The following is a 144,179-nucleotide window of genomic DNA, read 5'->3' as shown; positions in this document are numbered from 1 at the left end:
ATTCTTCCCATTTTTTTCATTATGCGACTAAAGGTCAAATATATAGGATTTTACTGTCCAATGGCTAAATGTAATCCCTGTTGTGTCGCCTTTGGGGTTCAGCTGCATTACGCATTGTGCTTGTAAGTACATCTGTAAAAATTAACACGATGTCCTCGCGTTAGAAGCGCAACAAAACCAACGGCAGTTTTCCTTCATTTCATTCATTATGTATTTCATCTCGTCATGTCTTTTCTGCATATTTAAATGCTGTAATCGTGTTCCACAAAGCTGGCCTATAGTTTCGCCTCACATTTAATTTAAATGTAGGCCTATAAATGTATTTATTTGATTGGTGTTTTACGCCGTACTCAAGAATATTTCACTTATACGACGGCGGTCAGCATTATGGTGGGTGGAAACCGGGCAGAGCCCGCCCGAAACCCACGACCATCCGCAGGTTGCTGGCAGACCTTCCTACTTACGGCCGGAGAGGAAGCCAACATGAGCTGGACTTGAACTCACAACGACCGCATTGGTGAGAGGCTCCTGGGTCATTACGCTGCGCTAGCGCGCTAACCAACAGAGCCACGGAGGGCCCTGGGCCTATATAAATTAACTGCATCTATACTGGAAAGATTTCATATAGGAAATCTCTATATATTTCTGGAGGTCAAGCAGTGTTATTCCATTCAAGAACACCTCAGTTTTATATATGTTATATATATATGTTATATGTCGTGTTATGTATGATCAAGAGTATCTCTTCACTTTTATTAGTGGTTATATACCAAGAAATCCAGTATTATTCCTTAAGCAACTGTAACAGGTATACAAGCCTCTCAGCTTCAGCACACATAAAGCTAACCATTAAATTACAATCGCATTAACAGTAATAAGAAAATGTACCAATGTGTTAGTGGCCGAGAGATTAAAGAAATTCCTGTGGAATAAGAGCGATACCCGGAAAAGTCAGACGAGAGCCTAAGGACTTCATATAGATTATGGGCGTGTTGATCACGTGTTAATCATAATGCATGTGTGTATCTGCACGAATGGGGCGTCATGTCGGCATGGTGTCCTCTTAATAGCTATCCAGAAAGATAGTGCTGTAAACGACTGTCAACAATGCGACACAAAACTGAGGTTCTACCGAAATAATGCAGAACTTGAGTTTAAGTTTTTTTTTAACTTTAGTCTGGAATAAAGTGCCATTGGGTTTGTACTAAGACAAGCCTGGTTTAGCTTATAATATTAGCTTGATATTAATTATAGAAAATCAAACATCTATTATTTTTGTTTTTCCTTATGATTCATTTATTTATTTATCTGAATCGTGTTTAACGCCGTACCCGATAATTTTTCTCTTATATGATGGCGGTCTGGATTATGGGTTGAGCTAACTGGGGTGCCCGGAGTAAACTACCGCCATTCGCTACACACCTGGCAAACCTTGACTTAAAGCGTCATTTGAAAGAGCAAGTGCTGGATTCGAACACGAGACCTCCTAGGTCAATGGCTCGACAGTTGAATCCATTTACATTCCGTTCCGTAATAATTGAGCACGCTATTCAAGTTCTCATTAAAATTTATATATGCTTCTCAAGGGGTAGATCTGCATATCAGTACGATTTTATTCTAAAATGCTCTTTATTGCTCGATTTTGTAACAATCAAACAGACATATGCCAAAGTGAAGATGTTTCTGTAAGGTTGTAGTTAAGATTTTGTAAGGAGGACTGTGGAACGCCCTCAGATCATGAACACGTAGTCTAATTATGTATACACGTATACGTGTATTTAATGGGTTGTGGTGCATGCTGCCACGTACAGTTGCAACATCTCCTAACGCATCACGTATCGACCGAGCCATAAGCTGTTAAATATCTTTTCAACATACCGGTTTATGGCAAAAGCACGACAAAATGCTGACGAAGCAAGGAGATATACAGTTCTAAAAGCCCACTAGCCTCATGATACACCAGAAATCATGGAAGTAAGGGAACAACTTTATACAAGTTCCTCTCTGTTTGCAGATAGTTATCTGTTTACGAAAAGTTTCCTTGGTGCGATTTCATGAACAAAGCGGTTTTTGGCTTTAGTAAAACTTTAATAGTGATTTAAAAAGTATTACAAGTGAACTGTGAATACCTTAAATTGTAACTTTAAAATAAATCCAGTTAGATCACTACATCTGGGTCAATACATTAAACGTTATAAAACACTGAATTACAGTTATGCATGTTCACTCAAAAAATTAATCTGTTGATTTCAACAGAAAGTATGTTGTCTGAGTGATGCTAGAATGTATTCTGTTATTATAACATAATACTGTATCATATTCAGCATAATATCCTGTTAATCTAATAGAATCTTTATGTTGAAATAATAGAATGTGTGTCTATATTTAACAGAATAATATGTTGTTATAGCAGAATACATTCTAGCATCACTCAGACAACAGATCTTTTGTTACCAAAATTACCAGATTACTTCGTTGAGTGTTAAAGAGACTAGAAAGCAACTAGAGAAATAGAGAAATATGCTTACTGCTGAGTGACAGGAATTATTGGCTAGTTCGGTTAATGTCCATTAACTCTTGAAGGAAGAGGTTGCACATTCGAATCCAGCTAGGGCTGGGTCTCCTACGGATTATAAGGATGTTTTGGTGAGGTGCAGTACATGACTTCATATGAGGTCTTCAAGGTTTCCTCCAGCACAAAATCTGACCGTTATCATATACGTGAAATCATTCATGATTATGGCCTTAAACACCAATCAACAAGGAATAAATAGACAAATGAGAACTGGTATTCAGTAAGTACAAAATGACTTCAAAATGACTACACCAAATGGTCTTTCTTTGTTGTGACACTAACAAGAATGTTTCATACCACTGACACAGTACTGGTGTGTTTTCTATACAGCAGCATTTTTCTGCTTGATATTAGTTTTTGATTTGTATTTTCATATTGTACCGCTCTCGCTCACCGCGCTGTTACCTTGTTGAAGCCTTTCGTTCTGGGACTGGTTGTTCAAAAACGTATTGAAAGTTATCATACCATAATGCTTGTCTCTGTCGAATAACTGAAGTATTCTTGAGTCTTGACAAAACTAATGCAACTTCTGAACAACTGGACACAGATTATACTAACCCTGTAAAGAACTAGAGGGTCACGATTCCAGCCATTACCATCGTAAAACTGAAATAATGTTGAGTTCGGCATAAAATAAATAAATAAATAAAACTGAATTAATAAACGTTAAAGCTGAGGTAGTTTTAATCCAGCCTTTATTTTCACCATAATTCCAGACATGAATGAAAAATATCTGCATAAAGCTGTATTCAGACAATGTAATTTGTCTCATCGACTCGTCAAATTCAGCAAGTTTGGTGAAAAAAGACAAGTCTGTTTTATAATGCTGCAATCGCGTGTTCTATTTTACATTCGACTAGTCGAATTCGACTTTCGCTTACAATTATATTTAGGATTAATTGTAAGCTATGAAGAAGATGTGAATAGCTGTTTTAATGTCCTGTTGACTACACCAACACCTCTTTCTAACCTTTTCTAAGCAAGTGCTTTTGTTGTAAAATTAAACATAGACCTTAGCAGCAGAGCTTGACTGGAATTACAGGTAAAAGTATAATATGACCTAACTCGACAGCAAAATGACAAGCTGTCATTTTTACTCTAACACCCGTGTGCATATACATATGTCCATGTATGTAGCCAAAAGGATGAAGTCATTAGTCGATACCGGTTGCATGGTATCGGTCCGCTCTCCTGTCAAGATGCTTCCCTGAGCCCCAGTGCTCTAACCACCACACACAGAAACAGTACTAATAACACCTGCTACAGCATCCCCGTACCCACCTGTTGCCAGGCCGCTAACCCAGCCATTCAGCCTTTATTTTCCTATCAGTATGTGAGACCGGCTGTCAACTGGCCCGTCACACGTGGCCGGGTCCGCTCCGATGTATACAGTTATAAGGAATACCTATGAATGTTCATATCACACGAGCGAACCAATGACTTGCTTTCTTTTCAAGCAGCTCATCAGTATTCCTGGCTGCCCTCACACCATGCTGGTATTCATAATGGTAATATTCAACCAGGTACTTCAAACAGCAGCATGCGGCGGAGAAAACACACCTATGTTAAAATAAACATTGATTTTATTGGCATTCAGAAACGCACGCATTTGGCCTATGTGATGCTGGTAAACTTATGCATATAATGCACCTCCACATTTGTATTATGAATTGCAACAATTTCACGTTGATTTTTTTTATTCCATCCATCCTCTATGGTTTATCCAATATTGAATAGAATTTTTATATATGTTGAGTTTTGCTGCATTGTAGGCCGATCTACGTTTCCTTAAATATAGATATTAATACAAGGCAAATTTGCAAGTATTCACTTCCAACAGAAAAATCAATACATATAAATGTCAGTCAGTCATGAGAATGGCGGTCACATGTGTTTCTCTGACAAAGTACCCTGTATAACCTAACCACCTATCCAGCTAAACAACCCTTGTACTTACCTGAAAAATTGCGTTCATACTTGGATTTCACTATCTGTATCTATTCAGTGCAATTTTGATTTTTTGATTGTATTAGATAAAGCAAAAATCGATAGAGCAGTAGCAGTATGACTCAGTTGATGCAGATGTAGTAATGCCGCAGGGAACAATCAGATCGCGATTTGAACATTTACGTTACAAAATACGTAAATGTAAACGAGATGTATCATAATCTCTGAAATAAAACCGCACTTTCAAACTACTACAATGTTTGCCGTGGCCTCGTGGTTATCGCGCTAGGGCAGCACAATGGCCCAATGGCCTCCATGTTATCTCTGAGTTGAAGTCCAGCCCAAATGGGAATGTTGTGGATTTTCCCCGAACTCTACCAAGTTTCCTTCCCATCATAATGCTCGCCCTTGTTGTGAAAGGGGAGTATTCTTGAGTATGTCGTAAAACACCAATCAAGTTAATAAATAAATAAATACATTGTTTGTATTGATGTGTATTGTAATATTTATAACGTGCGGAGTATCACATGTGTTTCAGGATGTCGTGAGTTCGTCGTGGTTTCTTCTCCGGGTGTCATGTGCGAGTATTGTGTAAGAGTGTCGTGTGTCAGTGTTGTGTATCGCCGGTGGTGTATCAAGGTGTGTTATTCTCGTGTGTCGGAGTGTCGTGTGTCAGTGTTGTGTATCGCCGGTGGTGTATCAAGGTGTGTTATTCTCGTGTGTCGTGGTGTCGTGTGTCAGTGTTGTGTATCGCTGGTGGTGTATCAAGGTGTGTTATTCTCGTGTGTCGGAGTGTCGTGTGTCAGTGTTGTGTATCGCCGGTGGTGTATCAAAGTGTGTTATTCTCGTGGGTCGGAGTATAGTGTGTTACGGAGCCGTGTGTCAGTGGTGGTATATCAGAATGGTTTGTCAGGGTGTCAAGTGATATCGTCCTGTGTCAGGGTGTCAAGTGATGCCGTCAAGTGACGCGTCAGGGTGTCATGTGTCGGGTGTCGGGTGCCAGAGTGTCGTGTGCGTCAGGGTGTCGTGTGTGTCAGGGTGTCATGTGTTATTGTTGAAGGGTGCCCTGTGTTCGTTATCATGGTGTAATGTGGGAGTATCATGTATTTTGTGTCGTGTGTCGTGTGTCAGATTGTCGTGTGTGTCAGAGTGTCGTGTGTATCAGAGTGACGTGTATTAGGGAGTCCGGTGTCACAGTGTCAGAGTGTCGGTGTCAGAGTGACGTGAATCAGGGTGTCGGGTGTCAGAGTGTCAGTGTCATTGTCGTCTTGTAGTAATGATCAAGAGATTTTTGGTGGTTTGTTAAAACTGACAAGGTGATAACGAAATTGAGATCTCATCAAACATATTTTCACTGGCGTCCTGTTTATATGCTGGCAACCCTGCTTGTTGAACGTTCTTCTGATGTTTTAGTTGGCGTCAATGTTTAGACGCGGGACCATTATTTATATAATCATGTAGAACATTAGCAAAGAAGTCATACCCTATCCGACCCAGTTTTGTTCAGAAAATGTATCAGCAGTCAAGCAAGGTATTGATTTTAGTTTGGAGAAAGGTTCATTAGTTTTGCAGTGGGATAAGATTGGTATTAAGGTGTACGTCTGTCTTTACCTCAAATACACTTTTGGGCAAATTGCCCCGGGCACATACTACGCAGCTGAAATAAAAATGTTTACGGTTTCAAGAATGAAGGTGTATCGAACACTGTTTCTAGGCGCATGTTTAATTTATACCAATATATACACACACATTTACACTTTGGGGATATGTGGACAATATCGGCGTCGCTCTACACACGAGGTGCAGATTCAAACCCGGCCTTGGCCAGGGTATTTGTAGATGTCTCCACTCTCCTTATCACTTGTGGGGTACTGGCATCAACAACCGATCGACGACTCTCGTGTGGCCGTTTATGCAAATTAATATTTCTGGAAGGTCAGTTGTCCTCTACTAATATGGTGTGCATATCTATCTGTACGTAGCATATTTAGGCCGAGCACTCCGATTTCCCCGATCCATAAAACTGTGAAAACCTCTAGTGTAGGGCGTTAAACCACACTCAAATAAATTTTAAGAGTTCTGGCTCATAAGCTTGCCAGAGTGACATGCGCAACTTCACAAACACTCCCTTACAGTATGTTGAGCTGCAGTTGCACCAGAGCCGAGCAGAGCGGGATTTTCAGTATACAATATTGTGTATATATACAAATCTACAAATAATGAACCACTCATGTTTTGTCAAGATAACGTCTCCTTTAAGATTTGCGTGTCCTTTAGACGCTGAGAGCATAGCGAAGATCCAGGAAATTTCTGAAGTAATCGTTCCAGTTTCCTAAAACTATTAACAACCCGCTGATGTATAAACAGCAAAGAAAAGGAAAAACAAGAAAAGAGGTATGTGCCACAAACAACAAATCGATCTGCTAAGTGTTTGAAAAAAGTAATTTGTGAACAAGTGAACAAGAAAAAGAAACAAATACATATACAAGGTAAGTGAGTGAAGAAATCATGGTCGTGGTTTCTTCGGGGCCTGGTTTTCTCTGGCCGCCATAGTGTCAGTGAAATATTCAGGAGTGCGGCTTAAAACATCAAAATTAAGTAAATAAACAAATAAATAAGTAAAGAACAAGAATGTACGATTTTATAAAATTAATATCAAGTTTTACTTTTATTTTTGTTCTAACATCTCTTTTGGTTTCCATAAAGTTCTGTGTATTATGAAATAATCTCAATCAGTTCAATAAATTTAAAATATTCAAGTTGGCTGGTTGCCATTTGTCAGGTTATTGCTGTCTGTAATGAACCTGCATCCAAAAGTAGACCAATCGGGTGTCCCGTTACATACATTGCCCTGTCTCAACACTACAATACTTAATTATTGTTATGTAGTCAGCTTCATCTCTCGGACAAAGTTACCTTTAGACATCCGGATGTAAAACTATTTCAACTTTATGAGATTTCCAGGTTTCTCAGAGAAAATGCATGACTTGGACAAGTAACCAAACTCCTATCTATTCGTCTCTCACACAGCAGCCATGTTGGTACCTTCACATGGTACCTTGCGTCTGTTTGTCGCTGGTTATGGCAGATCTCTCACGCTCCCAACCCAGGCGGCGCCGATTCGGCATTTTGCTTTCTGAAACAAGAAGGAAAGGAGAATAAGGAAATTAGACTAAGGAAAAGTGGATGAAGAAAATTAATATTGAGATTATTTCACTTTAGGACCTTGCGAGTTCAAATTGAAGCTCCACTGTTAAACGGTTAGCTGTTGATCGATTACAGCATTAAAGGCTTTTCCAGCTGTAGTAACAAGGTATTCAAAGATATTCCATCTACGAGAATGGGACAGGAACAACACAAAGGAGGATTCTTGGTATGAAGTAAGGCACTTTAAATAGTGCGAAGATATTTCTATAGTTAAATCTGTTCCTGATGCTGCTATCAGAGCTTGTTTTTATATGGTTATCCTACCTGGTGCAACGCAAGATCTGTTTGATATGCAATGTTTCAAAACACGTGAACGTAGTAATTTATTTATTTATTTTATTGGTGTTTTACGCCGTACTCAAGAATATTTTACTTATATGACGGCCGCCAGCATTACGGTGGGAGGAAACCCACGACCATCCGCAGGTTGCTGGTGAACGTTGGTGAACGTTGTAATAGAGATGTACGAAGTAATACACGACTAAAGGCACGTCTATAAGTTCGCATAAGCCGGGGACACCCTAGGTGGACTTTTTTGCTTGTAGGGAACTTAACCGCCCGCGAAATACGCTCACGATATTCCCACCGTAGTTGCAGACACACTAGGCTGATTTTTCCGTTGGTCTTCATCAATAAGTTAAGTAATGTGACGTAGTAACCCATGTGACACAAAGAAAATGTCACAAGTTAGCACAATTCCGTGTTGCTTGATTGGTCAGCTTGATCGTCTCGATCGCCGAAACTCGCTGGTGCGCACACACTAGGAGGCAGCGTATTTCTGCTCTAGTATCTGACATATTTGATGCCTGTGAAATTCGGGGCCTACAAGATCGGCAGTAAAATACGCCTTTCCCGGCATGGGCACATTAGGCGGTTTCCCAGAAATTTACAAAATGCGCCTACACGAGCGAAAAAAGTCGTCTAGTTTGTCCCAGGCTTTAAACCACATAAATGGATCGATTAAATTTTAAAATTAGTATAAACCGGTATGAAACGAAAACATAAAGATATAATCAAGTCTCACATCAGGAGCTGAAGGTCAAAGATAAGTTAGTACAGAACTACTTTTTATCGCGCCATTATCACGTGTCAGTTAATTTATTTATTAATTCAGTTGGTGAGGAACTTATATAGGGATCATTCAGTTTATGGATGGAGGAGAACCAAGGCTCTTTGCATGGTAAATGACAAACATAATGACTCAAAGCCCAAGCTCAGCTAGCGAGTGCTGGATTCGAGCCACAGGATTCGTTAGTCAGGAATCAATATTTTGCGGCGAGACACGGACATTATAATACGGGAATGAGTGAGAGGAAGGGTGCATTTTAAGGTAAACAACGCCATTTAAAATGCTAGCTTAATTTTGGGCCGATTGTTTAATTTATAACTATGTCTTTGCGTATATAAGTATGTATGTATCTGTATTCGTAATTTGTTTGTTGTTATGTTGTTTGTTGTCCGGGTGGAAGTTATCCTGTAAGAAATAATCTTTAAAGAAAAATAGAATTAAATTAAATTTCACTGTGAAATGAACCGTGGTCTGCCGTTCAGTGGATGTACATGTACATATGCTTATGAATAAAAGAAACTATAATGTGTTAAATTCGATCAGCTAGATATGATTTTGCGTTTGTCGATGTAAACAATAAAAACTTCCTTGGAAATTGGATACAATTCATATCCAAGCAGAAAGTCTGTTTTCAATATCTGTTTCCCTAATTAGTGGCCATGTAACCGCGTCTGGTGCGTCTCTATCATAACAATGCTTACCTCTTTCATTCCAGTCCTATGCTTGGTATCTGCCAGCTGCTCTGTAGCCTGCTGCAATTTGGTCACCTGCCAAAAACTGTCAAGACACACGGTCTGCTTTGCTTCTGCTTTTATAGGCTTTCTTGACAAATCTCGCTGGAGGTTTCATAAAGATTTTTGTCTAAAGCATGTAGGATGGAAACACGGCAATGTGGGGCCATCTTCCGACTGGGATTACCATATTTGCGCAGGATTTTCTGTCTAGTATCGCTATAGTGCACAGTTGTATAGAAGCGGGGCATTGTTATAAGCAATTTTGTGGCTTATCCCCATCGGGCAACAGAGTTGATTAGCACGGCTGAGTATGAGATAAAAAGTTATCTCGGTGCCATTTAATCAATTTATCTTTATATGTTGATTAACTCTGCCACCCGACGGCAATAAGCCGGCACAATTTATGATCTTGAATCCTCGGATTCTGACCGCACTTCTGTAGCCTCCAAGGCTTCTTTGGGTTTGGCCAGATCTTCAAGATACTCTAACAGTCCGGAGATCTGATAATACTCGGTCTCCGCCTGAAGTTCCCGACTGAATGTGTCGCTGTTGGGTAATGTCCCTTCTTTGATCCCTCCGTCTCGGAGGTAGTTCAGGATGTACCGGAAGTGAGCTCCATCCCGGTCGATGAAGTAACTTCCGTCAGATTCAGTCTTTAACTTGTGGCGTCCACTAAACATGGCTGCCAACATGGAGTCGGGATCTTTCTGCAAAGTCATTAACGAGGTAGTAAACTGTGTACCGCCTATATCCAATTTGATTCGACCTTCCTGCATTTGGTTCATTTCTGACACTCGCTGTGAAAAAAGAGAAAAAACATATGTACGATGGTGAAACAGTGGAAAGTTGAAGGGAGGAAAAATTTGCAATGGCTACAAAACAATACAGAGGTGCATATTGGTGCAATGACTCAATGAAAGATTTACCGAATATAATCCTAGGATTTATTGGCCTGACAAACAATAAGGCCACATCAAAAAATCATCCCTTTAGTTCATCCACTCTTATAAATAAAAAAAGGGTTTTTTTGGAGTGCTCTGTAGAAAGTTCGGACCTGTGAAATGCTGTCATGTGACAAGGGAAGTAATTCATTGCGAACAGTCTCTGAAATCAAGCGCTACGACGCTGGAGATTGGAACATACCTGTGGCAAAGCTTATATACACTAAAAAATAATCTGTTAATTTTCACAGAAATTCTGTTGCATGAGTAATGCTAGAATGTATTCTGTTATTATAACATAACCGTCATATTCAACACAATATTTATTTATTTATTGGATTTGTGGTTTACGCCGTAACCAGGAATATTTCACTTATACGACGGCGGCCAGCATTATGGTGGGAGGAAATACATTCCAACATTACTAAAACAACAGACTTTTTATTAAATTTATATCACTGTGCCTTTTTTTTGAAAGTACGAATGCTTTCAATACGGTACAGTGTGAATGCTAGCCAGAATATAAGTATGGCAATATTTATTGCGGCGTAAACACATATCAATAAATATATAATTGCCTACATAATTAAACTCACCTTGAGCTCTTCTTCGAATAACTCACGTTCTTGCTCGAAAAATTCTCTTTCCTTTGCCAGAGCTTCGATTTTTTGTTGAATTTCTGCCTCTCTGGCTGTGATGTTTTTTACCAGTTCGGCCTCTTTGATGTCATAGATTCGTTCAATTTCAGCAGCTCGGCTTTGGCAGGCCCGTAGCTCGGAATTGAGAAGTTTTTCTTTGTCATCCATCTTCCGTAATCGAACTTCAACAAAATCTTCTCGTTCGCCTATTTCACGTTCTCGCTCTCGAAGGCTGTTCTCTTTTTCATCGATGTAGTCCTTCGCACGTCCCATAAAAAATCCAAACGTTCCGTGCAGTTTCTCTGCGATCGTCCTTCCAATACCGTCGATTTGTTCATGGATATCCATCTCCCACGATTCTTTAACGTCTTCGAAAATATCGTGGTCGTATAACGGTCCAGTTGGTTCCTCCTGGAAATTCTCAACGCCATCGGGACAATTCGTCCACGTGTCGTTGGCGTCTTGAATCTCCATGGCGATGACTGGGCGCGTGAAATCCGAATCTACTTCCAAGACTTTCCCAATGACTTTATCACGAGAAAATAATGGTTTCCATCCGGCGTCCGTGTCGGACTTTCCCCACAAGCGCGTGGACTGACTTCGCGGGATTCGGTTGATTTCCCGAAGTTTCCACTCCAAGTGGCCGATCTTTTCAAGTTTGCTGAATCTTACGATTTGAAAATCCTCGGGCGGTGCGTTACAAACCATCATCTTGAAGGAGTTTTGATTATGCTCAATGCCGGGCGTCTTGTTGTATGAGTAGACGACCATTTTAATGGGTCGGTGGCCTTCCGCCATGCCATACCACTGATAGAGGTAGCGCCAGGCGTCTTCGTGCACTACGTCGACCGTGTGAGCAAACTCCTTCTTGGTGAGGATCGGCCCGGGTGGAGAGCGTGGGCAATAGATCTTTCTTGCCGATGCGATTCCCAGGTACTTCTTCAGTTGCTCCAGCCATTCGGAGACAACGATGTACCAGTAGTCCCCTTCGACCAGTTTCTTGTCCAGCAGGTGCTGTTCAATCAACCCTCTCTGGATCGTGACATCTGGGGAGGAACCACAGCTTGAGGGGCTTCCTCCTGTAGAAGCCATCTTACTCCGCTCTCTGTAGTCGACCGCTACTTGCTTGTGCAGCGCGGTGACTGATGGTGAGTTCGTGTACATGATGCTTTAGTCTGCAACCAGAAAAAAATAAGCAACATCGTGTAACTGTAGTATCTTAGCTGGAGCTCGAGGTATGCCATCAGTTGGTGCTGGTATAGAGATACAGGGAGCTTTTGACTGCAGATTGTTTACCAGTCGGGCAGACTGCCATGGTAACCAGAACCCCTTAATGACGTCATATTTACGGAGATTCCAGGCTCCAGCTAGAAAGAGCTCGCTCGGAAATTTCGAACCTGTGTATCACTGCATTGTTTAGCTATCCCCACACGCCAACAATAACGTCTCTGATGGGTGTGGAAACGAGTGTTATTATAGTGATGCCAAAAGACCCACCCTGTTCTCTGAACTCTGAACTCTGGATGCTGTCAGATATCAGAAAAATGAGGATCTGCTCCACAGACCTTGTTTATCACTGTTCGCTTGAAATTAACAAAATAAATACGGTACCTATGATTTTCAGCCATAGATGATTAACTTTATACGATTTTCGTATAACAGGATATAGTCTTTTTACGCACTAACATTTATATATTTTTTTATAGATAATGCAAGCAACCGCAAAAAATAATGGTTTCAATTATAGACTCTATTTTGGAAATTAATATAGATCTCTCACAGTGTGCCTTCCTAGATATGGCACAAATATGACAGGTTTAACTCAACATATGTTCAACGAAACATTTACTTTCAATAAACTGGAACAGTACACGCACTTGTCATAAGAGAATGAAAAGACAATCTGCTGGAACGCTTTACACAACTAACACAAACTCCAAACGTTCTACATCGTGTTCCAGATTCATCTCTTCACGCCTGTTATCTGTTACAACTCTCTCCACGATATGGCTGCACGAAGTGGCGTTAGGCCATGATCATTCTTTCTACTACAACTTTCACAATGGCGTCAATTTTCTCAAAACTTGAACTTTTGCCTGTGTGTCATTTTCATTGTGGTAAGTCAACCGTGAATGTAGTTACATGTGTTAATTTTACAGAAAGCCTGTTGTCTGAGTGATGCTAGAACGTTTCCTGTTATTGAAGCCATTCTGGTAAGCATAACACACATATTCTTTTAAATAAACATAAAGATTCTATTAGACTAACAGGATACTATGTTCAGTATGTCAGAATATTGTGTTGTAATAACAGAATACATTCTAGCATCACTCAAAAAACAGACTTTCTGTTAAACTGGGCAAATTAATGTTTTGAGCGTACAACATTAAATATACATTCCTTCTCTTTTAGAGTTATAAGACTAACGCACTGAGCACAATTTAAATAAAGATTTACTGCTGTTTCATAAACGTATGCGCATATAACATGGTTAATTACGAATTTTATGATTATCCCGGAATATATGAATATGAAATATAATGCATAGCGATTTGCTTCATTCATATAGGTAGGGTATCAAAATTGCATGAAGCATGAAACACCTGTCAAATATATCACTATTCTGTTATCTCGAAGTAATTTAAAACGTTATCCCGAAAAATGTTACAAAAATCATAACAACTGAGTGCATATTTAAATCTGTCCAAAAAAAAAACCATTCAGTGTTACCGAATCAGATATTAACTGATGCAAATCTATAAGATTACATTTCTTTCCCAATGCAAACGAAATTCATTTGTGGTATTTACCTATTGTTAGTGTAATCTGCCTTAAGTACTAAATTTCCTCTCAGACACCGTATACCTATAGGATCGAGGTTGTAACCTTACCTTAGGCTATGTGTTCATAGTCGTCTCGACATCAGCTTTGTCCCATCTTCCGGGTACCAGGTTTATATGCTGCTGGTCACGTGATACAAGAGGATGTGATTACGTCGTTTTTTCTCCCCACCACTCTGTATACTTATACTTGCCACTTGGCAACAATTCAGGTTTGTACGAAAATAACTGATACTACAGGAAACTATCTTAGTGGTTCAACGAACTGCGTCTTACTTGTGTGATCTTAGTCATACAGATCTACTGGCACAAACAGCGTACCTGCCAAAAGCGTCAAGCTTTTGTGTGTTAGAGAAAAAACACGGCTAATTAGCAAACATGACGTCACCTCTACGCTATGTTAATAAGTAACTAAACTATATGCTTCGTTAATTAGTGCTATATGAATATCGCAAAACCCGAAGTCTTTCTTATAAATGTTACACTTACTAAATGCAACAGCAATGTTATGTTTTACTGTTAAGTAATGCTAGAATGTATTCTGTCCCACTGAACATAATATCCTGTTAGTCTAATAGAATGTTTATGTTGAATTAATAGAATATATGTGCTATATTTAACAGAACAATGTGCTGCAACAACAGAATATATTCTAGCACCACCAATGAAGACAACAGACTTTCTATTAAAATTAACAAATTAATTTTTTGGAGTGTAGTATGTGTAGGCAATCTACAACTCTGCTATCAACTAACGTTTGTCGCTATGTGAGTACTAAATTTATATTTGCCTTCATTATCTTTAAGATGTCTCTCCAACAAATATCCCTTCGATGACGCAAGATACATTTATGTTTCTCTACGACAGTTGGACTCCCAAGTAATTTCTTCCAGCGTGATGTGAACATCGCATGTAAACATTATTGAGTGGTACCCATCATAATGCTGGCCTCTGTAGTATAAGTAAAATATTCTTGGGTATGGCGTAAAACACCAATCAATAAATAAATAAAATCAGAGCAGACTCATTTATTGCTGAATCGACAAAATGTTGTTCAGGTACCGGGCGAGGTGTGTGGGTTGCCTTTATCCACACACCGCGGCCTAGCGATCGGCTTCCTCAAAGAACCACGTATATAAAAACATATCTCTGTAAACAGAATGTTGTATGTCACTGTGTGACACTTGTATACACAATATGGCCAATAGTATCAAATATTGTCCAGATGAAATTTTTGCAGCCTCTAGAAATACCTCGGAGGCCTCCGTGCTGAAGAGGTTAGCACGCCAGGGCGGCGCAATGAACAAGGAGCCTCTCACCAATGCGGTCGCTCTGAGTTCAAGTCCAGCTGATGCTGTCTTCTTCTCCGTCCGTACGTGGGAAGGTCTGTCAGCTCGTGGATTCCCCCGGGCTCTGCCCGGATTCTTCCCACCGTAATGATGATCAACCTTGTATAAGCGAAATATTCTTGAGTACGGCGGATAACACCTATCAAATAAATAAAGAAATAGAAATACCTCAAAGAAACCGTCTTCCTTCTCGCGGCGTACAACCAAACAATCGACAGGAATTCCTGTTATACCTGATACAAATATATATCAATATACTGTCAATTTCTTTGGAGACTTGGTTAATACTATTCTTGGATATATATATATATATATATATATATATATATATATATATATATATATATATATATATATATATATATATATATATATATATATATACATGGTTGTGGGTTTCTCTACAGTGGCAGATGTACAATTTATATACACGTATATGCCAGAATAGTATTAAGCAAGTCCCCAAAGAAATTGACAGTATATCTTAATGCCACCAGCTCTACAAACATTTGGCAGCTCATATATGAAGTTTGAAAACACAAAGCACCAAACAACTTCTCGCAATGGCCAGTTTTGATTTGACAAAGAGTATAGGGACCTTGGAACAGGTGGCAATATTTCACCGGAATAATATCGACAAAACAGAAGACAAGTCAATGAAATTCTTAATTTGTAGACAAGCAAAAATAACAGAAACCCAAAAGAATTCTGGAAATTTGTTAACACGTTTAACAAAGAAACCTGAACACGTCGCTTCTCCTGACGACAGGCACTACAGCTTTGTTAAAAAGTGGAACTCCCTGCACTATAACTAAAATTAAATTACAAGATGGGTTGGGTAACAGTGGATTTGATTATACACTCAGGTGAATCCGCCAATTAGTATTGAAGGCCTGGGGGAACTATAGGAAGATTTGAAAAATGCTCAGACACAGTCTAAGTGGCACAGATAACAACGCACAAAAATATATACTGACCCGCTTTAAAAACCATGAAAATATCACAGTAGTTTGAGAATAGCAATGGAAATCTCCATGGTTAGGGATTAGGGAGGCTCCACAGGTGTTGTCAGGTTTGATAGCCTTTATGTAAGTCGTGATCAAAACGCAAGAGGAAACAGGACTGAAAAACGCATTTTTACTCCTGAAAAGCGAGAAAAGTTCAAAATGTCATTACTTGTGGGTGAAGGAATGGGGTATGAAGATAAGACATTCAAAGCCTATCCGCATAGTCGCTGTAGCAGGGGAATAGCACTCCGGACGCAATGCCGCGAATGACACCTAAGGAGCGCGCCATTGTCTTGACTGAAATTGGTCAGGCTACAGGGGCCATAGCAGCAGGGTTTGGATGTCATGACAGCCACCACAAGGCTGAACCAGCCATTTCAGCAAACAGGACGTGTCATAGACCGGCAACGAGCAATGCAACCACGTGCCAACAGTCAGGGAAGACCGATAGATTTTGAGGGCTCACCTGCGCGATCGAAAACTTCCGGCATCGAGAACAGCAGTTACCATCGTAGATCGTACGCTGGCGTCTTCGCGTCGTTGGTTTACGTGTCCGTCGTCCTTGCGTTGACCCGATGGAATCTAAAGCAATAGTGACTTCGACGCTGGCATGACGTCCAAATCTCATCAAATCCAAATTTCACCTCAGGAACGCCGATGGACATACACGTGCCTGACGTCGAAGTGGTGAACGTTATCACGATGATTGTGCTGTGCAGACTGATCGATGGGGGCGCCGAAAGTATGATGGTTTGGAATCGTCACACAGCACACAGGATTCAGTGCTACAGGCGAGATACATTTTGCTATATATGGATTGTTTAACGCTAGAAAAATATCATAACGAGGCTCGATGATTCTTATTCACTAAACGGTATAACGATTACTCTTTAATAATTTTTGCATACAGTCGTATTTGTACAAAGATAGGTATCATTTCGACTACGTTTTTCAACCAACTAAAATCAGAAATGGTTTTCTGTTATTTGATTTTTTTATGTGATTGGTGTTTTACTCCATGTTCAAGAATATTTCACTTACACGACGGCGGCCAGCATCATGGTGGGAGGAAACCGGGCAGAGCCCTTTGTTCATTTTTCCTGGAGTTACAGTGGGATGATAAAATAATGAAAATGACGTTCAAAATTCTAGCTAATACATAACCGAATGAGTGCATTTATATTGGCTCAATTATCCGTACACCTCCTTTTCAGTCTACTGGTACTGAAGTGGTCACGTATGTGTTTTAGGTTAAGATATTTATATTGATATATTGATATGCGAATGTAGTTGTTTGATTTTCACAACCATTCATTTCATAAAAATGATATATATTTAAATGATGTAAAAAAAGAAATATTATATTGATATGCGAATGTGGTTTTTTTGTTTTCACAACAATTCATTTCATAAGTGATATAGATTTAAATGATGTAAAAAAAGGAAAAGAAAAATAATAAAAACAAACAAAACAAAAAACGTGGTTTTGTTTTCTCCCTCCCTGTGGAAGGGTATATCCAAAAATAGGCCCTTTTCACGATCCGCCTCTGCTGATTCATGACGTCACACATGTCGTCCCGTTCAGTCTTATAATCTGAGATTTCGAGGTCACGATATCCTGACGGATTCTAGCTATACAAAAGCGTATACGCCATTATCAATTTGTGGCAGTAGTGGACGACTTCGTGGTCATCAGGGACATCACTCGATGGAGCGCACTGCTTTCTGTCGGTCAGGCCCGCGCTTTGAAAACTTCAGGGCTTTCTTCAACTTCCTTTAAACATTGCCGTAGTCTCCGGAATGATGTATATAGCGCTTTGCTTTACAATATTTTAAACACGATACATTTTGGCAACCTGGAGATTGACTTTTTGGCTTAGGAGATAGGAACTTTAGCGGTAGGGCACAGTACGGTATTTGCACGCTATGAAAGGTTGAATAAGGCCCTTCTTGCTATAAAATCCTTACATTTACTACTATGAAGAACTTAGTCCCAAATACCAACTTGTTGTAATACGCTTAAAACCCCTCAGCATGGAGAGTAAAACAAGACGCAGCGACGAAAGTGTGATAGTTGACAAAAGGTCAGACGTAACCAGAGTAACTCGCCCACTGATCAATATGACTCAGGGTTTCATTTGAACTGTTCATCTAAATGACTTAAAAATAACTTACGTACATTTGAGGAGTATGTCATTAAAACATAGACATTCATATGGTTTGGAAGAGGTTCTAGTTTATAATGTGAGAATATGCTTATATGAACAGATTGCTGAAAAGTGTGTTTACCCTTCGAAAAATATTCGAAGAAATAATTAAGATGATGGGAATAATGAGTGGGGTCGTGAGACTGGGAACAGCTCATGTCAGAAGAAAAATATAATACACTGATATTAATACATGCGCGTGTTAGGTGCTTACAAATCGTAAACACAAGGAAATATAAACATATACTACATTATGTAATGTGTCAAATGAGAAGGATCAAGTTACACTGTGATCTTTACACTTAATGTTTCGCTCAAAATATTTGACCATGTTAATATCTCTTTTTAATAAAACACAAATATTTTGAAATGTTGTTGCGGCATATATATACAATTATTTTGAAATTCTGTGCATGGACTGTGGTAGTTTGATATCACCTTATTGAGCAGTGGAGAGAACCGCTCAAGAATTTGTCAGATTCACGGCGAGTAGCATTCATGAGTATTCCCTTGCAGGCATGCTTCGGCCAACGGGAAAAGATACACCCTACGTATACTGCGCAATAATTGGTAACACTATCTTCATTATACATCATCTATCTACCCATGCATTTTTATTCTTTACATGCATGAGAACTTGCAATAAATGAACAGAATATATATATATATATATATATATATATATATATATATATATATATATATATATATATATATATAGCACACAGGAAATCCACGGCCATCCGCATTTCCATTCCTATTTGCCACTTGTTAGATTTGTTCGATTTTCACACTTTTGTTTCCGAAAAGCAAAGGCATGTAAAGATTTGTCTAACTGAAGCTTAACGGTTAACACAGTACATTGTATCTCGTCTTCACCGCGATGCAGGTTTAAGCAGTCTGTGTCAGTGTATGACCTCTTCTTCGCTTATCCTCTAACAGTGTATATGTAGTGTACCCATAAGCTCCCTGATATAGTACACGTCCTTGGAAACCACTGCCGTCAAGAGCGTAACCACGGAATGAGTGTGATACCGTAGGAAACTGCAAGCAAGTCTCGTCATCAATACAGTCACATGGTGTCTTACCGGCCCTAAAAGGTAACCCCATTCAGGTACTTGTTGCTCCACAAAGCACACGTACATGTGGATGAGTCACCAAACTACGATCCGCTGCCTATGTGCCATATGACCAACGGATCTGTTTTCATCGTCTGGGGAATTGTTATATGTGTTATATTGCATATGTATGGTATAAATATAGGCCACTAACAGCTTGAAGAGAGATCTATATAGACCTACATATGTCTTGATACGTACGTGGGATGATCTGCCAGTAACGTGTACAGGTTGTGTCGGATTTCGTCTCACCATAATGCTTGACGTCATCGTGTAAAGTGAAATATTCTTGAGTATGGCGTGAAACACTGCTCAAATACATCAAATGTATTTTGATGTCTTGTACGTCTGATAAACATTTGTCACGTTCAATTATATCGGCATAGTCAATCCAACACTCCACATAAGTTTCTGCGAATGTATTGATTAAATAAAGGGCCAAATGAATTGCTCCAAAGACTTGCATTAAAGTTTATTTGTTATCAAAGTAATGCTGGGTGAAAACAAAGTTAAATGTATGCCACATTGAGATGTTTTGGAAATTCATACAAGATGACCTAAAAAAACTTTCGTTGACAACAATTGGTGAGAAATATTTTGGATTCACGGAGATCCTCGGAGATTTTATCGGAAAATATTTCTGAAATCAACAACATGTGGAACCTGTCAACAACAAACTTGCTACGTCTGTGACGTCATGCATTAACATTTCAGACACCTGTTTGTGTCATTGTATGAGAAAACAACTAACACGTTGATCGAATAAAGGTTAAAAAGATTCTTTAATGCATTTTTATTATTTGCCTGTACAGAAACAAACTGAATATTACAATGGATGCATGTCAACGTAAACCTGTAACGTCTGAACCTGTGATATATACATTTTCTGTCTTGCCTAAACTAAAGCAAATTTCATTGATGGTCACTTGTTCTATGGGAGAAATTTACTGATGCATTATGATCAGTGAACAAACAAGAGCAATGTCTATGACGTCATCAAGTAAAAATTTCAGCTAGTTCTTCTCTCGCCGTTCATCACGAACTTACGCATCCCCAGGCAACTCGCCAAAAATAGCAGATTCCAATGTCAGTTCAACTGACGATACGAGGCAAGAAATGACAAGCACAACTGTCAGCCATTCAACCCACGTGTGCACTACTAGTTTTCACGTTGGTGCACGTGTTCGCTTCTGCCTAAAGTCAATTTTGAATTCAATCAAATCCATCCATTTATCGGCTGCGTCTGCAAGCCAGTCGGTTTGTCAGGTACCTGGCGAAGGTTGACAGTTTACTCCGGACATTCCGATTTCTTCGACTCAAACAACATCTCTCATTGCAGCATAAATCAAACCAATCAATCGACCATTCAACAACTCATCCGTTTTTACAAGATAGGATACAAATTACCTTTTTCTTTCTGGTTCGAGATTAAAGAAAACACTAAAATAAAGTATGTATTAGTTGAAAGACCATTAAAACTGTCCTGAAAAATAGTTAGATTTATTATATTTAACAATTTGTTTAGACTAGTAAAATGCATTTGAATATTTTATTCTGTGGTAGTGTTTTCTAAACCACAATTGGGCCAGTGACGTCATATAAGATTTTTGCCACTTAACACACATTAGACTGCTACATTTCATCATTCAAAATGCATACACACATAGATCTATGAATGCAGTCGCCGATTAGACCTTGAAACGAATTATTTCAGGCAGAAAAAAGATATAACGTTCTGAGTCACAATCAGGAATCCGATCTTTTAATAACATTTTACTCGGTCATAAAAATTCTAGAAAAAATAAATCCAACTATTTTCCTATACAGTTTTAAGGGTTTTCCATTCGATAAATATTTCATTGTAGCCTCAATCTAAACAATCCCAACTATAACCTGGCTGTTCTTCCACCCTTCCACCTGATCGTAGTTGAACACAAATCCAATCCAATAAAATCCACCAATTATCCAGCCTGTCAACCAATCAATTTCATGTCACCCACCGTGTCTTTGTAACAAAGGATATAGATCAATTATACCTTGTCTGCTTGTTTACTTCCAGGTTTAAGTGGCCTCGAACACATTACCAGAGACAAGTAGTACACATAATTACGAGCCTTTATTTTTTTTCTGTTTAGGTGGCTACCTGAGGTTCTCATGTATCTGATATTTATAGACCTGTCTCGCTAGAACTCTGTCTGCATTAAGACTGGTATGTAGGGATTTACGAATGCCTTTTAGAGTCTGTCAAAGTACACGGACACCGGACAGACATGTATTTCTCTTATTCCCCAATGGGGAGAATCGATGAAATACCAACGCAACCCATTTTAGAATTTTGGAAGACTGACTGGCTGGGAAGACACTATGTGCTCCTGACGCCAGGGCTATACAAATACGAGGTTATTGCGGTATTGGCCATACGCCCGCGGTGTTTGCTTCGTATCCATAAACTCAAGGCCTACATACATTTTATACATTCATATAAAAAAATTCCTTACACTTTTTGTCAGTTTTCGGCTCGTACTTTTCTAGATCCAACGTTTCGGGACATCAATTAATGCTGAATTGCTCAAAACTGTTTGTACGACAATCTAGGGGGAGCGGATAGCCTTTTAAGCGACCATCTCCGACCCGGACCCCAACTTTTAGTCTTTTAAAACTGTTTTTAACCATGTCGTTTTTACGACTCAGTACACTTTAACCCCCATATCTCGATGCCTCGACTTTGAATGTTTGTTGAAGAATACGTATATATGGCAATCTAAGGTCGCGGAACAACCGGGACTTAAGAGGACTCAGATTTGAATGAATCATTTAAAACATCAGTTACATTTACTTTTCTTTTTCATTCGATTGTAATTGACTTCCGGAGTTGGAAGTGAAAACGCGTTAGGATGTATGAATATACCACATACGTAACGCACAACAAAGATGGAAATGAATTGTGTTATAATTGCAAGGTTGAGGTAGAGGACGATCTTTATAAATCGTCCTAAGCATGTATACCTTATACCGAAAGTTTAAACAAGTATATTCTTCAGGAATTTTTTTACGAAACAGCAAAGGTTCAATCGTACTGAATAACACATCGTCCAGAAATTTTTCCCGCGCCTAACCGATCCAAAGCTTCATTAATATCATCCAGTCTGATATTCACCTTGGGTGGAGCCATAATCAACACAAAAAAGAGCACACCGCTTGTATAAAACACCTTTATTGAAATAAAAAAAAGAAATTTGTTTCGTTTTCTCTTTTACGATAGATATGTTAAAGAGTTCATATATGGAAATTATGGTGTAACTGCGAACTTGGCAGATATGAAACTTAATTACTATTCACTCTTGCCCAAACATTTGAATCGGCCCAAAAGTGAATCTAATCAAAATGGTGTTCTTGTTCAAGAGGGTGAATAGATGTGTCCTGAGCGACCCATGCGCCATTCCAAACGTAGCGCGCGTGCCTGTCCAAATGTAGCGTGCGGGCCTGTCCGAAACGACACATGCGCCTGTCCAAAAAGGTGAGTTCGTGTGTCTGTCCAAAACGAACGATATCATTTAGGGATAAATTCATACTGCCTTCAAACCACCCTACGCATACCAAGGTACCGGCCTGTAAATATAATAATGTGTAGTCGCAGCTAAACATGAGAGCTGGCATATACAAAATAACACACCAGATAAGTCTCTTGTTTAAAGCTAGTGACTGGAAGTTCAGATATATGAACTATTTTAGTAAGGGAATATAACAAAATTCGCTAGACAAAGTGCAACGTCTCATCATTTGTAAGGAGGAAATTCAGATTTCCAAACTTACCTTAATCGTTATTCCCTTCCCTCATTTTTTTTATTTCTATCTTGGTTCAGTATCAGTGGTTAATATACTGGGCAGAAATAACGATAATGTAATAACAGAAGTAAACCGAAACAGAAACAACAGCAAGAACAACAATAACAAATCTTATATATAAAGATAAAAACACTGACCATTGACAGGCAGTTAAATGCTTTGGGGGCTGTCGTGGGATTGTTCACCATGTCTGGGACGACATTTGTCTGTTTACTGGAGCTAGCCTCTTTCGCTCCCCAGAAAGGGGGAAATGGCTGAATGATATTGTAATATAGGCACTAGATTTGAGTAGATATGGTGTAATATATTACAAATGAATTATCCAGAATAGAATGTCAAAAAGACCGATGACAATTCACGCTCGTCATTAGCTTATTATTTAACGAAGTAAGGTGGAAAGTTTAGCGAATAGACTGTGAACCTTATGGACAGAATCGTACAAGATTGTATATTTATTTATTTATTTGGTCGTTGTTTTATGCCGTACTCAAGATTATTTCACTTCAACGATGGGGGTCAGCATTATAGTGGGAGGAAACCGAGCAGAGCCAGGAGGAAACCCACGACCATCCACAACAAGAAAATATAACGTTTAGTCAATACACTCTTGAACGACTTTAGTCACTACACTACTAACGTAATATGATAAAAATTATGTACGATTGTAAGGTCGGTAACTACATTATATGTGTTATGAAAAGAATCGTACAAGAATATAAGATTTAATCAAAACATTATTCGAGAATTGTGAAGAAAATCATATACATACAAAGCAGAAATGTTTAGTCAAGTCATTACGAGCTTTATAAAAGAAGATCTAACAAATACTACAAGGCGAGATATGCACACGCCATGTGCAGAACCCTTCGGTGTGTGACGATTACAATCAAAGCCACAAGTTATTACTACATAAACTATGTGTCAAGGTTATTGCATCAAACGCCTTCACTCTAGGTTTCTTACAATTAGTATAATTCTCTTGTATTCGTCCAGATTCTCTAGCACTCTGCTTCATAATTGTGTAAAATTCCGCTTCACTCAGGCAGGTCTATATGGGTAGTATATTCATCGTGTTGAATTAGATCACCACGTTGTATTTATGAGCAGTTACAATCAAAGCGCATTTGAGATACACATTTTGATTGTTGACAACTTAGCATGGTACATTAGCTCAGAACATCCTTGCGTTTTTCCAACATCGTTGACAACTGTTGAGTGGTTCTCTTTGCATGATTCCGTCCTGATTTCCTATTTTATATACTTTCTTAGTTTTTTTGGTGGTTTGAGTTAAATGTTGTTTTGGAAACTGAGCTCAGACAAAAAACCTGATCCAGTAAGCCACACCCAAGATCGGTGCTGCATGAACTTTGTTAAAATGACCACAAGTATTTTATATAGGCCTAAAATCGTGTCGTTTATACAGTATACATAAGTTAAAATTACAAATGAATTTATTTATTAACTAATATACAGGATAGCCTGTTGAGCGAAAACCACTGATCTACAACCGACAATAAATTAGGCCAAGACATTCTACGCTATTGTTTATTTCTGCCTTTGAGATGAAGAATTGTTGGCGAAGATGGCTGATAAATATCCACATCGTGTGTCTAATAATGGGGTGATTGAAAAGAAATGTTGTCCACAAGCCGATATTGCTTTAACGTTAGATTTGGCCTAGGATGGCCCCAAACCAGCGTCAGAGCGCCCTCTATGTCCAAAGCTGGGGCTGATTTCACAAATCCGTTCGTGACTTCAGCCTTCACAATGCTCAAGGTTTTGGTACTGGAAGTTGAAATTTAGACGTATTTGTCCTTAGATAACACTGATAAGGTGGACAAAGTTTTAATTTCAAAAACAGGCTTGAAGACTGCATTTCAAATTTTGACTTAAGTCAGAAATGTGGAATCGGCCGCTGATGCAGTTACCTGCCCTTGTCAAATACGTCGATGCCGTTAGTACAGCCGTTCTCTTTGAGCATCACCAAGAAATCTCGAACCCATGCGGTAATAGATGACAGACGAAAAGATAAGGAACATAATTGTCTGCAAAGTTATGGAGGCGTATTTGATACATAACTTTTGTCTCAAACGCCGTGACACACTGCATCTGCAACTGCTAAATGGGGCGCGATCTGATATTGGTTTGGCGCCAAAATTTTGCTAAACCTAAGGTCAGGGCAATCTCGGAGTAATTGCCAACGACGAAAAACTTTTTTTATTTTAGATCTCATCCACACACAGTTGAGACTTCCAGATGTCTACTGATATGTAACTGAAAAATCAAATATTCAGTTTTGTCCGGGGTTTCCTTTCGACCATTGACTCACTCAAGTCCTCAAGTCCTCACTTCACACCAATGTTGACACCATCTGACTCCAGGGTGCGCTACCAACGATTTATTTATTTATTTATTTGATTGGTGTTTTACGCCATAATCAACAATATTTCACTTATACGACGGCCGCCAGCATTATGGTGGGAGGAACATTTTCATACAGAGAAAACTTAAAGGAATACCAGACAAGAGACCACTGTCGATTGCTTATTGTCCCTACGGCCCGACTACAATGAACAGGGGAATCTCGGAAATTCGCTCATTGTGACAAAGATCCGACAACAATGAAACTGAGGAACCTGGGAAATTCCTTGTCCGAAAATGGTTGTGCCTCGAGGATAACGCACGATTTCTTCGGCTATAAAACACCCAATTGACAGACTTACTATGCAGTTCAACGTTCTCCACCATTTATAGTCCCGTTGACTACTTCTTTTTGTATGATTCCATCCTATTTTCGTACTTTTTATACTTTCTTAGTCATTAAGTAGTTTGTGTTCAACGTTGTTCTGGGAATTGCGATTATTGACCCGGAACGACCTTATTGGTTGACGGCTGGTATACGAATATCTGTTTCAACGCATAGATTCAGAATCACTCTAAAGAATCGAAAGATGAATTGAAGAAGACAAGGCATGTTTCCAGTGAAAAGCTGTATTTTAATACACACTCGTTTCATTTGAAAATTTAAAAATCATAATACTTTTCTCAAATGCACATGGTTTAATGTAGCTAAGCACAACTTTAAAACAATTACAAAAAAAGCACAGTGCACTTATTTGTACACATTGTCAGTTTCGTGTCGAAAGACTGATCGATTACAATTTCTGATATTTTGCAGCACTGCAATCGGACGACCAAGTTAGAGTACATGCATAAGAATTAGAGGTTGCTTGTTGGCCGCTCCGTGTAAATACCAATCTTGGCTAGATTTTGCACTCCTGGTTTGCCGGTAGGAACATCCAAGGCCGTAAAACTATATAATTATAGCACCCATTTCATTGGTTAAGCTGACACCCGGATTTTACCAATCATATGATACGATTCAAATTTAAATATATTGATAACACGACATGATATGTCACGGGAATTCCTTATATGAGGAATCAAGATGACCATGTAAATTTTCAGAGTCGCAGTCTCCATAAAGGCATTGGTGTCCATCTTATTTTGAATGTGGATGTGGATGAGGATATATTTTGATTTACCTTTGATACACATTTTGATGCTTGCGGACATACTGATAGAATCACATCACAGTGTTTGTGAACGAATACAGTCAGCTTGGATTTTTTTCAGACATCACAAACTGAAAATGTCAGCCTGTTTAAACCTGGGAAATTCATTCCTGATTTCATTGTGTTTCCGAATTATGGCTTGTTATAGAAATCTTCACAGCGATTTTTTTTATGTTTCTTGACAGGCACAAAAATACAACATCATCTAATAAAATTCCGAACCTTGACCTATAGGTATCATGCACAATTTCCAGTCGATGAAGAGCTCCAAATGAGCAGGTAGCTTAAAAACACCCCAAAAAGTTGCAATTTATCTAGGTTATTCTATTTATACTACACACACAGTTTGAAGAACTTTTGATGAAAAGAGTTCATCAGTCGTAGCGAATGATACAGCGACCAGCAATCTTTCTTGCACGTAAGCGATCCAAGGTGTCATTGATATCGTCCAGTTTGACGTACTCCTTTGGAGGGGGGTTGACCTAAAAGAGACGAATACAGCTCATTAAGTTGGGTTCTGCTAAACGTAACTACCGGTACTCCCTTCCTCTGTTTGCAAAGGCGTTTGAACATGAAACTTATCATGCCTTTATCAAGAATTCTGACGGTTTCATTATACGCCTATATTACCAGACCATCTCTTGGGCGCCATGCAGGCGATACAGAATGTTGATATATACGAGAATAAACGTTATGGGAACGTAACCATATTCACAAGAAAATGTTTCTAGAAAAATTATTACTTTATTAGTTTTAAAGAAATCTTACACCCAATCTCACCTGTTTCTCGGACACCAATTGGATTAACTCTTTCATCGAAGGCAAACTTCCCACATAACACCCCAAGATCTTCCTCCCTCGTAGTGGCAGAAGAGGCAGACATAAATCCATACCTCCTCCAAACAGACCGACGCAAACCAAGGCTCCACCCTGCAAACAAAAACAACAACAAAAGAACGGACTTTAATGCTGTGTATCAATGTATTCATCGTATATGACTTTCAAATGTTTTGGAAATTCCGATGTTTCTGGTACATCAACACCTTAATATTTAGGCTACTGTCGAAGATGAATGTCCTATGTCAGTCCTATAGCCTCAGTCACATATAACCAGGATATGACTAGAAAGCTGATGAAATATTTTACCTTGTCAGTGCGGTAAGAGTAAGACTACGGATAATCAAGTTATGACTACCGACTCCCGTCATAGCCTTACATGAGAAGGTCTGTCAGCCGCCTTTAGCCGATTTCCCCCCACCATAAAGCTGGCCACCGTCGTATAAGTGAAATACTGAGTACGGCGTAAAACACTAGTCAAATAAATAAATAAATAAATGCGGATAACTACGATGGTCCGGCGTAGACCGTAGCAGGTCAGTAGTGTAAACGCTAAACGTGCCGGATTCAAAATGGTGTGAAAATGGTGCTCACGGTATGGAACATCATGGTCAACATTCATCCAGGACGACCCCCGGTGACGTACCTCGGATCCTCTGGGGTTATATCCGGGGACATCCGCAGTGGTGCTGAGCACAGCCACTGAGCAAACAGTGTTGTCACCCTCTTTCAAAGACACTTCGTCTATCCAGGGTCCCCACGGAAATACTATGATGGCGCTACATATACAGACCCATTATCACCAACCCGTTGATACTGCGGATTTATTGTGGTACTAGAGAATCTACGAAAGGCCGTGGGTTTCCTCTGGGCTGTGCCCTGTTTCCGCCCACAAAAATTCTGGCAACTTCCGTCGGATAAGGGAAATTTTCTTGCTTACAGTGTAAAACGTCAGTCAAGTAAATATATAAATGGGGCACTAGACAGTTAAAAGGATTATCCCAGATATCCACAGATGTTTTAAACAGTTCAAAACGCCCGAAGCTACCTTCGAACCACATATGGCCAAGCAAAACCACTGCTGGGTTCTGCGTCAACATACTAGCTGAGCGAGGCGTTTTGTCTGGTAAGCTATTTACAGTTATGTACAATGGTATTTTAAAGGTATCGATCTGCAATAATGTGACAGCATCGTTATATGGCTAAAATCATGATGAAAACGACACTAATTCCACAGCAAACAAAGAACCAAAATAAAAACCAGAGAGCAAACCACATTCAAATTCATACATTCCATTATATGAAGACGAAGCTCTACAAAGATGTGTCCTATCCACAGTGGTGGAGAATCGTTTAAAGATTTCCTGGATACATATTGCCATTATTACCAAAACTGACTGGTGCTTAAGCAAAGGCCAAGTTGTGTGCAGAATTTCATTCAAATCCGTCAGTAATGTCCTCCACAAAGCTGCGGTCATACACACCGACATATAAAAAATGATCTCCTTTATCAGTTGATACAGACACATTTTATGGGAGGTAACTCTGAGCACCTACCTTTGCAAGGCAGTCGTTTCCCCTGCTGGCTGTTACTGGCATGTTCACCAGATCTATTGCAGCGTGTATCTCGTTGTCATCACCTGCAGCACGCGTTCGTTTTTCGATCTCCGCTTCATCTAACGAAGAGAACAGTTAGACGATCCTCATACAATATCTCAAAGAAACAGTTATCGACTTAATGTTTGATAAGTACGGTATGATTTGTCTGCACACACTCGTTATCCTAAATATTTATTTATTTATTTGATTGGTGTTTTATTCCTTACTCAAGAATATTTAAACGACGGCGACCAGCATTATGGTGGGAGGAAACCGGGCATAGCCCGGGTGAAACGCACGACCATCCACAGGTTGCTGGCAGACCTTCCCATGTACGGTTATCCTAAGTATGTTAGTAGGCCTAAGACTGGGTCGTAACTTGGTGGAAGTTCAAATTCAAAACTTGGTTTGACTTCTTTGATTCCAAAATTTAAACAGTTGGTTGGTTTACCCATGTCGGCTTTACATTGTCTGCACTTCGGATTAGAATCAATGTATACCAAATATAAAGAACGAGTTCAACTCGTTAGGGTTAGTGAAATTTTCTGTGAGCGCCTCAGCTGGCTTGAGCTAAAGGCATGAATGCCATGAACGAACTGGATTGATCCAATACATGTATAGTCAAGATAAGCCGGAAAGCCAATATAGGGGTTAAATGTTCATCAGCATTTCTTAAATAATTCATTTAACTCATTGGTGTTTAACACCGCTTTTACTACCGCTGCGGCGGAGTGGGACATCGCCCAATCAGCTAAGTTAGATGCACTTTGACGTCAATCTCGATCGTGGACACGGAATTTTCCCCCGTGCTCTCCTTGTTCGTGTGGCCTCGTATTTATTTATTTCGCTGTTGATTTAAAGCAGCAATACTCAAAAATTTTTCATTTATTCAATGACGGTAAATTTTATGGGTCGAATGTACAAAGGAAACAACCGACTTTTGTCAACTTAGATTTGAAGTACGAACCTGCACGCTATGTTGTCAAATTATTTTCACCGAGGTCCCCTCTTCTTGTGATGGCGACGGTGAGAAAAATTAAGCAATCGGCGACCCTCGTATTTTTGCAGCCTAATATTCGCTGAAAATCACTCTTCTTCATCATGTCACAAATAGGATAGTTCGTCAGTAAACGTAATTAAACCTGCATAACCCTTTGGTTTGAACCTTACAGATTTAAATTTAAAACAGCATCAGACTCATCCGTAACTGGAATCAAACCTGTGCTCTTATTGGTCAGGATCATATCAGATCATTTTTCGACCACTCCACCAAGTATCCAATTTTTACAATTTTTGTAATTCACGAATTCACAATTCAAAACGATTTCTGACTCTGATATTGGATTGTTATACCATTAAGTTACTCACCGTCACTATTCCACAATACAGTTTTATCAGCGCCATGCTTTTTAGCCACCTCCAGTTTCTCTTCCTGTGAAAAAATTCAGTGCGTTGTGTAAGCATATGGTAGGCCTTTATGACTGAGCCAACTGTATTTAGTTATTCAGCGCCCTCAACACTATTTCTATGACAGGTGTTATGTGCACAACTGCCGTCAGCTTCTAAATTTAGCTTGCCACTGTTTACATATGCTAAGTTCAGGGCCTGCTGTCTGCCTCTACCTTAGAATGTTCCAGAATACGCTCAGTTCGGAGCCTGTTTGTTTACAACAAGTGTTCAAGAATTTTCTTATTCTAGAAAATTCCACCAGTCTATATAAGACCTATGAAAGCAGGTCAGGAGGGGAAAGGAGGAGAAAGGAGAATTATTGAGAGTTTGGATGCTTTTCGCTGTGCGTTACTTTAGTAGGCCTTTTGTGCTGAATTTTGGTGTCCTTATAGCCTCTGGCTTTGTTATATCCTATCTCCACCGAGCACTTGTTCAGTCTGAACTTGTATATTTTATTTATGCTCTTGTGTACACAGTGCTTATTAGTACACGGACCCTGCCTGTGTAATTTTGTGTATTTTTCGTCATACACTCGATCATACTGTGGATTTTCCCTCTTGTGAATATTGCCTCATTTTTAAGCATTGTGGAATATACGCGTCCGTTTGGACACCGTTGTACATGTAAGTACTTTAGTATTTGTATAGATACTGCTATCCTTTCTTGTTAAACTTAAGTACTTTAGTATTTGTATAAGTTTTGTTATCTGTTCTTGTTAAACCTAATAAACTGTTGTAAAATAAAATCTGCTGGTTTTGGTTACTTTTTTGTGCGGCTAAACTGTCGTGTATGTCGAACAAGCCATCTCTTTATAATACAGACAGTTTGAGTCGTAACACAGGAAGTTAACTAGTTGAGTTGATATGCACACACAGAGACACGCAGATAAGCCATGCAATAAATCTCGTCAAGACCTACATAGCTTCTCCGCGTCAAGGTAATACATATCATGGAAGTAGAACATATTTACAGAAATGTCAGCCACGACAACAGTAGTATTATGTAAGACTGCCTTGGCGAGCTGGATGCACCACAGGCCCAGGCCCCCAGCCCCAATGATCAGCAAACTGGCTCGACCTTTGAAATTAAAATAAATATGATTAAAACGGCAATTTGTATCAGTAATGCTGTGTTTCCACGGACATGCGATTACTCGTCCGTTAGTTCTTTGCGAGAAAGAGAATTACATAAATACGATGAAGTTTTTCTATGGACTCGATTTTTTAACGCAAGCATTACCGCAGAACCCAACTGGATAAGCCTCCATGCATGTGTCATGCATTTCAGGCACTTCTGATTGTTCATTGTTCTTAACCTGTTTTGCATTTTTGGAATTATGCTACATTTTCGGGGTTATTCCGGTTGTTTGATGGTTGCAAACTTCGACCCATTTTCAGTGTTTTCCCATTTTGACCAGTGAGCGACATATGGATGCAAAAACAAATCTATATATGGTCTTCGAAATACGTATTACAAAACACAACATACTAAGAAGAAAAATAGTCAGTTATACAGTACAAAAGTTCCACTTTGGTAGCCTAATGTTTAGAGAGTCAGTCTCGAAGTTGCGTGACTCATGCGGGATCAAACCCCGGTCGGGTCATACCAAACATTTTAAAAATGGTACTTAGGCCTATAGCTGCCTCGCTTGACGCTCAGCACAGAGGGGTTAGAGCACAGAAACAGGACTGGTTGACCAGGAGTAAATAAATACAGGAACCTCACCATTACAGGTAACAAACATGTCGATGGTGGGTTTAGCGAGTTTGATAGCACAGTAAGATGTCAGTCCACTACATGTCATCAATGCTGCGGTATCCATGGGGATGTTCTCCGGCAACTTCAAGGCGAACCGTCTCTCGGGCACAGAAATGTACGAACCATATCTGCAATGGAGAAGGGAGAAGGTCTATACTGCTTAAGCCTGATCAAAAGTAGTAGTTCTCTATATATTCTGACATATCGCTATCCAGATATGACAAGTGATTGGTTGGTTGGTTGGTTGATTGATTTATTGATAGTTGCTTTAGGCCATATCAAGATAACAGTCAATGTTATAGTAGCAGAAACCGTTTGTTCGGGTTAAACCACTGAACTTTGAGAAATTATTGATGAACTTTCTCACGCGTCTGGTAAATCAAATGGACATTATAAGGTCGTGGATACTGTACAAAGTCAAGGATGCTGAATAAAGTCAAGGATACGGTAAAAGTCGTGTATATTGTGAACAGTGTATAAAGTTGTGGATATTGTATAAAATCGTCCATATTCATGAATAGTCGTGATACTGTATATAGTCATTGATACCAGAAAAAGTCATGTGCACTGTATTAAGTTGTGAATATTTTACAAAGATGTGGATCCTTTGTAAAGTGGTGGATACAGTATAGTTAAGGGTACTGCAAAGTGGTAGATTCTGTATAGCCCGTATACTGTAAAGTTGTGGATACTGTATAAAGTCGTGGATACAGTATAGTTAAGGATACTGCAAAGTGGCAATTCTGTATAGCCAAGTATACTGCAAAGTTGTGAATACTGTACATGACTTACCCTCCGGGGGCTCCTAACCCTAAAGCGTTTGTCCACACCGAACATGTGTTTGTCTCTCCATTTCGGCACAGCCCACAATCTGGGGAGCAGCACCCCAGCCATGGGTACACTAACACCTTGTCTCCTACCTTCAGCTCTTCACCATCTTTTCAAGAAGGAAACATAAATCGTGTATAGTTATATTTCACTCCCAGTGCCTAGTTTTAGATTATCCAACTTTGTAGCATTAAAGAGAATGAATGGAATGTGTTACAGAGAGAGAAATTCTCTTGTCAATTAAGTCGGTCTTCGGCCATGTTTCTAAATATAGCGACTTGAGTGAGCTGATGATCAAAGGGAAACCCGGATAAAAAAGAACATTTTATTCTCCATGTACTAGATATACATGCCGCTGACCATACTGGCTTATAGATGATTAGCTCTGAAGTACCGTGACATAATTAGCACCTTCCCACGACCGCTCTTTTAATGGAGAGGTCAAAAATTACCATCAATCACGATCGTCGTTTCAAAACACAAACGCGTGAAGTGACAAGACCTGAAGAGACGCGATATAATGTTCGAAATAAGCTAGAGAGAATTCGATTTTACGAAAAACGGACACACTGCAACAGGAAATAAACGTATCAAGCCTATAAAGTCTGAATAAGGTGCGATTACTATGTCAGATTTTTGTGAGAATGAAACTGTTCCATTCTCATTTCCAAGACTGTACTACCTGCATTAGCTTCACTGCCCAGAGAATGTACCACGCCGGAGATTTCGTGGCCTAAATTACAAAAACATACAAAACAAAAAACAGGGTCAGTATGATAATGATACTGTGTTTAATCTACTACAGGTTACTGGTTTCATCACACCAAGCCCACAACCACGTTTTCGATTTGTATTTAAGGTTATTTCACTTATACGACGGCGATCAGCATTTTCGTGAGAGGAAACCGGGCATAGAGTGCTAGGGGGAAACCCGCGACCATTTGCAGCTGATTGGCAGACCGTACTACTTACGGTCGGAGAGGAATCCAGCATGTACTGGACTTAAGCTTACAGCGACCGCATTGGTGAAAGACTCCTAAGTCATTGCGCCACGCTTGCAACCACCTGTGCAACAACACCTACGTATATATTATTCTAATATAATGTCGGGGCCTCCGTGGCTCAGTCGGTTAGCGCGCTAGCGCAGCGTAATGACCCAGGAGCCTCTCACCAATGCGGTCGCTGTGAGTTCAAGTCCAGCTCATGCTGGCTTCCTCTCCGGCCGTAAGTGGGAAGGTCTGACAGCAACCTGCGGATGGTCGTGGGTTTCCCCCGGGCTCTGCCCGGTTTCCACCCACCATAATGCTGGCCGCCGTCGTATAAGTGAAATATTCTTGAGTACGGCGTAAAAACACCAATCAAAAAAAAAAAAAAAAAAAAAAGAAATATAATGTCTGAAACATTATTTACTTTAATTAAACAGGACATCGTACAATTACATTGAGGAAGTGGGAGCACCTGTTTATCAGCTTAGCTTCGTAATAAATGTCGATTGAAGACACTGTCATTTATTAACCGATGCATTACTGTAATACAGTAGGCTGATGGTTAGCAACGAATATTTTTAGCTTGGCCTATATTTCATCGGCTACACCTGTTACATAACAGGTTCAACCGCAGACAGGGAAAGCCCTTGCGTCGTTGTGCAGACCTGTCAATGTGGGCAAGTTGTCAATCGGCCTTAGCGATAGACAATTTCCCATCTAGTTGGGAGGGGTCCTTTAAAGGATACATGAAAAGGAACTATATAAAACAAAGATTATGTTTCTATGTCAAATGAAGAAAATTATGCCCCAGAATTTTTACTAAGAAAATTTAACTTTGGGGGTATTTTTATTCCTGTTCTTTGGGTCAGCTTAGTGCCCCCTCCGCGCTGCAACACCCTCGCCCTCGCCCCTATTCAGCTAGACCCGTTCGGTCTGTCCACCACAGAGCTCTTTTTAAACGGAGATCTTCGTTGACGTCACCGTTGCCAGCTACTTAATTTCCGGACTGACCGCTGGGGCATTAAGAAAACTGTACTTTTTTTATCCCCCAACGTGAAAGTTGAAAAATTTGTTTGTACTTGTTATATGCTATTACACATGATAATCTACACATGAAGAAATAAAACCATTGTCATATATCCTTTAACATATATACATCAGAAACCCCAGGATTTTTTTCACAAATAAAAGTGATATTCGTCTAGATTTCACTGGGACAAGCAGTTCAAATTTTGCTTTCCTCTTACATATGTCATCTATATATACATATCGTGTGACATTTGGTGTCAACTCGGCGTTCGCTGCATATGACAGATCACACTTACCTAAAACCTGAGGAAATTTGTACGTGGGCGTGTCTGTAAACTTCATGACTTTATCTCCTCCCAGAGGGATTTTATCATCTTGTAAGTGAATGTCCGTGTGACAAACACCCCCAAATGATGTCTGTGGATATAGAAAATTGATACCGAATTGATTTATTGATTTTCGTACGTCTGTAATACTGCCATCAAGTCCCCCAAAGAATCCTAGGAATGCCGGGTATTCTCTGTACAGTAAAAGAATACATGTAAAGGTATTACAAAACGATGAGTATGTTTTGAAGGAACACGAGACGCCAAAAATGAGGGAAAACATGGTTTTTGAAGCATATTTTCCAACTTCTAATAACATCTCTATAAATATGCATGTTTTCCATCACAGGTTGGAAATACTCGGAAATGCAATCGCTGAACATTCTGGGAGCGCGGGACCAGCGAGCCCCAGTTGTCACTCTTGAGAAGACCACAGCTGGCTAATTCCGGTATGGCCGCTGGGGTCTTCAGAAAGCTGTAGTTTAAAAACGTTCTCATGCCCCAATAAGAAAATTGCGAAGCTTTTTTTTGTATTGTAGGACCGGAATGAACCCAGACCTGGAGTGCATCCAGAAAGATATAGGCCTACATATGTGTAATATAAGCATGGTATAATCCTCAATTTTCGACATGCTGGCTTCCTCTCCGACCGTAAGTTAGACGGTCTGTAAACAACCTGCGGATGGTCGTGGGTTTCCTCCGGGCTCTGCCCGGTTTCCTCCAACCATAATGCTGGCCGCTGTCGCATAAGTGAAATATTCTTGAATACGGCTTAAAACATCATTCAAATAAATAAATAAAATCAATTTTCGGAAAGAGCCTGTATGCGGGCTCACAAATAGATGCATGCATTTGTTGGTATGTGAGGAGCACGTTACGATTTGACCAACGTGATTTTCAGTAAAGTCGAGAAAAAAAGTTTAAAACTGTGGTTGGGGCCTACATATAAACGACAATTATCACATTTCTTTCGCAGCTTAAGAGCTAAATTGACTTTACAACCGCGCAACAGCTTCTGTTTATTCGGATGACCGTTTATTCCATTTTCGGATTTAGGATTTTCTGTAGTTTGGATATGATCAAGATATTGTTGAAAATTGTTTTGGATTTTCTTATATTAAACATTTGATGACAAGAAATATAATTTTAACACATGGCCTGGTAGACCAATTTAAATTACACTCTGATTGACAGAAATGTACGGAAGCCCATCGGTGTCAACGGTGAAAAATTTTTTAATTTCGAATTTATACATGGAAATTTCGACTTTTTTCGAAATTGCGACTAAATTTCCACCCTTTTCTCTACAGTTAGGCTTCTTCTCGCCAAAATTTATTGTGACATGCTGTCTTCCTCGGCATTATATCAGTATACGTTGATGACAACGGCAGGTCGTGTGGAACTGTGTCATGTTCTGTTTTCACCTCAGGTTGAACTATCCCGATATATTCTGCTCTTTTTAGCACATGAACATGTAGTAAAAGGTCGAAATTTCGAATTTCTTATGTTGGAATTTCGACTTTCCTATGTTGAAATTTTGACTTTCTTCCGCGAGATGTTTTTTTCACCGTGCACTGATGGGCTTCCGTAGAAATGCATAAAATGGAGTTATTCCAAATATGATTTTGAATGGCCCGCGTAAATCCAGTGTGTTCTTAATAGGTCACTCCCGAATTACCGTGGCCTCTGACAATTGATATATTTCTAGAAGGTATGTATTCTTTATGTGAGTTTGCTTTGGCCGCCGATGACCTTATAGTCGTTTAAAGAAATGAGGCAGTTCTTCATTTCTTGCCCCGTTTTAGTAAAGAATTAAGATATAGTAGAATAGGTTCAGTTCAACAAAGGTTTATTCTTGTAAAGAAAACCAATGATCCATATCATCTTACAATAGCATGACCGTTACACTCCCATTATTTGCATAAATAGAATGAAGTCGTATTCAACACTTGACAGTTTATCTCTCTGTTCTATATATCTCTATATTCTATAGCTCTTGGCCATTTTCGGCCTGGTATGAAATCATGGAAAATAAAATATAATACAATAAAAAGAATTACAGGGTAGAGAGTAAAACCAGAACATCGACGAGAGTCTGATAATTGGCAAATGGCCACACGAAAGCACTGAAATACGGCCTCTTGTCAATTTACCTCAATTGAGATTTCAATCTAATTGTTCATTTAAATGCTTAAATAGAAGCAAAATACACACCTCTAAGCACCATGGCTGAAGCAGAATTAAGTACTAAAAATTAAAAAAAATGCAGTGATGATAATAGCAATTTGCTAGATTTCACTAATCTAGAAGACACACTATGATATTGTGCTGTGCAGCCATTTCTCTCATGGGTTAATTTTCAATTTATCATTATAATGAATGGAATGATTAAAATACTAATCTATTCATGTATCTATTTACACACACCAAGCGAGTGAGTGAGTGTCGTACAATTTTTCAGCCATATGACAACGAAGGAGTCATCAGAGTGCATGTAAGGACGGATTTCCGCCGCTCTTTTATCTAGTGCTGCTTCTGACTAAGATGCCTTACCGAAGGCAAGTAAGCTGCCCGCCAGAGCCATTATACTGATACGGGTCGACCAGCCGTTGCACTACCGCAATGACTTTGAGAACACTGCCGCTCCCAAAGCAGAGGCTCTAATAACTGTGCTAACGGGGTCGGTACACATGCACCAAAAGTGTAACTGGGAGAATCAATGGCGAGTTACAATTGAATACATGATATACAACTATATGGCTCAGGTTTCTAACCTACAATGTGTATGTAAAAGTATCTCATTTCTTTTACCTCTGACGGGCTGTTCTGATATACATGTAGGAAATTATATCGGTAATAGTTTACTATGTCAGAACAACACACCAAAATTAATTAATTATTCCAACAATTGTTTGAACTGGTGTTAAACTCTCGATTACCATGAAAAAGAGTTATGAGTTTTGAGTGCTGAGGGTTTTTTTTGTCTGAGTGAACATAGGCCTATACATCAGGCCAACCCTTATATATACCAATACAATGGCCGTGTACCCCTTTCGACCTATATGCTGAGGACATATTCCTTTGTGACAATCTATATAGATCAAATGTGGTTCTTTGCATTTGTAAGGTAATAAAACACCACATAGATCAGCTGTTTGGATGACCAAGTGACCTGCAGTGCACAAGCCTGACCAGGTTGTCGTCATTGTCGTATGTACATGTAATTGTCCTGTGTGGGAGGGGTGGAAGAGGTCAGAGTTTTGGGAGACAAAATTTCGGCACCGGTAACAATCACATAAACCTAGCAAGTAAATATAGACATAGGCTTATACGGAAGTATGCAGAGCAGCAGATAGCAAGGTGGTTTATATAGGAACAGCAGACTTTTATTATAAAAAAACAGTTAGCTGACAGGCTTTACCCCCAGATGCCGTTCTGTCAGTCTATCCCTCTGTGATCATTGATCCCTGGATGACGGCTCGTCTCAGTCGCACTAGGTAAATTTACAGCTGACGTTTGAGAACACTAAGACGACGTATCAATCAATTAAAGTGTCATCTCAGCTTGATACCTGTGAGGGATACAGATAGACAGGCCTTTAGATCTACAGAGGAGGGGCACTGACTGTGTATATACGCGGTATGGCGGTGATACGGAGGGTGGGTGTCCTTCTGACTCTCCTCACGGGGCTCATCCTAGGGACAGGGGCTTCAGGTAAGTCCTAATTTTGAACCTTGTATGTATGTATTTATGCCCTGGGACGGCGGGGGGGGGGGGGGGGTTCATGTCATACTTAACAATTTTTCAGTCATATATGACAAGAGACAAGAGTAACTCGGCGTGTGTACATGTATACGTCTTGTGGCAAGGCGAGTACATGCCGCTACTGAAGTATCATGCAGAAGACACCAGACATGACACCCCACCTAGTCACATTATACTGACACACGATCAACCAGTCCTGTTTCCTTGCTCTAACCTCTCAGTTGTGAATGTCAGGCGAGGCAGCAACAAACATTATCTTTAAAGTCTTTGGTATGACCCTACCCTATATACAGGGTAGTTTCAACTTCCAAGCTAGGTCCTACATCTCACTATATACGGTACATATATATTTTCCAACGCGTGGAATGGTGAATAAACACGTATTATACAATGCCAAGGAGCCTGACTTAGCCCAGTGGTTAACACTATCGTCTTGTTATAGCTATTACACTTGAGGAGAGGGCTCAGTACCTTGGATGGGCCGTGAACTTCTGACTGTTCATAGGGCCTTGCATGGTATTACCAGTCGACGTTACTTGTGGGAGGGTCTACGTTGTCTCACTTTTGCCAATATTTACCAATATTAGGTACTCATCTGTGCACAGAACGCAGGAAAGACCGTCAGTAACTTGAAGAAGGTTTGTGGTTTAACCCGGGTTTTCGATAGCCATAAAACTGATTCTCCATGTCATATTTAAGTTAAAAATCCTTCAGTGTATGACGGAAAACAACGATCAATGATTATAGCTGCTTTTCCCAGAAGTGACCACACCCTGCTATGAGCCTAAGGCAGTGCAAAATATAAGGAAATATAGCGTGTCAACTTTTTTTAGTCTAAGTAAAATGAGGATCCCCCGAGGTTATATAGGATAAGTGTGGTTATATGTAAAAAAAAACTAAATATCTAGAAAGAAACCGCGTATTTATCATTAGGTCAGTCAGGTTTATTTTTCTGTCTCTCTTTTTTTTCGATAGAAATTCTTTGGCTTCTCGGTCTCCAATTCAATAAAACATGATTGACTATATACTATTTTACACACCCTGGTTCGTTTCCTCGTGTGGTTGTTTAGATCTGTTTTTAAAAGGGCATGGCGACCACCTGAAGGCATCATCAACAAACATGTATGAAGTGGGCTATGCACGCTACATTACACATGTATGAAGTGGGCTATGCACGCTACACTACACATGTATGAAGTGGGCTATGCACGCTACACTACACATGCATGAAGAAACAATCGCATTGATTTCAGCTTTTGAAAATCAGACTACAACTTAGGAGTGGGCCTCTGTGGCCGAGGTGGATAGCACGCCAGTGCGGCGCAATAACCCAGGAACCGCTCACCATTGTGGTCGCTGTGAGTTCAAGTCCAACTCATGCTGGCTTCCTAAAGGTGGGAAGGACTCTCATCAACCTGCGGATGGTCGTGGGTTTCCCCTGGCTCTGCCCGGTTTCCTTCTACCATAATGCTGGAAGTCGTTGCATAAGTGAAATATTCTTGAGTACGGCATAAAACACCAATCAAAAATAAAAAATATAAATAAATACAACATAGGATAATGAAATAGCTGTATGGGGCTATATGTATATGTACAAATATATGTTGTTACATAAACATATCTCCACAGAGCTAAACATTATAGATACAAAGTTACCTACTGACTTGTAACTCGATCCTTAAGAAGAATTTCACTCAACAAAAATATCTGTCAATTTTGTCTGTCTCTCAGTCTGCTGTCTGAGAGATGCTAGAACCTAATCTCTTAGCATAAAACATGACAATGCCTAATTCAGCATAATATCCTCTTAGGCTAACACAACCTGTATTTTAAATTAATAGAATAAGAAGACTGTAAGGTGAATTGTAGCATCCAGGAAGAGAGGTAGGACAGGAGACAGGATTCGAGCCTTTGATCACACAGAATATGTGAAGATTAAAATGTTGTACGGCTTTTTTTGTTTGATAACTTTTTATCAATTCCTCTGTATCAACAGGTCTGTAGATCGTATTTGCATGCCTATCCCTCATCGCTGTGGAGCAGTACATCATGCACATGCGCAGACCGAGATGGATGCTTCCACGTGCTTGTGTAATATCGTATATTGCACGCATTCTTAATCTTATAAAATATGAATAACACTAAGACAAAGTAAGAAAAGAGCATTCTGCAGACAAACTCGATCTTGTGCCCCTCCGTCTTGTCTTCTACTTACGCGAACGCAAACACTGAATATTTTACCAAAGCCCTGTGTATATATTAGCACTTTCGCAGATAATCGTAATATAAACACAATATCTGAATGTATACACGGAATCCCCAAATCCCTCCCTGGTGGTGCAATCTGACGACCGTGCCGTATCCATATCGATTGTGTATACATGTGTCCATTCGCTATTACATGATAACAGTACAGTGCAATGTGCTGAGATGCTCTTTACCCTTTACGCCATTGTATGTCCATGTACGCTCTATATGGCGGAGCATGCGTTATGCATGTACATGTTCGCCACGGCACGAGGTACTTCTTGTGAACATATGAATTTGTGGGGTTTGATCACTTGCAGGAGCACTGTGGCTAGCAAATTGTTTTTCAGTTAATTATCTACCTATAGAGATTTACTTACGTTTCTCTTGAGAAAAAGTGCTTTATTATTATTTTTTTAATGAATCTAAATGTTCAGGTAACTGGCCTTATCAAACGGTAGGAGCACTATATAGATGAGGACCTGGCTTAATCAATAAGCATCTTTTCCTTGATATTCTGGGTTCTACCCTAAGTTTGTGACATTAACTTAAAGACTCAATTGGGGCCTAAGTCACCATCTCTGACATTGCCGTTTCAAAGTACAGTGTATAATTCATCTAGGCATCATCATGAGTGCATTTACTGACTCCTGGGGGGGGGGGTGCTCATATATTGAGTCAAAAATGGAGATTTCAATACAAGCTGGTATAACACATACCTTCCCCCCCCCCCAGAAAATGTTCACCTGTTTAATTAATGAATACTACAAAGCTTGTTGAAGATGTAAGGCAATATATGTATGCATGCTTGAACGGTGTGATGCTTATAGTAAATAATTTATCAGCGTTTTCAGAGTGCCCGTCAGAAGAGTGGGAGCTTGATGAGGAACACAATCGCTGCCTGTGGCTGTCTAAGACGGGACTGGATTATGACTCGGCCCGAGAAGACTGTAGGAGTAGGGCGGGACATTTGACAACGCCTGACAAAACAGATATACTGCAAAAGTCGTTTGGCTCGAGAGAGAGACGCCTCTCTTTTTGGACTGAGTACCTTTTGGTTTTGCACGGCCCTAGGTACCGATTATTTGATGGTTCCGGTACGGAAGTAGAGCTGTCATCGTGCGGTGAGTGCCAGTCACTGCTTGACCAGTCCTCAGAAGTGAGAAACCAGTCGGTGACACGTGTCTGCGCTTACGTGACCGCCAACACGTTCTTGACGTGGACTACAACGGACTGTCAACAGGAGCACAGCTTTGTCTGTCATCGTACTCAAAGTAAGATGTGGATATTAAGTAATTATACTCACTGAGAATCTCAGCTAACATAATTAGGATAGTGTCTATTAGACGGCGACAACCCTGGGGGGTGGGGGTGAGGATGGGGACTTTTCTAATGTAATTCTTGTGTTGAACGAGGAAGTAGCCTGTAATGAAAGAGGATGTCCGCAAAGACGAATTGATTGTTGTTTAATATTCACTTATATTTCGGTCAGTTTATCATATGTGCTAGGAAGAAATTGCCCGGGGTAAACCACTGACCTTTGGCAAGTTACTGATAAACTTTTCTACTTGTGACATCGTAAACTTGCGCTCCATATTTGTGGAATACCAGTGGTCATCAACGAAAGTTAGACTATAGGTCAACGAGCATCGTCGATCGCATACTGTCACCAAAGCCATTATGAGCAGTATACAGTACATGGCAGTGTGGGAACCTACAAAATTTAGCCTAACATCGGGATCATCGTGTGTATGCCTCGCGGTTAGAAGTCGCTCACCTTATTTAGTGAGCAAGTCAATAGTGAAGCAACAAGCATTCCATAAGACGAGCGCTGGAAGCCAGTGCTGTCCTGTTAAAGGTCAAGTTATTAACGTCGTTATTTACTACTCTCAAAAAATGAATGTTAAATTTAACAGAAAGTGTTTCATCTGAGTGTGTGATGCTGAAAGTGTATTATTTTATTGCAGAAAATTATTCTGTTAAATATATCACACATATTCTATTTATTTATTTATTTGATTGGCGTTTTACGCCGTACTCAAGAATATTTCACTTATACGACGGCGGCCAGCATTACGGTGGGAGGAAACCCGGCAGAATCCGGGGGAAACCCACGACCATCCGCAGGTTGATGAGAGTCCTTCCCACCTTTAGGAAGCCAGCATGAGTTGGACTTGAACTCACAGCGACCACAATGGTGAGCGGTTCCTGGCTTATTGCGCCGCACTGACGTGCTATCCACCTCGGCCACAGAGGCCCACTCCTAAGTTGTAGTCTGATTTTCAAAAGCTGAAATCAGTGCGATTGTTTCCTCATGCATGTGTAGTGTAGCGTGCATAGCCCACTTCATACATGTGTAGTGTAGCGTGCATAGCCCACTTCATACATGTGTAGTGTAGCGTGCATAGCCCACTTCATACATGTGTAGTGTAGCGTGCATAGCCCACTTCATACATGTGTAGTGTAGCGTGCATAGCCCACTTCATACATGTGTAGTGTAGCGTGCATAGCCCACTTCATGCATGTGTAGTGTAGCGTGCATAGCCCACTTCATGCATATGTAGTGTAGCGTGCATAGCCCACTTCATACATGTGTAATGTAGCGTGCATAGCCCACTTCATACATGTGTAGTGTAGCATGCATAGCCCACTTCATACATGTTTGTTGATGATGCCTTCAGGTGGTCGCCATGCCCTTTTAAAAACAGATCTAAACAACCACACGAGGAAACGAACCAGGGTGTGTAAAATAGTATATAGTCAATCATGTTTTTTTGAATTGGAGACCGAGAAGCCAAAGAATTTCTATCGAAAAAAAAAAGATAGACAGAAAAATAAACCTGACTGACCTAATGATAAATACGCGGTTTCTTTCTAGATATTTAGTTTTTTTTTTACATATAACCACACTTATCCTATATAACCTCAGGGGATCCTCATTTTACTTAGACTAAAAAAAGTTGACACGCTATATTTCCTTATATTTTGCACTGCATTAGGCTCATAGCAGGGTGTGGTTACTTCTGGGAGACGTACGGACGGAGAGGAAGCCAGCATGAGCTGGACTTGAACTCACAGCAACCGCATTTGTGAGATGCTCCTGCATGGGTCATTACGCTGCGCTAGCGCGCTAATCAACCGAGCCACGGAGCCCCCCTCCCCCCCCCCCCTACCATTTTAGTATTTATACAACATGAACAGTTAGAACATTACCCTATTAACTGCAGGTATATTGATAAGAGAACGGAAATGAGAACTGAGCCACGAAGCCCCCTAATGATATGCTGAATATAACACAATACTGCGCAATAATAACAGAATACATTCTAGCATCACTCAGACAACAGACTCCCTGTTGAAATTAACAGATTGATTTGTGGAGGGTACATGTATATGATGCAAATGTGAGGGTTTTACTTAAACCTCTATTGTTTTTGTTTTGTTTTGTTTTTTTGTCTTTTTTTTCACAGATTCAGAGCACCAGCCGCTGGCACCACGAGATATTGCGGCCATTGCTGTCGGAGCCTTTATCCTTCTGTCTTTCTTCGTGACATTGTCCATTGACTTTTACTTACACGTGAAAAGGGAAAAACAGAAGTACGTAAACAGTACAAAGCCCGACCTTGACCACGAGAAAACGCCACCGTTAGATTTTTCCGTCACCAATTTTGGTTCAAAAGTAGAACTCATTCCGACAAATGCATTTCCGAGCAATGTATAGTTAAGATGGTGTCTCTACTCCTAACTTTGGTTCACACGCAAAACTCATTTCTGACTTAAGTCAAAATTTGAAATACAATCCTAAAGTTTATTTTTCCGTTTCATAAAGTAAAACTTTGTGCAACTCATCAATGTTATCTTAAGCCAAATGTATCCAAATTTCGACTTTTAATACCAAAAACTGAGCATCAGAAATGGCTTTGTCGAATCAGCCCCCGGGATCAGGAAGCGATCGTAAGTCAAAATTTTAATCATTAAATTTGGTTTGTTCATTTCCGTTGTTGAAATTTGTTGTACAGTAACTTTAATTGTCGCTCAATATTTTAACCTGGTTACATAGGAAATAACAATTTTAAAGTGATTTTAAATTTTGACTCAAGTCGAAGATAGCTTCATGAATTCGTGGCCTGGTACTGTATGTATAGGATATGTGGACTTGGCGTGTCAGATAACGTCTAACACCGTAAAGTTCAACGTAAAGGATGTGCATGTACTATTGTTTCCCAACTATTTCAATGTTAAGAGTATAAATAGAATAATTTATACTGATATTTATTTATTTATTTGATTGGTGTTTAACGCCGTACTCAAGAATATTTCACTTATACGACGGCGGTCAGCATTATGGTGGGTGGAAACCGGGCAGGCCCCGGGGTAAACCCACGACCATCTGCAGGTTACTAATATATATATATATATATATATATATATATATATATATATATATATATATATATATATATATATATATATATATATATATATATATATATTCTAAATTATGTATATATATATATTTATATATATATATTCTAAATTATGTGATGTGTCAAATGAGAAGGATCAAGTCACACTGTGATCTTTACACTTAATGTTTCGCTCAAAATATTTGACCATGTTAATATATCTTCTTAATAAAACACAAATATTTTGAAATGTTGTTGCGGGCATATATATAATTATTTTGAAATTCTGTGCATGGACTGTGGTAGTCTGATATCGCCTTATTGAGCAGTGGAGAGAACCGCTCAAGAATTTGTCAGACTCACGGCAAGTAGCATTCATGAGTAGGCCCCCTATTCCCATGCAGGCATGCTTCGGCCAGCGGAAAAAGATACACCCTACGTATACTGCGCAATAATTGGTAACACTAGCTTCATTATACGTCATCTATGTATATATATATATATATATATATATATATATATATATATATATATATATATATATATATATATATATATATACGACAACGAATACTTCTATAGCACACAGGAAATCCACGGCCATTCGCAGCAGGTTGCTGCCACACCTCCTCACGTACAACCGGAGAGGAAACCAAAGCCTCGCTAGCACCACTCGGCCATGAAGGCCCCCGAAGTAATATAATAATATCCGAAAAAAATCGACCCGACACAATCTCACAAAAATATTCCCATATGGATGTTCTAGAATTACGTTAACTTTTAATGGCACAGTTCAACAACAAGTTGAACCTACATGATTTTCATGGGTTGGGTTCATGGGTTGGGTTCATGGGTGGTGGCATCATGAAAACCCGGAGAAAACCTCAAACCTTCGCCTGGCACGTGATATAAACACACAGTTAGGGTACAATGGTCACACCATAATGAACATAAATCTGCGTGGCAAATGTGCACAGTACTACGTACATACCAGGCTTGCTCCTGTAAAGCCATAAAATTTCACTTCCAGAACAAGATTATGAATCGCAGTACGTGTACTGAGGCACGTATACAGGCTAAGTATATAAGCATTTGTATTTATCTATGGGCGTTTAAGTTCCCATACCATTTTATTTATTTATTTAATTATTTGATTGGTGTTTTACGCCGCACTCGAGAATATTTCACTTATTCGACGGCGGCCAGCATTATGTCCGCAGGTTGCTGGAAGATCTTCCCACATACGGCCGGAGAGGAAGCCAGCTTGAGCTGGATTTGAACTCACAGCGAACGCACTGATGTGAGACTCCTGGGTCATTACGCTGCGCTAGCGCGCTAACCAACCGAGCCACGGAGGCCTCCCATACCATTTTAGTATGTATAGATGAACAGTTATAATATTAACCTTATAACTGCAGGTAGGGGCCTCCGTGGCGTTAGCGCAGCGTAATGACCCAGGAGCCTCTCACCAATGCAGTCGCTGTGAGTTCAAGTCCAGCTCATGCTGGCTTCCTCTCCGGCTGTAAGTGGGAAGGTCTGTCAGCAATCTGCGGATGGTCGTGGGTTTCCCCCGGGCTCTGCCCCGTTTACACCCACCATAATGCTGGCCGCCGTCGTATAAGTGAAATATTCTTGAGCACGGCGTAAAACACCAATCAAATAACTAAATAAATAAATATATAAATAAATAAATAAATATAAATAAATAAATATAACTGCAGGTACATTGATAAGAGAACGGAAATGATGCGGGTGATAAACTATTGTTTGACCATATGTCACTTATCACACTGCCTTTGCTGCATGCCCTGGCTGGTATTACTCTCTTTTGTACATTAACTTACATATCAAGACTGGACCGGCTAATTGATGCATGCATGGACTGTGTATTTCCTACCAAATTTACCAGTATATACACATTAACATCATGAATCCAGGCACTGTGTACCACAGGTAGGCCTGTATCAACATGTTTTACAAGCTATACATGTCAAAAACTTGCGGATGGCCGTGTGTTTCTCTCACGGGCTCTGCTCGGTTTCCCCCCACCATAAGGCGGGCCGCCGTGGAATAAGTGAAAAATTCTTGAGTACGGCGTAAAACACCAATCAAATAAATAAATAAATAAATACAAGTTATACTAGTATACGCGGTATATACACGTGCATGTGTGTTAAATCCTGATAATCCTGATAATCCTGAAAGGTTTACCGTCAGTAAGGAAAAACTAAATCGCTACACTTACTCAGGACACACATTGTCAGTGACAGACCTATAAACTAAGTGACTAGATGCCATTATGAGACAATATAGAACATTGAATATTCCAGCTAATATTCATGATAATTTGTTAAGTTTCTGACTGTTCATCAGAGATAAATAAACAAACTTTTTCAGCCGTATTGTGCCAACCTTTATTGTCTAGCGTAACTATATTCTATATTCTACTATATACTATTAACTATGAAAGTTTGCAGAATTTTAAGCATGTTTGAACGAATAAGATTATATCAGTATATCCCACATTAATATTCGTTATAGGCGATCCCGGTATATATGCATTCAAAGAACAAATTGTGGGCTACATGAAGCTCATGGACCACCTGACACGTGGTGAGTATTTTACGACTCTGCCAGAGAATTTTTCAGGACATAATTAAGGGATCGTCTGCGCTCTGGACATCTACGGGTAACGACGCCTGCGCAAGATTGGCAGATTCGTCTGACACACATCAAAAACAGACGTCAAACAGCCATAAAAACCGCTGAAATCATTCCAGACATTGTGGCATAAACACACAAATCGTGAAAAAACATCGTCTGCGCGACATTGGGTTGCGGGCACATGGACCTACGATGCGCTCGTCTTTGACGCCACAACGTATATCGTATGAACGACAGCGATCTTCAACGCCAGCCCCAAAACGTTAAACAATGGCTAGAGACCTAATCACGATCAAGGCGGAGATTCCGCAATCAATCTGGTGACTTCAGTGAGACGTAGATGCATAGAAACAGTCGACGCCCCTGATGAGCTTGCTAACGTTTCATTTTGACCCTTCCTCCGACAATAAACCTGAAACACATTCGCGACGTGACTTTTATAAATACATGTATAGTACTATTTGACTTCTTTGCCTTGCCATGAAATGCACCTTAAGTAAATAAAAAAAGAAAATTGTCGCATTTGGTCGTGACCTGCGTATCGCATCCGCACGCATGAAAACATAGAAACTCTATTCATACAAAATTGCATAGATGCATGAACAACATAATTCAGTGCTTACAAAAAAATGTTTCATTAACTGAATAATATTTTCTAAAGGTTATATACGAAATTTTATTTTTTCTCAACAATGTTTCACTGAAACAATGTTCCAAGATACGATCGACGTTTTTAAAAAAGGTTCACGGAGCAAACTGAGCAAGCGGGCTCATGCACTGTATGTGGGCTTACGTGAGGTAAGCTGGAGTGGGTATGTCGTCTGCAGCGAAAAAATGACTTGAAATTTGAATCTGCCTGTTACGTAATAGGCGTTACTGGTGTTCTACATAGTAAACGCTGTAGGAATAATCAGCCACATAGCGCGATGCAACATGTAGACATTTAGCTTGTTGGATGAATATAGGCTTGCCGTTCAGTTGACCAATATACCCCTCACAAAGCCTTTCAGCCGCTCTCCCCGAGTCCACACTAATCCACTCTCCCTTTGTCGGACACAGTACACACTGAAGATTTCAGGAGCGGTTTAACACAAACTAGTTCACTCTAGCACATCCATACAGCTAGATACTTACTTTGATGACGAGTCCCTTTGGTGGAGCATCGGGTATAGGTTTTTCTTTTAAAACCAAAGGTTTTCCAGCTTCTACAAGCTCTGCGCACCTCATTTGTGCCATGTTCATGGAGATAAAGCGCACCGAATGTGGAAAAGCAGACGCTTATCAATTATATTGATAATCCTACAATTTGACCTTGTCCTACATTCACTTAAACCAGGGACTTTATAGGCTCATGCAATGAAACATTTTCAGACTTAGCCCCGCATATAGGTACAGTGCCGTGTGCATGATCTACATAGTATGAATTCATTGGCCGAGTTCATAAGGTCGACTTGACTTTCAATCGCCGGGATATAACGTCTATAGGTGTGAACAGTTAAATAATACAAGAGATAATGTTTTCACGAGATCACTTTTGCCGAAGTTAGTCCGAAATAGCCGGAATCACCCGAAACATCATACTAAGAACAAACTAGTAGAAAGAACACGAATTTATGTATTCTTGAATAAGAAGTGTAATGTTGGCAAAGATTTTTGTTTTGTCTTACACGTAATAAGATGAAGAATGTCGTTTTATTGGGCTGTATATAGTAACGAAATTGAGACAGAATCCCGAACCAAAATTGCCTCGTACGTTGTCCAGCGAAGTCACTGACAATCAATAAGATCAGCGGCATCCAGAGTAATTTTGTTAGTGAATTTTACAGATTCTTCATACATTAACCATTTATGTAAGATTAAATACACAGTAAGTTTAATTGTTTACTGTTTGCTTTAATACAGTACTGTGCAGTGTATTTGTCAATCATGTTCACTGTGTGACTTTAACCGTCTCTGATGAACAGATAGCTAAGATGTCAGCGCAATCGGAAGTCTTGAGGGTGCGTTTAAAAACTCAGTATGAGAAGCTGATATATGAACTGAACAATGGTTGTAAGAACCAGGGTGCATCAGCGGAGTACAAACCTGTGATGGTGTTACCTAGAAGAAAACTGGACACAAGGAAGGTTGCAACGGTGAAGTCTGTGTCACGAATTGAAACTTCAGTTCAACAAGTCCATTGTCAAGGTTCAAGAGGAAGTTATAAAACAACAGTAGATTTATCTCCAACATATTTAGGGATATCAGTATGGCTGAATGTGCTGATACCACTTGTTATCTGTGTATCAGGAAGCACGGATAAGGGGAGGAAGTTCTACCAGTATAGTAAGAATGGCAAGGGAGTATCCAGTATTGATACCTGCCAACTCTCTCAGTAGTATAGATTGTGACATGAAGGATAATGCGGGAAATTCAGTTTTGATAGATAAAAAAGGGAGTTGAATTAGCACCAACGTGTGCCACCTATGATAAGATTTGTAAAGTCGGCCGTAAGTGGGCAGATCTGTCAGCAACATGAGGATGGCCGTGGGTTTCCTCGAGCTCTGCCCGGTTTCTTTCCACCATAATGCTGGCCGCCGTCATATGAGTGAAATATTCTTGAGTACGACGTAAAACACCAATCAAATAAATAAATAAATATATTGAATAACTTGTAAGGTATTATTGCACGTGGCTAATTTTTCTGTTAAGGATGCATACTTTCGTCCCAGAACACCCATCGGATTTTGGGTGTGGCAGATGTGGAGCCGTGCGTGGATTTTGTTCAAGTTGTTGTCAATGAAGTGGAAGTGCGACTGGACGGAAGGATGTCTAATGTGACCAAGTCGACCACTGATCTGCTGTCTAGAATGGATATTGGTGCACATCTGGAAGAGCCACAGAGTAGGACTTTGGAGTCGCTGATCCACAAGCACAAAAATGCCATTAACCTGTCTGAACTCGACCTAGGCAGATGTCACTTGACTGAACACCAGATAACACCACAGATGATGTTCCTCTGAAGATTCCTCATCGGACAAGCCCCCTCACACATATGGACAGAAGTGCGAAATTACTTCAAGAAACGTCTTGATACGGGTTTGATTCAGGAGTCATCCAGTTCATCTGCTTCACCTTTAGTTCTCTTGCGTAAGAAGGATGGCTCATTGCGGTTGTGTTGTGACTGTCGGGCACAATGCTGAGACGCTAAATGATGCTTATCTTCTACCACACATCGAGGGAGCACTTGATGTCCTCAAGGATGCAAGATACTCTTGCAGTCTTCACTTGGCCCATGATTTTAATCAAATACTGGTAGCTCCAAAAAACATCAAAAAACTGCCTTTAGAGCGTGCACAAGTGGAATATCGAAGGATGCCCTTCGGAATGACTGGAGCCGCGGCGATATTCAGGGCGTTAATGGACAAAATGTTAGGTGATCAAAAAAAATCTTGATCTACTTAGATGACATTTTTGGTGTTTGTCAGCAGCTTTGAACAGACAATCGAGAGGATGAACATGGTGATGTCTCGACTAGGCGCAGCATTAGTAAAAGTGGTGCCGGAAAAGCGTCAGCTTTTAAGAAGAGACTTAGATACCCATGGCATATAGTTTCTGAAGGCGGAATCAACCCAGATGCCGACAAGCTTCAAACGGGAAGAGGGAAGGCATATTCACACTACCATTGGATCTGCCGTTGCTAAACGACTGCTGCGAATTGCTGAAATTGATTTTACTGTGTTCGAACCCGGCACGAACAATGTTGAAAATATACTGGTCGTCACAGACATCTACACGAAATTCACGCAGTCGTTCCCTGCAAAGGACCAGACGGTTGGGACTGTTGCTAGGATTCTATTCATAGAGTGGTTTGACATGTATGGCATACCAGAGCTACTTCGCAGTGACAAAGGAAATGGTAACTGTGAGAGACTCAGTCGGACTATACATAATCTTGTGAGGACTATCCCTCAGGAGAATAAATGGAAATGGCCAAGTACGCTCCATGAACCAGAGTACGCATATCGATCCACATGCCACAACATAATTTGCTCCATTTTACCTTTCCTTCGGTCGGGAACCAAGAATACCTGTCGTCTTCCTGTTAGCAAAGCCTGTCCGAACACCAACAACCTGTTCTTAGTTGCTGGACCAACGTGTCCTGGTGGAGGATATTCAACCGACATCACCGTCAGCATCTTCACCAAGTCATGACGTACGTCTGACAGGGGTCCGAAATGGAATCTCATAAAATCGACAGTGGACGTGGAGTTGGAGACCTTACCTACCATGTTAGATACTACTAATGACAGAGCATACAGGTACACACCAGAACATCTACAAAAATTCCTGTGTTTGTTGTAAAACAGGGAGTGACAATTAGCTCCTCGATGGTTCCAGCTGCGTTAGCACACATCCGCCAGACCCGATTACACTTGGTCCACATGTCCGGGGTGCAACCCCACACCTAGATGTTAGATGCCTTAGAGATTATGCTGTCAATATTTAAGCAGGGGAGTGTGGACGGTTAAGCAGTACCAGATATTATGTTTTCACGAGTTTACTTTTGCCAAAGTTAGTCCGTGATAACCGGATCCCCGATGTACCACACTTGTAGAAAGAATGCGAATTTATGTATTCTTGAATAGGAACTATGTAATTTTGACAGAGATTTTGGTTGTGTCTTACACGTAATAAGATGAAGAAAATCATGCTTTTTGGGCTGTATTTAGTTGTAATATTGAGTTAGCTCAATAATAATATAATAATAATATAAAAATATTGTCAAGCGAAGTCACTCTCTGACAATCAATCAGATCGGCGGCAGCCAGAATAATTTTGTCTGTGAATTTGTAGATTCTTCACTACATTAGAGGCACTACAAGAAAACACGTTACATGAAGTATATGGCAGATGAAAACTCATTAAAAACTGTCCACAGGAAGGGCTGAATTTCTTTTCTTAGAATTATTTCAACCCAGAAAAATTCGTTTGGAACTTTGGATTCTAGGGATAGCTGTGTGACCAGTGACGTCACATCAGGTTTTTGGCTTGGTTTCATCCTTTAAAATGATATATATGTAGATATATAAATGCACTCGCCTAATGGACACTGAAACAAACTCTTTCAAGAGGAAAATATGGATGTGACGTCACTGATACCCAATCGGTCACTACAGACCACCGTATTTCTGATGTTTTAAAACCATTTTACTCGGTTGGACAAATTAAAAAAAACTTAATCGAACTATTTTCATGGACAGTGTTTAATGATCTTTCTCCTGATATACACTTCATTGTATTGTTTTGTTTGCCTTTAACCATTAATGTAAACGGTGATGTAATACTACCGACCTAATCTTTGATGTGCTGTGAGTAAAACGGTGATGCAGTCTATGTTATGTGAACCTTGTTTCGGTAAAGTGTGGGTTGGGGATTGGGAGGGATTATTTCACCATATATCAATCCCAAAGATCCTGAGAAAAGCTCAAGGCATGTTCCTCCCATTCTGTGTGATTGTTTTCATTTACATGTGGCTCAAACCCGGATTTGATGGATCGGGAATTTGTAGATACCTCCACTCTCAGAACTAGCTGTTTGTGGGACATTGGTGACAACAAGCAGCCGACGACACTTGCGTAGCTGTTTGCGGCCCAAGTTCAACTTTCGTGGAAGATCACTTCGTCGCTGCTCTGGTTTTACTCTGTACTGTACGTCTTTAATTATAATACGGTGTGCAAATCCGTACAAATCACATTTGAAAGTTTGACTTGAAAGTTTGTCAGTAATCGTTCGCCAGCTGTCCGTAGCTTACTGTGATCACACTGGATTCCTCCACACAGCAAACTAACCACCATCGATTGAATGGGTGAGAATTTCTTGAGCTGCACATATGGGGTTAAGAAATAATGAGATAAATGGGTCAGTCAGAACCTCATGTTAAAGAAAACATTCAGATTTCATGTATGTCCCAAGCTAAATATGTAGAACTCATCTTAAACTTGATCTGAGGATCTACTAAGTATACCTGAGTACCAAATGTTATTGAGATCGGACAATATTTGGAGCAGTCATTACTTGGAAATCAAAGCGTGACGGATGAACATGCATGCATACAAACAGATAGATGGGAAGATCTAAATTTATACTCCTTCCTCCTTGTTGTGAAAGCGTGTAAGAATAATTAAACACCCTCAGGCTACAGATCGAAATGCAGCAGAATTTACAGTGAACGTCAGATTTCTTGACTTTTCTCTGAATTTTTCCAGAATTATAGCCCAAAAATTTCATAGTACCGATGAATGACGAGAATCATGAAGCTGGTGCACTTTGACGCGCACCTCAGAGTTCAACCATGTATATGCAACAGAAAAATCTGTATGGAAATAGGCCTAAAATGCTTCAGAATTAACGGCCATAACGATGTATTGGACTAAAATTCATAATTTGGAGACTCTTTACATGTTTTTGCCTATAATTTATTTCTTTAATTCAGGTGACGTAACCTAGGCTACGGGAATACAATATATAACCGTTCTCGTATGTGTACAATTTAATAAAGAGACATACCGTACCCGGTTCGTAATATTCCTAAAGGACCTCTTGCAACTAGACAGAAAATCGTTCCCTTGTCGTACAGGCCGATTGCTAACCTGCTCACAGTGACAGATCGTCTGCGAAATGACACAAGGGCTGCCCCGGTTTGCCCTTGAAGCTGTTATGTAACAGGTGTAGACGATGAAATAGGCCAAGCTAAAATATTCGTTGATAACAATCAGCCTACTGTATGCCGCTTAATGCATAGGGTAATATCCTTTTCAGTCTAATGTTGGTATTTGAAACAAGTTTTGTCTTGCGAACAGTAGTATAGAGAATAGGAGTTCTGGACCACCCTCCCCCTGGGCCCTCCCCTTGGCAAATAGAGGCTCCCAGCCCTATTTCCCTGCTTCTGGGGGTCCTATTAGACATATCCATTGCACCAGGTATACTTCGATAAATACAACCACATGCCAAAGGGTCGCAATAATTGCCAGTGGCTTCTCATCGATTCCACGGAGCTCTGTGGTAAGAGTTGTCTGTGGGAGTACTGCGGGGTTCACCTGGCCCGTCTGCGGAAGAGTCTTGGCACCCAGCCATGTATTAGCTGTGGCCGGGGTGTTAAAAACCGATTTCGGCTTTGCGTGGCCTGCGGATATAATAATGTCCAGACGCCCATCTCTCAGATCCCTAAAGTGGAGGAAAAGAACGACCTCGCCATCAACGTGTTCGGGTGGGACAAGGGTGCGATCGTGCATCGTCTCAGCAAGCAGCCCGGCGACACGCCCCGAATCAATCTGCTGCTGATTGGGAAGGCAGGCAAATTCCATTATACGTCGATAAAAGATCTCAATCGTCTCCTGTTTCAAGAAATTAAGGCACACCATTGCAAACACTCCTGCGAGCGTTGTCTACACGGTTACACAAGGGAGGATCTGCTCGAGGCGCATAAGCCGGAATGCCGTGGGATTGGCCAGACGGCGGTGAGGGTGGAAATGCCCCAGGAGGGGGAAAACAAGTTCACCTTTCAGAACCACCACAAACAGCTACCGGTTCCGTTCATCATATATGCCGACTTTGAGGCTCTGATTAAAAAGGTTGAAGGCCCACCCGCGTCACCTACAGAGAGCAACACTCAAAAGACTCAGCACCACGAGCCATGTAGTTACTGCTATGTTGTGGTGCGTTGCGACGGCCACACAAAACACCCCGTGGAATACAGAGGCCCTAACGCGACGGAACATTTCCTCAGAGCTCTCCGGCAGGAGGAGCGGGAAATCAAAGATGTTTTAGCTAACCCTATAGCCATGAGGATGACTCCCTAGGACTGGCAGGCCCACAACAACGCCGCAACCTGTCACGTGTGTGAGAAGCCTCTAGGCGCCGATTCTGCGCGCGATCACTGCCATATCACCGGCAAGTACAGAGGCGCGGCCCATAACGTATGCAACCTAAAGTTGCGGCTGGGTCCTAAGACAGCCATACCAGTAGTCTTCCACAACCTACGGGGCTACGACGGGCACCTCTTGATGCAAGCCATAAGTAAGGTGGAGGGCCGCATCTCCTGCATCCCCAACAACTCCGCAACAGCTCCGCTTCATCGACAGCGTTCAATTCTTACCGGCTTCCCTTGACAATCTCGTAGAGGCCAACAAACCTGAGGCTTTCCACATCACAGCCCGGTATGAGCCTGCCGAAGAAAAACGCAAGTTACTCATGCGCTAGGGTGTCTACCCTTATGAGTATATGGACTCCTGGGAGCGCTTCGACGAGTCCAGCCTCCCACCTAAAGAGGCTTTCTACAGTAAGCTCAAAGTCGGAGGCATTAGCGATGAGGACTACATCCATGCTCAACAGGTATGGAAGGTGTTTGACTACACCAATCTGGGAGACTACACAGACCTTTACCGCCGCATAGACGTGCTACTGTTGGCTGATGTGTTTGAGGCCTTCCGGAAGACTTGTTTACGGCAGTATGGATTGGACCCTGCTCACTACTTTACGAGCCCATGTCTCTCGTGGGATGCACTGTTCAAGAAGACCGGGGTAGAGCTGGAGCTGTTGACGGACTATGACCAATATCTCTTCATTGAGAAGGGGTTGCGAGGAGGTATCTCTATGGTAAGTAAGCGATACGCCAAAGCCAATAATCCGCAGGTGGAGGGATACAACCCCGAAAGTCCAAACAGCTACATCCAATACCTAGACGCCAATAATATATATGGCTGGGCTATGAGTCCAGTAGCTGTAGGTGGCGCGCAGCGCGTCGGTGAAATGATTGCTACCCACCCCCACGACAGTCCTGAGGGTTACATCCTTGAGGTCGACCTAGAGTATCCGGCCGACTTACAAAACACACATAACGGCTACCCATTAGCCCCGGAGCGTCTGGTGGTTCAGAAGGAGTGGATGTCAGACTATCAGCACGGTCTTCTCAGTAAGAAAGCGCCTACCGAGGTCGAAAAGCTGGTCCCCAACCTCCGCAACAGGGAACGGTACGTCCTGCACTAACGGAACCTACAGCTGTATCTATCTCTGGAAATGCGCCTGACAAAGGTTCACCGGGCCCTGAGATTCGCCCAGAGCCCTTGGATGGAACCCTATATCATGATAAACACCGAGCTCCGAAAAACGGCCGCGAGTAAATTCGAGAAGGACCTGTACAAGCTAATGAACAACTCGGTCTTCGGAAAAACTATGGAGAATCTTCGGAAGCGTGTGGACGTCAAGCTGGTACGCTCTGGAGAAGACGACAAGCTCCGACGCTTGATAGCCAGCCCGAGCTTCGCACGGGCAAACATATTTGATGATGACCTCGCAGCGATTCAGATGCACAAGACGATGTACCAGTAGTCCCCCTCGCCCAGTTTCTTGTCCAGCAGGTGCTGTTCAATCAGCCCTCTCTGGATCGTGACATCTGGGGAGGAACCACAGCTTGAGGAGCTTCCTCCTGTAGAAGCCATCTTACTCCGCTCTCTGTAGTCGACCGCTACTTGCTTGTGCAGCGCGGTGACTGATGGTGAGTTCGTGTACATGATGCTTTAGTCTGCAACCAGAAAAAAAATAAGCAACATCGTGTAACTGTAGTATCTTAGCTGGAGCTCGAGGTATGCCATCAGTTAGTGCTGGTATAGAGATATAGGGAGCTTTTGACTGCAGATTGTTTACCGGTCGGGCAGACTGCCATGGTAACCAGAACCCCTTAATGACGTCATATTTACGGAGATTCCAGGCTCCAGCTAGAAAGGGCTCGCACGGAAATTTCGAACTTGTGTATCACTGCATTGTTTAGCTAACCCCACACGCCAACAATAACGTCTCTGATGGGTGTGGAAACGAGTGTTATTATAGTGATGCCAAAAGACCCACCCTGTTCTCTGAACTCTGAACTCTGAACTCTGGATGCTGTCAGATATCAGAAAAATGAGGATCTGCTACACAGACCTTGTTTATCACTGTTCGCTTGAAATTAACAAAATAGATACGGTACCTATGATTTTCAGCCTTAGATGATTAACTTATGCACGATTTTCGTATAACAGGATATAGTCTTTTTACGCTCTAACATTTATATATTTTTTTATAGATAATGCAAGCAGCCACAAAAAATAATGGTTTCAATTATAGACTCTATTTTGGAAATTAACATAGATCTCTCACAGTGTGCCTTCCTAGATATGGCACAAATACGACAGGTTTAACTCAACATATGTTCAACGAAACATTTACATTCAACAAACTGGAACAGTACACACACTTGTCATAAGAGAACGAAAAGACAATCTGCTGGAACGCTTTACACAACTAAAACAAACTCCAAGCGTTCTACACCGTGTTCCAGATTCATCTCTTCACGCCTGTTATCTGTTACAACTTTCTCCACGATATGGCTGCAGTAATGACGAAGTGGCGTTAAGCCATGATCATTCTTTCTACTACAACTTTCACAATGGCGTTAATTTTCTCAAAACTTGAACTTTTGCCTGTGTGTCATTTTCATTGTGGTAAGTCAACCGTGAATCTAGCTACATGTGTACACTCAAAAAATTAATCTGTTAATTTTATAGAAAGCCTGTTATCTGAGTGATGCTACAACGTTTCCTGTTATTGCAGCTATTCTGTTAATTATAACACACATATTCTTTTAATTAAACATAAAGATTCTATTAGACTAACAGGATACTATGTTCAGTATGTCAGAATACTGTGTTGTAATAACAGAATACATTCTAGCATCACTCAAAAAACAGACTTTCTGTTCAACTGGGCAAATTAATGTTTTGAGCGTATAACATTAAATATACATTCCTTCTCTTTTAGAGTTATAAGACTAACGCACCGAGCACAATTTAAATAAAGATTTACTGCTGTTTCATAAATGTATGCGCATATAACATGGTTAATTACGAATTTTATGATTATCCCGGAATATATGAATATGAAATATAATGCATAGCGATTTGCTTCATTCATATAGGTAGGGTATCAAAATTGCATGAAGCATGAAACACCTGTCAAATATATCACTATTCTCTTATCCCGAATTAATTTAAAACGTTATCCCGAAAAATGTTACAAAAATCATAACAACTGAGTGCATATTTAAATCTGTCCAAAAAAAACCATTCAGTGTTACCGAATCAGATATTAACTGATGCAAATCTATCAGATTATATTTCTTTCCTAATGCAAACGAAATTCATTTGTGGTATTTACCTATTGTTAGTGTAATCTGCATTAAGTACTAAATTTCCTCTCAGACACCGTATACCTATAGAATCGAGGTTGTAACCTTACCTTAGGCTATGTGTTCATAGTCGTCTCGACATCAGCTTTGTCCCATCTTCCGGGTGCCAGGTTTATATGCTGCTGGTCACGTGATACAAGAGGATGTGATCACGTCATTTTTTCTCCCCACCACTCTGTATACTTACACTTGCCACTTCGCAACAATTCAGGTTTGTACGAAAATAACTGTTACTACAGGAAACTATTTTAGTGGTTCAACGAACTGCGTCTTACTTGTGTGATCTTAGTCATACAGATCTACTGGCACAATCAGCGTACCTGCCAAAAGCGTCAAGCTTTTGTGTGTTAGAGAAAAAACACGGCTAATTAGCAAACATGACGTCACCCCTACGCTATGTTAATAAGTAACTAAACTATATGCTTCGTTAATTAGTGTTATATGAATATCGCAAAACCCGAAGTCTTTCTTATAAATGTTACATTTACTAAATGCAACAGCAATGTTATGTTTTACTGTTGAGTAATGCTAGAATGTATTCAGTTATTATAACACAATATTCTGTCACACTGAACATAATATCCTGTTAGTCTAATAGAATGTTTATGTTGAATTAATAGAATATATGCGCTATATTTAACAGAACAATGTGCTGCAACAACAGAATATATTCTAGCACCACTCATGAAGACAACAGACTTTCTATTAAAATTAACAGATTAATTTTTTGGAGTGTGGTATGTGTAGGCAATCTACAACTCTGCTATCAACTAACATTTGTAGCTATGTGAGTACTAAATTTATATTTGCCTTCATTATCTTTAAGATGTCTCTCCAACAAATATCCCTTCGATGACGCAAGATACACTTATGTTTCTCTACGACAGTTGGACTCCCAAGTAATTTCTTCCAGCGTGATGTGAACATCGCATGTAAACATTATTGAATGGTACCCATCATAATGCTGGCCTCTGTAGTATAAGTAAAATATTCTTGGGTATGGCGTAAAACACCAATCAAATAAATAAATAAAATCAGAGCAGACTCATTTATTGCTGAATCGACAAAATGTTGTTCAGGTACCTGGTGAGGTGCGTGGGTTGCCTTTATCCACACACCGCGGCCTAGCGATCGGCTTCCTCAAAGAACCACGTATATAAAAACATATCTCTGTAAACAGAACGTTGTATGTCACTGTGTGGCACTTGTATACACAATATGGCCAATAGTATCAAATATTGTCCAGATGAAATTTTTGCAGCCTCTAGAAATATCTCGGAGGCCTCTGTGCTGAAGAGGTTAGCACGCCAAAGCTGCGAAATGAACCAGGAGCCTCTCACCAATGCGGTCGCTGTGAGTTCAAGCCCAGCTGATCCTGTCTTCTTCTCCGTCCGTGCGTGGGAAGGTCTGTCATCTCGTGGATTCCCCCGGGCTCTGCCCGGATTCCTCCCACTGTAATGCGTTGTGGGTTTCTCTACAGGGGCAGATGTACAATTTATATACACGTATATGCCAGAATAGTATTAACCAAGTCCCCAAAGAAATTGACAGTATATCTTAATGCCACCAGCTCTACAAACATTTGGCAGCTCATATATGAAGTTTGAAAACACAAAGCACCAAACAACTTCTCGCAATGGCCAGTTTTGATTTGACAAAGAGTATACGGACCTTGGAACAGGTGGCAATATTTCACCGGAATAATATCGACAAAACAGAAGACAAGTCAATGAAATTCTTAATTTGTAGACAAGCAAAAATAACAGAAACCCAAAAGAATTCTGGAAATTTGTTAACAAGTTTAACAAAGAAACCTGAACAAGTCGTCGCTTCTCCTGACAACAGGCACTACAGTTTTGTTAAAAAGTGGAACTCCCTGCACTATAACTAGATTTAAATTACAAAATGGGTTGGGTAACAGTGGATTTGATTATACACTCAGGTGAATCCGCCAATTAGTATTGAAGGCCTGAGGGAAATATAGGAAGATTTGAAAAATGCTGAGACACAGTCTAAGTGGCACAGATAACAACGCACAAAAATATATACTGACCCGCTTTAAAAACCATGAAAATATCACAGTAGTTTGAGAATAGCAATGGAAATCTCCATAGTTAGGGATTAGGGAGGCTCCACAGGTGTTGTCAGGTTTGATAGCCTTTATGTAAGTCGTGATCAAAACGCAAGAGGAAACAGGACTGAAAATGCATTTTTACTCCTGAAAAGCGAGAAAAGTTCAAAGTGTCATTACTTGTGGGTGAAGGAATGGGGTATGAAGATAAGGCATTCAAAGCCTATCCGCAGAGTCGCTGTAGCAGGGGAATAGCACTCCGGACGCAATGCCGCGAATGACACCTAAGGAACGGGAGCGCGCCATTGTCTTGATTGAAATTGGTCAGACTACATGGGCCATAGCAGCAGGGTTTGGATGTCACGATAGTCACCACAAGGCTGAACCAGCCATTTCAGCAAACAGGACGTGCCATAGACCGGCAACGAGCAATGCAACCACGTGACAACAGTCAGGGAAGACCGATAGATTTTGAGGGCTCACCTGCGCGATCGAACACTTCCGGCATCGAGAACAGCAGTTACCATCGTAGATCGTACGCCGGCAACTTCGCGCCGTTGGTTTACGTGTCCGTCGCCCTTGCGTTGACCCGATGGACTCTAAAGCAATAGTGACTTCCACGCTGGCATGACTTCCAAATCTCCTCAAATCCAGATTTCACCTCAGGAACGCCGATGGACATACACGTGCCTGACGTCGAAGTGGTGAACGTTATCACGATGATTGTGTTGTGCAGACTGATCGATGGGGGCGCCGAAAGTATGATGGTTTGGAATCGCCACACAGCACACAGGATTCAGTGCTACAGGCGAGATACATGTATTTTCATCTCATACTCAGCAACGTTCGTTGTATTACTATTCCAAAGTAAGGATAAACGAATCCATCTTATCGACGTGGCAATAAACAGATGTTCAAGCATGATTTACCAATTGGTATAACGATTACTCTTTAATAATTTTTGCATACAGTCGTATTTGTACAAAGATAGGTATCATTTCGACTACGTTTTTCAACCAACTAAAATCACAAATGCTTTTCTGTTATTTGATTTTTTTATGTGATTGGTGTTTTACTCCATGTTCAAGAATATTTCACTTACACGACGGCGGCCAGCATCATGGTGGGAGGAAACCGGGCAGAGCCCTTTGTTCATTTTTCCTGGAGTTACAGTGGGAAGATAAAATAATGAAAATGACGTTCAAAATTCTAGCTAATACATAACCGAAAGAGTGCATTTATATTGGCTCAATTATCCGTGCACCTCCTTTTTAGTCTACTGGTACTGAAGTGGTCACGTATGTGTTTTAGGTTAAGATATTTATATTGATATATTGATATGCGAATGTAGTTGTTTGATTTTCACAACCATTCATTTCATAAAAATGATATATATTTAAATGATGTAAAAAAAGAAATATTATATTGATATGCGAATGTTGTTATTTTGTTTTCACAACAATTCATTTCATAAGTGATATATATTTAAATGATGCAAAAAAAGAAAAACAATAAAAACAAACAAAACAAAAAACGTGGTTTTGTTTTCTTCCTCCCTGTGGAAGGGTATATCCCAAAAATAGGCCCTTTTCACTATCCGCCTCTGCTGATTCATGACGTCACACATGTCCTCCCGTTCAGTCTTATAACCTGAGATTTCGAGGTCACGATATCCTGGAGGATTCTAGATATACAAAAGCGTATACGCCATTATCAATTTGTGGCAGTAGTGGACGACTTCGTGGTCATCAGGAACATCGCTCGATGGAGCACACTGCTTTCTGTCGGTCAGGCCCGCGCTTTGAAAACTTCAGGGCTTTCTTCAACTTCCTTTAAACATTGCCGTAGTCTTCGGAATGATGTGTATAGCGCTTTGCTTTACAATATTTTAAACACGATACATTTTGGCAACCTGGAGATTGCCTTTTTGGCTTAGGAGATAGGAACTTTAGCGGTAGGGCACCGTACGGTATTTGCACGCTATGAAAGGCTGAATAAGGCCCTTCTTGCTATAAAATCCTTACATTTACTACTATGAAGAACTTAGTCCCAAATATCAACTTGTTGTAATACGCTTAAAACCCCTCAGCTTGGAGAGTAAAACAAGACGCAGCGACGAAAGTGTGATAGTTGACAAAAGGTCAGACGTAACCAGAGTAACTCGCCCACTGATCAATATGACTCAGGGTTTCATTTGAACTGTTCATCTAAATGACTTAAAAATAACTTAAGTACATTTGAGGAGTATGTCATTAAAACATAGACATTCATATGGTTTGGAAGAGGTTCTAGTTTATAATGTGAGAATATGCTTATATCAACAGATTGCTGTAAAGTGTGTTTACCCTTCGAAAAATATTCGAAGAAATAATTAAGATGATGGGAATAATGAGTGGGGTCGTGAGACTGGGAACAGCTCATGTCAGTAGAAAAATATAATACACTGATATTAATACATGCGCGTGTTAGGTGCTTACAAATCGTAAACACAAGGAAACATAAACACATACTACATTATGTAATGTGTCAAATGAGAAGGATCAAGTCACACTGTGATCGTTACACTTAATGTTTCGCTCAAAATATTTGACCATGTTAATATATCTTCTTAATAAAACACAAATATTTTGAAATGTTGTTGCGGCATATATATATAATTATTTTGAAATTCTGTTCATGGACTGTGGTAGTTTGATATCGCCTTATTGAGCAGTGGAGAGAACCGCTCAAGAATTTGTCAGACTCACGGCGAGTGGCATTCATGAGTATTCCCTTGCAGGCATGCTTCGGCCAGCGGGAAAAGATACACCCTACGTATACTGCGCAATAATTGGTAACACTATCTTCATTATACACCATTCGAACTTGCAATAAATGAGCAGAATATATATATATATATATATATATATATATATATATATATATATATATATATATATATATATATATATATATATATATATATAGCACACAGGAAATCCACGGCCATCCGAATTTCCATTCGTATTTGCCACTTGTTAGATTTATTGATTTTCACACTTTTGTTTCCGAAAAGCAAAGGCATGTGAAGATTTGTCTAAGTGAAGCTTAACGGTTAACACAGTACATTGTATCTCGTCTTCACCGCGATGCAGGTTTAAGCAGTCTGTGTTAGTGTCTTCTTCGCTTATCCTCTAACAGTGTATATGTAGTGTACCCATAAGCTCCCTGATACAGTACACGTCCTTGGAAACCACTGCCGTCAAGAGCGTAACCACGGAATGAGTGTGATACAGTAGGAAACTGCAAGCAAGTCTCGTCATCAATACAGTCACATGGTATCTTACCGGCCCTAAAAGGTAACCCCATTCAGGTACTTGTTGCTCCACAAAGCACACGTACATGTGGGTGAGTCACCAAACTGCGATCCGCTGCCTATGTGCCATATGACCAACGGATCTGTTTTCATCGTCTGGGGAATTGTTATATGTGTTATATTGCATATGTATGGTATAAATATAGGCCACTAACAGCTTGAAGAGAGACCTACATATGTCTTGATACGTACGTGGGATGATCTGCCAGTAACGTGTACAGGTTGTGTCGGATTTCGTCTCACCATAATGCTTGACGTCATCGTGTAAAGTGAAATATTCTTGAGTAACACTGCTCAAATACATCAAATGTATTTTGATGTCTTGTACGTCTGATAAACATTTGTCACGTTCAGTTATATCGGCATAGTCAATCCAACACTCCACATAAGTTTCTGCGAATGTATTGATTAAATAAAGGGCCAAATGAATTGCTCCAAAGACTTGCATTAAAGTTTATTTGTTATCAAAGTAATGCTGGGTGAAAACAAAGTTAAATGTATGCCACATTGAGATGTTTTGGAAATTCATACAAGATGACCTAAAAAAACTTTCGTTGACAACAATTGGTGAGAAATATTTTGGATTCACGGAGATCCTCGGAGATTTTATCGGAAAATATTACTGAAATCAACAACATGTGGAATCTGTCAACAACAAACTTGCTACGTCTGTGACGTCATGCATTAACATTTCAGACACCTGTTTGTGTCATTGTATGAGAAAACAACTAACTAAAGGTTAAAATGATTCTTTAATACATTTTTATTATTTGCCTGTACAGAAACAAACTGAATATTACAATGGATGCATGTCAACGTAAACCTGTAACGTCTGAACCTGTGATATATACATTTTCTGTCTTGCCTAAACTAAAGCAAATTTCATTGATGGTCACTTGTTTTATGGGAGAAATTTACTGATGCATTATGATCAGTGAACAAACAAGAGCAATGTCTATGACGTCATCCAGTAAAAATTTCAGCTAGTTCTTCTCTCGCCATTCATCACGAACTTACGCATCCCCAGGCCAAAAATAGCAGATTCCAATGTCAATTCAACTGACGATACGAGGAGAGAAATGACAAGCGCATCTGTCAGCCATTCAACCCACGTGTGCACTACTAGTTTTCACGTTGGTGCACGTGTTCGCTTCTGCTTAAAGTCCACTTTGAATTCAATCAAATCCATCCATTTATCTGCTGCGTCTGCAAGCCAGTCGGTTTGTCAGGTACCTGTCGAAGGTTGACAGTTTACTCCGGACATTCCGATTTCTTCGACTCAAACAACATCTCTCATTGCAGCACAAATCAAACCAATCAATCAGTCAATCAACTGACCATTCAACGACTCATCCGTTTTTACAAGATAGGATACAAATTACTTTTTGTCTCTCTGGTTCGAGTTTAAAGAAAACACTAAAATAAAGTATGTATCAGTTGAAAGACCATTAAAAACTGTCCTGAAAAATAGATTTATTATATTTAACAATTTGTTTAGACTAGTAAAATGCATTTGAATATTTTATTCTGTGGTAGTGTTTTCTGACCACAGTTGGGCCAGTGACGTCATATCAGATTTTTGCCACTTAACACACATTATACTACTACATTTCATCATTCAAAATGCATACACACATAGATCTATGAATGCAGTCGCCGATTTGACCTTGAAACGAATTATTTCAGGCAGAAAAAGATGTAACGTTCTGAGTCATAATCAGGAATCTGATCTTTTAACAACATTTTACTCGGTCATAAAAATTCTAGAAAAAATAAATCCAACTATTTTCCTAGACAGTTTTAATGGTTTTCCATCTGATAAATATTTCATTGTAGCCTCAATCTAAACAATCCCAACTATAACCTGGCTGTTCTTCCACCCTTCCACCTGATCGTAGTTGAACACAAATCCAATCAAATAAAATCCACCAATTATCCAGCCTGTCAACCTATCAATCTCATGTCATCCGCCGTGTTTTTGTATGAAAGGATATAGATCTATTATACCTTGTCTGCTTGTTTACTTCCAGGTTTAAGTGGCCTCGAACACATTACGACAGAAAAGTAGTACATATAATTACGAGCCTTTATTTTTTTCTGTTTAGGTGGCTACCTGAGGTTTTCATGTATCTGATATTTATAGACCTGTCTCGCTAGAACACTATCTGCATTAAGACTGGTATGTAGGGATTTACGAATGCCTTTTAGAGTCTGTCACAGTACACGGACACCGGACAGACATGTATTTCTCTTATTCCCCAATGGGGAGAATCTATGAAATACCAACGCAACCCATTTTAGAATTTTGGAAGACTGACTGGCTGGGAAGATACTATGTGCTCCTGACGCCAGGGCTATACAAATACGAGGTTATTGCGGTATTGGCCATACGCCCGCGGTGTTTGCTTCGTATCCATAAACTCAAGGCCTACATACATTTTATACATTCATATAAAAAAATCCTTACACTTTTTGTCAGTTTTCGGCTCGTACTTTTCTAGATCCAACGTTTCGGGACACCAATTAATGCTGAATTGCTCAAAACTGTTTGTACTGTCTGGGGAGCGGATAGCCTTTTAAGCGACCACCTCTGACCCCCGGACCCCAACTTTTAGTCTCTTAAAACTGTTTTTAACCATGTCGTTTTTACGGCTCAGTACTCTTTAACCCCCATATCTCGATGCCTCGACTTTGAATGTTTGTTGAAGAATACGTATATATGGCAATCTAGCGTCGCGGAACCTCCGGAACTTAAGGGGACTCAAATTTGAATGAATCATTTAAAACATCAGTTACATTTACTTTTCTTTTTCATTCGATTGTATTTTTATTTTATTTTTATTTGATTGGTGTTTTACGCCGTACTCAAGAATATTTCACTTATACGACGGCGGACAGCATTATGGTGGGTGGAAACCGGGCACAGCCCGGGGGAAACCCACGACCATCCGCAGGTTGCTGACAGACCTTCCCACTTACGGCCGGAGAGGAAGCCAGCATGAGCTGGACTTGAACTCACAGCGACCGCATTGGTGAGAGGCTCCTGGGTCATTACGCTGCGCTAGCGCGCTAACCGACCATTCGATTGTAATTGACTTCCGGAGTTGGAAGTGAAAACGCGTTAGGATGTATGAATATACCACATATGTAACGCACAACAAAGATGGAAATGAATTGTGTTATAATTGCAAGGTTGAGGTAGAGGACGATCTTTATAAATCGTCCTAAGAATGTATACCTTATACCGAAAGCTTAAACATGTATATTCTTCAGAAATTTTTTTACGAAACAGCGAAGGTTCAATCCTTCAAAAATTTTTTCCGCGCGTAACCGATCCAAAGCTTCATTAATGTCATCCAGTCTGATATACACCTTGGGTGGAGCCATAATCAACACAAAAAAGAGCACACCGCTTGTATAAAACACCTACATTGAAATAAAAAAAAAAGAAATTTGTTTCGTTTTCTCTTTTACGATAGATATGTTAAAGAGTTCATATATGGAAATTATGGTGTAACTGCGAACTTGGCAGATATGAAACTTAATTACTATCCTCTCTTGCCCAAACACTTGAATCGGCCCAAAAGTGAATCTAAACAAAATGGTGTTCTTGTTCAAGAGGGTGAATAGATGTGTCCTGAGCGACCCATGCGCCATTCCAAACGTAGCGCGAGTGCCTGTCCAAATGTAGCGTGTGGGCGTGTCCGAAACGACACATGCGCCTGTCCAAAAAGGTGAGTTCGTGTGTCTGTCCAAAACGAACGATATCATTTAGGGATAAATTCATACTGCCTTCAAACCACCCTACGCATACCAAGGTACCGGCCTGTATATATAATAATGTGTAGTCGCAGCTAAACCTGAGAGCCGGCATATACAAAATAACACACCAGATAAGTCTCTTGTTTAAAGCTAGTGATTGGAAGTTCAGATATATGAACTATTTTAGTAAGGGAATATAACAAAATGCGCTAGACAAAGTGCAACGTCTCATCATTTGTAAGGAGGAAATTCAGATTTCCAAACTTACCTTAATCTTTATTCCCTTCCCTCATTTTTTTTTTATTTCTATCTTGGTTCAGTATCAGTAGTTAATATACTGGGCAGAAATAACGATAATGTAATAACAGAAGTAAACCGAAACAGAAACAACAGCAACGACAGCAAGAACAACAATAACAAATCTTATATATATCAAGATAAAAACACTAACCATTGACAGGCAGTTAAATGCTTTGGGGGCTGTCGTGGGGTTGTTCACCATGTCTAGGACGACATTTGTCTGTTTACTGGAGCTAGCCTCTTTCGCTCTTTGCACGATGTTAGCTTCCTCGGAAAGGGGGAAATGAATGATATTGTAATATAGGCAATAGATTTGAGTAGATATGGTGTAATATATTACAAATGAATTATCCAGAATAGAATGTCAAAAAGACCGATGACAGTTCACGCTCGTCAGTAGCTTATTATTTAACGAAGTAAGGTGGAAAGTTTAGCGAATAGGCTGTGAACCTTATGGACAGAATCGTACAAGATTGTATACTTATTTATTTATTTGGTCGTTGTTTTATGCCGTACTCAAGATTATTTCACTTCAACGATGGGGGTCAGCATTATAGTGGGAGGAAACCATTGACTCACTCAAGTCCTCAATCCTCGATTGCTTATTGTCCCTAAGGTCCAACTACAATAAACAGGGGAATCTCGGAAATTCGCTTATTGTGACTAAGATCCGACAACGATGAACAGGGGAATCTCGAAAATTCCCTTATGGTGACAAAGATCCGACAACGATGAACAGGGGAATCTCGGAAATTCCCTTATTGTGACAAAGATCCGACAACAATGAAACTGAGGAACCTGGGAAATTCCTTGTCCGAAAATGGTTGTGCCTCGAGGATAACGCACGATTTCTTCGGCTATAAAACACCCAGTTGACAGACTTACTATGCAGTTCAACGTTCTCCACCATTTATAGTCCCGTTGACCACTTCTTTTTGTATGATTCCATCCTATTTTCGAACTTTTTATACTTTCTTAGTCATTAAGTAGTTTGTGTTCAACGTTGTTCTGGGAATTGCGATTACTGACCCGGAACGACCTTATTGGTTGACGGCTGGTATACGAATATCTGTTTCAACGCATAGATTCAGAATCACTCTAAAGAATCGAAAGATGAATTGAAGAAGACAAGGCATGTTTCCAGTGAAAAGCTGTATTTTAATACACACTCGTTTCATTTGAAAATTTAAAAATCATAATACTTTTCTCAAATGCACATGGTTTAATGTAGCTAAGCACAACTTTAAAACAATTACAAAAAAAGCACAGTGCACTTATTTGTACACATTGTCAGTTTCGTGTCGAAAGACTGATCGACTACAATTTCTGATATTTTGCAGCACTGCATTCGGACGACCAAGTTAGAGTACATGCATAAGAATTAGAGGTTGCTTGTTGGCCGCTCTGTGTAAATACCAATTTTGGCTAGATTTTACACTCCTGGTTTCCTGGTAGGAACATCCAAGGCCGTAAAACTATATAATTATAGCACCCATTTCATTGGTTAAGCTCACACCCGGATTTTACCAATCATATGGTACGATTCAAATTTAAATATATTGATAACACGACATGATATGTCACGGGAATTCCTTATATGAGGAATCAAGATGACCATGTAAAAAGAGTCGCAGTCTGCATAAAGGCATTGGTGTCCATCTTATTTTGGATGTGGATGTGGATGAGGATATATTTTGATCTACCTTTGATACACATTTTGATGCTTGCGGACATACTGATAGAATCACATCACAGTGTTTGTGAACGAATACAGTCAACTTGGATTTTTTTCAGACATCACAAACTGAAAATGTCAGTCTGTTTAAACCTGGGAAATTCATTCCTGATTTCATTGTGTTTCCTAATTATGGCTTGTTATTGAAATCTTCACAGCGATTTTTTTATGTTTCTTGACAGGCACAAAAATACAACATCATCTAATAAAATTCCGAACCTTGACCTATAGGTATCATGCACAATTTCCAGTCGATGAAGAGCTCCAAATGAGCAGGTAGCTTAAAAACACCCCAAAAAGTTGCAATTTATCTAGGTTATTGTATTTATACCACACACACAGTTTGAAGAACTTTTGATGAAAAGAGTTCATCAGTCGTAGCGAATGAGACAGCGACCAGCAATCTTTCCCGCACGTAAGCGATCCAAGGTGTCATTGATATCGTCCAGTTTGACGTACTCCTTTGGAGGGGGGTTGACCTAAAAGAGACGAATACAGCTCATTAAGTTGGGTTCTGCTAAACGTAACTACCGGTACTCCCTTCCTCTGTTTGCAAAGGCGTTTGAACATGAAACTTATCATGCCTTTATCAAGAATTCTGACGGTTTCATTATACGCATATATTACCAGACCATCTCTTGGGCGCCATGCAGGCGATACAGAATGTTGATCTATACGAGAATAAACGTTATGGGAACGTAACCATATTCACAAGAAAATTTTTCGGGAAAAATTATTACTTTATTAGTTTTAAAGAAATCTTACACCCAATCTCACCTGTTTCTCGGACACCAATTGGATTAACTCTTTCATCGAAGGCACACTCCCCACATAACACCCCAAGATCTTCCTCCCTCGTAGTGGCAGAAGAGGCAGGCATAAATCCATACCTCCTCCAAACAGACCGACGCAAACCAAGGCTCCACCCTACAAACAAAAACAACAACAAAAGAACGGACTTTAACGCTGTGTATCAGTGTATTCTTCGTATATGACTTTCAAATGTTTTGGAAATTCAGTTTCTGGTACATCAACACCTTAATATTTAGGCTACTGTCCTATGTCAGTCCTATAGCCTCAGTCACATATAACCAGGATATGACTAGAAAGCTGATGAAATATTTTACCTTGTCAGTGCGGTTCCTCAACAGTAAGACTACGGATAATCAAGTTATGACTACCGACTCCCGTCATAGCCTTACGTGAGAAGGTCTGTCAGCCGCCTTCAGCCGATTTCCCCCCACCATGAAGCTGGCCACCGTCGTATAAGTGAAATACTGAGTACGGCGTAAAACACTAGTCAAATAAATAAATAAATAAATGCGGATAACTACGATGGTCCGGCGTAGACCGTAGCAGGTCAGTAGTGTAAACGCTAAACGTGCCGGATTCAAAATGGTGTGAAAATGGTGCTCACGGTATGGAACATCATGGTCAAAATTCATCCAGGACGACCCCCGGTGACGTACCTCGGATCCTCTGGGGTTATATCCGGGGACATCCGCAGTGGTACTGAGCACAGCCACTGAGCAAACAGTGTTGTCACCCTCTTTCAAAAACACTTCGTCTATCCAGGGTCCCCACGGAAATACTATGATGGCGCTACATATACAGACCCATTATCACCAACCCGTTGATACTGCGGATTTATTGTGGTACTAGAGAATCTACGAAAGGCCGTGGGTTTCCTCTGGGCTGTGCCCTGTTTCCGCCAACAAAAATGCTGGCAACTTCCGTCGTATAAGGGAAATTTTCTTGCTGACGGTGTAAAACGTCAGTCAAGTAAATATATAAATGGGGCACTAGACAGTTAAAAGGATTATCCCGGATATCCACAGATGTTTTAAACAGTTCAAAACGCCCGAAGCTACCTTCGAACCACATATGGCCAAGCAAAACCACTACTGGGTTCTGTGTCAACATACTAGCTGAGCGAGGCGTTTTGTCTGGTAAGGTATTTACAGTTATGTACAATGGTATTTTAAAGGTATCGATCTGCAATAATGTGACAGCATCGTTATATGACTAAAATCATGATGAAAACGACACTAATTCCGGAGTAAACAAAGAACCAAAATAAAAACTAGAGCGCAAACCACATTCAAATTCATACATTCCATTATATGAAGACGAAGCTCTACAAAGATGTGTCCTATCCACAGTGGTGGAGAATCGTTTAAAGATTTCCTGGATACATATCGCCATTATTACCAAAATTGACTGGTGATTAGGCAAAGGCCAAGTTGTGTGCAGAATTTCATTCAAATCCGTCAGTAATGTCCTCCACAAAGCTGCGGTCATACACACCGACATATAAAAAATGATCTCCTTTATCAGTTGATACAGACACATTTTATGGGAGGTAACTCTGAGCACCTACCTTTGCAAGGCATTCGTTTCCCCTGCTGGCTGTTATTGGCATGTTCACCAGATCTATTGCAGCGTGTATCTCGTTGTCATCACCTGCAGCAAGCGTTCGTTTTTCGATCTCCGCTTCATCTAACGAAGAGAACAGTTACACGATCCTCATACAATATCTCAAAGAAACAGTTATCGACTTAATGTTTGATAAGTACGGTATGATTTGTCTGCACACACTCGTTATCCTAAATATTTATTTATTTATTTGATTGGTGTTTTATTCCTTACTCAAGAATATTTAAACGACGGCGACCAGCATTATGGTGGGAGGAAACCGGGCAGAGCCCGGGTAAAACGCACGACCATCCACAGGTTGCTGGCAGACCTTCCCATGTACGGTTATCCTAAATATGTTAGTAGGCCTAAGACTGGGTCGTAACTTGGTGGAAGTTCAAATTCAAAACTTGGTTTGACTTCTTTGATTCCAAAATTTAAACGGTTGGTTGGTTTACCCATGTCGGCTTTACCTTTTCTGCACTTCGGATTAGAATCAATGTATACCAAATATAAAGAACGAGTTCAACTCGTTAGGGTTAGTGAAATTTTCTGTGAGCGCCTCAGCTGGCTTGAGCTAAAGGCATGAATGCCATGAACGAACTGGATTGATCCAGTATATGTATAGTCAAGATAAGCCGGAAAGCCAATATAGGGGTTAAATGTTCATCAGCATTTCTTAAATAATTCATTTAACTCATTGGTGTTTAACACCGCTTTTACTACCGCTGCGGCGGAGTGGGACATAGCCCAATCAGCTAAGTTAGATGCACTTTGACGTCAATCTCGATCGTGGACACGGAATTTTCCCCCGTGCTCTCCTTGTTCGTGTGGCCTCGTATTTATTTATTTCGCTGTTCATTTAAAGCAGCAATACTCAAAAATTTTTCATTTATTCAATGACGGTAAATTTTATGGGTCGAATGTACAAAGGAAACAACCGACTTTTGTCAACTTAGATTTGAAGTACGAACCTGCACGCTACGTTGTCAAATTATTTTCACCGAGGTCCCCTCTTCTTGTGATGGCGACGGTGAGAAAAATTAAGCAATCGGCGACCCTCGTATTTTTGCACCCCAATATTCGCTGAAAATCACTCTGCTTCATCATGTCACAAATAGGATAGTTTGTCAGTAAACGTAATTAAACCTGCATAACCCTTTGGTTTGAACCTTACAGATTTAAATTTAAAACAGCATCAGACTCATCCGTAACTGGAATCAAACCTGTGCTCTTATTGGTCAGGATCATATCAGATCATTTTTCGACCACTCCACCAAGTATCCAATTTTTACAATTTTTGTAATTCACGAATTCACAATTCAAAACGATTTCTGACTCTGATATTGGATCGTTATACCATTAAGTTACTCACCGTCACTATTCCACAATACAGTTTTATCAGCGCCATGCTTTTTAGCCACCTCCAGTTTCTCTTCCTGTCCGTGAGAAAAAAAAATTCAGTGCGTTGTGTAAGCTGTTGTGTAAGCATATGGTAGGCCTTTATGACTGAGCCAACTGTATTTAGTTATTCAGTGCCCTCAACACTATTAGTAGTATATGCAATAAGGGTTCTGGCACACCTTCCCCTGGGGCCCTCCCCATAACAAATAGAGATTCCCAACCCCCATTCCCTGCTTTCCCCCTAATTCCCCTTAGGCGCTTATTTACAAGTCACGCTTATTTACAAGTCTAGCCTACACACACACATTGATATGAGGCGACCTAGTTGCATTTAACAGATAAGGCGTATAGTCTATATATAAGCCGGCTGTGTTGCACAACAGGGTGATTCAGCTCATTTTCTCCCCCAGGATAGGGCTTAAACTACGGGTTTTTATGAAAACTAATGTGACAGTCTTTTTCAAGCGTGTCTTGTTTGAATAAGATCAGTATTTTTTTTAGGAGGATTGGAGATATTTTGTTTGTGCGGAAAAGTCCTTCCAATATAGCTTATGTTTCGTGGGTCCTGGGATATAGCTCAGTCGGCTGACAGAGGTGGGAAAGGCGCTGTGTGTAAGGGGTATATTCATATACTACATATATAAGGGGATGTTTGCTAGCTCAAATCCGATCTGGTCTCCTGTATATGTAGTATATGAATACATTCCCTGCATATGCGCCGGGCTCTACGCACTTCTAGGAATCTCTGCAACTTTCGACAGTTTCGGGGGCAGAGAGACCTTACCAAGGGGTGTTGTAGATGGCCCAAAGGTAGTGGGATGTGTCAGCGCCAATTAACCCCCCTAACGGTGGTCGCTAGCGCACAAAATCCGGAGCCCGCCGTTAGGGTGGTGATTAATTGGTTAACAAGGCAGAGCTATAAACCAGGCCTTTTGCTTTTTTGGACTATGGGTTCGAGCCCCACTCTGGGCAGATTTTTTTTTTTACCCACAGGCACCAGGCTAGCCAGTACACTGTTTCAAAGTGTATTAACATTATATGTATGTATACTAGATTGTAAATATTTTTCTAACATGTAAGTTTTCAAAGTGTATTCATATATGTATTCAGATGACAGAAATGATGTTTGACATGCACTACTGTGTCACCGTGCCAAAAGTTAATTTCTCGACATAGATATGTGACTGATAGTACGTGTATTTGAATTGTTTCTTGTTTTGTTTTTGTTTTTTGTATTTTACAAAGTTTATTTCTACCTACTGTGACTTAGCTGCTCAAATCGTATGATGATTGGTAACACTACTCTTTTTAGTGAGTGACAGTCACAGATTCAGTGGTGATAATTTTGCCTGTTCTCAGTCTCAGTTGTAAGAGCTATGTATACTGTATTCTGATTTGGTTCTGTTGCATTTTAATGTGAAGTGGTGTAACTGTTACAGGGGCCTCAAGCGACAGCCCCCAAACCCCCTGCCTTTTGGACGCCCTATTGTCAGATCTTGACTAATGCCCTGACCCCGGGGCTCTCGAGACATAGCATGGGGGTTGCCCTGGTTCCAAACAAGTCCCCCATGGACACCTCCCCAGAACATTATTCGGAAAGAGCGTTTTTCAGCTCTTGCCGAGCTAGTTTTCGGCCGCGATCTATAAGCTGTTTTTTCGTGCTTTCATCGATCTCTACGGCTTTGAATACCTTACGAGACTTAACGCGTATCTCCTGCTTCAGATCAGAGTAGTTCTTGAGCTCCTGAACGATTTGCTTGAACTCTACGTCTGAAATAACACCATCAGATAATGCCGTAGATACCTGCGCACGGATGCTGTTAAGTTTGGCCTCAGCCAACAGCCGTATATCATTATGTTTCTTGGCCTTTGCGTGAAGCTGGCGGCTAACGAATTTTCCGGCGACATTTAAGACACCGCAAGCTAGGGCCGCAGCTTCCATGGCCAAGACAGCAGGGGTTGCAATTATCGTTGTGAGTAGCCCCACGCCAACAACCCCTAGGCCAAAACCGGCCGTGAGCATGGCTGAATCAAGGGCCTCGGTGGCCAAGACACCACGCCGGTACTTTTTGTACAAGGCCCGGCGGAGATCTCGCTCAGATTCAAGCTGCCTCTGTATTTCGCTGATATACTGCAGGCGATGGGCGTGCGTCACGCCCTCCGGCGGCGCGGTCGGGGCCAAGGGTGTTTTCGACCATAATCGTCGGCGCGGTCGGGACCAAGGGGTGGTCATTCGTAATCGTCCGCAAGGAGTCTTCATCCGTGATCGTCGGATACAGACGCCCCATATTGTCCGTCCTACGAATCAATAACGTCGGTTAGCTCTAAATTGTCATCGGGATTACTAACACGAAAGCGGTAAAGGCTTATGGCGCAGTCTAAATAGATTTCATCGAGATTTAAAACGCCCCCTGTGACGACTCGTATATCCTCGAGAGAGCTCCGGATGACTGGGTCGCCCTGGGCCGGTAATTTGATCATAAGTCTGAGATCCTTTCCACTGTGCTCTACAGGCCACCTTAGTTTCAACCCGGTAATCAAGGTGCAACGGCGACTGTCCGCGCCAAGTATGATCTCGAAGATAAGTATAGATCCAGCGTTTAGTAGTGGTAGTGCGGACTTAAAATCGGTTTGCGCGGTAAGACGCAAGTTCTCTACACCCGGCGGCGCCTTTAGTACGAAGCGGCCTCTTCTGTCCCAAGTCTAGAAGACAGCGGCTGGTTGGTACGTACGACACGAAATAGGTTCCGGAGTTGAAAACTTTTTTCAAATCGATCACGGTGGCCTGGACCGACATCGGGGTCACCTTCACATCTATCATCCAATCGGTGTCGCGAGCTCTGGCAAGAACAAAGCGGTCTTCAAAGCGAACTAATGAGAGTTTTTGTTCTTCAATCGCCTAAGACGGCGACCTGCGCTCTTGCTCTGCAGAGGATGAGACATCTTCAAGGGGAGCAAACGTGGTAGGTTCTGCTTACCCCCCCCCCCCCGTAATCTTTATGCGGTTGTACTTGCCACTTTGAAACTGGAAGGCGTAGATTTTACCTTCCTGGCCTTGAAGTTCGAACTCCGACACATCTACCAAGTCGCTTAAAGACAGGCACGCAGACCTGGGACCGGCTGCGTCCACCATACTCATTGTATTTCTAGGGTAGTACTGAGGTACCCTACATTCATATACTTGCCGTCTTTGTCTAAAAGTGCCACGGTCAAGTGCGTTATATAGTCGGCGCGCAAGGTTTTGTACTGTGGGTTGGGAAATGAAACCGTCTTCCCGCAGTTAATCCCTTCACCAGTCACGGCGAAGGCTTTAAGTAGTGTGGAACCGCCACCGAAATCTGAGGTTATTCTCACGTTTTCTGAGGTGCTCAGTTCATCTAAATGCACGAAGACCAAGTTAGGTAGCTTTTCACCCTCCACAGTCCCCCCTTATGGACGTCATCCCTTCGGAGAACCCTAAGATGGGGGCAAGCTCTTGGAGTATTATTAAGGCATTTCTAGGGAGGGTAAGGACTAAGCGGCCCGTGGCTTCATTCAATCCCAGAGAAACCCCATATGTCCTTGTCCAGCGTACAGACATTGTAGTAGCCCGTCGGCACTTCAACACGTTTGCCCTCAAGCAAGAAGCCCACTCCGGAGGGGATATTCACCCAGGACAGGTAGAATGTTATCTCGCGAAGGGCGGTTTTAAGGCGGCTGTCGAGGTTTCTTAAGGGCATGAGGCAGCGTGTGCTGTGCCCCATTTAGAATGTCAGTCAATGTGATGAACATCTTAGCCACGATGAACAGCGAGGCTTACATGTTCAATAGAGAGGCCACTTACAAGGCTGGGGCATTTCATAGTATCCAAACCCACGCAGAGCAGCTCACGCGATTTGACATCTACATCGATAAAAAGAAGGCCTTTCCAGTCCAGTTCACAGATGTGTTGGCCAAGTACCGGCTGCCAAAAAAAACCGATAATGAAATTGCTCGGGCCTGGAACACCAATACTATGCAATTCTGGCAGAACCAAGTGGACTTCGCGGTCTGGTGCGCAACCACCGGCTGTGGTGTCTCTGCAAAAGACCATCTTCTCGCCCCCGACCAACGAATAAGGGCCCTGTACACGTTCCATGTGTATTACCAAGTTAGGCGGATCTTGGAAGAGATAAAGGCCCCCCTGCCGCAAGACAGAGCGTGGGCGACATTCAAAAACCCCTACGACGAGAGGGCCTATGAGAGGATTTGTAGGGAGTTCCGCGTAGATGCGCACACAGACTGGAGGCGCAATGGGGTAAATCACGGCCTCGGAGTGCATATTACTATATCACGAGAACGGGCTACAGCCCCATTGGCGTTCTCTAGAAAGCCTACAGCGCTCCACGTCGACTACATCGAGCAAGACGCCGAGGAGGCTTGGGCGGCGTTCATTGTCGACACATCCCAAGGATTCACGCAGCCGGGCGTAGAGCGCCTAAATGATTCCATCCGGACATACGTGTGGGCTATTCTAGGCGCCTAAGCGCAAACAAGGGCGCGTATTGTAGGCACGGGCACAGCCTTCGACAGTTTACCGCGAACGTCGACCTTCCGTCTGCTATCAAACGCTACCAGGACGTGCTACAGTATGCCGGGAGCGCTGTAGACTTTGTGTATGGCATAGGCATATATATGGCCCCAAGCGACATGCTTCTGCAGATCGGCTATGTGGCGAACTACAACAACAAAATCGTCGTGGCCACACAGGACAAGAAGCTAGGCACCAATGAGGGTGTGAACGCTAAAGTGTCGCCCACTGCACAAGCGCACACCTGACCACGGGATCGTAAAGCCGCAAGAAAACGTCCCACCACCCACCGCGCGCGTTCAGCATGTCGCTGCGCGCCGCAAAGCGGCTGAAGAACCTCTGAAGAACCAAACCAAAAGAATCACGATGCGGAGAAGACAGCCATCGTCGTCGCTGGGGTTGGTATCGGCTTACTGCTGCTGTGGACTATGCGTTAAATACTTAAATACTTGCGAACAGCCACGAGCACTAGGCCACCTACTGCGACGACTAGAGGCCAGACATTATCAGCCAGCCACCCAGCGGCTTTCCCGAGAAGGTTCAGTAGCCAGGACACGATACTGCCAATAATACCCGGAATCGCAGCGGCAGCCTTCCCAGCCAGCTTGCCAAGGGCGCGCGCCAGGGACTGGAGATGCTTTTTCACCCATTCTTTAAGACTACGCCCGTCGGATGAAGGTGACGTTGGCTGGGTGCCCCCGCCGGACCCGCCAGTCAGCGCCAGCTTTATCGCTAGCCCCAGTGTCGAGATCGCCATCCGAATTGCCGTGAGAATGGAGACCACGGTTATTCTCTGCTCCCGGAAGAGGGTGCGGACGCGCTCGGCCAGAGTGGTATCCTTGTGTAGGATGCGATCAATCGTCTGCTTGATGCGGCGTATTTGCGTGCGCAGGGCTTCGCCCGTTAAATAGGCTGCTTCGGGCCGGGCCACCCTCTCGTCCTCGAGATTCCTTATCGGGTCTGCGATCCGGCGACGGAAGAATTCATCAGTGGCCTTCTCCAACTTCTGTTTTTGTTTTGCGATGTCTTTATCGAGACTTGACAGCTTGGAGAGGTCATTCGCGTGTTCGCCTTCCGAGGTCTGCAGTGCCGTGTCAAGCCCCAGAAGTTCTCGCATGGGAAGAGGAGGGTCGTTTATCGATGAAAGAGCCCGCTCGACTTCACTATCCGTCAAGCTTGTTTCCAGTGTGTGGACAGCATCACCGGCCTTTTTCTCTGGTTGGCTTAATTCCTCCAGCTCCATGGTATCTACCGCGCCGGCCGCGGCACCGAGTTCTGAACTCGCTTCCTCCAGGGCTGCAACTGCTGCTGGATGCAACGATGTCTGTTCTCTTCTTTTCCAGTCTATAAAGCCCAGCCCCTCTTCCCCCCTAACAACATCAACCCCTCCTTTATTGGCGACTGTTGAGAGGGCTAGTGGTCCACCTGTTCGTATGTTGATGATGTCCAGTTTGGGGTGGGCCACGCGTAGCAGACGCCCTTGGACAACCTCAAACTTCGTGTAATAGCGAAAGAAGGGGGTAAGGACGGGATACGCCTTCGCCAAGGCATCGTAATAATCATTCACGGCGGACTGCGTCAGCTCTCGTTGAAGTTTTCTGGGGGCCGCACCACGGCTTTGTTGCTCGGGAACATCACCACCTGCACGAAGAGTGGTCTGTTCGTCGTCGATGTTGTTGTCCTTTTTGGCGTCATCGAACGCCTGGTCACCAATGTACATGTCTGTCATAATCTTCGTATTGAACATTGCAAGGTATGCCTTCAATACAACAATGGATGCATACGGACGCAGGCTAAACCCCTTCAGAACACTCCGTAAGCCTCTCGGGGTACAAGGTGTACGGCAGTCCTTGGTCGTCACCAACAACCAGAGTACAATCGACCAGAATTAACAACTCTTGGTCCGCTTCCCCAACTTCGGCACAAATGACGTCATTGTGCCCGGTACCGTGCGCTTGGCCTTCTCGATCGCGATCAATTCATCCGACCCGAACGCCACAGTGGTCGGGAATCTCGGACGCGCAGTAGTGAAGAAAACCACAATCAGAATCAGCGGGAATGAGGTAATGTCCATCGACGACTCTGATGTGTTTCATTGCTACGGCGACTTATGGCTGACCAAAAACGAACGGCGGAATGCGGCCTACCAAGGCATCGGAAGCGAACACATGCTTAAACTTCGAGTCGGAGTGGAGGACGCAAGTGACGACGATGCTGGAGAAAAAGCCATCGCTCGCGTTTTTGGCGGCCGGTTCCACATCCCGCTAGACTTTGGGCTTCTAGATAGCCACATGCCATTGTACCAGAGTATCTTGGCCGACCCACTGGAGTACGAACTGACGTTCAACGATTACGGCCGGGTCATCCAGGCAACAGACGATGCTGACGCGACTTACACCATCGACAACATCAGCCTGGAGTTCGATATGGTCACCGAAGAGGAGCTCGCTAGACAGATCTGCACCCAGTTTGCCGGGGGCGTCTCCATTCTGTATGATCGCGCCCTCCGCCACCGAAAGTTTGTGAAGGACAAGTCTGATACTCTCTGGAACATAAACCTGAACACGCCCGCAAGAGCAATGAGGGGCATCCTCATGCTGTTCCAGACTAAAGGAACCCCGTGGAGGAGGAGGTCGGAATCCTTCTACAACCCGAAGATCACCAAAGTAGAAGTCACAATAGATGGGGTCCCCAATCAGCTGTACAGCCAGGGCATGCGGGCGTTCCAGCAATGGGGCGAGATCCAGAGGTTCTTCACCAGCTCACCCCTACGGAAGCGGGATCCTGAGGTGGCCAGGGTCGTTAAAGACTTAAGCCTGGCAGACGTCTCCCTGGAAGAGTTCTTGACGCACAAGCACGCCTTCCGGCTTGACCTTCGTCCATGCGACGATGACGAGCTGCATGGCAGCGGGAGGCGCGTTCTGAACGAGGGGGTTACGATACAGGTGTCAAAAGAGAGAGAAGATTCCGGCGTGTTGAACGTATATCTCTATGTGATCATGGACGCAAAGCTGTACATCCAGAATGGTAGATTCGTTGGCGCGCTTTATTGATGACGCCCACTGCGCAATTATCTGTGGGCAGACGAACTGCGGCAAAACAGTCTTCGTGCTGGACCTGCTTGAGGGCCCTTTCCGCGGTTTCTTTCATCACATTGTGATCCTGTGCCCCACTCTTAAGCATAACGAGGCGTACCGGCGGCGATGGATACTGTCTGACCCTGAGGTCTATTGTTTTGACCCCGGCGAGCGGCTCTAACTGTCTGAGAGCTTACTACAGATTGTTCAAGGGGGAGCCCAACCTATACATCATCGATGATTGTAGCGCGTTGAAGGCGATGAAGAAGAAACAAAAAATGCTGTCATTCATGGCTTTCTCGGGCCGTCATGCAAAGCAAAGCGTCTGGGTCCTCACTCAGAAATACAACGCCGTCCTCAAAGACTTTCGCGAGCAGACAAGGTGGGTGCCTTATTCCACTGCAAAGATCGGCACTCGTTCAACGAATGCCTTGAGGAGAACCACATCATAGAGGCCGAGAGCGAAAAGGCTGAGGTTCGACAGAAGCTCAAGAACAGTCCGCATTCTCAGCTCCTGCTAATGACTGATACGCCCGCCACATCTAAGATTATATATTAGACGTAGGCACCCCTTTCCATTGAAGCATGGATACCGACGAGCTTATAGACGAGATTCTGGGTGCAAAGGAGGAGCCCGGCCGAAGCCAACAACCAGGAACCAGCCAACAGCCGACGCAGGAACAAGATGATGCACGGCAGCAGCCCGGCCCCAACCAACAGCCCGGCCTCAGCCAACAAGATGATGAACGGGGATAGGCTGGCGGCACTTGCAGCGGGTGGAAAGGCCAAGCGATATCTCGGAAAAGACGTAACGGCCGCTGAGATCGACGCCATGAGCGACGAAGACGTTGAAAGGTTGTACTCCCGGTACGAGGCTAAGCTCGGTGCGCGGATGGTTAACGGTCTCGAAGGTATGTTCTTGAGATCATATGTAAGGGCGGCCAGCTGGCTCCTACCTATCCCACCCGAGAATCGACCAAAGCTAATGGCACAGCTCGACACCGACCCATTTGTTTAACAGGCGCTTAGCAGTGCTGGCTGCTGTCTGCACTACTGCTATGGTAAGTACTTAGCTCCGTTAACCATGGCGTTGACCACTGCTGAGCACTGCTCATTTAAACACATCTGCTGTCCTAGAAATGAGCCGTATGATCCAGAAAAACATGAGTACAACGAATCCGGAAGGCCCGAAGGAAGAGGAGAGGGTGACAGCCGATTCCACGAATGACAGCCCTGCGAAGAATCCCCAAAAAGTCGCTGCGGGTCCAGCGGGTGCTGCAGCGAGAAAGGCCAAGGCTGAAAAGCTCAAGGACGAGCTTCGCGAGACAAAGACTGCTTTGCTTGGCGCAGCTGATTCCACCAAGAAACAGCCGAAGGAACCGGATTCTACGATTTTCTAGGAGGGGGGAGCCACAGATTTTGCGAAGGAACCGGATTCTACGAAGGCACACCAAATCACCCACTGGAGGCGTTATTAGGCGTTGGCAGTCTTGCAGTGCTAGTGTTGCTACGCGTGTGGCGCAGCCGCTATACAGCACATGGACGAGGTACAGATATTACGCCGCAAAAAGATATCACACCGCAAGAAAAGAATCTCCATTTGAATACACGTCACGACCCTTTCTATACAGAGCAGCATGTCTACTCCAACCAGTGACGGAAAAGTGCTAGTCAACGCGGCCTACCACGCCACTGTGGTCTCTCTCCTGGCTACTGGGTACGCTCGTCTCGGCCAGATGTTCCTGAAAGGAGCCCTCCCAAAGCTGGACTTAACACCCCGTGAGGTCGGCATGGTCATTGCAGATGTAGGCCTGGCCATGTTTTCGAAGGAATTGCTAATTAGACAAGGGCTCCTGCCTCCCAATATAATCCAGTAGTAATGGCCTCCATCGCAATGATGATGGGCCGCGCCCTCGTAAACGCTTTGGCCTTCAGCGGGAGCAGCTATATGTTTTCGATGCTGAGGAGTTCCGGTGTCGACGAAGAGCGGAGGCGCCATGACCGCGCTGTAGAGCAGATCCAAGCCGCCCAGGAAAAATGGGCCCGAAAGCGCATTGAGCGCTTGGACTGGATCAACGATGAACTCCGCCGCCAGGGCCACGCTGTCCAAAAGTTCCGGGATGTCGACGCTGCAATCCGCAAGTATTCTAGGGTCACGGGCAAAACTCTTACACGCGAGGCGCTGCTGGGGGAAGGGCCACAGCTCTCCGATTTGTATGTGCCTAGTGAAGACCAAAAACACCGCGAGATGACCTTCGTCATCCTGGGGATGTGTGTGGTTGGGGGTGTGAGTTATGCAATCGCAAAACTCTCCAAGTATTCCGAACTGACTGTGCCGGACTCGCCATCGAGCTCCTCGCCGTATGGCAGGCACAATCTTAATAGTGAGGTGGTTCTGCGCGCGCAAATAAGCCGCGATGATTAACATCTTTTTCGTCGCAAATCTGTTAGAGGGCTGCTAGAATACCTTGATGATATGGCTAGTAAGGTGTCTGCTCGCCTGTCAAATATCTACTACAGCCCTCGTGGGTACTGGAAGGGTCTCGCGGCCATCCAGAAACTTGCCACTGCGGCTAAAGTCTCCGAAGATATGGTCCGGGCCTGGCTGAAAAAGCAGGCTATCTGGCAAATATACCTGCCCCCTCCCCGAAAAATACCGAGGCCGAAGTTCGATGTGGCCGTGCCTAACGAGGTCCACCAGGCCGACCTGCTATTTTTTCTCCATGATAAGGTCGGCAAGCGCACCTACAGATACGCTCTTACCGTCGTCGACGTAGCTTCGCGCTATAAAGAGGCAGAGCCGTTGGCCACAAAAGAATCTAAAGTGGTTGCTGTCGCTCTCACTCGCATCTACAAGCGGGGACCCCTGAGATGGCCGAAGCTTCTCCAAGTTGACCCTGGGCGCGAGTTCATGGGTGTAGTGAGCCAACTGCTGGCCAAACACGATGTCACCGAGGTCGCGTGGATATCCACCGAGATCAAGGCATAGTGGAGCATTTCAACAGTGCTCTGGCTGAGCGGCTCTTTGGACATCAGTACGCCCAGGAGATGCTCCTCCCTCCCGAGCACCAGTCTACTGAATGGGTGGCTCGGCTGCCCTCTGTTGTGGCCGCTCTGAATAACGAGACAACGAGACAGATCGATAAAAAGCCGAAAGACGCCATCAAGGAAAAAGAGGTGCCCCATAAGCCTTCCTTGAGGGTTCCAGGTCGTCCCGTTGGACTTAATGAGCGGAAGATCCCCGAGGGTGTTGGTGTTCGTTATCTCTATCAGCCTGGAGAGCTGGAGGGCGGCCGCTGTCGCACGACTGATCTTATGTGGTCTCTACAGATATATCGGCTTTGGCGCTCTGTCACAAAGCCTAATGAGCCCGTGCTGTACTATCTAGACGATACGTCGGATGGCCCGCGACGGGGCTTCGTTCGTGAAAAGTTGCTTATAGTGCCTCCCGATACTTAGCTTCCCCCGGATGGGGTTCTACGACGCTAGTAGTTCCTCGAAGAGGATGTCCATTCCAGCCCATCCAGCGGGCGCCGCCAAGGAGGCGCATCCCTATGGCCATAAGCCAAGGTGTGGACACCATCTTCGGCGATCCAGCGCTTACTATCGAAGGGGGACAGTGAGACCTTATTCAGGTGCAGCCCATACATATGGTGGCGCTCTGATCGCAGCACGTCCACACCGTGGAGGAAGATCTTCTTCTGGAAGAGGGCCTCTTTGTACTGCTTATGGCGGGTGCGCCTTTCCACAACTCCCTTTTTCACGCCCTTGGCCTTCTTAATGTTGGCTCCACCTGCATCCAGAATGGAGTACATCTTGGGACGCAAACCAATGTATTCGGCGATCGGCCGCCCCGCGCACTCGTCCTTCATTTTACCCAAGACCTTCATATTTGCTACGCTGTGCAGGGGGTGGTCTTGTGGGTAATCTGAGGTGTCGCACAGGTTTGCATTCTCAGCCATGTCCCTATAAACATCCTCAGTCTGAATCTCGAGTAGCAGACTATCGGTGTCAGTGTAGAGGAGCTGGCAGCGCTCTCCGTACTGGGCCTTTATGTGGTTATAGTAGAAGTCGTACATCAGGTGCTTGGAGAGATCTAGAATGCTCATGCCTACGTAGATAGGTCGGTTTAGGACTAGACGGGTCTTGTGCATCTGAATCGCTGCGAGGTCATTATCAAAAATGTTTGCCCGTGCGAAGCTCGGGCTGGCCATCAAGCGTCGGAGCTTGTCGTCTTCTCCAGAGCGTACCAGCTTGACGTCCACACGCTTCCGAAGTTTCTCCATGGTTTTTCCGAAGACCGAGGTGTTCATTAGCTTGTACAGGTCCTTCTCGAATTTACTCGCGGCCGTTTTTCGGAGCTCGGTGTTCATCATGATATAGGGTTCCATCCAAGGGCTCTGGGCGAATCTCAGGGCCCGGTGAACCTTTGTCAGGCGCATTTCCAGAGATAGATACAGCTGTAAATTCCTGTAATGCAGGACGTACCGTTCCTTGTTGCGGAGGTTGGGGACCAGCTTCTCGACCTCGGTAGGCGCTTTCTTGCCGAGAAGGCCGTGCTGATAGCCTGACATCCACTCCTTCTGGATCACCAGACGCTCTGGGGCTAATGGATAGCCGTTATGTGCGTTATGTAGGCCGGCCGGACACTCTAGGTCGACCTCGAGTATGTAACCGGAAGGACTGTCGTGGGGGTGGGTAGCAATCGTTTCACCGAGACGCCGCGCGTCATCTACCCACTGGAAGCCGCCCGTTGGAAGGAACTGACTTATAGCCAAGCCATATAGATTATTGGCGTTTAGGTATTGGATGTAGCTGTTTGGACTTTCGGGGTTGTATCCCCCCACCTGCGGATTATTGGCTTTGGCGTGTCACTTACTTACCAAGGAGATTCGTCCTCGCAACCCCCTTCTCAATTAAGAGATGTTGGTCATAGTCAGTCAACAGCTCCAGCTCTACCCCGGTCTTCTTGAACAGCGCATCCCACGAGAGACATGGGCTCGTAAAGTAGTGAGCGGGGTCCAATCCATGCTGCCGTAAACAAGTCTTCCGGAAGGCCTCAAAAACATCAGCCAACAGTAGCACGTCTGCGCGGCAGTAAAAGTCTGTGTAGTCTCCCAGATTGGTGCAGTCAAATACCATCCATACCTGTTGAGCATGGATGTAGTCCTCGTCGCTAATGCCTGAGACTTTGAGCTTACTGTAGAAAGCCTCTTTAGGTGGGAGGCTGGACTCGTCGAAGCGCTCCCAGGAGTCCATACACTCATAGGGGTAGACGCCCTTGCGCATGAGTAACTAACGTTTTTCTTCGGCAGGCTCATACCTGGCTGTGATGTGGAAAGCCTCAGGTTTGTTGGCCTCTACCAGATTGTCAAGGGAAGCCGGTAAGAATTGAACGCTGTCGATGAAGCGGAGCTGCCCCAGCGAGAAGGAGATGTACTTTTCCGTGTTGTTGGGGATGCAGGAGATGCGGCCCTCCAGCTTACTTATGGCTTCCATCAGGAGGTGCCCGTCGTAGCTCCGTAGGTTGTGGAAGACTACTGGTATGGCTGTCTTAGGACCCAGCCGCAACTTTAGGTTGCATACGTTATGGGCCGCGCCTCTGTACTTGCCGGTGATATGGCAGTCATCGCGCACAGAATCGGCGCCTAGAGGCTTCTCACACACGTGACAGGTTGCGGCGTTGTTGTGGGCCTGCCAGTCCTAGGGAGTCATCCTCATGGCTATAGGGTTAGCAAAAACATCTTTGATTTCCCGCTCCTCCTGCCGGAGAGCTCTGAGGAAGTGTTCCGTCGCGTTAGGGCCTCTGTATTCCACGGGGTGTTTTGTGTGGCCGTCGCAACGCACCACAACATAGCAGTAACTACATGCCTCGTGGTGCTGAGTCTTTTGAGTGTTGCTCTCTGTAGGTGACGCGGGTGGGCCTTCAACCTTTTTGGTCAGAGCCTCAAAGTCGGCATATATGATGAACGGAGCCGGTAGCTGTTTGTGGTGGTTCTGAAAGGTGAACTTGTTTTCCCCCTCCTGGGGCATTTCCACCCTCACCGCCGTCTGGCCAATCCCACGGCATTCCGGCTTATGCGCCTCGAGCAGATCCTCCCTTGTGTAACCGTGTAGACACCGCTCACAGAAGTGTTTGCGATTTCGTACCTTTTTTTCTTGGAACAGGAGAGAATCGAGATCTTTTATCCATGTATAATGGAATTTGCCTGCCTTCCCAATCAGCAGCAGATTGATTCGGGGCGTGCCACCGGGCTGCTTGCTGAGACGATGCACGATCACACCCTTTTCCCACCCGAACTTGTTCATGGCGAGGTCGTTCTTTTCCTCCACTTTAGGGATCTGAGAGATGGGCGTGGGGGCGTCGATCCCACCAAAGCCAAGACCATCTTCGGTGGGATACTTTGATGGTCTCTGAGGGTTTCTGGCGGCTGGAAATAAGGCGGACCGGAGTGCCTATCGGAGGCAGTCGTCGTCTTTGTTCTTCACATTGATGACTGCTTTCTTATCACTCACATCTGCGGATAGGGGGATGTAGGACCCCCCTCACAGTGGCTGATACCTTGCAATGTCAAGCCAGAGTGTTTGCACGCTATTGACAACCCACCCTGACCCTCGCTGTGTCCATTTTTCTAGCGCCTCCTGGATGGTGGGGAAGGCCTTATCTAGAGCCCCGTCAATTTCACCGACCTCTAGGAGGGCCTCCTGTTTGCTGCGGAGTACTGGGCTGGTATACTCTTCACTGCCATCGGCGTGGGCCTTTCGCAGCTGAACCCTGAGGCCTAGTTGGAACTTAACCCCGTTGAGTGCCCGGATCTCTTCTTCTAGCTTCTGGTGAATACTGGCTCGAATTTCTTCTAAGAAGGCTACGGGGTCCGTCCAAACACCTTCGGGTACGCCCATCTGCAAGACCCGGAGGAGATCCCTTATGGCCCTGTCGGTGTTAATGAATTCTAGTTTCTTTTCACCCTGTATTCCACCTAGCAATTCATCCAACTCCTCGTTACTGAGGAAGTTCTTGTTGTCTTGCTTTAACTCCTCGTTACTTTGGGAGTTCTACTCAGCCACAGCCGTTTTATGCCTGTCGAGGATCCCCTGCAGTTCTTCCAAGGCAATGCCAGACCGTGGGTACTTGGGCCGCACACCTAGGAGCGTCTCAAACTCCTCCCGTAGTGCTCGCGCTTTTTGATGGTGCCTCATTGTACGCGCCGTATACCCAGTGGCGATGGCTCACTAATATCAAATTTCGATAGCCGCCAGCTGTTTGTACTCCCCGTTGTGCAATATCATCGTATACCTAGTGGTGTCTCTCTAATATGAAATTTCGATAGCCGCCAGCCGTTTGAGCTAGTCCAAGAAAGCCTTGCGCCTCCGCTGCCTTTCAGGCGTCTGGACATTATGATATCCACAGGCCCCGCAAAGAAGAAATTGGTTTTTAACGCCCCGACCACAGCGAATACATGGCTGGGTGCCAGGACCTTTCCGCAGACGGTATAGGTGGAAGCCGCAGTACTCCCCCATACAACTCTTACCACAGAGCTCCGTGGAGCCGATGAGAAGCCACCGGCAATTATGGAGACTCTTTGGCATGTTGTCTTGCTTCCCAGCCGTTTTATACCTGTCGATGAATCCCTGCAATTCTTCCAAGGCAATGCGGGACCGTGGGTCCCTGGGCCACGCGCCTATGGGCGCCTCTTGTAGTGCTCGTGCTTCTTGGTCATTGTACGCGCCGTTGTGCAATATCGCCGAATATCTAGTGGCGATGTCTCTCTAATATGAAATTTCGATAGCCGCAAGACCCTCCGCTGTGGAGCTGGGGGGCCTCTATTTGTTCTGGGGAGGGTCCCAAGGGGGTGGGGGGTTTATGGGGGAAGCAGGGAATAGGGGTTGGGAGTCTCTATTTGTTATGGGGAAGGCCCCAGGGGAGTGTGTGCAAGAACATTTATTGCATATACTACTCTATATCTATGACAGGTGTTATGTGCACAACTGCCGATAGCTTCTGAATTTAGCTTGCCACTGTTTACATATGCTAAGTTCAGGGCCTGCTGTCTGCCTCTACCTTAGAATGTTCCAGAATACGCTCAGTTCGGAGCCTGTTTGTTTACAACAAGTGTTCAAGAATTTTCTTATTCTAGAAAATTCCACCAGTCTATATAAGACCTATGAAAGCAGGTCAGGAGGAGAAAGGAGGAGAAAGGAGAATTATTGAGAGTTTGGATGCATTCGCTGTGCGTTACCTTAGTAGGCCTTTTGTGCTGAATTTTGGTGTCTTTATAGCCTCTGGCTTTGTTATATCCTATCTCCACCGAGCACTTGTTCAGTCTGAACTTGTATATTTAATTTGTGCTCTTGTGTACACAGTGCTTATTAGTACACGGACCCTGTCTGTGTAATTTTGTGTATATTTCGTCATACACTCAGTTATACTGTGGATTTTCCCTCTTGTGAATATTACCTCATTTTTAAGCATTGTGGAATATACGCGTCCGTTTGGACACCGTTGTACATGTAAGTACTTTAGTATTTGTATAGATACTGCTATCCTTTCTTGTTAAACTTAAGTACTTTAGTATTTGTATAAGTTTTGTTATCTGTTCTTGTTAAACCTAATAAACTGTTGTAAAATAAAATCTGCTGGTTTTGGTTACTTTTTTGTGCGGCTAAACTGTCGTGTATGTCGAACAAGCCATCTCTTTATAATACAGACAGTTTGAGTCGCAACACAGGAATTTAAATAGTTGAGTTGATATGCACACACAGAGACACGCAGATAAGCCATGCAATAAATCTCGTCAAGACCTACATAGCTTCTCCGCGTCAAGGTAATACATATCATGGAAGTAGAACATATTTACAGAAATGTCAGCCACGACAACAGTAGTATTATGTAAGACTGCCTTGGCGAGTTGGATGCACCACAGGCCCAGGCCCCCAGCCCCAATTATCAGCAAACTGGCTCGACCTTTGAAATAAAAAAAATATGATTAAAACGACAATTTGTATCAGTAATGCTGTGTTTCCACGGACATGCGATTACTCGTCCGTTAGAAAGAGAATTACATAAATACGATGAAGTTTTTCCATGGACTCGATTTTTTAACGCAAGCATTACCACAGAGCCCAACTGGATAAGCCTCCATGCATGTGTCATGCATTTCAGGCACTTCTAATTGTTCATTGTTCTTAACCTGTTCTGCATTTTTGGAATTATGCTACATTTTCGGGGTTATTCCGGTTGTTTGATGGTTGCAAACTTCGACCCATTTTTAGTGTTTTCCCATTTTGACCAGTGAGCCACATATGGATGCAAAAACAAATCTATATATGGTCTTCGAAATGCGTATTACAAAACACAACATACTGAGAAGAAAAATAGTCAGTTATACAGTACAAAAGTTCCACTTTGGTAGCCTAATGTTTAGAGAGTCAGTCTCGAAGTTGCGTGACTCATGCGGGATCAAAGCCCGGTCGGGTCATACCAAACATTTTAAAAATGGTACTTATAGCTGCCTCGCTTGACGCTCAGCATAGAGGGGTTAGAGCACAGAAACAGGACTGGTTGACCCGGAGTCGGTGTACTGTAATTGGGTGGGGTATTATGTGTGGTGTCTTTGGCATGTTACTTCAGTGGCGGCAGCACTTTGGCAACATGTACACACATCTATAATAACTTCACGTCGCCATATGACTAAGTACGACCTTGAAACGCAAGGATACATACAAGAACCTCACCTTTACAGGTAACAAACATGTCGATGGTGGGTTTAGCGAGTTTGATAGCACAGTAAGATGTCAGTCCACTACATGTCATCAATGCTGCGGTATCCATGGGGATGTTCTCCGGCACCTTAAAGGCGAACCGTCTCTCGGGCACAGAAATGTACGAACCATATCTGCAATGGAGAAGGGAGGTCTATACTGCTTAAGCCTGATCAAAAGTAGTCGTTCTCTATATATTCTAACATATCGCTATCCAGATATGATAAGTGATTGGTTGGTTGGTTGATTAATTTACTGATAGTTGCGTTAGGCCATATCAAGATAACAGTCAATGTTATAGTAGCAGAAACCGTTTGCTCGGGTTAAACCACTGAAATTTGAGAAATTATTGATGAACTTTCTCACGCGTCTGGTAAATTAAATGGACATTATAAGGTCGTGGATACTGTGCAAAGTCAAGGATGCTGAATAAAGTCAAGGATACGGTAAAAGTGATGTATATTGTGGACAGTGTATAAGGTTGTGGATATTGTATAAAATCGTCCATATTCATGAATAGTCGTGATACTGTATAAAGTCATTGATACCAGAAAAAGTCATGTGCACTGTATTAAGTTGTGAATATTTTACAAAGATGTGGATCCTTTGTAAAGTGGTGGATACAGTATAGTTAAGGAAATTGCAAAGTGGTAGATTCTGTATAGCCAAGTATACTGGAAAGTTGTGGATACTGTATAAAGTCCTGGATACAGTATAGTTAAGGATACTGCAAAGTGGCAATTCTGTATAGCCAAGTATACTGCAAAGTTGTGAATTCTGTACATGACTTACCCTCCGGGGGCTCCTAACCCTAAAGCCTTTGACCACACCGAACATGTGTTTGTCTCTCCATTTCGGCACAACCCACAATCCTTGGAGTAGCACCCCAGCCATGGGTACACTAACACCTTGTCTCCTACCTTCAGTTCTTCACCATCTTTTCAAGAAGGAAACATAAATCCTGTATAGCTATATTTCACTCCCAGTGCCTAGTTTTAGATTATCCAACTTTGTAGCATTAAAGAGAATGAATGGAATGTGTTACAGAGAGAGAAATTCTCTTGTCAATTAAGTCGGTCTTCGGCCATGTTTCTAAATATAGCGACTTGAGTGAGCTGATGTTCAAAGGGAAACCCGGATAAAAAAGAACATTTTATTCTCCATGTACTAGATATACATGCCGCTGACCATAATGGCTTATAGATGACTAGCTCTGAAGTACCGTAACATAATTAGCACCTTCCCACGACCCCTCTTTTAATGGAGAGGTCAAAAACTACCATCAATCACGATCGTCGTTTCAAAACACAAACGCGTGAAGTGACAAGACCTGAAGAGACGCGATATAATGTCCGAAATAAGCTAGAGAGAATTCGATTTTACGAAAAACGGACACACTGCAGCAGGAAATAAACCTATCAAGCCTATAAAGTCTGAATAAGGTGCGATTACTATGTCAGATTTTTGTGAGAATGAAATTGTTCCATTCTCATTTCCAAGACTGTACTACCTGCATTAGCTTCACTGCCCAGAGAATGTACCACGCCGGAGATTTCGTGGCCTAAATTACAAAAACATACAAAACAAAAAACAGGGTCAGTATGATAATGATACTGTGTTTAATCTAGTACAACTTACTGGTTTCATCACACCAAGCCCACAACCACGTTTTCGATTTGTATTTAAGGTTATTTCACTTATGCGACGGAGATCATCATTTTCGTGAGAGGAAACCGGGCATAGAGAGCTAGGGGGAAACCCGCGACCATTTGCAGCTGATTGGCAGACCGTACTACTTACGGTCGGAGAGGAATCCAGCATGTACTGGACTTAAGCTTACAGCGACCGCATTGGTGAAAGACTCCTAAGTCATTGCGCCACGCTTGCAACCACCTGTGCAACAACACCTACATATATATTATTCTAATATGATCTCTGAAACAGTATTTACTTTAATTAAACAGCACATAAACAGTACATGAAAAGGAACTATATAAAACAAAAATTATGCCCCAGAATTTTTACTAAGAAAATTTAATTTCGGGCGTATTTTTATTCCTGTTCTTCGGGTCAGCTTAGTGCCCCCTCCGCGCTGCAACACTCTCGCCCTCGCCCCCATTCAGCTAGACCCGTTCGGTCTGTCCACCACAGAGCTCTTTTTAAACAGAGATCTTCGTTGACGTCACCGTTGCCAGCTACTTAATTTCCGGACTGACCGCTGGGGCATTAAGAAAACTGTACTTCCCCCCCCCCTCCCCTTCCCAACGTGAAAGTTGAAAAATTTGTTTGTACTTGTTATATGCTATTACACGTGATAATCTACACATGAAGAAATAAAACCATTGTCATATATCCTTTAACATATATACATTAGAAACCTCAGGATTTTTTTCACAAATAAAAGTGATATTCGTCTAGATTTCACTGGGACAAGCAGTTCAAATTTTACTTTCCTCTTACATATATCATCTATATATACATATCGTTTGACATTTGGTGTCAACTCGGCGTTCGCTGCATATGACAGATCACACTTACCTAAAACCTGAGGAAATTTGTACGCGGGCGTGTCTGTAAACTTCATGACTTTATCTCCTCCCAGAGGGATTTTATCATCTTGTAAGTGAATGTCCGAGTGACAAACACCCCCAAATGATGTCTGTGGATATAGAAAATTGATACCGAATTGATTTATTGATTTTCGTTCGTCTGTAATATTGCCATCAAGTCCCCCAAAGAATCCTAGGAATTCCGGGAATTCTCTGTACAGTAAAAGAATACATGTAATGATATTACAAAACGAAGAGTATGTTTTTAAGGAACATGAGACGCCAAAAATGAGGGAAAACTTCTCATAACATCTCTATTTTATGCATATTTTCCATCAAAGGTTGGAAATACTCGGAAATGCAATCGCTGAACATTCTGGGAGCGCGGGACCAGCTATCCCCAGTTGTCACTCTTGACAAGACCACAGTTGGCTACTTCCGGAATGGCCGCTGGGGTCTTCGGAAAGCTGTAGTTTACAAACGTTCTCATACCCCAATAAGAAAATTGCGAAGCTTTTTTTTGTATTGTAGGACCGGAATGAACCCAGATCTGGAGTGCATCCAGAAAGATATAGGCCTACATATGTGTAATATAAGCATGGCATAATCCTCAATTTTCGGCATGCTGGCTTCCTCTCCGACCGTAAGTAGGACGGTCTGTAAACAACCTGCGGATGGTCGTGGGTTTCCCCCGGGCTCTGCCCGGTTTCCTCCAACCATAATGCTGGCATAAGTGAAATATTCTTGAGTACGGCGTAAAACACCAATCAAATAAATAAATAAAATTAATTTTCGGAAAGAGCCTGCATGCGGGCTCACAAATAGATGCATGCATGTGTTGGTATGTGAGGAGCACGTTACGATTTGACCAACGTGATTTTCAGTAAAGTCAAGAAAAAAAGTTTAAAACTGTGGTTGGGGCCTACTTATAAACGACAATTATCACATTTCTTTCGCAGCTTAAGAACTAAATTGACTTTGAACGAACAACCGCGCAACAGCTTCTGTTTATTCGGATGACCGTTTATTCCATTTTCGGATTTAGGATTTTCTGTAGTTTGGATATGATCAAGATATTGTTGAAAATTGTTTTGGATTTTCTTATATTAAACAGTTGATGACACGAAATATAATTTCAACACATGGCCTGGTAGGCTAATTTAAATTACACTCTGAGTGACAGAAATGTACGGAAGCCCATCGGTGTCAACAGTGAAAAATTTTTTAATTTCGAATTTATACATGGAAATTTCGACTTTCTTCGAAATTGCGACTAAATTTCCACCCTTTTCTCTACAGTTAGGCTTCTTTTCGCCAAACTTTATATGACATGCTATCTTCCTCGGCATTATATCAGTATACGTTGATGACAACGGCAGGTGGTGTGGAACTGTGTCATGTTCTGTTTTCACCTCAGGTTGAACTATCCCGATATATTCTGCTCTTTTTAGCTCACGAACATGGAGTAAAACGTCGAAATTTCGAATTTCTTATGTTGAAATTTCGACTTTCTTCCACGAGATGTTTTTTTCACCGTGCACTGATGGGCTTCCGTAGAAATGCATAAAATGGATTTATTCCAAATATGGTTTTGAATGGCCCGCGTAAATCCAATGTGTCCTTAATAGGTCACTCCCGAATTACCGTGGCCTCTGACAATTGATATATTTCTAGAAGGTATGTATTCTTTATGTGAGTTTGCTTTGGCCGCCGATGACCTTATAATCGCTTAAAGAAATGAGGCAGTTCTTCATTTCTTGCCCCGTTTAGTAAAGAATTAAGGTATAGTAGAATAGGTTCAGTTCAACAAAGGTTTATTCTTGTAAAGAAAACCAATGATCCATATCATCTTACAATAGCATGACCGTTACACTCCCATTATTTGCATAAATAGAATGAAGTCGTATTCAACACCTGACAGTTTATTTCTCTGTTCTATATATCTCTATATTCTATAGCTCTTGGCCATTTTCGGCGAGGTATGAAATCATGAAAAATAAAATATAATACAATAAAAGAATTACAGGATAGAGAGTAAAACCAGAGCGTTGGCGAGAGTCTGATAATTAGCAAATGGCCACACGAAAGCAGTGAAATACGGCCTCTTGTCAATTTACCTCAGTTGAGATTTCAATCTGATTGTTCATTTAAATGCTTAAATGGAAGCAAAATACACACCTCTAAGCACCATGGCTGAGGCAGAATTAAGTACTAAAAATAAAAAAAATGCAGTGATGATAATAGCAATTTGCTAGATTTCACTAGTCTAGAAGACACACTATGATATTGTGCTGTGCAGCCATTTCTCTCATGGGTTAATTTTCAATTTATCATTATAATGAATGGAATGATTAAAATACTAATCTATTCATGTATCTATTTACACACACCAAGCGAGTGAGTGAGTTTCGTACAATTTTTCAGCCATATGACGACGAAGGAATCATCAGAGTGCATGTAAGGACGGATTGCCGCCGCTCTTTTATCTAGTGCTACCCTTATATATACCAATACAATGGCCATGTACCCATTTCGACCTATATGCTGAGGACATATTCCTTTGTGACAATCTATATAGATCAAATGTGGTTCTTTGCATTTGTAAGGTAATAAACAAAACATAGATCAGCTGTTTGCATGACCAAGTGACCTGCAGTGCACAAGCCTGATCAGGTTGTCGTCATTGTCGTATGTACATGTAACTGTCCTGTGTGGGAGGGGTGGAAAAGATCAGAGTTTTGGGAGACAAAATTTCGGCACCGGTAACAATCACATAAACCTAGCAAGTAAATATAGGCCTAAACATAGGCTTATACGGAAGTATGCAGAGCAGCAGATACCAAGTTGGTTTATATAGGAACAGCAGATTTTTATTTATAAGAAACAGTTAGCTGTCAGTCTATCCCTCTGTGATCATTGATCCCTGGATGACGGCTCGTCTCAGTAAATTTACAGCTGACGTTTGAGAACACTAAGACGACGTATCAATCAATTAAAGTGCCATCTCAGATTGATACCTGTGAGGGATACAGATAGACAGGCCTTTAGATATACAGAGGAGGGGCACTGACTGTGTATATACGCGGTATGGCGGTGATACGGAGGGTGGGTGTCCTAGTGACTTTCCTCACGGGGCTCATCCTAGGGACAGGGGCTTCAGGTAAGTCCTAATTTTGAACCTTGTATGTATGTATTTATGCCCTGGGGTGGGGGGGAAGGGTCACGTCATACTTAACAATTTTTCAGTCATATATGACAACAGACAAGAGTAACTCGGCGTGTGTACATGTATACGTCTTGTGGCAAGGCGAGTACATGCCGCTACTGAAGTATCATGTAGAAGACACCAGACATGACACCCCCACCTAGTCACATTATACTGACACACGATCAACCAGTCCTGTTTCCTTGCTCTAACCTCTCAGTTGTGAATGTCAGGCGAGGCAGCAACAAACATTATCTTTAAAGTCTTTGGTATGACCCTACAATATATACAGGGTAGTTTCAACTTCCAAGCTAGGTCCTACATCTCACTATATACGGTACGTATATATTTTCCAACGCGTGGAATGGTGAATAAACACGTATTATAGAATGCCAAGGAGCCTGTCTTAGCCCAGTGGTTAACACTATCATCTTGTTATAGCTATAACACTTGAGGAGAGGGCTCAGTACGTTGGATGGACCGTGAACTTCTGACTGTTCATAGGGCCTTGCATGGTATTACCAGTCGACGTTACTTGTGGGAGGGTCTACGTTGTCTCACTTTTGCGGAAGATAACTTTCTACCAATATTAGGTACTCATCTGTGCACAGAACGCAGGAAAGATCGTCAGTAACTTAAAGAAGGTTTGTGGTTTAACCCGGGTTTTCGATAGCCATAAAACTGATTCTCCATGTCATATTTAAGTTAAAAATCCTTCAGTGTATGACGGAAAACAACGATCAACGATTATAGCTGCTTTTCCCAGAAGTGACCACACCCTGCTATGAGCCTAAGGCAGTGCAAAATATAAGGAAATATAGCGTGTCAACTTTTTTAAGTCTAAATATAATGAGGATCCCCCGAGGTTATATAGGATAAGTGTGGTTATATGTAAAAAAAAAACACTAAATATCTAGAAAGAAACCGCGTATTTATCATTAGATCAGTCAGGTTTATTTTTCTCTCTTTTTTTTCGATAGAAATTCTTTGGCTTCTCGGTCTCCAATTCAAAAAGACATCAATGACTATATACTATTTTACACACCCTGGTTCGTTTCCTCGTGTGGTTGTTTAGATCTGTTTTTAAAAGGGCATGGTGACCACCTGAAGGCATCATCAACAAACATGTATGAAGTCGGCTATGCACGCTACACTACACATGTATGAAGTGGGCTATGCACACTACACTACACATGCATGAAGAAACAATCGCACTGGTTTCAGCTTTTGAAAATCAGACTACAACTTAGGAGTGGGCCGAGGTGGATAGCACGTCAGTGCGGCGCAATAACCCAGGAACCGTTCACCATTGTGGTCGCTGTGAGTTCAAGTCCAGCTCATGCTGGCTTCCTTAAGGTGGGAAGGACTCTCATCAACCTCCGAATGGTCGTGGGTTTCCCCGGGCTCTGCCCGGTTTCCTTCTACCATAATGCTGGAAGTCGCTGCATAAGTGAAATATTCTTGAGTACGGCATAAAACACCAATCTAATAAATAATATAAATAAATACAATATAGGATAATGAAATAGCTGTATGGGGCTATATGTATATGTACAAATATATGTTGTTACATAAACATATCTCCACAGAGCTAAACATTATAGATACAAAGTTACCTACTGACTTGTAACTCGATCCTTAAGAAGAATTTCACTCAACAAAAATATCTGTCAATTTTAAGTCTGCTGTCTGAGAGATGCTAGAACCTAATCTCTTAGCATAAAACATGACAATGCCTAATTCAGCATAATATCCTCTTAGGCTAACACAACCTGTATTTTAAGTTAATAGAATAAGAAGACTGTAAGGTGAATTGTAGTATCCAGGAAGAGAGATAGGACAGGAGACAGGATTCGAGCCTTTGATCACACAGAATATGTGAAGATTAAAATGTTGTACGGCTTTTTTTGTTTGATAGCTTTTTATCAATTCCTCTGTATCAACAGGTCTGTACACCGTATTTGCATGCCTATCCCTCATCGCTGTGGAGCAGTACATCATGTACATGCGCAGATCGAGATGGATGCTTCCACGTGCTTGTGTAATATCGTATATTGCACGCATTCTTAATCTTATAAAATATGAATAACACTAAGACAAAGTAAGAAAAAGAGCATTCTGCAGACAAACTCGATCTTGTGCCCCTCTGTCTTGTCTTCTACTTACTCGAACGCAAACACTAAATATTTTACCAAAGCCCTGTGTATATATTAGCACTTTCGCAGATAATCCTAATATAAACACAATATCTGAATGTATACACGGAATCCCAAAATCCCTCCCTGGTGGTGCAATCTGACGACCGTGCAGTATCCATATCGATTGTGTATACATGTGTCCATTCGCTATTACATGATAACAGTACAGTGCAATGTGCTGAGAGGCTCTTTACCTTTACGCCATTGTATGTCCATTTGCGCTCTATATGGCGGAGCATGCGTTATACATGTACATGTTCGCCACGGCACGAGGTACTTCTTGTGAACATATGAATTTGTGGGGTTTGATCACTTGCAGGAGCACTGTGGCTAGCAAACTGTTTTTCAGTTAATTATCTACCTATAGAGATTTACTTACGTTTCTCTTGAGGAAAAGTGCATTATTGTTTTTTTGGGGGGGTGGGTTTTGTTTTTTTCGTTATTTTTTAAATGAATCTAAATGTTCAGATAACTGGGCTTTATCAAACGGTAGGAGCACTATATAGATGAGGGCCTGGCTTAATCAATAAGCATCTTTTCCTTAATATTCTGGGTTCGAACCTAAGTTTGTGACATGAACTTAAAGACTCAGTTGGGGCCTAAGTCACCATCTCTGACATTGCCGTTTCAAAGTACAGTGTATAATTCATCTAGGCAAGTAGGCCTAGTAGGGTATGTACGTTTGGTGCGGCATTGAGGAGTGAGTGACGGGAGTGAGAGTGACGTCACACCTGTGACGTGTCAGGTGTGGGTCAGGTAGTGGATCCGGGCTGGGAGTGAGAGCGACGTCACACCTGTGACGTGTCAGGTGTGGGTCAGGTAGTGGTGATGGTGGTTTTTTTCCATGACGGGGTGTGTATACTAGAATAGAGTATAGTATAATATAGTACAGTATAGGGTAAGTACTAGGGGCAGTGGGAGTGAAAAAAAGAGGCAAAACGTCGGCTTGTAAAGTTGAGTGGGACAGCTCTTTGTCGCCAAAAACGGACCAATGCGTGAGCGGGATTTGCCCCAGAACGGACCAATGGATCGCCCCCAAATCGGACCTATCCGTGCGCGAGACGGGGAAAAATGAACCAATCGGTTATGTAAGGGGACTATTTTCGCTTATGTAAGGGGACTATTTCGCGTGCGCGGATGGAGATGGGAGTGGCTATGTATCACTACGCGTGTCTCAGGGACAAAAAAGACAGGTGCAGCAGTAGCAGGCCACATCACCTGAAGACACGAACAACCGAGTATGGAGCTAGAGGATGATACGAAGAAGAAGTTGGAGAAGAAGAAATTGGAGAAGACTTTTACCTGCGGGGTGTGTGATCGAGGGTTTGCACGGCGAGATAACTGGCGGCGACATCAAAAAACACAGCACGGCGGCCGCGAAGTCTCAGGGGAAAGCCGTGAACGTGGTGTGGGGAAGAAGAAAAAGACGTTTACCAAGCACTTTACCCGGCAGGATAACTGGCTCCGGCACCAGCGGACACACCAGCCCCAAACAAAAAAAAAAGATTCACCTGCCCGACCTGTGACCGGGCGTTTTTTCGCCGGGGAAATTTGATCCGTCATCAACAGCGGCATGAAAACAAAAAAGAACGTGTGTGGTATTGTGAAGACTGCCAGAAGTCTTTCTACCGGTTGTGGGATCGGCGTACCCATCAACGTGGGGAACACGGCCAGGTAAAAAGTTCTTTTTATTTTTTTTTTTTTCCTGCTAGGGCTGAGTGACCTACTAACCAACTAGCCTACCTCACCGTCTCACTGCCTTGGGTGGCGACAATGTATTATGATGTATGTTATGACGTCGTATATGTAACAGGCAAGGCGACTGAGTCATTGTGTCCCGCTAGGGCTGAGTGACCTACTAACCGGCCAGCCTGCCTCGCTGTCTCACTGCCTTGGCTGGCGACAATGTATTATGATGTATGTTATGACGTCGTGTGTGTAAATATGTACGGTGACTGGGTTAGGCCGCCGACAGGGAACGCCGTCACAGCTCTAGGTTGTAGTATGTGTGTAAACATGTACGGCGACTGGGTTAGTGTGTCCTGCTAGGGCGGACCGACCTTACCGCCCGATCTATCTGCCTGATATTTTTTCACTCAGCTTCCTGTCCTCCCCTAGAGCGAACACATCACCTCAAATTTTTTTTGGGACTAGGGGATAACACTCGCCAGTGCATGTTTTTTTGGGGGGGTTGGGACTTTATATTGACATCGAGTCTTTATTTAAAATTATCTTTGAAAAAAAATCAAATAAAAACCACGTGTCAAAACAAAAAAACCACGTGTCAAAACAAACCACAGCCGACAACATGGTTTTCCTGACTGCTGGCTGCTGTAGGGTAGGATCGCTCAACGTGTCTTTGCAACAATATTCGCCCAGAAATGCTCACTGCTGCAGGCAGAGGGTTGGTGTTATGAACCGTAGAGCCTGTCGGCGCTGTGTGGCTCATCTAAGACCACAAGTATAAACGGAATGTGGTCGGTTCATGTTGCAACACTTTTAATGTCTGAAACTGCGAAAAAATGGGTTTGTAGATTTCATAGGCTGTGTTAAACTTGGTATGTTTCTGTTCATTTTACTTGGGGACATCACCATTGAGGACAATGAAACAGGTAATCATGTTTAAAAAAATGTAAACAAATTAGAGTTTGACAGTGATAAGGGACGATAGCTCTCGGGTATTTCACCGAACTCTGGGACATGCTTGCGAGCTTGTCGGGCCTACAGTTGGGCAATTCGGTTTGTCGCTCCTTCGTACTATGAATGGTCCATTTTTCGATACTTGAGATTCACGGGTGAACTGCTTTCGCAGTGGCACAGCGAGTGCTACATAACCGTATGCCTCCAAGTTATCAGCTTATTTTGTTACCTATTTGTTGCCTAACACATTTCTGTGGTCATATTCTCTGAATTTGGTGCCTTTTCTATGTAAATTTTAATAAAACAATAATTATTGGACATCATAGATGGCGCAGTAGGGCTCTTCTAAGCCCAGTTGCCATCATGCTCGCTAGGTCAACACCCACGGCTATTCGCTTCTGCACATACATGAAAAAGTATGACTACCGATACCAGTAGATAATTGTGTGACATGATAAGCTGTTCTATAAGACAATCCAGAAGCTAGAACCACGCGAAAACAAAATTTGTTTTTTTCTGTTTTGAATATTACACAGGACAATGCCTGTTGTCAAATCGATGTCAGCGATAGTAGATTGGATTTTGGGTCATTTTCAGCCACCCAGATAGCCTTGGTGTTTTTTGCAGAACTCATGTGATGTTTTTATGTACAACATAACGCTAGACATGCAGGCCGTCGACTGAAACTGACATATTTATCATACGAGCATGCAGTATAAAGACATGCCGTATTTCGTGCAGCGAATTTTCAGGGGGAATAACTCTAGGCCGCTTGTTGACACCACTATAGACGGGGAACAGCCTTTGGCACTGTATTGAGTGAGTGAGTGCGTGCTTGGGGTTTAACGTCGTACTCAACAATTTTTCAGTCATATGACGACGAAGGAATCCTTAGGGTGCATGTACGTGTAATGTGCCTCCTTGTTGTAGGACGGATTCCAGCGCTCTTTTATTTAGTGCTGCATCACTGAGACGACTTACCGAAGGCAGGTAAGCCGCCCGCCCGCGCCATTATACTGATACGGGTCAACCAGTTGTTGCACTATCCCCTTCATGCCGAACGCCAAGCGAGGAAGTTACAACTTCCTCTTTTAAAGTCTTAGGTGTGACTCGATCAAGGATTGATCCTGGATCTACCGATCGGCACTGTATTGCTAATCGAAGCCCACTTGTTTAAACGGATGGATGTAAAATTGAAGAAAATAATAAGTCTTGGGACATCACTGTTAGCGTTGTATGGCTAATCCAAGCTCACTTGCCATCATGCTCGCTCAGCGACAGTAGATTGAATTTGTGTCATTTTCAGCCACCCAGATAGCCTTGGTGTTTTTTACAGAACTCATGTGATGTTTTTTGTACAACATAACGCTAGACATGCAGGCCGTCGACTGAAACTGACATATTTATCATACGAGCATGCAGTATAAAGACATGCCGTATTTCGTGCAGCGAATTTTCAGGGGGAATAACTCTGGTCCGCTTGTTAACACGGCTATAGACGGGGAACAGCCTTTGATACTGTATTACTAATTGAACCCCACCTGTTTAAACGGATATATGTCAAATTGAAGAAAATAATAATTATTGGGACATCACTGTTAGCGTTGTATGGCTAATCTAAACCCACTTGCCATCATGCTCGCTAGGTCATCGCCGGCCGATATTCTGCTTACATAACCCGTTACCTAACCACTGACAGGGTCTACTGCATGTAGTTGACATGTACATGTGTTTTCTACTTCATGTTGGTGACGTGTATAGTATGTATAGAGTATGTATAGGGCCTACTTTGGCTATAACGTCTACACCCTTCTATGTTACAGAGACCACCTTCATCTACCACCACCACCACCGCCACCACCACCAACAACAACAACAAACCCAGCACAAGTAAAGCTAGAGTGAGTTTGGAGGCAGACGAATCGCTGAAAGAAAAGAAAAAAAAAGTCCAACGACCCATTTTCACCGACGCCATTCGACGAAAGTACCCGGGGGGGGGCGTATTCCGCAATCAGCCCACCATTTTCGAAACGTTGGCGGACATGGGGATTGAACTCCAGGACGGTGACGACTGCATCTTTCCATACCGAGCGTGTTACGACTTCGAGGCGTACTTGGCCCCGGTGAACGCGGTGGACGACGCGGCGACTGGGTCGACGGAATGGACGACGGCCCAACACATCCCCATGAGTGTCAGCGTAAACTCTAATGTACCGGACTACGACCAGCCCGTGTGTTTCATCTCCACCGGCGATCCCCAGGCACTCGTCGAGCAAATTATGGCTTACCTCAACGAAATCAGCGAGATCAGTAGCGCCTATCTCCACGAGCGTTATGCTTACATCCTGGACGCGTTAGACGAGCGGATCGATCCCAACGAGACGAAACCGTCTTACACGCGACGGGTACGGGACAGATTCGTTACATATATGGACCAACTTTCCGTCCTCGGTTTTAGCTCGGGCAACTACGTCCTGAACTTGATCAAACAGCAGCTTTACCCCCACCTGGTCCAGAGCGGTGATTTGGAGTATGTGATTAAGCGGAACAATAATTACATGGCCCTCACCACACCGCAACTTAAATTTCTGGACATTCGGAATTACCTGGCCCCGAATTACAGTTACGACAAGTGGGTGAAAGCTTACGACTGCCACGTGACCAAAGGAAAATTTTGTTACAGCTACATAGACTCCCTGGCCCGGCTGGAGGAAACGGTACTCCCACCGCAGCATGCTTTCGACAACGATCTCACCCACCAGCCGTGTACGGACGCGGAGTACAAGGCCCTACAGACGGTGTGGCGAGAGCACGGCATGCGTACCGTCGAAGACTTGCTGCGGTGGTATAATAACCTAGATGTCATTCCCTTCATGGAGGCTGCGGAGAAGATGGCGGTGTTCTACCGAACCATGCATGTCGATGTCTTCAAAGACTGTATTAGCATACCAGGGCTTACCTTCCTCTACTTGTTTCACGATTTACGGTCCGTGTTCACCCTCGTCGGTGAGAAAGACAAAGACATGCACGGCTGCCTCAAGAAAAACATCGTGGGTGGGCCGAGCATCATTTTTCACCGCTACCACGAACGAGGCGTGACCCGTATACGGGGAGGAAAGCTTTGTCAGCGGATCGTGGGGTTCGATGCCAACGCGTTGTACCTGTACTGCCTCGCCTCACCTAAGCCGGCGGGTCACTGTATCCGTTGGCGACGTCAGGACGGGGGAGAGAAGTTCGTTCCCTCCGGCACCCCCACCCGTCTGGCTGAAAAATGGCTGGACTGGCAGTCACACCAGCTGGGGGTATCGATCCGTCACCGACTGAACAACACCGAGAAGCGGATCGGTGACCGACAACTCCCCGTAGACAGGTTCGCCTATATCGACGGACAGCCTACTGTTTTCCAATTCCACGGGTGTTATTTCCACTACCACGGCTGTCACCTGAATCACCCCCGCCCGGGGGAGGTGCGTTACAATGAGCGGCTGGGGTTAAGCCCCCAGGACTTACGGCGGGAGGTGGATACAAACGACGCTTACATCCGATCCCAGGGCTATCCGTTGGTAGCGATATGGGAGTGTGAGTTCCACCACCAACGGACAACAAACCCAGCCTTACGGGCCTTCCTGCAACGGTACAGCTTGCACCCGTCACAGCGACAGCCCAAGACACAAGCTCAGCTATTGGAGGCTGTCGTTCAAGGCCAGTTGTTTGGATTCGCGGAATGTGATATCCACGTGCCGGACCACCTCAAAGCGGACTTTGCTGAATGCCCACCCATCTTTAAAAACCCCGATGTGAGTCGGGCTGATATAGTCCCCACCATGGCAGAGTTCGCGCTGTGAATGACATCATGCCCGTACCCAGGCGTATGCTGATCGGGAGCATGTTTGGTAAGCAAATTCTGCTAGCCACACCTTTGCTCCAGTGGTATCTCGGTCGGAGATTGGTCGTGACACACGTCTACCAAGCGATGGAATACACACCTGAGCGAGCGTTCGCAGACGCCGTCACCCTAGCCCGGCGCGAGGGAGATGTCGACCCGACCAAAGCACTGATCGGGGAAACGATGAAGCTGTTGGGCAATTCGGGTTATGGAAAAACCGTCACCCACCAAGATCGACACGTGGATGTCAAAATCTGCGATCTGACAAAAACGCGGAAATTATTGGAGAGTGTCCGGTGTCGAACCGTCGACCCCATCGATGAGGAGACCTTTGAAGTGACGAGTAGCAAGAGGACCATTCGCCACAATCTCCCCTTGCAAATAGGGTGTATGGTCTATCAGTATGCCAAACTCCGTAAGTTGGAATTTTACTACGATTTCATGGCTCGTTTTTTCTACAAGGCGGATTGGCAGTACTGTGAGATGGACACAGACTCCGAGTACATGGCCTGGTCTGACCCGGACTGGGAATCCCTCGTCAAACCGGAGCTGCGAGCCGTGTACGAGGCAGAGCGGGATACGTGGTTACACCGTCGCGACCATTACGACCACGATAAGCGTACACCGGGGCTCTTCAAAGTCAAGTGGATCGGTGACGCCATCGTGAGTTTATGCTCAAAGACCTATTACTGTTACAGCGGGGAATCCAACGCGACAGATAAACTCTCCTGCAAAGGTATGAGTGCTCGAGGTGAGGCGTATACCTCTCTGTGCTGCGCGATCACTAAAGCCCGAGTGGAGTGAATCGCGGGATGCGGATGCGGGGAAATACGATGTACTCGTATACCCAACATAAAGATGCTTTCACGTACTTTTACGGGAAGCGGAAAGTGCTCCCAGACGGGGTGAGCACCACCTATTTAGATCTGTAGAACCGTGCTATGTATACCATACACACCCCGCTCCTGTTTTTTCATGTGTTTGTCGTTCACAGTGATTCATACGTTAAAAAGTTAAAACCACCTAGCAGGGGGCGGCAGGCCGACAGCCGTAATAGCCTGACACACTGACCGACTCGCCGTGCCTACTACATCGTAATACATTGTTGCCGAGCTGCACCTTGCCGTCTTGTTGGTTTACCGCAAACGGACTGGCAACAATGTATTACGATGTATGACAGGCGGCGACTGGGTCAGTGTGTCAGTGCGCTATTGCCGGACTGGGTGGCCTGGCTAGGCGGATGACTTTTTTGTTCATTCTTGTTCTGTGATCATGTTGTGTTAGTACTCATAATAAAAAAAAGTCAAACCACCACGGTGTGTGAGTCTCATGGTCTCTTTTTTTTTATTCCATAATGTATGTCATAACAGGTCGAACAGGGAAACAAGAACGTTGAATGCATAACAAATCGAACTGGGAAGAAAATAAGAATGTTATTTGATTTATGTTTTACAGTCCATGGGTGTTGAATAAAAAAACGAGGGATGGATCCCAAACTGGCGATCCACCCAATCGAACACCCGTAAGTCGTTATCGTAGGTCGTACACGATGTGTCCAACGTATGTACAATAGCATCCATGGGACGACCTCGAGCTCGCTGGGTTAAGTAATACACATAATATTGACCGCACACGCCCGTGTCCAGACTATGCAGCCGCCGATCGTTCCACGTCCAGTGGTGTGTTCCCCGGTTAAGCCAAGCGGTGATATCGGGGTAGAGGGGTGGGAGTCCGTAGGAATCACCCCTCCCCCACCACACCCCGGGTAAACACGTCCGTCTATAGCACACGTCGCGATTGTACCGTGTCCATGTTGTTGTTTTGGCTGTTCAACTGGTGAAGTCACAGAACACGTTTCGGCTTTGGTCTATTTCTATGACATTGCTGAATTCAGCGTAGCACACCACGTTAATGGTTTCCGGCAGTAGTTTGGCAAACCGCATCTCCAGGCGCAAATCCCCTTTTTGTACCAGGTTCAGTTGGTGATCGTCGTGGAGGCTGGGGGTCAAGTCGAAGAAAGACAGCGTGTGGCCTTCGAACAAGGTGCGCTTGATATTGTTTCCCTCGTCGTGAAACGCTTTCCCCGTGTGGGTAAAGAGGTTCATGTACGTTCGGATGAAATTCTCGTTCTCAAAGTCGGGTGTCAGGGGCTTGGTCGGAATCTGACGTCCGCCGACGTACAAGACGACGAAGTTTGTGTAGTAGTGTTGGAAAAGGAACGGGTTTTTAGTGTAATCCCCGTCAAAAGCCGTGTTGCTCACACACCCCACCACTAAACGTGTCGGTAAGCTGCCCAGAAATAGGTTTTGTTCGTTGATGAGGGTGTGACGTCTGGGGACGGAGAAATACTTGGTCAGCACGCGGCGGATCGGGTACTTGGCAGGGGCTTTGGCCAACGCTTTCAAATGCCCCAGTTGTACACCGCTGGTGATTTTCACTTTATGCACAAAGATCAATACCTCTTCCAAGCGGGTCTTGTAGTCGGGAGCTGCCTCACCGGGCATCAAAGCAAACGAATCCTTAGCCGGGGTGAGACGGATGCGGACAGTGACGTTATTGAGCAGGTGTCAGTGTTATAGGAACATGTCACAATGCAGGCGACCCAGCATGTCAACCGACCGACTTTCACCCACGAAGACCATCCGATCGACAAACCCTGCGTTGGTGTCATCCGTCGTGTCAAACTTCCCTGGGGTGTCCGCGTACCACAAGGCAGCGGACAGCTGGCTCTTTTTGGCCTCTTTACCGTAAGACAGCAACGTCTCCAAGTAAGCCCGGTATGGGTAAATGTTGGTGGACGGAGTGATGAGTTTATCGTTCAGGGAGACGTCGACCTGCCGCCACATGGATTGTATCCACAGGTTAGTCGGAGCCACCTTCTTGTCAGCCGCCACATCCGTTCCGTCCCCGTTTAGGATTTTTACCTTCACGTACAACATGGTGTTGGCCAAGTCCAAGTAAGTGTCACCGTCGGGGTTAGTGATGACAAATTCCACAGGTCCCACATCACTCAGGCTGACGATGGGGCTGTAAGCATGCCAGCGACCTTCTCGAACGCTGGTGTCGGTCGGGGGTAAGGTCCACAAATCAAACTCACTGCTGACGGACGGGAAACACTCGGGGTGGGGGAGAGCCATGGCGTGTGTGTGTGTGTTTTAGCTGAAAATATCCGGTGCGGCTCAAGCTTTGATGTGTCTTCTTCTGGGCCTGACGGTACGTCTTTTAAGTCCCACGTGTCGGTGACGAGTGGGAGTGACGCGTCGAGCCTTCCGTTTTATAGGCCCACCCAATAACCGCTGCCGGGCGTAGCGACTAGCTTTGACCAGCAGCTGTTTTCTGGTCGCCAGACCGCGTCGTTTCAAAGCCTGGTGTGGTGACACGCCCCCGCTCAGCACGTCCCCCACGACTTGCAGTCCGGTTCGTAACGCCGTTTTGCCCAGTGCTTTCACAGCCGGCGACGTTAAGGGTTGTGGCAGCAGTTTGCTGAGACCGCCCAGCAAACCGTGACCGCGCTGGACAGCCACACCCCGAAACACAGGTAACCCACCTCCGCCGGCTTGTTTGGTGTAATAGTCGATGTAAGCCTGCTGTGATGCCATTATTGCAAGGGTAAAGCACGCCGCTGTGGAAAGTGAAGTGTCAGCACCACTTTACCGCGTTCAAATGCGACGGATTGACCCGTGTCGTCCCTAATATCAATTTCCACCGTCGAGAAATGTTTGGACTGCACGGGGATGTATTCCAGGTGTTGGAAAGTCTTGGAGACGTGCTCCCCATACTTCCCTTCCATGGTGACCGTCCACAACAGCTTGGCCAACGTGTCTCCCACCACACGCAGTTCGATAATGTCTGTGTACACGTACAGAGTGGGTGTGCTGATCTTTAAATCCTCGGCACCGACATACATTAGGTCCGCCGGTCCCATGATCCACTCGTACGGTAAATTCATGAGCTGCATTAGCCGTGGGCTGAAACCAAGCCCCAGTGGTTTCTCAAACCGCACGCTGTATTTCCGCTGCATATCGTCGAACTCGAACGTTAAGTCACCTGCGTGCTCCTTGAGATCACGGATCTCTGTCTGGCTTAACAATTTGGTCAACCCCCAGGCCAGGTTTTCGGGTGTAGGGTAGTAGCCGGCTGGTAATATTAGCTTATGCCTAGCGCGGTGCGAGTCCTTTCTGGAGTCTATGGTATACCACCACCCTGGGGTATTGCTGGGGAAGTAGTCGAGCGAGCTGTTACTGGGTAGCGTCACGTAAAACATGGTGTTGGTGAGGTGATCTCCCTCGGGTGGACTGATCGTTTTGCCATCTGGCGCAGGTATTTAATTAATACGGACTCCACTTTAGCGGGCGTATGATAGATGAAGCGGGCCGGAGTTCAGGTCGCCCCCCGTTGTCCTTATAAAGGCTTGAAACGGTCTGTTCAGAAACTCTTTCCCCTCGTCCGTTTGCAGGTACAACGGTCGGTGACCCGTCTTGAAAATCTGTTGAAACCCCTCGATCAAACGAGCACATCGATGAGGACATCGATGCAGGTCAGTAGGTAACGGTTGTTGCCATTCTCTTTGGCGAACGCTGTCATGTCGACCAGGTCTGCCTGCCACTGACTGTCAATACCCCCAACCACCACTCGGTTACGCGGGTAATGGCGGTGTGCAGGTCGGTGGAGTGTGTACGTGTCCTGCTGAGCCAGCCAAGCCGACACATGGGTTCGACTCACTTTGAGTCCCCGTTGTCGAGCTGCCTTGAGCAAGGGTTGAACCCCGCTGTAAGCCGCTGGACTGTCCGGGTTATAATACAAAGCATGGAGAGCGATATCGATCGGGTTTGAACCACTGCCCGGCGTGACTGATTTTTTTTTCGCCGTCGGTTGGTGCGAGTGACGCGAGTGGTGCGAGTGATGCGAGGCATAGTCCGACACGTCGTCCTTGCTGCTTGGTGTCTGCGAGTAATGAGTGAACCTGCCCCAGACCGCCTACATATAGTATAGTATAGTATAGTATAGTATAGTATAGTATAGCATAGTATAGTATAGTATAGTATAGTATAGTATAGTATAGTATCCAGTGTACATGCATGTTTGGGTGTGGTGTACAGCTTAGTCGATCAATCCATCCATACCACAACCAGCAGGTAGACAGACAGGCAGGTCACCCAAAAAATCCCACCGACAGGCTCTACGGTTCATAACACCGACCCTCTGCCTGCAGCAGTGAGCCTTCCTGGGCGAACATTGTTGCAAAGACACGCTGAGCGATCCTACCCGCCAGCCGGCCAGCAGTCAGGCGAACAATGTTGTCAGCTGTGGTTTGTTTTGACACGTGTTTTTTTTTGTTTTGACACGTGTTTTTTGTTTTGATCGGCTGTGCCTGAGCCTTGTATACATTGTTGCCAACCTGCCTGCCAGCCAGCCGGTGCGTCAGCCGGTGCGCCAGCCGGGACAGCCGGGAAGTAGACCCTTATACATGTCACCTACATGGAGTAGAAATCATATATACACACCATCTACATGCGATAGAAAACACATCTACATATCACCTACATGGAGTAGACCCTATCACCTCAATGAGGAGCCTATGGGCGAACCTAAATTTTTTTTAATACATAATACATAGGAGCTATCTGGATAGATATCAGCCCTAGCATGACACACTGACACACTGACCCAGTCCATAAAAAAGAAACACAAAAACCGGGGTTGATTCCATAGTGAAAAAAAACAGTGTTATTATTTACAGCAATGTACAGGTATGTAACACGGAGCGTTGTATACCTCTGTGTGGTTGGGAGGGAGTCGTAATTCGTACATTAACGTGGGAAGAACAATCTCTACGTAATACGCTCGAATGGGCCGGGAATCCTTGACATGCTGACATACTACGAAGTACACCCGTGTAGCTTTGTAGGGCGACAGCTACCCAGTCTTTCCATTGAGGCGTTGTACGGAGCTTCGCCAGGCTAGAAAAGACATAAAGAAGACACCGTCGTCATTCTAGTGCCGTCACCGACCGAACCCTATCCACATCAATCAAACTATAGACAGATAGATAGATAGATATCACTTAACAACAGGTAAGACATAACCAACACAAAAGACCAGGGTGAAATTTCAACCTGAAAACTTTTTATTTTTTCGAACTCGAACGGTGAACGCATGAACGAATGAACGAATGAATAAATGCATGCTGTATGTGTCCATTATTTTTTTTTCACCGTGAGATATGTCTCGTCATGACGGTTGAATCACCAATATGAAAGTCCCGACACTGGTTAATGTTTATAACGCGCAGCTGTAATTTGACAAGAACCTCGCTGGGTAATGCCAGGCACACCTTCTTCTTCTCGGAGGCTGTTGCTGTTCGGCAATGGTGGATAGCTGGGCAGGTACAGAAGCTGAGCGTTTCATCCTGATGGCAGCATGCAGGGGGTTCATGGTCGTAGAGCGTTTCATCTCGGCAGGCAGGTAGGCAGTGTAGCAGTCTCTCTCTCTCTCTGTAGGAGAAGACTGTAGGAGTAGGACGGGACATTTGACAACGCCTGACAAAACAGATATACTGCAAAAGTCGTTTGGCTCGAGAGAGAGACGCCTCTCCTTTTGGACTGAGTACCGTTTGGTTTTGCACGGCCCTAGGTTCCGATTATTTGATGGTTCCGGTACGGAAGTAGAGCTGTCATCGTGCGGTGAGTGCCAGTCACTGCTTGACCAGTCCTCAGAAGTGAGAAACCAGTCGGTGACACGTGTCTGCGCTTACGTGACCGCCAACACGTTCTTGACGTGGACTACAACGGACTGTCAAAAGGAGCACAGCTTTGTCTGCCGTCGTACTCAAAGTAAGATGTGGATATTAAGTAATTATACTCACTGAGAATCTCAGCTAACATAATTAGGATAGTGTCTATTAGAGGGCGACAACCCTGGGGGGTGTGGGATGGGGGATGGGGGGCTTTTCTATTATAATTCTTGTGTTGAACGAGGAAGTAGCCTGTAATGAAAGAGGATGTCCACAAAGACGAATTGATTGTTGTTTAATGTTCACTTATATTTCGGTCAGTTTATCATATGTGCTAGGAAGAAATTGCCCGGGGTAAACCACTGACCTTTGGCAAGTTACTGACAAACTTTTCTACTTGTGACATCGTAAACTTGCGCGCCATATTTGTGGAATACCAGTGGTCATCAACGAAAGTTAGACTATAGGTCAACGAGCATCGTCGATCGCATACTGTCACCAAAGCCATTATGAGCAGTATACAGTACATGGCAGTGTGGGAACCTACAAATTTTAGCCTAACATCGGGATCATCGTGTGCATGCCTCGCGGTTAGAAGTCGCTCACCTTATTTAGTGATCAAGTCCACAGTGAAGCAACAAGCATTCCATAAGACGAGCGCTGGAAGCCAGTGCTGTCCTGTTAAAGGTCAAGTTATTAACGTCGTTATTTGCCACTCTCAAAAAATGAATGTTAAATTTAGCAGAAATTGTTTCATCTGAGTGTGTGATGCTGAAAGTGTATTATTTCATTGCAGAAAATTATTCTGTTAAATATATCCCGCATATTGTATTTATTTATTTATTTGATTGGTGTTTTACGCCGTATTCAAGAATATTTCACGTATACTAAATATAATGCTGGCGGCCAGCATTACGGTGGGAGGAAACCCGGCAGAGTCCGGGGGAAACCCACGACCATCCACAGGTTGCTGAGAGACGTACGGACGGAGAGGAAGCCAGCATGAGCTGGACTTGAACTCACAGCAACCGCATTTGTGAGAGGCTCCTGCATGGGTCATTACGCTGCGCTATCGCGCTAACCAACCGAGCCACGGTTGGTTAGCATGGCTCCATTCTGTGCATGGACCCCCCCCCCCCCCACCACCACCATTTTAGTATTTATACATGAACAGTTAGAACATTCCCCTTATAACTGCAGGTACATTGATAAGAGAACGGAAATGAGAACTGAGCCACGAAGGCCCCTAATGTTATGCTGAATATAACACAATACTGCGCAATAATAACAGAATACATCCAAGCATCACTCAGACAACAGAGAGAACTGGGCCACGAAGGCCCCTAATGATATGCTGAATATAACACAATACTGCGCAATAATAACATAATACATTCTAGCATCACTCAGACAACAGACTCCCTGTTGAAATTAACAGATTGATTTGTGGAGGGTACATGTATATGATGTATTTATATGACCGCTGTTGTTTTTGTTTGTTTTGTTTTGGGTTTTTTTGTCTTTTTTTTCACAGATTCAGAGCACTAGCCGCTGGTACCACGAGATATTGCGGCCATTGCTGTCGGAGCCTTTATCCTTCTGTCTTTCTTCGTGACATTGTCCATTGACTTTTACTTACACGTGAAAAGGGAAAAACAGAAGTACGTAAACAGTACAAAGCCTGACCTTGACTACGAGAAAACGTCACCGTTAGATTTTTCCGTCACCAATTTTGGTTCAAAAGTAGAACTCATTCCGACAAATGCATTTCCGAGCAATGTATAGTTAAGAAGGTGTCTCTACTCCTAACTTTGGTTCACACGCAAAACTCATTTCTGACTTAAGTCAAAATTTGAAATACAATCCTAAAGTTTATTTTTCCGTTTCATGAAGTAAAATTTTGTGCAACTCATCAATGTTATCTTAAGCCAAATGTATCCAAATTTCGGCTCTTAATACCAAAAACTGAGCATCAGAAATGGCTTTGTCGAATCAGCCCCCGGGATCAGGAAGCGATCGTAAGTCAAAATTTTAATCATTAAATTTGGTTTGTTCATTTCCGTTGTTGACATTTGTTGTACAGTAACTTAAATTGTCGGGCAATATTTTAACCTGGTTACATAGGAAATAACAATTTTAAAGTGATTTTAAATTTTGAATCAAGTCGAAGATAGCTTCATTAATTCGGGGCCTGGTACTGTATGTATAGGATATGTGGACTTGATGTGTCAGATAACGTCTAACACCGTAAAGTTCAACGTAAAAGATGTGCATGTACTATTGTTTCCCAACTATTTCGATGTTAAGAGTATAAATAGAATAATTTATACTGATATTGATTTATTTGATTGGTGTTTACGCCGTACTCAAGAATATTTCACTTATACGACTGCGATCAGCATTATGGAGGGTGGAAACCCGGGGTAAACCACGACCATCTGCAGGTTACTATATATATATATATATATATATATATATATATATATATATATATATATATATATATATATATATATATATATATACTAAATTATGTAATGTGCCAAGTGAGAAAGATCAAGTCACACTGTGATCTTTACACTTAATGTTTCGCTCAAAATATTTGACCATGTTAATATATCTTCTTAATAAAACACAAATATTTTGAAATGTTGTTGCGGGCATATATATAATTATTTGAAATTCTGTGCATGGACTGTGGTAGTCTGATATCGCCTTATTGAGCAGTGGAGAGAACCGCTCAAGAATTTGTCAAATTCACGGCGAGTAGCATTCATGAGTAGGCCCCCTATTCCCATGCAGGCATGCTTCGGCCAGCGGGAAAAGATACACCCTACGTATACTGCGCAATAATTGGTAACACTAGCTTCATTATACGTCATCTATGTATATATATATATATATACGACAACGAATACTTATATAGCACACAGGAAATCCACGGCCATTCGCAGCAGGTTGCTGCCATACCTCCTCACGTACAACCGGAGAGGAAACCAAAGCCTCTCTAGCACCACTCGGCCATGAAGGCCCCCGAAGTAATATAAAAGTACATATCCGAAAAAAATCGACCCGACACAATCTCACAAAAATATTCCCATATGGATGTTCTAGAATTACGTTAACTTTTAATGGCACAGTTCAACAACAAATTGAACCTACATGATTTTCATGGGTTGGGTTTATGGGTTGGGTTCATGAGTGGTGGCATCATGAAAACCCGGAGAAAACCTCAAACCTTCGCCTGTTACGTGATATAAATCCTGACTTAAAACTGGCTGCAGTCGCATCAGCGGGAGCTGGATTCGAACTCGAGCGGATGGCCGTGTGTTTCTCTTACCGGCTCTGCTCGGTTTCCTCCCACCATAAGGTGGGCCGTCGTGGAATAAGTGAAAAATTCTTGAGTACAGCGTAAAACACCAATGAAATAAATAAATAAATAAATACAAGTTATACTAGTGTACGCGGTATATACACGTGCATGTGTGCTAAAGCCTGATAATCAATGGTGCTGAAAGGTTTACCGTCAGTAAGGAAAAACTACATCGGTACACTTACTCAGGATACACATTGTCAGTGACAGACCTATAAACTAAGTGACTAGATGCCATTATGAGACAATATAGAACATTGAATATTCCAGCTAATATTCATGATAATTTGTTAAGTTTCTGACTGTTCATCAGAGATAAATAAACAAACTGTTTCAGCCGTATTGTGCCAACCTTTATTGTCTAGCGTAACTATATTCTATATTCTACTATATACTATTAACTATGAAAGTTTGCAGAATTTTAAGCATGTTTGAACGAATAAGATTATATCAGTATATCGCACATCAATATTCGTTATAGGCGATCCCGGTATATATGCATTCAAAGAACAAATTGTGCGTTACATGAAGCTCATGGACCACCTGACACGTGGTCAGTATTTTACGACTCTGCCAGAGAATTTTTCAGGACATAATTAAGGGATCGTCTGCGCTCTGGACATCTACGGGTAACGACGCCTGCGCAAGACTGGCAGATTCGTCTGACACACATCAAAAACAGACGTCAAACAGCCATAAAAACCGTTGAAATCATTCCAGGCATCGTGGCTTAAACACACAAATCGTGAAAAAACATCGTCTGCGCGACATTGGGTTGCGGGCACATGGACCTACGATGCGCTCGTCTTTGACGCCACAACGTATATCGTATGAACGACAGCGATCGTCAACGCCCGCCCCAAAACGTTAAACAATGGCTAGAGACCTAATCACGATCAAGGCGGAGATTCCGCAATCAATCTGGTGACTTCAATGAGACGCAGATGCATAGAAACAATCGACGCCCCTGATGAGCTTGCTAACGTTTCATTTTCACCCTTCCTCCGGCAATAAACTTGAAACACATTCGCGACGTGACTTTTATAAATACATGTATAGTACTATTTGACTTCTTTGCCTTGCCATGAAATGCACCTTAAGTAAATAAAAAAAGAAAATTGTCGCATTTTCTCGTGACCTGCGTATCGTATCCGCACGCATGAAAACATAGAAACTCTATTCATACAAAATTGCATAGATGCATGAACAACATAATTCAGTGCTTACAAAAAAATGTTTCATTAAATGAATAATATTTTCTAAAGGTTATATACGAAATTTTATTTTTGCTCAACAATGTTTCACTGAAACAATGTTCCAAGATACGATCGACGTTTTTAAAAAAAGGTTCACGGAGCAAACTGAGCAAGCAGGCTCATGCACTGTATGTGGGCTTACGTGAGGTAAGCTGGAGTGGGTATCTCGCCTGCAGCAAAAAAATGACTTAAAATTGGAATCTGCCTGTTACGTAATAGGCGTTACTGGTGTTCTACATAGTAAACGCTGTAGGAATAATCAGCCACATAGCGCGATGCAACATGTAGACATTTAGCTTGTCGGATGAATATACGCTTGCCATTCAGTTGACCAATATACCCCTCACAAAGCCTTTCAGCCCCTCTCCCCGAGTCCACACTAATCCACTCTCCCTTTGTCGGACACAGTACACACTTACTGAAGATTTCAGGAGCGGTTTAACACAAACTAGTTCACTCTAGCACACCCATACAGCTAGATACTTACTTTGATGACGAGTCCCTTAGGTGGAGCATCGGGTATAGGTTTTTCTTTTAAAACCAAAGGTTTTCCAGCTTCTACAAGCTCTGCGTACCTCATTTGTGCCATGTTCATGGAGATAAAGCGCACCGAATGTGGAAAAGCAGACGCTTATCAGTTATGTTCATAATCCTACAATTTGACCTTGTCCTACATCCACTTAAACCAGGGACTTTATAGGCCCATGCAGTAAAACATTTTCAGACTTAGCCCCGCATATAGGTACAGTGCCGCGTACCTGATCTACATAGTATGAATTCATTGGCCGAGTTCTTAAGGTCGACTTGACTTTCAATCGCCGGGATATAACGTCTATAGTGTGAACAGTTAAATAATACAAGAGATAATGTTTTCATGAGATCACTTTTGCCGAAGTTAGTCCGAAATAGCCGGAATCACCTGAAATATCATACTAAGAACAAACTAGTAGAAAGAACGCGAATTTATGTATTCTTGAATAAGAAGTGTAATTTTGGCAGAGATTTTTGTTTTGTCTCACACGTAATAAGATGAAGAATGTCGTTTTATTGGGCTGTATGTAGTAACGAAATTGAGAAAGAATCCCGAACCAAAATTCCCTCGTATGTTGTCCAGCGAAGTCACTGACAATCAATAAGATCAGCGGCATCCAGAGTAATTTTGTTTGTGAATTTTACAGACTCGTCATACATTAACCATTTATTTAAGATTAAATACACAGTAAGTTTAATTGTTGTTTGCTTTAATACAGTACTGTGCAGTGTATTTGTCAATCATGTTCACTGTGTGACTTTAACCGTCTCTGATGAACAGGTAGCTAAGATGTCAGCGCAATCGGAAGTCTTGAGGGTGCGTTTAAAAACTCAGTATGAGAAGCTGATATATGAACTGAACAATGGTTGTAAGAACCAGGGTGCATTAGCGGAGTACAAACCTGTGATGGTGTTACCTAGAAGAAAACTGGACACAAGGAAGGTTGCAACGGTGAAGTCTGTGTCACGAATTGAAACTTCAGTTCAACAAGTCCATTGTCAAGGTTCAAGAGGAAGTTATAAAACAACAGTAGATTTAGCTCCAACATATTTAGGGATATCAGTATGGCTGAATGTGCTGATACCACTTGTTATCTGTGTATCAGGAAGCACGGATAAGGGGAAGAAGTTCTACCAGTATAGTAAGAATGGCAAGGCAGTATCCAGTATTGATACCTGCCAACTCTCTCAGTAGTATAGATTTTGACATGAAGGATAATGCGGGAAATTCAGTTTTGATAGATGAAAAAGGGAGTTGAATTTGGACCAACGTGTGCCACCTATGATAAGATTTGTAAAGTCGGCCGTAAGTGGGTTATTCTTGAGTATGACGTAAAACACCAATCAAATAAATAAATAAATAAAACAACTTGTAAGGTATTATTGCACGTGGCTAATTTTTCTGTTAAGGGTGCATACTTTCGTCCCAGAACACCCATCGGATTTTGGGTGTGGCAGATGTGGAGCCGTGCGTGGATTTTGTTCAAGTTGGTGTCAATGAAGTGGAAGTGCGACTGGACGGAAGGATGTCCAATGTGACCAAGTCGACCACTGATCTGCTGTCTAGAATGGATATTGGTGCACATTTGTGAAGAGCCACAGCGCTGGACTTTGGAGTCGCTGATCCACAAGCACAAAAATGCCATTAACCTGTCTGAACTCGACCTAGGCAGATGTCACTTGACTGAACACCAGATAACACCACAGATGATGTTCCTCTGACGATTCCTCATCGGACAAGCCCCCTTACACATATGGACAGAAGTGCGAAATTACTTCAAGAAACGTCTTGATACGGGTTTGATTCAGGAGTCATCCAGTTCATCTGCTTCACCTTTAGTTCTCGTGCGTAAGAAGGATGGCTCATTGCGGTTGTGTTGTGACTATCGGGCACAATGCTGAGACGCTAAAGGATGCTTATCTTCTACCACATATCGAGGGAGCACTTGATGTGCTCAAGGATGCAAGATACTCTTGCAGTCTTCACTTGGCCCATGATTTTAATCAAATACTGGTAGCTCCAAAAAAACATCAAAAAACTGCCTTTAGAGCGTGCACAGGTGGAATATCGAAGGATGCCCTTCGGAATGACTGGAGCCGTTAAGGGGGGTTAATGGACAAAATGTTAGGTGATCAAAATTTCCAAACAATCTTGATCTACTTAGATGACATTTTTGGTGTTTGTCAGCAGCTTTGAACAGACAATCGAGAGGATGAACATGGTGATGTCTCGACTAGGCGCAGCATTAGTAAAAGTGGTGCCAGAAAAGCGTCAGCTTTTAAGAAGAGACTTAGATACCCATGGCATATAGTTTCTGAAGGCGGAATCAACCCAGATGCCGACAAGGTTCAAACGGGAAGAGGGAAGGCATATTTACACTACCATTGGATCTGCAGTTGCTAAACGACTGCCGCGAATTGCTGAAATTGATTTTACTTAGTTCGAACCCGGCACGAACAATGTTGAAAACTATACTGGTCGTCACAGACATCTACACGAAATTCACGCAGTCGTTCCCTGCAAAGGGCCAGACGGTTGGGACTGTTGCTAGGATTCTATTCATAGAGTGGTTTGACATGTATGGCATACCAGAGCTACTTCGCAGTGACAAAGGAAATGGTAACTGTGAGAGACTCAGTCGGACTATACATAATCTTGTGAGGACTATCCCTCAGGAGAATAAACGGAAATGGCCAAGTACGCTCCATGAACCAGAGTACGCATATAGCTCCACATGCCACAACATAATTTGCTCCATTTTACCTTTCCTTCGGTCGGGAACCAAGAATACCTGTCGTCTTCCTGTTAGCAAAGCCTGTCCGAACACCAACAACCTGTTCTGAGTTGCTGGACCAACGTGTCCTGGTGGAGGATATTCAACCGACATCACCGTCAGCATCTTCACCAAGTCATGACGTACGTCTGACAGGGGTCCGAAATGGAATCTCATAAAATCGACAGTGGACGTGGAGTTGGAGACCTTACCTACCATGTTAGATACTACTAATGACAGAGCATACAGGTACACACCAGAACATCTACAAAATTCCTGTGTTTGTTGTAAAACAGGGAGTGACAATTAGCTCCTCGATGGATCCAGCTGCGTTAGCACACATCCGCGAGACCCGATTACCCTTTGTCCACATGTCCGGGGTGCAACCCCACACCTAGATGTTAGATGCCTTAGAGATTATGCTGTCAATATTTAAGCAAGGGAGTGTGGACGGTTAAGCAGTACCAGATATTATGTTTTCACGAGTTTACTTTTGCCAAAGTTAGTCCGTGATAACCGGATCCCCCGATGTATCACACTTGTAGAAAGAATACGAATTTATGTATTCTTGAATAGGAACTATGTAATTTTGACAGAGATTTTGGTTGTGTCCTTACACGTAATAAGATGAAGAAAATCATGCTTTTTGGGCTGTATTTAGTTGTAATATTGAGCTAGCTCAATAATAATATAATAATAATATAAAAATAATTTCGTGCATTGTCAAGCGAAGTCACTCTCTTACAATCAATCAGATCGGCGGCAGCCAGAACAATTTTGTCTGTGAATTTGCAGATTTTTCACTACATTAGAGGCAAAGTAAACACTTTACATGAAGTATATCGCAGATGAAAACTCATTAAAAACTGTCCACAGAAAGGGCTGAATTTATTTTCTTAGAATTATTTCAACCCAGAAAAATTCGTTTGGAACTTTGGATTCTAGGGATAGCTTATCTGATCACATTGGGACCAGTGACGTCACATCAGGTTTTTGCCTTGGTTTCATCCTTTAAAATGATATATATGTAGATATATAAATGCATTCGCCTAATGGACACTGAAACAAACTCTTTCAAGAGGAAAATATGGATGTGACGTCACTGATACCCAATCGGTCACTACAGACCACCGTATTTCTGATGTTTTAAAACCATTTTACTCGGTTGGACAAATTAAAAAAAAATTAAACGAACTATTTTCATGGACAGTGTTTAATGATCTTTCTCCTGATATACACTTCATTGTATTGTTTTGTTTGCCTTTAACCATTAATGTAAATGGTGATGTACTACTACCGGTCTAATCTTTGATGTGCTGTGAGTAAAACGGTGATGCAGTCTATGTTATGTGAACCTTGTTTCGGTAAAGTGTGGGTTGGGAATTGGGAGGGATTCTTTCACCATATATCAAATCCAAAGATCCTGAGAAAAGCTCAAGGCATGTTCCTCCCATTCTGTGTGATTGTTTTGATTTACTTTTGGCTCAAACCCGGATTTGATGGACCGGGAATTTGTAGATACCTCCACTCTCAGAACTAGCTGTTTGTGGGACATTGGTGACAACTAGCAGCCGACGACACTCGCGTAGCTGTTTGCGGTCCAAGTCCAACTTTCGTGGAAGATCGCTTCGTCGCTGCTCTGGTTTTACTCTGTACTGTACGTCTTTAATTATAATATGGTGTTCAAATCCGTGCAAATCACATTTGAAAGTTTGACTTGAAAGTTTGTCAGTAATCCTTCGTCAGCTGTCCGTAGCTTACTGTGATCACACTGGATTCCTCCACACAGCAAACTAACCACCATCGATTGCATGGGTGAGAATTTCTTGAGCTGCACATATGGGGTTAAGAAATAATGAAATAAATGGGTCAGTCAGAACCTCATGTTAAAGAAACATTCAGATTTCATGTATGTCCCAAGCTAAATATGTAGAACTCATCTTAAACTTGATCTGAGGATCTACTAAGTATACCTGAGTACCAAATGTTATTGAAATCGGACAATATTTGGAGCACTCATTGCTTGGAAATGAAAGCGTGACAGACGAACATGCATGCATACAAACAGACAGATGGGAAGATCTAAATTTATACTCCTTCCTCCTTGTTGTGAAAGCGTGTAAGAATAATTAAATGCCCTCCGGCTACAGATCGACATGCAGCAGAATTTACAGCGAACGTCAGATTTCTTGACTTTTCTCTGAATTTTTCCAGAATTATAGCCCAAAAATTTCATAGTACCAATGACAGATAAATCTGTATGGGAATAGGCCTAAAATGCTTCAGAATTAACGGCCATAACGATGTATTGGACTAAAATTCATAATTTGGAGACTCTTTACATGTTTTTGCCTATAATTTATTTCTTTAATTCAGGTGACGTAACCTAGGCTACAGGAATACAATATATAACCGTTCTCGTATGTGTACAATTTAATAAAGAGACAGACCGTACCCGGTTCGTAATATTCCTAAAGGACCTCTTGCAACTAGACAGAAAATCGTTCCCTTGTCGTACAGGCCGATTGCTAACCTGCTCACAGTGACATATCGTCTGCGAAATGACACAAGGGCTCCCCCGGTTTGCCCTTGAAGCTGTTATTTAACAGGTGTAGAGTATGAAATAGGCCAAGCTAAAATATTCGTTGATAACGATCAGCCTACTGAATGCCGCTTAATGCATAGGGTAATATCCTTTTCAGTCTAATGTTGGTATTTGAAACAAGTTTTGTCTTGCGAATTATACCGTAAATATAGGACAGTGTCTTTAATAGACATTTATTACATTCTCAGTGTAATTCTCAGCGTAGTTGTTGGACATGCTGTTTGAAGCAAATAGCTTTGAGCTTTCATTGGAAAAATACTGTATATAACATGTATGGATTTAAAATAATATATTTAAACTTATTCAACATACAGCTGGACAATATATGAAGAAATATGAAAAAAAGAAATTTCTTGTGTGGACCAAATCCATCTCCCCCTCCATTACATCACTTTGTTAAAGCGCTAAAAAAAAAAAAACAAAAAAAACAGCATGCAGTTAAAGGAATTGACCTCGTGATCCTATCCGACACAGTGTTTTAAAAGTATGCATGTTACAACTGGACCAATGCGGACATTGCGTTTGAAGCCATGAAGTATAATGGTGAATGTATAGTTCTCTGAACTTCCAAAATATTTCATTCTTTTCGAATTTTCGACAGTAATTGTACTTCGTATTCAAGTAAGTTTTAGGTAGCACATTTGTTTGAGCGTCCGCTTCGGGAGCGGTAGATCATGGGTCAATCCTGGGTCGATTCACACCTAAGACTTTAAAATAGGAAGTTGTAACTTCCTTGCTTGGCATTCAGCATGAAGGGGATAGTGAAACGACTGGTTGACTCGTATTCTCTCAGCGAAGCAGCCCTAGATAAAAGAGCGGTGGAAATCCATCCTGCAACAAGGAGGCACATTGCATGCATTCTAAGGATTCCGTCGTCGTCATATGACTGAAAAATTGTTAAGTACGACGTTAAACCTCAAGCACTCAAGTAAGTTTTACTTGTTTTTCTGCATGAAAAAATTACACCTTACTGCTGCACCGAAGTGAGACGATTTCCTAATTTCACCTTCGTATATCCAGAGCTGTCAAGTCCATTTAACCGGTGATTCAAAATCACCCAACATCAGTTTGAATAGATAAGGCAATTTATTTGCGTTTGTATCATTAGAATCCATCAGTAAGACCAGCTTTAGGTAGGCTACTGGTCTTGATAGGGATCGAGGCGCGCGGCAATCTAATACACCAGACTGCCCAGGAAGTATGTAGCACCTGTGAACCTGTGATGTCAGGGCTCAGTCGACGGCCTTCACCTGCATGCTGAGCGATTGGCTGGAGAGACGTAGGCTACCGGTACGTACATTGTATATAGGCCTGGAAGCCATTATTTTAACTTGATGTAAACCCCCAAAGATGATCCGGTATGAGCCCTTTCGGTATACATGTTAAAAGAAGATATAATCTTTGTAATGAATGCAAATACCCAAATTTTCGCAGTATTCCTTTAACATAAAATTATCGACAGCTCTAGATATTGACATATGTCAGGATATGCAGTGTTAATGTTAACACTCCAGGCCTCCACGCATGTATAGGGCCTATACTTCCACATGGACTTTATATGGGCTATCATGCATGCCTCGTAGAAAACAAAAGAACACGTACGTATTCACAACGAATTGTGTAGGCTTTAATTGTTCAGTGAGTTACGGAGTTACGTGCCGAAGATTCATGCCACATGTCCTTGTAGGCAGGAGAGTCAAACCATGCACTGCTCTGCTCCCTTTTTATTTCACTACTAAAACATATCCATCGACAGGGCTTGTCTCAAATTATGCCGATCACGTGGGATCGTTAGCCAATCAAATAGTGCGTACTTGCAAGAACGAAGAAGCTGTCATGGCGGCGCGCAGTGAAACTAGACGACGGGCTGGAAGTCTGTGATAGCTATTTCTGGGTGATCCTAGGCTGGTAATTCTGATTTTTGTAATATCATCACTTTGTAAACCCCACCATTACATATGTCATGTCTCTGAAGTTCTAATTTTTGCGTTTTGATGTAAGTTCACATGGCTTTTGTTGTTGTCTGGGTTGAGCGGTAGGCTAATCATGCTCACGAAGTGTATCAGTGTATGTGGCTTGCCATGATTTGCAATGCGGTCGCTGTGAGTTCAAGTCCAGCTCATGCTGGCTGCCTCTCCGGCCGTAAGTGGGAAAGTGTTCCAGCAACCTGCAGATGGTCGTGGGTTTCCCCCAGCCTCTGCTCGGTTTCCGCCAACCATATTGCTGGCTGCCGCCGGATAAGTGAAATATTTTTGCGTATGGCGTAAACACCAATCAAATAAATAAATAAAGCAATTTGGGATAATTCAGCCATCAGCTAATTAAATAATGTATCCATTAAATTACATCTGCATCATGAAAAACAGCACTAATTCATTGCTTCGAGCACTGGGGTTCCTCGCAAGGAACAGAAGGGGGTAAATGACATAGAGCTAAATGGGTGAAATGCTGAGTTTTGCCAATTCCTGAAGTTCTGTATCATATTTGAAGGCCCCTATCAGTATATTGGCTCAGGCAGGGCAGATTACTTGCCTTCAGTAAGTTGTCTCAGTGAAGCAGCTCTGGATAAAAGGGTGGTGGAAGTACGCCCTGCAAAAAGGAGGCACATTACATGCATTCTAAGGACTCCTTCACTGTCAAATGACTGAAAAAATACGATGTTAAACACCAAGCACTCTGTCACTCACTCGAGAAAGTATTTCTCACCTAAAAGTTACATTTTTCATTCTTTATGCTAAAATTTTCTTCACTACCTATCTCACCTGGGTTAAATTGGCTTGTTTTCACCTCCAGTACTCTAGTCAGGTGACCCAAAAAACTATTAATGCAAAGAAAAAAAAACAGAATTGAAAACATTTGTAAGCAGTAAGGATAATATATTGAATCATCATGTCGAGTGAATCATTTAACATTTCTTTTCAATGTTTAACAAGACAGTGTTGGAAGTCGTCACTTGTCACTTACAAATACTTGGGCAGGGAATTTACAGATTCCTCTGCTGTCACTAGTTGTGGGGCCCTGGGCTGTGGGCCCAGTTTCACGAAGATATCATATGATTATTGCACATGTAAGAAAGTGGTACAGTGACGTACAAAATATCGTACAACAAATGTATGATAAAAATATGTGGTACACATCTTTGTGAAACTGGGTCCTGGTTACTGTAAGTGGTTGGCAGTCCCTGTTTGTGTAGTATAACGTTCACTGAAGACTACTTGTCTTTCAGCAGTATGGTTTGCACATCTCTCAGTCACATGTGGGAAAGTTCTTCTGTAACCTGCCAATGGTTTGTGGTTTATGCCAGGTGTTCCTGTGTTCTCCGCTTATAACACTGAAATGAAAATTTCTTGTGTATGACGTTAGACAAGAACTGGAGGAACTTCTTGGAAATTAAGAACTGAAGTTTACACAGCTGTTGGTGAGCGGTCATGAGAGTTACTCCACTAATTTGTATGAAATGCATGGATTTCTGTGAACGCAGGTAGAAATGTTAGTACCAACTGAAAAAGGTAAATTTTATGAAAGGATTTAGCCTGCATTATTAGTGCATAAAGGAAAAAAGTAATGCCACCTGAGCTGTTTGGAAATAAGGAATGATTTGTCATTGATGTTAATTTTAAAGCTAAAGCATTTTTATTTAACATTTAGATTACATGTATTAGTCACTTTTGCATTTCAGATTGCTGCCATTTTTTTTAACAAACATGTTATGATGTTTCACATTACTCAGAAGCTGGGTGCTAGTTTTCATTCCACAGTGTATGCTTTAACCTAGCGATGGCATGCTTACTACATTAAATATCTGTTTCATTGAAATTCTGCATTTGCAGTAACTTATAGTAAAAACAGTGGACAAACTGAAAATGCCAAGTGGAAAGTGTTGCTGTGAAATGTTGCTGTTTTATTGGCCGTGAAATGCAGCTGCAACCTCAAACTTCAAAGGCCACTGTTCGCGACTGGGTTCTAATTTAACCATGGCTGCTCTGTTGTGGGGAGTGTAGTGGCACTCATCCTGACATGCGAATGTCACAGTTCTGCATGTAAGAATTTGGGACACTGTTTTACACATGTATTGGGATTTAACAATTTCTCTTTCTGTTATAGGACATGGCAACACAGGATAAGGTAAAAGCACTTCTTGGAGACTTGGGCAAGCCGACCCTAAGAGGAGTCAGGAAATGTCCAAAGTGTGGCACCTACAACGGCACCAGGGGAATCAGTTGTAAAAACAAGAGTTGTGATGCAGTTTTCAAGGACAAGGAAAGAAAACGTGGCCATAGTGCTGATTCTGTGAAGATCATAACAGGATCAACTGTTCAGGTGTTCTCAGTGAGGCTACGTGACCGCGGCCCGGATTACAGGGGTTTCGTTCAGCTCCCTCTTGTTCAGGATCTGGATGGGAATCCAGCCCAGGGAGTAGACCCTGCTGTTCTAGCTCAAGCTGCTCGCTGCTACGTGGACATGTGCGTACGGAACACTCAGGGTAATGTGGGACTGAATGACCAGCCATGCGGCCACATCAAATCAGCTATAGACTGCTCCTTGGAAGCTCAGCCTCTGACACTGAAAAATTCTGTATTAAACTCTTTAGATGTGTCGAATGAAATGAAACAAGCCATATGGCTGTTAGCGACAGAGACTACAGGCCCACTAGTGCAACGAGTCACCAAAAACATTATGGTAGTGAAGTGTAAACCCAATCCAAAAACACCATTGGGCTTTTTACACTTTGCCTTCTTTGAGACGTCCAGAAATCGTTCAAGTCCTGAACACAAGTTTCACTGTAGTTGCAGAGCGTTCAAGGTTTGCATCATACTTTTTATATTGTATTGAATCTATTTATTGGATCGGTGTTTTACACTGAATACAAGAATTTTATTATAATAAGGAGAAAGAGCTTGTACTGTTGTCCTTGCTCTGACGGATCCTGTGGCCAAAACTGCAGTTAATTGTCATCAGATTCCAATTACCTCCCCTTATTGGGATCTTCCTCTTTTTCACTTACAATATTTATTTTCTGTTGCTTTATTTAAACTTGTATGAACCCTGATTCCTCAACATTTTCGCCTATGAAGGAGCAATTCTCAGTGCAACTTATACATTTTTTTATTTTATTTTTGGAGACAAATTTACATTGGTTGGATTAGCCAGTTTCAGAGCTTCACAAAAAGTAATTTTGTCAGTCAGCACAGAATATTTTTGAATCAACACCTTACAAACAGTCGAATAGGTTGAAGAATAGATCTATATGAAAACCCTTTTTCTCCTATCGTTTCCACCCAATTTTATGGAAGCATCTAAATATTTTATTAGAATGGTAATGACCGGTTTACAAGGGTGAAAAGCATGACACCCAGGGAATAAGTAAGTAGCAACTGCTTTCATGGCTCTAAAAGTTCGGATTGAGATTGATGTTGATACTAATAGACACTATTAATACATGATAAAGCTTTGAAAATTGTCTCTCGAAATTCAGGTTTAATGATTCGCCCATGGCATGTTGAAAAGCGAGGAGCAAGTAGTCACTGTCACACCAAATCAGTTCTCTTTTATATCACATTCTTTATGTGGGCTGTAACGGCTGTTACTTTTTAATAAGATATCTTAATATCCCATTGTCTTTTAGTTTATTTCTTGCTGTCCTGGAAAGATCCGTTAATTAAATTCTAAAACTAAGCTGTATTCTTTTTCTGGGGCACGGACAAAATTTTTGTATGTCATTAAATATTCGCCAAATAATGAATGGTATTAGACATCCAGGCTAGCGCTAAAACAGGAAAATTATAGGGCTGGTCAACTGGAAAAATTGCATATTTATCACTGACGTTGCGGTGATAACCTATTACCTTCAACCTTCAACTATAATATTAAAAATTATAAAACAATTTTCCCGTAGACCAGCCCCATAATTTCTCTGCTTTATTCGCCAAGTTGTCAATGTAAATATTAAAGACATGTATCATTGATGCATAAAACCCATGGTACAGTTGGTACATAAGGGTCAAAGTTTTTGGTCATTCACCTATTTTTAAGAGCTCAAAAATGAGAACGAATGACCTTAAAGTGAGTCCAGGTAATCAGAAAGATTACTTTGTACCATGCAGTTACAGGTATTCATATGAGATCTTCAAACACTCAGTATGAATAATGTTTTGTTTGTTATTTTTTCTTGTTGTATTTTATCTATTTCTTTATTTGTTCATGTTGTATTTTACCTATTTGTAAGTTACAAATTTTACAGTGATATCAAAGGAAGCTAATACAGTTACCACATCTTTAAATCATATTGGGCACTTCTGATTTTGGATGAGGTCATCATTCTGAAGAGCTTGCAATATCGAACATTTTACGCCCTGGGTACCCCATATCTACATGTACAATAACTGGGAATGACACTTCGTGTTCTTTCAGAATTTCAAACTTGGGCCTGGGAAAGATGAATCCACAAAAAGATGTGTCCATTTCTATGCTTGTATCTGTGCCTTTGCCAGTGATGACAAGCTGATAGACGAATTTTCTTATTACATAACTTTAGATGAATCTGGTATGTACAAATGAAAAGATGGCTATGCCCTTGTTTACCGTTGAAAGTGTAGTGATCTTATAGGAGCATTTAAATATAAAGATTCTATGTTGACTGCTTTACAAGATGAACGATGAATGAAAAGTAATGACAAAAGGTCAAGTTTAAATACCCGTACTCTTCATTAATTTGTTTTAAAGATTTAAGATTTACTGTCTTATTCTTTGTAATTTGTGTGACTTTTAAAACTGTCTCAACCTGTATTACACTTGACACTGTCTTACTATGTGTTACACCTGGTGTCACACCTAGCGTCACACCTGGCACTGTCACACCTATCACGGTCTCACCTTGTGTCACACCTGTGACGGTCTCACCTTGTGTCACACCTGTGATGGTCTCACCTTGTGTCACACCTGTGACGGTCTCACCTTGTGCCACACCTATCACTGTCTCACCTTGTGTCACATCCGTCACTGTCTCATCTTGTCACACTTGTCACTGTTTCATTTTGTGTCACACCTGACACTGTATCACCTTGTGTCACACCTGACACTGTATCACCTTGTGTTACACCTGTCACTGTCTCACCTTGTGTTACACCTGTCACTGTCTCACCTTGTGTTACACCTGTCATTGTCTCAGCTTGTGCCACACCTGTCACTGTCTCACCTTGTGTCACACCTGACACTGTCTCAATCAGATGTGACCCCTGATAGTTGCAGCCCTGACGACCACCTCCCCTCTCCAGGAGGGCCGCTTTGTGTCAGTGTTCAACCCCTCCCAGGATGCCAGTCTAAACCCTGACCCCAGTAGTATGCAGATCGAGATAGTTACAGAAGACGACATTATGGGGCCACCTGCCAAAAAACAGAAGAAAAATGAACTCTTAGTTCAGGACACAGGTAGGTGTTGAACAGGATCTGACATTAACATCCTAGTCTAATCAAAATGAAGCCATAATGTGTAGTCCAAGATTGCTCTAATATTAGATTTGTCATAATTTTCTTTGTCCATGGCTGATCTCAAACCAACGTCAGATTGCGGTCCATTTAAAAACCTGATGCAGTTACCGGCCCTTGTCAAATACATTAAAGATGTCAGTACAGCTGACCCAAGCGTCCTAGGAAATAACAGATCGACTTTGTGCTGACGGTAAATCAAATGATGAAAAGGTACATAAGTGTCTACAGACTTAAGGCCTTGGAGATGTATTTGATAGTAAGTTTTGTCTCAAACCCCATGACACACTGCCATGGCCACTGTATCAGGTTTTAACATGGAGCTCTCTCTGAAAATGGTTTGGGACTACCGATGTCTAAACAAAATTTTGCTAAACCTATTGTCGCTCTCAGACTAATAATGTGTTGATTTGTGTTCACTATAAGTTCTCTAATTCAGGGAGTCTCTGAGCATTTGTCCGTCAGTAAAGTCTTGTGAAATACCTGTCATTTTAAGTTTTTCACTATAGTCAGGTGCTGCTTGTAGAGGTTAGTGAATAAATAATAAGTTAGTTAAATAAAATTGAAAGTACTGGGAGTTGTTTGTAAAGCTTACCCTTTTCTGTTGTTCATAGATGTAGTCCTTGCTGCCCAAGCCAGCAGTGCTTTACTCACCCTTCAGGATTCTGGGGGAGGGACAAGCCTGTTAGTGACCAACAACTCCCCAAAGAAAACAGCCTCTGCCAAACCTGTCGTTAACAAATCAGCTATCACGCCAAAGAAACCCAATGTACCCACTCCAGGTATGACATGTTGTAAACATTTTGTCAGTAATAAACAGGGATTGTATGTGTCTATGGATACAAGCTACCTGTGCCAAAGGAGGCAGTATTTTTGACGGCATTTGTTTTCTGTCAGCCACTTAACGGAAAAAATGATTTGGAAAAAAAAGGGGATTTGGATGAAATATTCTGGACCAAAAATATAACCTACACCAGACCAGCGTGTTGAGTGAGTGTACAGCCTGATATTTTATAGAGAAAATACAGATATTCCCAAAAGCCTGAAATGTCACTCCTCCTACCCACGCAAGTTGCAGGAATATAACAAATTTATCACAGTGGAGAGTATGACGAATAATTTTTCTTGAATTGATACCGGTAATTCAGCCAAAGCACACTGTGGACGCTTCGCTGCTGTGCATCTGAAACCGATGTCACATCACAGAAACTACTTTCCTTTAGGTCAACTGCTAGTTAGTCATTTTCGACTCAATTTTCAAGAGTGTGTAATCATCTCAATAGATTGTTATGGGAAGTTTCCCCACACTCCCTTGTTGTTAACTGCTGAGATTGTGGTCTGAGCGTGCCCTCAAGTTTTAGATTCTGCTAAATCATTTCAACCAGCCAGTATTAAATTTCAAACTTAAATTACATTGAAAACTTCTTGCAGGTGAATCAGATGTTTTGGTAATTTTGGGCACCATTCATTATAAAGCATGGGTATTTGTGTTCTAAATATTTCAATGTTCTGGCTTTTCCAGCCAGTACTGAAATATTAACTCACTGCTCTAAAACTGAAGATTTCCAGGAATCTGGTTCATCTTACTTTGTGTATATTTCAGGGACTACCGCTGTAGACGAAACAACAACAACCGTCAGTTTCCACCAGTGGTTAGCCAGTGTAACAGAGCGGATCAATCAAACCATGCACTATCAGTTTGATGGTAGGTACATTGGAGTTATGAAAAAATAATTTACGGTTTACGGTTTGTGAGCCTCTAGTTTGATCAAAACATACATATATGGAATATCCATTCCAAATTTCCAGTCAGTTATGAAATTCCTGTTATGAAATTTCAAATTCTTTACTCTCTGGTAGTTATGATCCTTTCATTACATAGGTGCAATTAGTTTTGAAACCTTGATTCTGTATTTTCTCAATAATTCAAAAATATTGCTGAAATGGCATTAAGCCAAACTCATTCATTTCCTCTATTCTATATGACCGGCCCGATAGCACGGCTGGTAGAGCGTCCGCTTTGGGAACGGTAGATCCAGGGTCAGTCCTGGGTGGGGTCACACCTTAGACTTTAAAAGAGGAAGTTGTGGCTTCCTCGCTTGGCGTTCAGCATTAAGGGGATAGTGCAGCGACTGGTTGACCCGTATCAGTATATTGGCTCGGGAGGGGCAGCTTACTTGCCTTCGGTAAGTTGTCTCAGTGAAGCAGCACTGGATAAAATAGCGTTGGAAATCCGTCCTGCAACAAGGAGGCTCATTACACGTGCACCCTAAGGACTCCTTCATCATCATGTGACTGAAAAATTGTTAAGTACGACCTTAAACCCCAAGCACTTACTCACTCAATTCTATACTATCACCAAAATATGGCTGATAACTGCTGAGGTAGTATAATTCCACATACATTCATTAGCTTCGTTGATATATGTTTGCAGGGGGCCTCCGTGGCTCAGTCGGTTAAAGCGCTAGCGCAGCGTAATGACCCAGGAGTCTCTCACCAATGCGGTCGCTGTGAGTTCAAGTCCAGCTCATGCTGGCTTCCTCTCCGGCCGTATGTGAGAAGGTCTGTCAGCAACTTACGAATGGTTGTGGGTTTCCCCCGGACTCTGCCCGGTTTCCACCCACCATAATGCTGGTCGCCGTCGTATAAGTGAAATATTCTTGAGTACGGCGTAAAACTCCAATCAAAAAAAAAAAAAAAAAAAATATGTTTGCAGTTATTCATACACATGCATGAATCTGTTTTTCAAATGATCAGCAGATTTCTTCTGGGAATACCTCTGTTATAAACACTTCCACATAACATGATTCTGGCTCTGTCTTACATATAACGTGTACTTATTGATATGAGGCTTTGCACAATTTGCTTGTTTCCTTATAGTTAGGGATTGGTTTCCTTATCATTAGGGATTGATTTCCTTATCATTAAGGATTGGTTTCCTTATCATTAGGGATTGGTTTCCTTAGGGATTGGTTTCCTTAGGGATTGGTTTCCTTATAGTTAGGGGTTTGTTTCCTTATAGTTAGGGGTTTGTTTCCTTATAGTTAGGGGTTAGTTTCCCTATAGCTAGGGATTGGTTTCCCCCACCTATGTAACATGAACTTGACCACTGTCAAGTAAGGGTATGGTTTGTGTTACTTATGATTGTAGGTCATGGGTTGGCATTATTTTGACTACTAGTATTTCTGGAAGTAATGATAAGAGGCCAAATGATAAAGATGATCATTTGAGGGGTATCTCACTGGAAATCTGCATGCATGTTGTTATATTTGACACCACATCCACACCAAATCACGGTGGGCGGACGCTGTTTCATTCAGTACTTCGAGTATCCCATTATACTAATCACCAGATGAGGCTGTACATTTATTTAAGATCAAAAATGATTTGTGTAACTTCTCTCTATGACAGTTGCGTTTTCTTTGCAGGTAATCCAGATCCTCTTGTTTTCCACGCCCCTCAAGTGTTTTTTGAGTGTGTACAGCAACGAATCTCAGCAGGCTACAGGAAGAAGAGGTTACCAAACTCCACAACAGGCTTTGTGAGGAAGGATGCTCTACCTTTAGGGACCTTCACCAAATATACCTGGCATATCATCAGTATTCTCCACGTCAAGCAGATATTTGACACTCCAGAGGTACAGTTGAACTGCTTTTTCTTCATCACGTGCTATATTTATTTGTTTGGGCTTGAAGTTTGTTTCAACATTCGTTGGCAAACATAAACAATAGTGTCTCTATGTATAAGGTGCAACCCAATGTTGCCATATTTAAAGTGTTAACTCATTGGAATAGTATTCAGAAGACACCAGGCATGACATCCCATGCAGTCACAGTATACTGACCCCAGGCTCATGCGTGATGTATTCCCTAGTGCTACACCGAAGCAGGGAAATTCCAAAAGTGTTTCCAGGGCAGTTGGTTTCAAGGTGTCCTTTGTGTTCTCTTTAACCAGTGACGTATCATGTTTGACTCCCGTTTCCACTTTTGGCTGTCACATTATGCTGTGGAGGCTGTTATCTACTTGGTAAAGTTATATCATTGTATGCTTTGTTCTGCTCTTTATGAAACTATATTTTGTCCAATTTTGATTTTGCAGATGCCTCTGGAAATAACACGAAACTTTGTAGAAAATAGAGATGGCACATATGACCTGTATGAAATTCCCAAAGTTCAGGTTGAATGTATAGATGACAGTTACAAGTCCAAGAACCAAACTCCAATCAGGCCGTTTGAATTGAAAACCTACCTCAAAGTTGGTGAGTGTGAACAATGTTTGCATTTTAGTTAATTAACCCATTTTATTCGAAGCAGCCATTTGCCCTGGTGGTGGGTGGGAGTTTGTCAGGTACCTGGCAAAGGATGCTCCAGTTTCCAAGGTTACATAAACTTCATTGCTGTACGATAAGTGAAAAATTTTTGATAAAACACCAGTCTTGTTAAACACCAGTCAAAATACATAAATAAATACATTTGCCTGCATTAAATGGTGTTGATTATTTATTCCTATTTATTATATCATCCCTCGATATGTTTTGACTGCAGTTTGAGACTGTTATCTCTGTTCTATGTGTACGTGTATATTTTCCTCAGACTATTAAAACAATATCTTAATTTTTTTAGATGGTGTTGCTTATTTATTCCTATTGACTACATCATCCCTCAGTATGTTTTGGGTGTGGTTTGACAATATTGTCTCTTATATCTGTACACATATATTTTTCCTAGAGAAAAACCTAGTTACCTTAATTCTTTTATTTGTTTTCAGGTAACACATTACCAGACCAAAAATCTCCAACACCATTCATTATAGAGTGGATTCCAGATATTCTGCCCAAGTCTAAAATCGGTGAGCTGAGGATCAAGTTTGAGTATGGTCACCAGAGAAATGGTCACATAGAGCAGAGAGTGGGCACAGTTAACACAGATATACAGACCATACATGTGCAGGAGATTCCACAGCTGTCTCTTTGAGTTTGCGCCTTTGACCCTTTTACTCACGTTCTGTTTGTACACTGTGTGTACGCGTATTGTTGGCCTCATTTTGACATTCTTGTGGCTTTAGTTTAAATATCACTTGTCTGCTTCATCCATTTGCCGAGCAGGTTTTTTTTTTTTTTTGAATCTCTTATCAGACAAGGAACAAAAGGTTTTGTAACGGATCAGATATACAGATGACCATTACTTCTGTATGAGCACTTGCTAGCAGATACATGTATCTCAGTTCATAGTATCTGAAGACAAACTGCAAGTGCAATATCACGGGAGATTATCATATATGATTGCACTTCTCTTCGATGCATACCTAAAGACATATTAAACTAAATACCCTCATTCCAGACCTGATGTTTCCCAAATTATTATGATTATAACACCATAAATGATCTCAAGTTTTCGAGCAAACGCACGTTGGACAACATTTTGCCAGTGCGTAGTTATTGCAGCTTACATTAGCAAAGTTTTCGCACTGTGTGATTTGTATTACTGACTTGCAGCACTCAGAAAAATGGGCGTGACTTTCTGTTCTATTTTCATTGAAATCTGCAAATGATATGAAAATAGTGTTTGTCCTATTTCGTATTTGACTGGTTACATTGACAAGTCATTACTACGAATCACATCGTGTGAACCCAAGCTGCCACTCATGGACTTTGTCCGTGTAATATTGTGAGACCAGCTAAACAGGCAAAGTTTGACACACATTTATCTGTTGACTTACTCTAGCTCTCCACAACCCATAGTCTTATTCAACGCATAACGATGTCAGTCAGGTTACCTCTGTAAAGTGGATGACAGAAATATGACTGTCTGTGCATGTTATTTATTTCCTTTTCATGTACCTTAAATATTTATGCTAATCTCTTTGGTGAATGCAGTTATTAAACAATGTTTACAGCTGTTCTGATAATGTTTCTAAATGCACATACATGTGTCTTGAAAAGTTGCAATGAAATTTCACAATAATTTATTTGACAACGTTCCTTGTGATCATTGTTGATATTAAAACCCCTTTTTTTTGTAAATGCTACATGCATGTTGGGTAATAAATTTAAATGTGTGTTTGCAGAGCTACATGCTGCCCACAGTATCAGAGAAACTGTGCAATATCCTGACACAATTTTTTGGCACAAACTGAGCAGAAATGCTCTTGCTAACCCTAACACTTTTGATGTCTTGGTATTAAGATTACTGCATAGCTGGGCACATTTTCTATGATTACATCTAGCCAATCAAATCACCCCAGATTCTCTGATAGACTTTACGGTGTGGTTTGAATATGGTCACCTCTAAAGTGGCAACAGACTTTCCTCTAAAAAGAGCTATGCAGTTGAGGATGGCATCTTATCTCTGTAGCTCTGTAATTAAGTTGCCTTGTGAAACCAGAACACAGTTGTACTTACAACTTACGTGAAGAAGCATCTAGAGCACACAGTCAGTATAACCATTTTATGTTTCCAACACAAGATGTATGAAGTTTTGATATTTATTAAAGTGGCCCTATTGCTACCATATTCAGCTTCAGTGGACTTCATGGTGTAATGGTCTTTTGAGTTTTGGTTCATCTGGTAAAGTTGTAATTAAATTATTAAAGAACAGCAGAAAGATATGTTTTATGTGTGGTGTTTTTCTCACATCTGCTTGACCTTACAGAAACTTGAATTGTACATTATACAAAATCTGTCATTGAATCTTGTTCAATGTGCCAACAACATTTTATGTTTATTGCAATAGTTAATAAAAAAAGCAGCAATTCATTGAACATGTTGAAAAAAATCTTTTTGGATTTTATTGTGTTTTGATTTCTTCTTAAGGTAGGAATCTGTAGGTCAGGTATTGCAAACAGAATTTGTTTCATGCAACCTGTCATCTCCGGTTGAAGATGAAAGAGCCTGTGTAAGGCGTTCTGCGTGTAAGATGACAATTTTATCAGGATCAGTTTATCACATCCAGAAAACTTGTATGTTCTATTCACATCAATCTGACAACTGGTGTATGCCCCAGTGTTAGACCAGAGTAACAGTGGCCTGTGTTTAGTGGGATTATGAGTGCAGACCTACTTTTCATCAACCACAGTCCCTGCGTTGGTCTTCAGACATGGCGCCAAATCCAGTGACACAGCATGAAACTGACACTAACCTGAAGGGCAAGCAGACACATTTTATTATATGCCAACGAAATAATACCACAGCTGCCATTGGACGTTTGTGCCTTTGTTTTCATAGCGGTACTGAGAAAAAAAATGAACGGCAATGGATTTACGATTTCCTTGAAAATTATAAGAATCATGAAAGTACCATATCTGAAAAATCTCAGATCAAGCTTAGCTGTTCTAAAATTGTTTGAACAAACTCAACGAACACCATGTGTAAATGGAGGATTGAAGCCTGTCGACGGTGGTACTTAATTATCTCCCTTTATAGAGATCATTAGGATTTGAAGGTACAAAGATTATGAGCATAAATGTGAGGCGTGACAGACGAGTGTGTGAGTTAGTCTACTGTTGACAAGCTTTGCGTCATAATTTCAATGACATTTCTTGTGATGTTCTAATCATTAGGCTTAGTGTTCACAATCGCTTACTGTCGGCAGCTGCTCATACTGATGTGAAAGTCTACAGGGCATAACTGCCTGGCAGCTGATGGCCTTCAACGAAGAGAAGATTTGGCTTGCCCACTATCTTTAACTTTCGATGTTTGACGATTTCATCTTCAACAAACTAGACCTTAATTGGCCCATTCTTCTTATAACATGTCCTTAAACTACTGTGATATTTCTGTGTCGTGGACTGTTGAGAGGAGCGAGAACTTACAGACAGTATTCAGTTATCGAGTCACACAGTCTACTGAGTAAGTCTGCTTTCATTGTTTCTTTAAGTTAACGACACAAGTGTAAATTAATGACAAAATCTGCATATAATTTTCAGTGAGAGTGGCACTGACATAGGGAATGCTAGCACTAATGGTGGTTACAGAGTGGGGAAAGTCTGAGATCAAGCAACATAATCATGACAGTTGCAAGTTTCCCCCAAATTTGTCAGATCAATTGTTATTAAGGAACATTTATCTCATAGATGTACATGCAATTGAAACTCCTTAGCATAAATCGATGTTAACCAAGTAGTCCCAATAATCAACTAACCTGTTCTTGGTCTCACCAAACCAAAAACAATCCATGACAAATGCTCAAATAAACCAAGTACATTTTCAAATTTGTTGATTATATGGGAACCACTCAGTTGATATTGATTTACACTATAGGGGTGCTTTAATGAGAGTGATAATATGCGGTAAATGTTCCTTACTGTCCATCTTCTCTTATTTGGGGCTGTTTCACACGGTAACTCTTGCAACTGTGTTGCTGAATCTGAGAGTTACCCCACTCTGCCACTACCATAATTCCTCAACCTTTTTGCATATAAAAGAGCAACTTTCTGCACAATTTATGCACATTTTTAATTTGATTGTGAAAACATAACTACATTGGTTGGATTACCTTCACAAAAAGTATAATTTTATGAGCCTACATATAATAATGCTCCCAAAATATGCTTAAATAAACGCCTTATAAACTTGCAAGTTTACAGTGGCATTAATTCACATACTACAAATATGCATTAGCATTCCATGCCCGAGACTTCTGGTGTTTTTTGACATGTGTTCTGTGGGCCTTTCTTGATTGTGTTTGTTTTTTTCACATGGAGGATATTGGTGTCTTTTTAATTGAAGAATCAGCTTTTCATCTGAGAAGCATGTGGTCGATCATTGGCATCACCATTAACTTTGCAACTCCTAAGATTTTAACATGTATGTTGTTGTCCATTGATGTTTATGGAGAAAAGTCATATAGTGCCTTATGATTTCACCTTAAACATTTCTTTTTATTGTTTAAGATAAACTAGATATATCATGTTGGTAAATATTGATCAATACAGTTTTATGATTCTAAGTTAGTTTATCCTCAAATGTCAAGTGATCTGTGGGAAATTTCCTGTTATCATTTGTTTAACAATGATGAATCTCTTCTTTTCAGTGTCTTTGAAGCAAGTGCCCAAGTTAAAGATGCGATAGAAGAGAGCTACAAAAGCTGCCAGTTGACACATGAATTGGGAGACACTGCAGCTGACAATTCAGAGCCTTGTGTTGTCAGTCTGACCTGTAAAACTCCCTACAATGTGTCCTTGCAGGGGGTAGAAATCCTGAGTGAATCTCGCACACAGGAGGTATACGATGACCAAGACATCTACATGATGACATCATCACTACAGAACTCTAGGAAAGACTCGGACAATGTTAATCTGTACAGGAGTCTGACCTGGTGGGAAAAACCCCTCCATCAATGTTCCATCAAGGTTTGCTTTAGTATACGTTCTAAATTATCCTTTTTGCTCATTGGTGTGGTAAATGACCAAGAATTTTGCCCATGACTAAATTGCACATTTTACCCAATTCTGGGAGTTCTCCTGATCTTAGAGTATTTTGAGATTTGTTTTGAAAAGTTTCGGCACGAATTATGGCATTTATTTAATTATATATTATTTAATTGTGACATTTATTTGCCTCTAAAAATGTACCTTTGTTGGCAAAATCTTAGGTCATTTACTGTACATTACCAAAAAAAATTACTTTTGGTTCTTAAACTTACATTTTTTTCCCAGCAGGATACCATCTTGCCTTTAAAAGAAAACCTCAGAACACCTATCGAAGATCAAAAGAACTGTCAAAATCAGGCAAAATGAGCCACTTAGTCATAGTCAAATTTGTAGATCAAATACAATCATAATTCTGACTTAACAGGAGCCAAGAGTGGCTGGTTATTGCACATTAGTGATCTAGTTTTTCTTGAACGTAAAAGCAAAAAAGGTCAGTATATTCTAAATGATTGAGAGATATTCTGAAAGGATTGCTTTGTCTTTTATAATTCTTTGTCTTTTATCAATGGTATAACTTTTGTATGAAAAAAAATTTTTTATTGCCTGCTGATTAATACCTGCAGTTTGTATGCATCTTCCTGATTGTTATATGTGTATATGCCTTCAAGAATAGGAAGTTATTGGAGTTATTTGCTATATAAGGACCCTTATGAATGTTTGTTCTGTTTTTTTGGGTTTGACAGTTTTTATCTTTAGGAGGACGCAAGACATTCCAGCTGTGTAGTGTGGTGGTACATTTAGTCCAAGGATCCACTGATACCTGTTCACCCAGTCGACCACTCCAGATGAGTCAGATTGACATGGGCAGAGTGAAGGACATTGTGGGCTCCATGGGTGGAGGTTTGTCAGAGAGAGCACAGGCCTTCATGACCACAATGGAACAATACCAACAAGTAAGCAGAGCAGATTGAGATAACATGTTTACATATTTTGATTTATTTCTTTATTTATTTATTTATTTGATTGGTGTTTTACGCCGTTCTCAAGAATTATACACTTATATGACGGGGACCAGCATTATGGTGGGAGGAAACCGAGCAGAGCACGGGGGAAACCCACGACTAACATGTTTACATATAAACCAGATCAAAGCCTCAAGCTTCATTTCTTCAATCCATAAAGCTGACAGTGAAATATTCTTGATTATATCTAAAACAGATTGATACAGAAATAAATTAGCATGATGTAATGACACAGGAGCCTCTCTGTCTCACCCATGGTGTGAGTTCAAGTCCACCACATAACTGTACATAAATGCTGAATCATAGAGACTAAAAGTATGCATGAAGTTTGTAAATATAAAGGGAATGGTCAAAATTTCTGTGGAAAGTGGAAAGCAGAATACAGATTTGACACCAGAGAAAAGTTCACATTTTCCCCTTTTAGTGTCTAGATTTATCCTCAAGTATCTATCCTAAGGTTCACATGCAGAGTGAGTTTAAACACCTTTCTGTGATTTGATGCACTATGATAAACTTGGAGAGCAAAATAATCTGAAAGTTCTAACCTGACTTATATTAAAAAAGCTGTGCTAAATTTATGTCAAACACTTGGCCAGGTAATGCTCTCAATAATGCTCTCAAAATACTTCACAGAAATCTAACAAATTCTTTCCAAGTTTGTCTCCTCAGTGACTTATTTTGGTGACAGATTGGATGTAAAGGGTAGTAACATTATCAAAGAAATCAGAATATTTTTTTCTGTGTATTTCCTGCCATAATGCTGGCCACTGTTGTATAAGTGAAATATTCTTGAGTACGGCATAAAACACCAAATAATTAAATAAATTGTATTCCCCACACCGTTTTATGCACCTAGCAATTAAGCAGAACAAGTTGCCAAATTATCCATTTTTCATTTGTCTGCCGACAGAACCAGGAAGCCACATTTGCCGATATGGAAAAGATGCTTGGAAAAACTGCTGTTTCAAAAGAAAGGAAAACATCGGGAGCAGGGGACATGTCCAAATTCGTATCCATGTTTTCTACAATGAGTAAACTACGTCAAACAATACCTGCTGTAAACAGTGACTCTGTACCCAAATTTGACTTGAAAAGCTTGGGTCAAAGTTTGGGTCATCCACTAGGCAGTGAAAATGGAATTGCAAATGGTGAAAACCCAGCAGAAATGTTCAGTTTTCTGAAGAACATTTGTGGGAAAGTTACTCAGATGAGAGAAACTGGTAACCATAGAAAGACGTCTGGGTTGTCAAATGAAGAAGGGAAAATAAACTCTGAAACTGACAGGTATTGTAGGCATTCATTTGTTTTTTTAGTCTTATTGCATATCTGTTTAATTGAAATCAGATGAAATAATCAAGCTGATTAATATTAAATATTCATATATGCATGTCTGTACCAACACTTGTACAAATCAGTCAGATAAAAGTAAAATGTGTGACTTAGTGTTCGAGATACTCTTTCGTACAGAATAAAAAATAAAATATGTCTGTTTTTCATTCAGCAAACTATCGCCACCCATTTCATCAGACGCCTCATTATCCCAGATAGAGAAAAGACTCACTGAACACATTGATAAAATGGAGGCTCGGCTGGAGGCCAAGATTGATGAGAAGCTTCAGAAACTTGAAGAAAACTTTAATAAGAAACTGGACAAAATTTTGGAGCTGCTGACTCAACCTGTGTCTGGAGACCAGGGGTTGTACGAGAGCAGTGATGAGTCTTCTGTGTCATCAGATGGAGAATTAACTCTGGACTGATGACAGTTGTAAAACACACCACAGACTGATGACAGGTGTAAGACGCTGTACAGACAGATATCAGGTGTTCAGCACACTACATGTTGCTGTATAGTGTAAAGCACACCAAAATCGAGTGTTGCATATACTTCTCATTGATTTCAGGTTTAAGCAACA

At 42.1% G+C, this 144,179-nt stretch overlaps 6 protein-coding genes across 6 annotated transcripts in view; 3 read left to right on the top strand and 3 right to left on the bottom strand.

Annotated features, from left to right (window-relative positions):
- Positions 1-7,156: 7,156 nt before the first annotated feature.
- Positions 7,157-14,030, bottom strand: LOC135466850 (uncharacterized). Its single transcript, XM_064744593.1, has 4 exons — positions 14,003-14,030; positions 11,070-12,286; positions 9,500-10,329; positions 7,157-7,658 (listed from the first exon to the last, which is right to left on the bottom strand). Exons 2-3 carry the CDS (start codon positions 12,273-12,275, stop codon positions 9,934-9,936), a joined length of 1,602 nt encoding a protein of 533 aa, XP_064600663.1. The 5' UTR covers positions 12,276-12,286; positions 14,003-14,030; the 3' UTR covers positions 7,157-7,658; positions 9,500-9,933.
- A 12,423-nt stretch (positions 14,031-26,453) lies between these two features.
- Positions 26,454-50,267, bottom strand: LOC135468290 (alcohol dehydrogenase-like). Its single transcript, XM_064746459.1, has 10 exons — positions 50,082-50,267; positions 35,836-35,956; positions 34,207-34,257; positions 33,489-33,633; positions 32,664-32,824; positions 31,909-32,015; positions 30,858-30,921; positions 29,448-29,566; positions 27,834-27,983; positions 26,454-27,535 (listed from the first exon to the last, which is right to left on the bottom strand). The coding sequence occupies exons 1-10, from the start codon at positions 50,187-50,189 to the stop codon at positions 27,428-27,430; spliced, it is 1,134 nt and encodes a 377-aa protein (XP_064602529.1). The 5' UTR covers positions 50,190-50,267; the 3' UTR covers positions 26,454-27,427.
- LOC135469150 (uncharacterized) lies at positions 39,166-46,097 on the top strand. The gene is made up of 3 exons (XM_064747690.1): positions 39,166-39,579; positions 42,723-43,151; positions 45,348-46,097. The coding sequence occupies exons 1-3, from the start codon at positions 39,507-39,509 to the stop codon at positions 45,596-45,598; spliced, it is 753 nt and encodes a 250-aa protein (XP_064603760.1). The 5' UTR covers positions 39,166-39,506; the 3' UTR covers positions 45,599-46,097.
- Positions 50,268-70,835: 20,568 nt separating the features above from the next.
- LOC135468591 (alcohol dehydrogenase-like) lies at positions 70,836-119,176 on the bottom strand. The gene is made up of 10 exons (XM_064746931.1): positions 118,968-119,176; positions 95,179-95,299; positions 94,151-94,201; positions 93,433-93,577; positions 92,614-92,774; positions 91,737-91,843; positions 75,224-75,287; positions 73,814-73,932; positions 72,211-72,360; positions 70,836-71,912 (listed from the first exon to the last, which is right to left on the bottom strand). Exons 1-10 carry the CDS (start codon positions 119,073-119,075, stop codon positions 71,805-71,807), a joined length of 1,134 nt encoding a protein of 377 aa, XP_064603001.1. The 5' UTR covers positions 119,076-119,176; the 3' UTR covers positions 70,836-71,804.
- Positions 119,177-126,219: 7,043 nt separating this feature from the next.
- Positions 126,220-138,574, top strand: LOC135467763 (uncharacterized protein C2orf42-like). Its single transcript, XM_064745602.1, has 9 exons — positions 126,220-126,298; positions 128,495-129,193; positions 130,802-130,934; positions 131,633-131,818; positions 132,490-132,657; positions 133,479-133,580; positions 135,304-135,512; positions 135,974-136,133; positions 136,643-138,574. The coding sequence occupies exons 2-9, from the start codon at positions 128,498-128,500 to the stop codon at positions 136,846-136,848; spliced, it is 1,860 nt and encodes a 619-aa protein (XP_064601672.1). The 5' UTR covers positions 126,220-126,298; positions 128,495-128,497; the 3' UTR covers positions 136,849-138,574.
- Positions 138,575-139,623: 1,049 nt separating this feature from the next.
- LOC135467457 (ATPase PAAT-like) overlaps positions 139,624-144,179 on the top strand; it is a 6,142-nt gene continuing 1,586 nt past the window's right edge. Inside the window, exons 1-5 of the mRNA XM_064745230.1 lie at positions 139,624-139,721; positions 140,905-141,223; positions 141,988-142,197; positions 143,177-143,550; positions 143,768-144,179. The exon at positions 143,768-144,179 is cut by the window's right edge and continues 1,586 nt beyond it. Of these exons, the coding sequence (XP_064601300.1) occupies positions 139,624-139,721; positions 140,905-141,223; positions 141,988-142,197; positions 143,177-143,550; positions 143,768-144,023 (1,257 nt within the window). The 3' untranslated portion in view covers positions 144,024-144,179. The remainder of the gene's footprint in view (positions 139,722-140,904; positions 141,224-141,987; positions 142,198-143,176; positions 143,551-143,767) is intronic.

Source organism: Liolophura sinensis, chromosome 6, assembly GCF_032854445.1.
Source record: "Liolophura sinensis isolate JHLJ2023 chromosome 6, CUHK_Ljap_v2, whole genome shotgun sequence".
In the NCBI taxonomy this organism is placed as follows: Eukaryota; Metazoa; Mollusca; class Polyplacophora; order Chitonida; family Chitonidae; genus Liolophura; species Liolophura sinensis.
Note: the sequence above shows the minus strand (reverse complement) of the source record. Positions and strands in the feature narration are given on the sequence as shown.

What these genes read in the sequence shown, in the direction of transcription:
- LOC135466850 (XM_064744593.1), bottom strand. Translation starts at nt 12,275, where the DNA reads ATGTACACGAACTCACCATCAGTCACCGCGCTGCACAAGCAAGTAGCG. An exon ending in TATTCGAAGAAGAGCTCAAG is followed by an intron (nt 10,330 to 11,069) that starts GTGAGTTTAATT and finishes CTTTTTTCACAG; the next exon opens with CGAGTGTCAGAAATGAACCA.
- LOC135469150 (XM_064747690.1), top strand. Translation starts at nt 39,507, where the DNA reads ATGGCGGTGATACGGAGGGTGGGTGTCCTTCTGACTCTCCTCACGGGG. An exon ending in CCTAGGGACAGGGGCTTCAG is followed by an intron (nt 39,580 to 42,722) that starts GTAAGTCCTAAT and finishes ATAATTTATCAG; the next exon opens with CGTTTTCAGAGTGCCCGTCA. An exon ending in TGTCTGTCATCGTACTCAAA is followed by an intron (nt 43,152 to 45,347) that starts GTAAGATGTGGA and finishes TTTTTTTCACAG; the next exon opens with ATTCAGAGCACCAGCCGCTG.
- LOC135468290 (XM_064746459.1), bottom strand. Translation starts at nt 50,189, where the DNA reads ATGAACATGGCACAAATGAGGTGCGCAGAGCTTGTAGAAGCTGGAAAA. An exon ending in CATGTTTGTTACCTGTAATG is followed by an intron (nt 32,016 to 32,663) that starts GTGAGGTTCCTG and finishes TTAATTTCAAAG; the next exon opens with GTCGAGCCAGTTTGCTGATC. An exon ending in TTGTCGTGGCTGACATTTCT is followed by an intron (nt 30,922 to 31,908) that starts GTAAATATGTTC and finishes ATTTTTTCACAG; the next exon opens with GAAGAGAAACTGGAGGTGGC.
- LOC135468591 (XM_064746931.1), bottom strand. Translation starts at nt 119,075, where the DNA reads ATGAACATGGCACAAATGAGGTACGCAGAGCTTGTAGAAGCTGGAAAA. An exon ending in CAAATTTCCTCAGGTTTTAG is followed by an intron (nt 94,202 to 95,178) that starts GTAAGTGTGATC and finishes TTTGTAATTTAG; the next exon opens with GCCACGAAATCTCCGGCGTG. An exon ending in TGTATTGTGGAATAGTGACG is followed by an intron (nt 73,933 to 75,223) that starts GTGAGTAACTTA and finishes TCTCTTCGTTAG; the next exon opens with ATGAAGCGGAGATCGAAAAA.
- LOC135467763 (XM_064745602.1), top strand. Translation starts at nt 128,498, where the DNA reads ATGGCAACACAGGATAAGGTAAAAGCACTTCTTGGAGACTTGGGCAAG. An exon ending in ACTCTTAGTTCAGGACACAG is followed by an intron (nt 131,819 to 132,489) that starts GTAGGTGTTGAA and finishes TGTTGTTCATAG; the next exon opens with ATGTAGTCCTTGCTGCCCAA. An exon ending in ACCCAATGTACCCACTCCAG is followed by an intron (nt 132,658 to 133,478) that starts GTATGACATGTT and finishes TGTATATTTCAG; the next exon opens with GGACTACCGCTGTAGACGAA.